This window comes from Macaca mulatta, chromosome 16 (genome assembly GCF_049350105.2).
Source record: "Macaca mulatta isolate MMU2019108-1 chromosome 16, T2T-MMU8v2.0, whole genome shotgun sequence".
Taxonomy (NCBI): domain Eukaryota; kingdom Metazoa; phylum Chordata; class Mammalia; order Primates; family Cercopithecidae; genus Macaca; species Macaca mulatta.
Window position 1 is genome coordinate 65,187,855 of NC_133421.1, and position 144,179 is coordinate 65,332,033.

Sequence of the window (144,179 nt, forward strand, 5' to 3'; positions counted from 1 at the left end):
GTGGATGGAATTGGGATAATTTTGGAGAATGTCTTTATTGCACCTGATACTAAATAGCTGTGGTAAGGATGGGGAGGACAGAAAGAGAGAAGAATTAAAGATGATTCTTGAGACAGGCAAAATAATGCCCCTACCAAAGATGTCCACGTCCTAACCCCCCAGAACCTGTGAATACATTACCTTCCATGGCAAAAGAAACGTTACAGATGTGATTAAATTACAGATGTTAAGATGGGAAGATTATCCTGGATTATCTGGGTGGACCCAATATAATCATAAGGGTCCTTAGAAGGAGTAAGGAGTGTCAGAATCAGAAAAGGCAATGGGACAATGGAAGCAGAGACAGAGATTGGAAGATGCTACGCTGCTGGCTTTGAAGATGAAGGATGGGGCCATGAGACAAGACATGCATGTGGCTTCTAGAAGCTAGAAAAGGCAAAGAAATGGATTGTTTTCAAATGGTGAGTGATGGTGCTAGCATTTGCAGCTGTGGTTTTTTCACTGTGTTGTGCTGTCTTCTGGGATTATATCATCAACCATCAATACCCTACTACCGAAGGTGATCAGAAATAAAGATTCTGGGCTGGGTCCTATGGCTCATGCCTGTAATCCCAGCACTTTGGGAGGCTGAGGTGAGTGGATCACTTGAGGTCAGGAGTTTGAGACTAGCCTGGCCAGCATGGCAAAACCCCTTCTTTACCAAAACTACAAAAATGAGTTGGGGGTGGTCACGTGTACCTGTGATCCCAGCTACTGGAGAGGCTGAGGCTGAACCCGGGAGTTGGAGGTTGTAGTGTGCCAAGATCATGCCACTACACTCCAGCCTGGGCGATAGAGTGAGTCTATCATCTCAAAAAACAAACAACAAAAAATTAGCAAGGCATGGTGGCATGCATCTGTGGTGTCATTCGGGAGATGAGACAGGAGGATTTCTTGAGCACAGAAGGTAGAGGCTGCAGTGAGCCGTGGCAACAGAGTGAGACTTTATCTCAAAAACAAACAGCAACAACAACAAACAAATAAAGATTCTGTAGAGATATTTTATGGATCATAGTTTTGAAGTTGGGTACCTCAGTGTAGCATTTGTAACTATGCCCTCAGTTGTTCTATAGTGCTCTTCCCAACCGTTAAAAATATTTAATTTCTACTATCCACCAAGGCTCAGTTCAAGAGCCACATCTTCTAGCAAACCTTCTCTGACATTCCTTTCTGATTTGGATGCCATGGTGCCTTTTCCATGGTCCTTAGCCGCTGACATGTACATTTACTATGGCATGTATCACAGGGAATGGCTATGTCTTAACTTATTATTTCCATGGCCTAGCACATTGTCTGCCTCAATGATGCTTGTTGAATGAATGAATGAATGAATGTATTTCACCCACTGAATTAAAGTCTCAGGAACTCCAAATCCCTACCTTCCTCCTGGCAAGGTCCTGGGGATGATTGTTCTGAAAAGGGCTGGTGCACCAAGCCCTTGATGTAGTTCAGCTGCTTCATCCGTTGTTGGACACAGCTGTTTCTGCTACATCATTCCTCTGCTCTGTTCGTGGTGGGGAGGGTTTTCTTTGCCCCAGCGTTTGCAGTTTTTATGAAGCTCCCATAGGTTACTGTTTATTTCAGTCCTTCTCTTGGTCCCTTAGAAAGAGGGGAACAAATAGCCCCAGTGAGTGAATTGGAAGGCATTTGAGTGACATTACCCAGATTTGCACTTAGAAGTGTCCTCACTGGTTATGATCCAGTGTCTCAAGCCCCTAAATTACCTGCTGTGGGGGAAGTTGCTATTATTGGGGGGCAGTCTTTAACCAAGTTTAGGTATTTACCATGAAGGAAGTCATGAAGATGGAGAGCTAGAAAAGTTCTTAGCATTTGGGAGAGCCTGGATGGCATGAATTATTTTTTCCATGTTTTTAAACCCCAGCATCCCTGGATTTGCCTTGGGAGGTCTTGTAGTCCATGTACTCACTTGTAGGTGACTCACTGATTTTGTCACTGGCTTAACCGATATTTATTGAGCCTCAACTTGTGTGTTGAGAATTGTGCTAGGTGTGGGGTTACAGCTACCTATGAGTAGGGCAGACAGACCTAACCTCACTGAGATTAAAATCTAGTTTACAAAAGGACTACCCAAGGTGTTTCCAGGGACATGCTGACAAGATTTTTTCCTACGCTGTGTCTCCCAGGCTGGAGTACAGTGGCACGATCTCGGCTCAATGCAACCTCCACCTCCCAGGTTCAAGGGATTCTCATGCCTCATCCTCCTGAGTAGCTGGGATTACAGGTACCTGCCACTACGCCTAGCTAATTTTTGTATTTTTTAGTAGAGATGGGGTTTCACTATGTTGCCCAGGCTGGTCTTGAACTCCTGGCCTCATGTGATCTGCCCACCTTGGCCTCCCAAAGTGCTGGGATTACAGACGTGAACCACTGCATCTGGCCTCTCTGGAGACTCTTGACACACCAGCAGTGAAGCCTAGTCCTCAATCTCTGTGCAAGGGGTACTGCTGCTGAGGGCATATTTTGGAAGTGTGTGTGTGTGTGTGTGTGTCTGTGTGTGTCTATGTGTGAATGTGTGCACATGTGGTCATCATAATGATAGGGGTTGTTGCTGGCATTTGGGGTCGGGGAGGGATGCCAGACATACTGAAATGCATGATACAGTGCTGGACATCAAGGAATTGTCCTGTGTTCCACATGACTTTTGAACCATGAGCTATTCATGAAGGTGAAAAACCTGTTTATAATTACCTGAATCTGGAAACAAATTCTAATTTATGTAAAAACAAAAAGTTTTTTTTTTTTTTTGCAAAGTTGTAACTGAATTTTTCAGGAATGTTATTGCTTTATAAATCAAGGAAGATTGTACTTGAGCTTATTTTGCCCAGAATTTGGTCAAGAGTTGTTTAAAAAATCCTGTCACCAACAACATTGCTACTCATTGTATTTAAGTCAGTGATGTGCCCATGTTTTATCAGTTTCTTCATTTGTACCTTTTTGCATTCACATTGATTTTGCATATAGATGCAATCATTTGACTACTTCATTACATCTTCTGGTACAATCATACTCGAACATTTCCATATTGAAATGCAAATAATTTTATTACAAGTAACTTTCCTTCCATTTTTCTTTTATATCTATCATTAACCTTTCTACACATGATAGATTATAATCATAGATAATATAACCTTCCCATGCACAGTTTCTTTTTCTTTTCTTTTCTTTTCTCCTTTTTGAGATGAGTCTTGCTCTTGTCGCCCAGGCTGGAGTGCAGTGGTGCGCTCTCGGCTCACTGAAACCTCCACCTCCCAGGTTCAAGCAATTCTCCTGCCTCAGCCTCCTGAGTAGCTGGGATTACAGACGTGTGCCACCACACCTGGCTAAGTTTTGTATTTTTAGTGGCAACGGGGTTTCACCATGTTGGCCAGGCTGGTCTTGAACTCATGACCTCGTGATCCACCCGCCTCAGCTTTCCAAAGTGCGAGGATTACAGGCATGAGCCACCATGCCGGGCCAGTTTCTATATTTTTTATATATATATATGAAACACAGAAATGATAAGTATGTGTTTTATACATGTGATAGTTATGTTTTATATATGTTAATATATGTTTTATACATGTGATATAGTACCCACCCCTGCTCCTCCTCCATATACTAGGATAAACTGTGTGTTGGAAGGATATATTACTTATGAATTTCATTTCTCAATAGTAAAGGGGGTGAATTAAAATATTTGCTTTAAAAAAAGAATGTAAGTCAGAACTACTGGCAAAATATAGGAAGGAGCAGGGCTGAGCACTACAGAGCACTGGTCTCCAAGTATGTACTTTTAGGAGATGCAGGCAACCCATTGGGTGGGAGGAAGAGGTTGTCAGAACTTCTATTGAAGTTTTTATATTAGAAAGTAAGAATTAAACCAAACTTTTTCATATTTAATATAAGAATGACACGGGGATTCTGATTTTATCTTTACATCAATCTCTCTTCTCAATCAGCTCAAAAGATATTCTGAGAAAAGAATGGTCACTCCACAATGTAGAGAAGTGGATAGTGACATCTTCATTTGCTTGCAATGCACTGCGACCTTGCAGTTTATGTCCCTTGTATTTCAGGATTGTATTTGCTGCTTTTGATGGAGCGAATCCCCCCTCCCCACCAAAACAGATAAGTGCAAAGAAATGGCAACTGGAAGATAACAGAATCATGAAAGCATGATTGAAGAACAAAAAAATGGGAGAGCTGATACTTCCACTTCTGTTAAGAGTTCTTTGTCAGCCACATTATTGGGTAATATACAATACAATCATCATCATAATGGTGGTATTATATTCCACAAGAAATCAGCTGATAAAATTTGGAGTTCTCAAAAAAATTATTTAAAGTAAGGATTTGGGTCTACAATCTTTGTGCTAAATACATGTTGTGCATTGAGCTATCTGATAGTGTGTGTATATATATATATACACACATACACACACATATATTTTATATAATTTTAAAATAAATATGGACATCTTGGGGGTGCATACTCAAGTGTTTTTACTGTAATAAGAAATGTCTAGTAATCACTGCTGTAGAGGAAGGAGCTGTAGGCTTGAAATCAGAAATCCCAGATATAAGACCTAGCTCTGCCACCTGCTATCCATGAGACCTTGGGGAAATCATTACATATTTCTGGACCCTGCATATGTCCCAGGGTTGTTCTGAAGATGATTTCTACATAGAGGTGTAAGTATATTGAGAATTGCAAAGATCTGTGCACATACACAGTGTCACACTGTTCTTCCGTATTACTTCTTGACATACTTTGGTATGTCCTTACCACATAACACAGTATCCCGCACATGGAGATAATTATAATTCTAAATAGTATTTATGAACAATAGAGTCTTATTACTGTTTAAATGGCTTTCCATAATTAGAACAGAGTGGAAATTACATTGTGCTTATTTCATTTTTTCCCTCTTAACACAGTTTCCACAAATAAGTACTGTAAAGCATGGTATTCCTGCCGAGATGTGATATCGTAGCCTTTGTCCCCATTTTTGCAGAAGGTAATCAGCTCTACTGACAGGGCAGATGAAAAAACAGTGAAATAATAGAAAGTTTAATTTGAAAGTGTATGTAGATTACCTGTAGACATTTTGGAAGGCATAGGTTGCTAGAGACCATCTGAATTGTACAGGGAGGACTATTGCATTGTCAAGCTCCCATGGCAACCTGGGCTTACTTCTGTGTAGTGCTTTCTACCATGTCTGTGTAGTGGTACATCTATTTCTACTTCTGAGTTCTTTGAAGGCAAGGATTGTGTTTCGTTCATTATTTTGAATCCCTGTTGCCTGGCACAGAGCTTGACACTGCTGAGTGAATGATCAACCAATACATATTTTAATGCATACTGTGAACCAAGGTCTATGATAGGCGTTGGGTTGATTTATATCAATTCCAGTTATTTTTTAAAGGCAGAAAATGATACGTGGGTTTGGGGAGATGTCGGTGAAAGGGAATGGGTGACGGGCAGTAGCGAGATTGTTACTCATTCTTTTTCCAAAGAGAAAGTGGCAGATGGACTTTTGACTGGAGAAAAATCTTGACAGGGAGATCACCATGGAGTATAGAAGGGTGAGGATACACCTAAATGAGAGGAGACATTGCTGTGAGTTTCTACATTTCTTTTGGCTTGGCATCAAGTAGTGATTACATACCAACTCCTTTTATCTCTCTCCACCATAAGCAATCCAGTTGTCCAAACATTACTCATTCACATTCCCAAACCAACTACCAAAACAACATTCCAGGAGAAGCAGGAGTTTTAAAGGTTGTGCGTTATGACACCTCCATCTTTTCTTTCTAATAACAGGCTGCACAAATATAAACATGTGTGATTACAGGCAGGCTATGGTTCAACTTTAATTAATCCCTTGGTTCTATAGATTAAGAATATGATTCATAAAATTTGATCATTAAAAAATCCATTATAAGGAAATTATTTACCTGTGCTTTTTTTTTTTTTTTTTTTTTTTTTGCCATAAAGAAATTTTCATGCTCTTTAGTACTCAGAGTACAAGCTTTATTTTCTTGGAGCTGAAAATACGGCAGAAACTGACCACACTAGAAAAATAAAAAGCTAAATGTTCAATTGCTGTTTTTAATTTTCGGTTTTTTTTTAAAGTCAGGTTTTTTGAGGTTTAATGTGCATACAGTAAACTTTACCCTTTTTTGATGTATAGTTCTATTAATTTTGACAAACAAATTCAGTTGTACAATGGCCACCATAAACAAGATAGAGAATATGAGAATACTTCCACCATTCCAAAAAATTCTCTTATGCCTCTTTGTGGTAAACACACTCCCTTTGCCCTCTGACAATCTCTGATCTGTTTTTAGCCCTCCAGTTTGACTTTTTCTTGAATGTGGTATCAATGAGCTATAGCATGTAGCCTTCTGAGTCTAGCGTCTTTCACTTAGCATAGTGCTTTTGAATTTCAAGATGTAATGTGGTCTGTTTCTTTTGTAGCATTTCATATATGGGTGTACCATATATTTTTCCATTCACTAGTTTATGGGCATCTGGGCTATTTTCAGATCTCATGATTATGAATAAAGCTGCTCTAAATTTTCCTCGTAGGTCTTTATGTAGATATTTTTGTTTTTCTTGGATAAATGTCTATGAGTGAGGTTGCTAGATTGTATATTAAGTCTATGTTTAACATGATGAGAAACTGCCAAACTATAATTTTGCATTCCCACTAGCAATCTATGAGGGTTCCAGTTGCTCAGAATCCCTACTTGCACTTGGTATTGTCCATCAGAAAAATTTCTTTGAGTCATTCTAATAGTCGTATAGTGGCACGTTTAGAATGTGTATTTCCGTAATGACTAATGATGTCGAGCATCTTCTTTGTGTGCTTATTTGCCATTTGTATCTCTTGTTTGATAAAGTATCAGTTCAAATCTTTTGTCCATTTTTAAATTGGTTTGTGGTTTTTTTTCTTGTTATTGAGTTGTAGATTTTTATGTTTATATTCTATATGGCAGTCCTTTATAAGATTCGTATTTTGTGAATTTTTCTCCCAGTTTCTGGCTTTTTAAAATTGTTTTGATGGTGACTTTCAATAGATGACACAAACAAATGGAAAAAACATCCTGTGCTCATGGATTGGGTGAATAATGAGATTGGGTCAATATTGTTAAACTGACCATACGCCCACAGTGATCTACAGGTTCAATGCTATTCCTATCAAATCACCAATGTAATTTTTCACAGAATTAGAAGAAACTATTCCAACATTCATATGGAACCAATGAAGATCATGAATAGCCAAAGTAATCCTAAGCAAAAAGAACACAGTGAGATACAAATGGGCTATATAATGGTCAAAATACATGAACAATATTTCACCAAAGAGAGATACAGATGGTAAATAGCCACATGAAAAGCTATTCAGGCCAGACGCAGTGGCTCACGCCTGTAATCCCAAGACTTTGGGAGGCTGAAGCGGGTGGATCACCTGAGGTCAGGAGTTCGAGACCAGCCTGGCCAACATGGTGAGATCCCATCTCTACTAAAAATATAAAAATTAGCTGGGCATGGTGGTGCGTGCCTGTAATCCCAGCTACTCAGGAGGCTGAGGCAGGAAAATCGCTTGAACTTGGGAGGCAGAGATTGCGGTGAGTCGAGATCGTGCCACTGCACTCCAGCCTGGGTGACAGAGCAAGACTCTGTCTCAAAAAAAGAAAAAATAAAAAAAAGAAAAGCTATTCAACATCATTTTCCATTAGGGAAATGCAAATTAAAACTTTAGTGAGCTATAACTACATACCTATTAGAAAAATACTGATAATGCCAAATACTGGTGAGGATGCAGAAAAAATGGCTCTCTCATTTATTGCTGGTGGCAATATAAAGTGGTACAGCTTCTCTGGACAACAGTTTGGCAGTTTCTTACAAAACTGAACATGCACCTACCATATGACCTAGCAATTATGTGCTCGGACATATATCCCAGAGAAATGAAAACGTATGTTCACACAAAAACGTGTACATAGATGTTCAGTCTCAAAAGGTTACCTACTGTGTGATTACACTTACATAGCATTCTCTAAATGGTAAAACTATAGAGATGGAGATTAGTAGTTGCCAGGGGCCAGGAACTGGGAAGGGAGTGTTGAAATATACATGTGAATACAAAAAGGTAACATTAAGGAGTTCTTTTGTGCTTATGGAATGGTTCTGTATCTTGATTTGGGTGGTGGTTACAAAAATTGTAACCATACATGGGGTACAATTGCATAGACACACACGCACACATGCAGGTCAGGAAAAACAAAAACTGAGCAAGCTCTGTAGTTAAACAGTGATGTACCAATGCCAATTTTTAAATTTTAGATATTATACCCTAGCCTATAGAAGATGTCTCTATTTGGGGAAGGTGAGTCAAGAGTACACTGGACTCTACTATTTTTGCAACTTCCAATGAGTCTATAATTATTTCAAAATTTAAAAATGTGATTACACATTTTTTCTGCTTTTCTTTTACTACTTATATGGATGTTTAAAACATTCATTTGGATTATTTCTGGTATGTATGTTATGGGTTTAATAGTTTATCATTTAGTGAATAAACCTTACTTTCTTAGTGTTTTAGATTCTTCCTTTATCATATACTAATGTCCATTTATATATAATCATTTCCTACACTCTTAGTTCCAGTGATGAATTAAATTGTGCTTCAGTTTCTTCATCTGTAAAATGTACATAATAGTAGTATATATGTCATAGAGTTCATTCCTTTGAAAACTCTATTTTTGGTACCTAACCTGTGTTAGTCACTGTTCTAGTGCCTCAGGATACATGAATGGACAAAGTAGACGAAGATCAATCGTTGTCTTTCTGGAGTGTACTGTCTAGCAGGGGAAAAGGATGACTAATAATAAATACATTGTATAGTAAGTTGGAAACAGTGCTGTGAAAAAAAGAAAATGTGGAAAACCTAGGCAATACCATTCAGGACACAGGCATGGGCAAAGACTTCATGACTAAAACATCAAAAGCAATGGCAACAAAAGCGAAAATAGACAAATGGGATCCAATTAAACTAAAGAACTTCTGCACAGCAAAAGAAACTTTCTTCAGAGTGAACAGGCAACCTACAGAATGGGAGAAAATTTTTGCAATCGACCCATCTGACAAAGGACTAATATCCAGAATCTACAAAGAATTTAAACAAATTTACAAGAAAAAAACAAACAACCCCATCAAAAAGTGGGTAAAGGATATGAACAGACACTTCTCAAAAGAAGATGTTTATGCAACCAACAGACATATGAAAAAATGCTCATCATCACTAGTCATCAGAGAAATGCAAATTGAAACCACAATGAGACACCATCTCACCCCAGTTAGAATGGCGATCATTAAAAAGTCAGGAAACAACAAATGCTGGAGAGGACGTGGAGAAATAGGAACACTTTTACATTGTTGGTGGGAGTGTAAATTAGTTAAACCATTGTGGAAGACAGGGTGGGAATTCTTCAAGGATCTAGAACTAGAAATACCATTTGACCCAGCGATCCCATTACTGGGTGTATACGCAAAGGATTATAAATCGTGCTACTACAAAGACACATGCACACGTATGTTTATTGCGGCACTATTCACAATAGCAAGTCTTGGAACCAACCCAAATGTCCATCAATGATAGACTGGATTAAGAAACTGTGGCACATGTACACCATGCAATACTATGCAGCCATAAAAATGGATGAGTTCATTCCTTTTCAGGGACATGATAAAGCTGGAAAGCATCATTCTCAGCAAACTATCACAAGGACAGAAAACCACAGACGACATGTTCTCACTCATAGGTGGGAGTTGAACACTGAGAACACATGGACACAGGGCGGGGAATATCACACACCGGGGCCTGTCATGGGGTGGGAGGCTGGGAGAGGGATAGAATTAGGGGAAATACCTAATGTAAATGATGAGTTGATGGGTGCAGCAAACCAACATGGCACACGTATAACTGTGTAACAAACCTGCACGTTCTGCACATGTACCCTAGAACTTAAAGTATAATAATAATAAAAAAAAGTGGAGCAGATAGGAGAGTTGGGAGATTGGGAGGTAAAATTTTAAGCAGAAAATCCGGGTAGGTCTCAAAGAGAAGGTGACAACTGTGCAAAGGCTTGAAGGAGGTAAGGAAGACCATCTTGTTGAAGAATATTAACCAAGGTAACATCAAAAGAGAAATGGAGAGACATCAAAGAACTTTGATCAAATATAACTAGACTTACAATTTGATTGAATATAATTAGACTTACATTTTAAAAGGATAACTATGGTTCTGTGTTGAAAATAAACTGTAGGGTAGTTAAGCTTAAATGAGCTCATATAAATATTACATGTACTGCATCTACCTACCTATCTTTATCTATCTATCTATCTATCTATCTATCTATCTATCTATCTATCTATCCATCCATCCATCCATCCACCCACTTACCCACCTACCTACTTATCTATCCATCCATCCATCATTAAATTACTCAGAACAATGCCTGGTGTGATTTAAAGGCTATTATTACCATCCTTATTTTCATTGTCAAGCTTAGTGTAACCACAACTACCTCATATAAGGTAGCTATCTTTATTGTATAGATAAGTAAACAGACTCAGAAGGGTTGAAGTAACTTGTCCAAAAGTTACATAATTTGTAAATGCCAGTGCCAGGATAGGAAGTCCAGGGATTACTGTGTTTCAGATGCATGCTCATAACCATGAATAAGCTCTTTCCCTAATTCCCATTCTCAAGATGCAATATAGATGAGAAATATTAGATGCACTCTATTTCATTAACCTTAATCGAGCTACTTCCCTGATAAAGATGACCCTAACAAAGCTATTTCTTCACTCCTAAGCAAAATATGAAGCCATCATGGGCACCAAGGTTAGGGTACAAAGCTTTTCGGCCTTTAGCATCATGAGAGAACATCTTTGGAGAAACAAGCTTTTATTGTGTATTATTTTTCCACATAGGTGCCAAATTGGCTCTGCCAATCTAATTGGGCACTACCCTGCTTAAATAGCAGGATTCTGTAATGACTTTAGGATCTGTAAGAATGCATACAGAATTTTTTGATTAATGGGTACATGCAAATTTATTTGGTAAAAATAGTGCCCTGTGCTATTTAATAATTTTTTTAAAAATTCTGTAATTTTTTTTACTATAAATACCAATGTGCTTATTAAAGTCAAGTTGCTTGTTTAGACAGATTATTGTTATTAAACCATAGTGTTGGGCACTGTAGCATGTGCCTATAATCCCAGCTACTCAGAGACTGAGGTGGTAGGTTTGCTTGAGCCCAGTTCAAGACCAGCATGGGCAACACAGTGAGATTTTGTCTCAATTAAAAAAAAAAAAAGCAAACAAACAAACAAAAAACAAACCATAGTTATCCAAGTCCTGTCAAGAAAGCAGCTGTTTATCAGAGATAAAGTACTTACTTTATCAGAGAGAATATAAATAATTGTTTAAGGAGGTATTGCAAGATTGAAATGGTAAGAAGACAGGATCGCGATGTATGCAGACTTTTCAGGAATGAAAGTTTGGGTCACCATCCAACCACATAGAGGACTCTGACTGCTAAGATTGTGGCTTGGGGGAGGAGGGCAGAATGGGTAGAAGAGACAAACTTAATAGCGAGCACAGCTATCTCATAGTACCATATGTGTACTTGCCTCGTATCAGTGATATTGAATATAAAAAATCTATTTCTTCAGAATAAGGAGAATGGTAATCTCAGATTATAAATAAAATAGGTCCCAGGGATTTGGTTAACCTTATAATACATATTTTAAAAGATGATGTTTTCTGAACAGCAGGCAGTATAGCACTATTTACACAGTAAGAGTTCAGAGTCCTTACACAGCAACGTAAGAACTTCAGTGTTTCAGGGCTTTACGCAACGTGGCTTGTTGGGACTTCAATAGTGGACCTGAGAAGACAGGCCCCCAAGAAGGTTGGCTGGTACAAATACCCAGAGGCATGTGAGCATTTAGACATTTAGAGGCACGGGAACTAAAATGGAGAGCCTCTGGGCTGTGCTAATATTTGGTGCTAAGTAGGTTATGAAGCCTTGACTATAGGGAAATCCATCCCAGTGAAACAAGGCTCCTGCCATCAATTTGGGTTACAGATGGTAGTGTCTATACAGTGGAGTGCCAACAAATGGCAAGCGGATCAGGGCTCAGATCTGGAGCTCAAATCAAGGATACTGAGGAAAGCTGCTACTTGGTGGACATGAGTAATCCCAGAACTCACCAGAGGACACAACGTAGTCTAAGGGACATGCCAGCTCATTCACTTCATAGGATCCTCAGTAGAGTACTAAGTAATGTTGGTTGGGTTCTTGTTGGCTGAGGAATGTGATTGGACTGACTATGAAAGTACAAGGTCTTTAGTCCTGATCACTGGGCACAGTTGGAGAAGACAAAGACCTAGTGGTATCCTTTTGGTTACACTGGCATCACTACTTCCTGATAGTGTTTCTCATGTTCATCTGATAGACATCAAATAATTCTGCTGCGGGTGATATGATTTTACTTGGCTGGTATCAGAAGGTATGTCAAGCTATATAACAATTGGGAAGAAGTAATATAGTAACTGGAAGAAAGAACAGGCAAATGCGAGAAGTCAGGTAGTTAGAAAATATAAAATTTCCAATTACTGTTATTTTGGGGGTTTTATTTGAGATATTCCAGAATTTCCAGGATTGAAATAATTTAAAGCCAGAGAGCTAGCAGTCTTCCCCATATTGTGTATCTTAAAGAGTAATATTGGGATTTATAGACTTTTTTACTTAGTGAATTTACTGACGGTGGTCTGAACACACATGATTAAAAAACTCAGAAAAGGCATGGCAATAGTTCTGTCTTCCGCATTTCTGGATACATCAACCTTCAACTGCTATGGTTTACTAATCTTTAATTTTAAAGAATATTATGTACTTAAGTAAAGATAAATTCTGACAAATTGGGATAGTTTGCATCAGTAAGAAAGTTTATTGAAACTCGTTAGTAAATGAGAACAGAAAGTTGTTTTTCTTTCCATTAACACTTTCTGGTACAGTGAAAAGAAGAAAATACAGAAACCACAAAACACCTTGTAGACACCTTATTTTCAGGGAGTGAACCTGTTTCCATAGACCATTAGGACAGAAGTGTCTTCTTGGAGACTTTGTTTTCCGTGCATCTGTATATAATGGTCTGTGTGAAGGGAGGACTTTCCTCTTGTTCCACTCAATAGTAGTGTTTCTTGGTTTCTGATTCAACCATAGATGAAAGGACTCTACCGTCGGGTGCCACCTCTTCAATAATTGTCTTGATTACCCTGGTTTTGTTAGTATCTGAGTGAATGATGAAAAAAAAAATTACACAGTCTGTAGGGATCCTTAGCAATTAACAAGCAAATACTGTAAAAAGAAGGAAATTTCAACTTTACATTGCTAAGTCCAAAAAAAAAATGCTTAAGGTATAACATTTTGACCATGCCATTTTTCACAGTTGGTGTTGAGTAGTTTGTGAACAAATGCAAAGGGAACCGTCTCTAAGATTTTTAATTTTTTAAAACAACTCCATAGAGCTTAAAGCGCAAAAAAACCATTACAGGAAGTTAAAACTAATTCTGATTACCCCAGCTAGTTTCTGCTGACCTTGGTCCCTTAGATGAAGACTCGCCCACGGACCCAGAAGAGGAGGACTTGTGGCCTCCGCCGGAGCTGCCGCCGCCGAAGCCGCCGCCCGAGCTGCCGCCGCCACCGGAACTTCCTCCGTGGCCGCCGCCGGAGCTTCCGCCCCCGTAGCCGCCGCTGGAGCTTCCACCCCCGTAGCCGCCGCCGGAGCTTCCGCCGCCGGAGCTTCCGCCTCCGTAGCCGCCGCCGGAACTACCACCGTGGCCGCCGCCGTAACCGCCGCCGGAGCTTCCTCCTCCGTAACCGCCGCCGGAGCTTCCTCCTCCGTAGCCGCCGCCGTAACTTCCGCCGCCGCGTCCACCGCCTCCGGAACTAAACGGGGTGAGGTCACATTCGGTTATCTCTAACGTTGGAAAACGGTAGGTAGCTTTCCAGTTGCCATTAATTTAGAAAATAAGCAAAACATGTCTTGAGAAAATAAAACCCTGCCAGGTATATATTTTAAAACCCTGCCAGGTGTGTATTTTAAAACCCATCCTTTGAAAACACTTTTGTGTACACAGAACTCTTAAGAATCATTTTGGGCCATATTCATGAGAAAGTGAGATTGCGGTTGCGTACTCCTTTTTCTGTACCCTACCCCCTCTCTTCCCTTCCTCTTACTCCCTGGCATCTTCTTGGGGTTTAGATAAGCCTTGCTATCTGGAATATTGAATAAAAGAAACTGCGATAACTTTTCATTTTAAAATTTACCTTCCCTCTCCTTCTAGCAGGCTGCGGTAGGTTTGAATTTCATTCTCCAGTCGGATCTTAATATCCAGGAGTTGCTGGTATTCAGTATTCTGGCACTCGGTTTCAGCTCGAATCTGTTGCAGCTGTTCTTCCAGAGCGGAGATCTGGGCCTGAATCTGTGAGAGCTGCACACAGTAGCGACCTTCTGTTTCTGCCAAGGAGGCTTCCAGGGATTGTTTCTGAAACGAATTTTTTTTGTGGCTTAGCGACTTACTTGTTCAATTGAGTATAGTGAAACTTACTTGTTTAGTAAGGCCTTGTATAGAAGAATAAGAAAATGAACAGAATTTGTTTTATGTTTAATGGCACCATTTCAGTTTCAGCACTTTTAGACCAATGCTAGTAGTACTTTTCCTCCTTTAACATAGAGCTTTACTTTTTCTCTTTCTTACCTCCAACTCTGCATTTTTCTGTTGCATTGCATATTCTTAGGTGAGCATGAAACTTTGTATGATAAAATTGAAGTCATTTCGTGAGAGTTAACATACCAGGGCCAGTTGGGACTGTAGTTCTATCTCCAGAGCTTGTACAGTACGTCTCAATTCAGTAATCTCGGATTTATGGCTGGACATCTGTTCAATGTTACTATCAATTTCTGTAGTCAGTTCCTTGCTCTAGAGTATTAAAAACAGGGAAAAAGATGAGGAAATTCTGAAATGATAAAACCACCATGAGTTTCACTATAAAGGAAGATTAATTTACCTTTTCGTTGAACCAGGCTTCAGCATCTTTGCGGTTTTGTTCAGCAAGTTGTTCATATTGGCTTCTCATGTTATTCAGAAGTTGAGTCAGATCAACACCGGGGGCAGCATTCATTTCCACATTCACATCACCAGTGGACACATTTCGAAGGTCTTTCATTTCCTGTTTGAGGAACAGAAAGATTTAATGGCTACACGAGGACCATAATGAACTCTCTTTGGCTGGGAAAAGTGTAACTTTTGTGTCACCTCCTCGTGGTTCTTCTTCAAATAGGCCAGCTCTTCAGTCAGGCTCTCAATCTGCATCTCCAGGTCAGCCTTGGTCAGGGTCAGCTCATCCAGCACCCTACGCAGTCCGTTGATGTCAGCCTCCACGCTCTGGCGCAGAGCTACCTCATTCTCATACCTGAAACAAGCATGATATCAATACTGAATATAACTTATATAGGGGAGATGTATCTGGGCAGAGACTGTTAAAAAGCAAATACATAGTTGATCTCATGTCATGGCAGTATTTGTCATGTACAGTTCACTTAGGAGTAATAGTGGTTTAATGGAAAAAAGCTTAACAGTTACTTTAAAATGAGTTTTCCTCCTTTAATATTGCCAAAAATGTAATACTGACATGGAAAATTTCTCAGATAACTCCAATACTATTTAACTTTGGGTGAATTCAGGAAAATGTAAATGCTATTGTGGGCATCCCAAGTCAGGTTAAAAACGACTGATGTATTCGTTGTGATAGTATTATACAATGATCGCTTAACTTACTTCAGCCTGAAGTCGTCAGCTGCCAGCCTGGCATTGTCTATCTGAAGCAGGATATTGGCGTTATCAGTTGTTAGGTTGAGGATCTGGAGGGAGAGGCACGGTTACTTAAGAAGAGGTCAGATGCAGATACGGCTTTTGTAGTGGCGTAGATGAACTCTGCAGTTTTATGTTGTTCTCTTACAAAATCTTTTATTTTAAATATGAGATATTGCAGGCTTACCCATATACTTAGCTTTGAATTATTTGTTCTCTTGGAATTTCTCCAGTCTTGTATTTTTGTATACAAATTATTCCTTTCTGAAAACTAACTGGAATTATATAGATGTATTCCTGTAAGTGTGCCCTCCTCTTTTAGACTATGTGATTTCCATGTATTTCAGCCATGCTTTGGCTGACTCACACCTGCATTTGTTTAACTCATGATAAATACTAATAAATAAGTATGCTCTGAACTGGTACACAATGGGTACAATTCAGAAATTCCTTAGAGGCAAGCAGTATCCCACTTTCATACTAGAAAATTCATTTTTCTCACCATGTTGGTACTGAATATGGCTTGTTATCAGTCTGAATAACATTTTGTCCTGATTCATTTCATGATTTCTTTTTCAGTTTCTACATTTGTAAATGACTTAGCATATTTTAACTGTGGACTCATTGTATGCTCATTAAAACCTCAAAAGTTCTTAGTAATCTGCCATCCTCTTAAGACAAGCAGCACACATGCTGGATGAAGATTGCCATGACCATACTTTCACAGATGTTTATCTTTGATGAGACTGGGTTATTTTTGAAGCAAGAAAGTAACATAGGTAAACATAAGGAACAGCCACATTGTGCTTAATTTAAGATTCATCTGTCTGGATTTCATGGACAAGATACTTAAAGCTGGATTTAAAAATATCTCTTACCTGATTTTTAAGGTCATCGATGGTTTTGTAGTATTTGCTGTAGTCACGAGGCTGCCCCTGGTGTGAGTTGCCATGCTTTTCATACCACTCCTTGATTTTGCCTTCCAGCTCATAGTTTGATTCTTCCAGAGCCCGAACTTTGTCCAAGTAGGAAGCCAGGCGGTCATTCAGATTCTGCATGGTTACTTTTTCATTTCCGGAGAGAAGGCCACCATCTCCTCCAAATCCACCACCAAAGCCTCCTCCAAAGCCACCTCCACCAAAGCTGCCCCCACCGAAGCTGCCACCTCCAAAGCTGCCCCCTCCAAAGCTGCCTCCATAACCCCCACCAAAGCTGCTACTTCCATAGCCTCCACCAAAGCTACCTCCACCAAAACCTAATCCTCCATAGCCACCTGATGAGCCCCCAAAGCAGCCCCCACCAGAGCTCCCACGGCTAAAAGAGCCACTACTAAACCCCCCTGAGCTAAATCCTCCACCAAGGGAGCCTTTGCTGCTCGAAATTCTTAGGGATGATCCTCCTCCTCCTCCTCCTCCACCTCCTCCACTGCGGGAGGAAGAATAGTGCTTGCTTGAGCTGTATCGAACAGACATGGTGATGCTGTTTAGCCCAGGGAGTGCCTGCTACCAAGGACAGTGACAAGCCTTTATGTATATACTGACAGGGTGTGTCCATATGTGTTAGAGTTTGCTTACTTGCATGGTTTTCTTTTTGCCTACTTAGCATCTTTGGCTTATGATTGCATAAATTATCTTCAGTAATAACCAATCCCAATATGTACAATTTTGAATTTGCCCGAAGAATAAACAGGAGGTTTGCTATGTTGAAATTGAAAATGGGTGGAGTTCAGATGAGCATGTTTTATTATGCCTTTCACCTGTTGAAGAACATTGAGCAACTGTTAAGATCCATTTTTCTCAGCACTAATTCAGGTTGCATAGAATGTTTGCAAAGTTTGGGGAAAAATTTCAGCTACAAAATTATAGTTAAGATTTTTCAAATTCATGTTTTAAACAGTTTTAATTGGAACAACAAACAGCATAAAGTCTGGCAGAATCATGCTCTAATAAGGTTCTTGTAGACAACTGTAGGGAATCAAAAAGAAAAAAATTCTAAAAATTTAACTAGCATCAATAGTTGCCATATATAAAACATTAAAACCATAAAACCACAATTTAGGAGATTGTGTTTGTAGGGGATCTTTTAATTTATTTGGCAAATGAGAGTATATTGATATTTTGCCTAAGAAAGTGGAAGTAATGATTTTAGAATTTTCTAATTAATGATGACATTATTTTTAGCATTAAAAAATCTGAAATCATGATGTTATCCTGGATTATTTTGCCTTTTAAATTCATCATAGTTAAGGTTTCTTTGAAGACCATAATAATGCAGAAAATCTGCATTATTTTCTTAGCATGAAATATAAAGAACTAACTTGTAGTACTTTACACTAAGTTCTGATTGAATAAAAAGGGAAAATTTGGATATGTTATGATTGCAGGTAAAAATTTACTTGCAAAAATGTAAATCCGTATTAGAGAATGGTACTTGCACCAAATATTATGAACTAGACTGTGCACATGTGTTCCCAAGCTAGGTTCAGTTTCTCAACAAAAACAACACATTTTCTTAGATATACTGTGTACAGAATTTGGTATAACAGTTTGGTGAAGTAAATTGGGATTTTGGTACATTGTATAAGATTATATCTACTCATAGGCTATGACATTGCTGTTGTTTGGATGTATATATTCATACATGTTTTACAATTACATAGTGCTGTTTGTGATACTATGATTTAAAAATTTCTAGAACAAGCTGTTGAGATAGGAATGGTGGTTATTATTATTTCTTTTCTTTCTGTCTTTTTTTTTTTTTTTGAGACAGAGTCTTGCTCTGTCGCCCAGGCTGGAGTGCAGTGGCGCAGTCACGGCTCACTGCAAGCTCTGCCTCCCAGGTTCATGCTATTCTCCTGTCTCAGCCCTCTCGAGTAGCTGGGGCTACAGCTGCCCACCACCACGCCTGGATAATTTTTTGTATTTTTAGTAGAGACAGGGTTTCACCGTGTTAGCCAGGATGGTCTTGATCTCCTGACCGTGTGATCGCCCGCCTTCGCCTCCCAAAGTGCTGGAAGGCGTAGTTACTTCTAATTTATAGAAGAGGAAGTTGAAGTTGAGAGGCTGTGATTTTTCCACAAGACATGGAACATGTGGTTAAACTGCAGTTAGAAGCTTGGTCTTTTAACTCCTTGGTTCTTTCCTACTTTACCAATGTGTATGTATATTATCTGCTCCGGTGGATTTGGTCTAATGGAACTGAATGACTCTAATTCTCATCATAAACTTCTCCAAATGGGGAAAAAGAGCAAAACAAAAGAACTTAGAATCATGAAAATATTGAAAGGGTAGTGATTTGGCACACACTCTGCCTTTAGTAATTGTTTTTTCAAATTAAGTTTATAGCTGCACATTTTGGTTTATGAAAACTACAGAAGTAGTTTCTGCAGGGAAGGGGAACGTGGTTGGGAGCATTAATCAAATGTTATTGTTAAAGTGGAGGTTACTACCCAGCAAATCGCAACTCTTCCAACTTGTTAGCACATGCAAGTGGGGCAGTAGTTAGAAGAAAAACTGAAACCCAACCATGGGAATTGATTCTTGATGAAGATAACCTACAGTTAAAGAAGGCTATGATAAATCAGGATAGAAAAAGAAAAAAAGATTCCAGTAACTTCAGAGAGGATTTTGAAACCTTGATATTAATGAAACCTTTTTGGAAAGAAGCATTTTAATTAAAGAGAGATTTTTATTGATTTTACCTATAATTAGCACAAGTTTTGGATCTTAGAATTACCAATTTTGTTTTAGTATTAGCCTATAATGTCTCCCTCCAGTGGAAAATATAAAAATTCCATCTCCTTTCAGTTAATTAACAAGTGGTATGAAGAGATCTCTGTTACAATCATATTAAACCAAAGAATATGTGAAAGGGAGTCTTTGCATAAAAGTACATGAGAACAAATACAGGTATGGAGGGCCTTCTAATACTATAACGTTTAATTTAAGCTACCTTTACTGTTATTACCAAAGATTACTTATTAACTTGTATACTGTAGAAATTGATTTGTCTTTATTCACGCTGTCATTTGTTGAAATCAGCCATTGGCATGAGTAAAATTAAGAGGTGCCACATACTAATTTTACAGCTAAATTGGATGAACATTTATGATTCTAGTCTTGGCACCATTTACACTTGATTGCTATAATCTACTGTAACTGTATTTTCATTGTGCTCAATTTTTATTGTGTCTCTATGTAAAGCACATTGGTAGGTATTTAAAAGATAGAAAAGTGAATGAGATACAGCTCCCATCCTTAAGGATCTTGCCATAGTTACAGTCTAATTGAGAAGACATGACATATACCATCAGCTTAAGCACTGTATGCTGTATAAAGGGAAAATGATGGTGGGGCTTGGATGTGTAGGGGGAAGGAGTTAACGTTTCCTGAACATCTGCTATGATCTAGATGGTTTACTTTTCTTTAATCCTCCCCTAGATCCTCTAAGATAGGTATTATTACCTCATCTAATAGCTAAAAATCTAAACCTTAAAATGTTTTCCAGATTATGTATTTGTTTATTTATATATCAGCAGTGTCCGTGTGATGACACACAGCCTGGTTTTGAATCAAGAGATACAGTTACAAAGGTGCTAGTTTTCATGACACCAGACTGGCACTCTTAAGACCAATGAGCAAGGGGTCATGTTGGAATGGGGCCACCTGACAGAGTTTCATGGTGCAGTTGAAATTTAAGCTGAATCTTGTAAGGATGAGTAGGACTTTTCATGTGTGCAACAGCAGAGAGAAGACTGTTCTGGGAAGTCGGGACTGTGAAAATGCCAAGCAGGTGAAGACACTGAGTGACCAGTTTGGCTGGAGTAGATCATCCATATATATTAATTTATTCATTCCTTCAGCAGGTTTTATTGAGCACCTGCAGTATGGCTTGGGGAATACATAGGTGACCAAGATACAGTTCCTGCCTTTCAAGGAGTTTACAGTCTACTTGGAGAGGCAAACAAACATACCCATGAATCAGAGATTATAATATAGGGCAATCTGGGCTACATTTGAGCAATGTTGAGGGTTCGGAGGAATTGCAGAGAGAGGTTCTAACAGTCTGGTGAATGTGGTTTTTTTTTATTGTGTGTGTATGTGTATATGTGGTGTGAGTGCACGATGAAAGAATAGTGAAGTAAAGTTTGGGATTGAAGATGAGTTTTGGTTTAAGACGTGAATTTGAGGTAATACCAGGGTATTCATGTAAACATGTCTTTAAGCAATTATGGGACTGCAGTTAGGGAGAGTGTTCAGAATAGCAGACTTTGGGGTTGGTTAGGATCCCTAAGGGGAGGAATTTAGAGAGAAATGTACAGAAGGTCTAATTCTGAACTTTTGGAGTCACTTTAGGGGCTGGGAAGAAGAAGTAGAGCTAGAGAATAATCCTGAAAAGAAGGACATCTAGGACCAGGCAAAGGGGGAAAGAGGATCATTGAAGCCAAGGGAGAAGAGAACGTGGGTGAGGTGGTCACCCGAGAGGTCAGTGAAAGGGTGGATTGAGGAAAGCAGTTTGGAACCATTGGCATCCTTCCAGAGGACAGTTTTAATTGAGTAGTGGTGGGGCAATTCATGGTGCATACCCAATATTGGAATCGATGACTTTGCTTATGATATTTTGTTTTCATGTTGTCTGGTTTATCAATTTCTTCTTTAATTGCTTCTGAACTTATTGAGTCTGGTTACGACGGGTATAGGTGCTATTCACATGGGGTTAATTTGGCTGGAGCTCTGGAAGCATGTTTTGGATTCAAATTTGTTATCAGTTTGACTTGTCTCACTGTTAGGATTTGGATCCTTTTTATTTCTTCTTTATTTTGCTTCAAGTAAAATCCTGTTTTGAAGTTTCTAGCTGAAAATTCTATTTGCAAGTTTCCTTTTCTGATTGAGATATAATACATATAATTGAGATGTAATACATAGTTTAGGTAGTTGCAGAAGGACAAATCTGGTAATGCAGGTTATATCTCAATATGGTAAGGTTGATCTAAATATTTAGAGTTTTCTGTTGTTTATCACAAAGTTTAAGAGGCAGGCATTTTCTTTTTGACTGTTCTGTGACTGTGCAAATTGCTTACTATGCTTTTGTGATTACTACCCACGGAGTCGAAACAGCGGAAAATTGTATCATTATTTGATAGATTTGGTACCCTCTTCTCAGATAGCTAATTGTCGGACAACTAAGATATCAATTGATAAAGTTCATGTCTTCTCATTAGTAAACTTCTAAAATTCAGAGATTCTAAATCTACAGACATTCCTGTATCAATTTTTCTGAAACTTCTGGGACTCTACTGTGATGGAAGCCACAAATATATGGAAACTGCTTGAAGGCTGTGAGGGTAGTGTAGCAGAGTAAGTGGGTGGGCTCTGGCGTCAGACTGCTGGGGTTACAATCCAGGCTTCACCATTTATTGTGAGGTTTCATCTCAATGTCCTCCTCTCTAAAGTAGAGATTATAATTTTTCTTACTTTATGGAGTTGTAGCAGGAGTCAAATGAGTTATTAAATATAAAGCATTTAGAACAATGATTTGCATGCATAGAATAAACACTTAATGAATATATTTTTGTTGCTATTACTGTTTTGTGATCTCTGTTTGCCATAGGTTAACCCACTGTCTAACCCACAGGATGCCTTCAAAATAGGAATGAATGAAAGGATAGGGTGAGAAGTTGGAAAATGGCTTGTGAGGGAGGAGAAAATGGCTGGAGAGGAAAGTAGGGTGGGGAAAAGGTGTTCAGTTTGATAACTTTTGCGATAAACCGTGCCATCTGTTTTTCTTTGAGTGACACTTCCTTTCACTTTAAACTTCATTTCTTTATCTCCTACATCCACCAAGGCACTAATTTTGTCACCTTCTCTTTGTCATGGCTGATGTATTCGTTTCTTTCTGCGTAGCCCCACTGTAACTGCCCTAATCTGGGCTTTTACCACTTCTCTTGAAGATTACTTCACCAGCTTCTGAAGTGGTTTTCTTGACTCAGCACTGTCAATTAAGATCTGTTCACTGCGGCAAGATTGATGTTCTCGAAACAGTATTGTCATCACTTCATCAACATACTCAGACCTCTTGTGGACGGATTAAGTCTTCTCCATAACCTTGCCCTACTCTGTCTGTCCAACCTCATGCTCCTTGCGGTGAGTCAGGGTGGGGAGTGGAAGGAGTGCTACATTTTCTTCATAAAGTAATTATGTGGCCCTGGGCAAGACACTCAGCTTTCCGTGTCTCAGTTTACTACCCTATAAAATATGGATAGTAATATTAAATATTAAAATATGGATTATAGTCCATGATTCAGTGAAAAAATGTGTGTTAGCATCTCCTTGAAAAATCCTTTAATTACTTAATCCTTTAGGCAGGCCTTTCTTACTCTTGGCGAATATACTATGCTTTGTTCCATTTTAAGGCCTGTGTTTGTTGCTCTTGGCGTAGAATGCCCATCTTCTACTTTGCTGTTTATTCAAGTTATTCTACCTCAACTCCAAACTCTGACTTAAATGCCATCTCCTTCACGAGAGTTCTCACCATTAGTCTCTGGTTCATGGCTGTCTCTTTCTTCTCATTTCCTATGTTGAACAACTTGGTGTTTTATAATTTGTTATACTATTCTGGCCTCTTTCTTAGTGTTCCCAATGCGATGCAACGTTTAAGTTCCTTTAGAGAAGGGAGGGTGCCTCTGCTCTTGCTGCACCCAGTACTCATTGTTCTCTGAATGTTTTCATATTGCTTCAGTGCCTTTCCCCACTTTCTTTGCCTTTATTTTTTTTCTCTAAACTCTTGGCCTGTATGTTTTGGCAATAGTGCAAGTTAAAAATTTAAATAAAGGCTGGTTGAAGACAACTAATTTAATTTTGCTTTAAAGGAAATTATGATACTTTTTGATGTAAGAATGTGTAAGAATGATACGAAAACCAAGATTCTGCATAGGAATTTTAAAATGCCTTAAAGTATATAAAGATGTATTCCTTAGAATGGAAATACACTGAATATATTAAGAAAACATTTTAGCCCTCACTCTTTCCTCTTCATTAAAGGTCACTATTTTTGTCTTGGATCTGTTGAGATTATCTTGATACTAGTAACCTGCTAAAATATATCTGTAGTTTTATTCTAAAATTTGAATTTTTTTTCATACATCACATCAAATAAAAAGCTTCTGCACAGCAAAGGAAACAGTCAACAAAGTAAAGAGACAACCTACAGAATGAGAGAAAATATTTGCAAACTATCCATCTGACAGAGGATTAATAACCAGAATACATAAGGAGCTCAAATAACTCAATAGGAAAAAAAAATCTAATAATCTGATTAAAAAATGGGCAAAAGAACTGAATAGACATTCAAATCTCAAAAGAAGACATACAGGCTAGGCGTGGTGGCTCACACCTCTAATCCCAGCACTTAGGGAGACTGGGGCGGGAGGACTGCTTGAGCCTAGGAATTCAAGACAAGCCTTGGTAACACAGGGAGACCCCATCTCTACAAAAAATAAAAATAAATTAGCTGGGTATGGTGGCATGTGTCTGTAGTCCCAGCTACTTGGGAGACGGAGGTGAGCCATGTTCATGCCACTGCACTCTGGCCTGGGCAACAGAGTGACCTCAAAAAAAAAAAAAAAAAAAAATACAATGGCAAACAGGTATATAGAAAGGGGCTCAACATCATTGATCATCAGAGAAATGACTCAAAACTGTGCAATGAGAATGTAATTATTACATATATAAAAATTATTACAGTCACACTAATTTGTTGTATATCTCATCCCACTTAAAATGGCTTTTATCCAAAAGAAAGGCAATAATGAATGCTAGTGAGGATATGGAGAAAAGGGAACCCCCTCGTACACTTTTCTTGAGAATGTAAATTAGTACAGCCACTATGGAGAACAGTATGGAGGTTCCTCAAAAAGCTAAAAATAGAACTGTATGATCTAGCAGTCCCACTGCTAGATATATACCCAAAATCATGGAAATCAGTATATCAGTGAGACATCTGTACTCTCATTTTTTTTTTTGCAATACTACTCACAATAGCCAAGATTTGGAAACAACCTAAGTGTCCATCAACAGACGGATTGATAAAGAAAATGTGGTACATATACTTAATGGAGTACTATTCAGCCATAAAAAAGAATGAGATCCTGCTATTGCAACAACTTGACTGGACCTGGAGGACAGTATGTTAAGTGAGATAAACCAGGCATAGAAAGATAAACTTCTCATTTGTGGGAGCTAAAAATGAGAACAATTGAACTCTCATAGAGGTAGAGAGTAGAATAATGGTTACCGGAGGCTGGGAAGAGTAGTATAGGGTGAGGGGGCTGGGAAGTGGGGATGGTTAATGGGTATAAAAATATAATTAGATAGAACAAATATAATCTAGTATTTGATAGCACAATAGGGTGATTATAGTCACAATAATTTATTGTACATTTTAAATTAAAAGAATATTATTAGAATGTTTGTAACACAAATAAATGATAAATGCTTGAGGTGATAGGTACCCCTTTTATCTGGGTGTGATTATGCATTGTTGCCTGTATTGAAATCTCTCTTGTTCCCCCTGAATAATACAGTTACCATGGATCTATACAAAGGTAAAAATTTTGAATTTTTTTATATTAGGAGAATTGACAATTCTAGTTGGGTTTCTGGCTAGCTAGCCTAAGAGTATGTTGTAATTTAAGGATTATAACACAGCTTAGCTTTTAAATTTCATTAGTATGTCATAAATTTCTTTTCAGGTAAATTAATTTCATTTTGTAAAAGAGAATTGCTCACTATGAGTTAGCTGCATTAGGAGGAGAATTAATTAACATAGAACATAAAATAGAAACATAATATCCCTTTTAGTTTTCATAAAAAATAGTGAAGCCGAAAGTACCAAACAAACAATTCTCTACAGACTCCAATTTTAAAATATTGAAACTGAACATTGTCCAAAATTCAGTGGCTATTTTCTCCCCCTCATAAATCTAAGAAAATTCCTTTAGGTCCAGTTGTGGTTGCTTATCCAATTGGTCATTTCAAGGATGGCTGGATATGAGAGAAAATAACATTATAATTGGGTATAACTTCATAATTTTTTCTTAGAGAGTCTGGACAGAGAAAGTTTTGGATTAGAAATGGTACATACAGAGGTTAACATTTACAGTGAAAGCAGTAATCCCCCATTCTAGTGGTTTTAAGTGAGTATATGTAATGTGCTTAAATTTGAAGGAAAAAGTCTTAGGGAGTCAAATTAATTTCCTAATTTTAAAGGTTTTTAAAAAGTACTTGACCTTATGGACTCAGACAACTAGTCAATTTCATAATAAATGGACCTCTGTCTTTGAATCACTTTTTTTTTTTTTGGTAAGGGAGTTGTAAGAATGGTAGAGGAATAGATTTAAATAATTATTTAAATGTAACACACAATAGTAACAGAGAAAATGTACCGTAACCAGTCTGTGGCTTCTTTCACAAGGCTGACGATTGATAATGCCCAAAGAACTTTTGATGTCTTGTGTTAAACTTATTAAACAACTATGCAAATAGCATTTGCAAAGTCAGTCCTAAGATAGAGTTGATAGAGCTTGTTGAGACTTTTTTATGTTCCAAGGCCTGTCCTAAACTTTACTTGCATTTTTGTCTCATCAAATCCTGTTGGCAACTTTATGAGGGAAATTTTATTTTATTTTATTTATTTTTTTTGAGACGGCGTTTCGTTCTTGTTGCCCAGGCTGGAGTGCAGTGACGCAATCTTGGCTCACCACAACCTCAGCCACCCAGGTTCAAGGGATTCTCCTGCCTCAGCCTCCTGAGTAGCTAAGATTACAGGCATGCGCCACCATGCCCTGCTAATTTTGTATTTTTAGTAGAGACAAGGTTTCTTCATGTTGGTCAGGCTGGTCTCAAACTCCTGACCTGAGGTGATCCACCCGCCTCAGCCTCCCAAAGTGCTGGGATTATAGACGTGAGCCCCCATGCCTGGCCAGAAGTTTTATTTTAACTAAAATTAGTTGGCCAGGTGCAGTGGCTCACGCCTGTAGTTCCGTCACTTTGGGAAGCCAAGGCAGGAGGATTCGCATGAGTCCAGGAGTTTGAAACCAGCCTGGGCAACGTGGCGAAGCCCCGTCTCTACAAAACGCACATACACACACACAAAGCCTGGTGTGATGGCACGTGCCTGTGGGTCCAGCTACTCAAGAGGGTGAGGTGGAAGGATCCCCTGAGCCGGAAAGGTCAAAGTTGTAGTGAGCTGTGATTGCACCACTGCACTCCAGCCTGGGTGACACAGCGAGACCCTTTTCCCCACAAACCCCCTCAAAAAAGAAAAGAAATTAGTTAAAATTTAGCATGCCCAAAACTATTCAATAAAGGGACTTTGGTGGGATTTGAACACAGACCTATCTTCAGAGCTTTTTAAAAACACAATGATTAACTGTTTTTTCTTTTTTTAAACACACTGTTGCTGGCTTAAACAATGAGTAACTTCTAAAACTCTTTTGAAATGAGCTAAAATTGTATTTTTCGGTCATGTGACTTGGAAAATTAACAAGAACATAAGGGATTTTAGTTTCTTTTTCAGACTAGACAAGCCTTCCTTATCATTCCTTTTGTGATGAAAAAATAGACTAATTTGAAAAGAAAAAGAACTAATGAGGCAAGATGTTCTGCCCTGGAAGAGATCAGACTTGTAGGCCTTGTCTGTTCCCAGGTGAGACTCTGCCCTAACTTCTTGAGGGTCTGTCTGGCATGGGTTTATGGAGATTCCTAACTCTTTGGCAGACCAGTCATTAAAAATAACAAATCACAGCAGTTAGCCACCATGCATAATTGAAACATTAATGCTTTTATAATGCTGGCTTTTTCAGATGGCGCTAACACCCATTATGGAGATTAACCACTTTTCATCGGGTTTTTAACTCTAAGTCTTGAGGAATACAACGGTGAATGCAAGGTGTGTATCTGAATTAATTTAGTAGTAAACTGTGACATGGAGGGGTTCTGTGCTTTGAAAGTTTCCAACTTATATACATTCAAAAACTATTAAGCTTTTTGCTGTCTCTCCAAATATTTTCCATATTGATAATTTTGATTGAAATGTGGAGCTAGTTAGAATTTTCTAGTCTAAAGCTTAGATATAAATGAGTGCATATTTGCAGAGCTATAAGATGTTGCATTTTTTTTTTTTCTTGGCATCTGGAATATAAATGCTAAATTTGGTCTAGTTAGAATTTCCTACTTTCCTCCCTCCCCTGTTTACTTCCTTCCGTCTCAAAACTCTCCAGGGATGAAGACTCCACAAGCTATATTGGGGTAACATACTGTAACAGTGGTTACTTTCAGTTTCTGTCAAACTAGATTAAAAAGAAGTATCACATGTTCTCACTCATATGTGGGAGCTACAAAAGTTGATCTCATCGAGATAAAGAGTAGTATAATGGTTACCAGAGAGGCTAGGAGGACAGTAGGGAGGTGGGTGAGAGAGAGCAGGGGATAAAAAGGGGTTGGTTGATGGGGTACAAAATTACAATTAGAAGGAATAAGATCTAGTGTTCAGTAGCACAATAGAGTGACTATAGTTAACAGAAATTCACTGTATATTCTGAATAACTAGCGTGAAATTAGAATGTTCCTAACACAAAGAAATAAGTGTTTGAGGTAATGAATATCCCCATTATCCTGATTTGATCATTACACATTGTATGCTTATATCAAAATATCACATGTACCCCATATATATATATATATTTTTATATATATATAATATATATTATATATATAATATATATTATATATATATAATATTATATATATAATATTATATATATAAATATATATATAAATATATAATATATAATATATAATATATATTATATATTATATATATATTATATATATATATAAAACTACTATTTATCCATAAAATTAAAAAAAAATAAAAGAGGAAAGGAATGGAAAATAAAAGTAAAGACGACTCATCAAAAATTGCAATGTAGAAGAATAGTGCAGAATGCTGTAAACTAGTACCACATAGAACTTAATCTGTAATTTTAAAGAAACCATGTAAGTATATTTACTCCTGGTATTGTGTCTTTCTTTCTTATCCTAATTTACTGTGCTTCTATAGTTTAAAATTAAAGAATTGCTTTTAAATTTTACAGGGCAAACAGTGTACTGTGGAGATACAAAATGTTTTGAGACATCTGTGACCAGACATGTCACGTGTGAATATACTGTTGAATTTCAAAGCAACACGTTGTAACTTTTTTTGTTTTTTCCTTTTACAACAGATTCATTTTATTTTCATCACCATGGGGCGTACCCTGTTGTTGAGTTGTCTGGGTCAGACCTCTACAGACTTCTCAGATGGATCCTAGGTCTCTGGGCTTGCCGTGAAATTACTCGCTGCTCAGGGAGAGAGTTGAAATGGTGGCATCCTCCCCCTCTGTTGTTCCGGCTGTGTCCCCTAACTCTGTTGCTCCGGCTGTGTCCCCTAACTCTGTTGCTCCGGCTGTGTCCCTCACTCTGTTGCTCTGGCTGCAGCTCATTCTGTTGGAGCTCCTCATTCAGCTGGTCACTGTGGTCAGAGGGTGTTGGCCTGCTCCCTTCCTCAAGTCTTCTTAAAGCCACGTATTTTTGTGGAGCATTTTTCTTCCTGGCTCTCCTCAAGTTGTTTTCCTTTCTTCGCTGTCTTGGGAGTCTTCTTCGTGCTTCCGGACGTCGGTTGAGAGAAGGACTTCTTCTTCCTTGTCTTGTTGGTGTTGGCTGGTGGTTGCTCTTCAACAACTGTACCGGAGGCTCTCAGTTTTCTCTTCATCTTCAACAAGTCAATCTATCTCAAGGATCTCACGTTGCAGCATTCTTACCAGAGGCCACTGGGCCTGGAGTTCCAGTTCCAGTGTCTGGAGAGTCCACCTCAGCTCAGCAATCTCATGCCGGTTGGCAGTTGTCAGCAGAAGCCGAGGCCTGCCCATCAGTTCTTTACTCTGAGGTGTTAGAGTGGAATAAAAATATAAATACTTATACTAGTATTCATGGCTTCTGCTTAATATTGGGTATTGTTTTGTTTTGTTTTGGTGGTGATAGGCTTACCTTACATTAAACCAGGCCTTAGCCTTTCTGTGGCTTTGTTGTGGCAAAGCCTCATATTACTCTCTTGTCTGGTTCAGCAGGACAGTCAGGTCCACACCTGGGGCCGTTTGTTTTCTATGTTTACCTCAACATAAGGTACCTTATCATTGTCACCCTTCGTCTCCTGATCCAAAATAAAATAAAATGCCACAGGTTACTTGATCTTGCATCTGGAATATGATTATTTAAAGAAATTAAAAATTTAAAACTGAAAATGTAGAGTTTAGAAATCTTTTTTAAGGTTTCAAAGAAATTTCTAGGAGACAACAAAATAGTGTTACTAGATTTAGCAAATAAAATACAGAATGCCAATTAAATTTGAATTTCAGATAAACATTGAATACTTTTTTTAGTATAACTATATTCCATGCAATATTTGGGACGTATCTGTTATATTATTCGTTGTTTACCTGAAATTATAATTTAAACTGAGAGTTCTGTGTTTTTATCTGGCAACCCTATTATAAACATATTTGGGATCAATATAAACGAATAATTTTTTAATTTTTACAAAATATTTTAATACAAGTAATTTATTTGATTTTCACTGTCATCGTGAGAGGCAAGTTTTGCCTTACAGTCTATGTTACTTTACCTGTGTTTTATGAAAAGAATGTCTCTTACAATGATAGCCGCCACCACCCTATCTTGGCAGGTATTGACATACTGAAACTTTAAATTCATTTTGTGTAGTTCCCTCCTCTTCATGATTGTTTCTGAGGTAATTCAGCTCCTCCATCTGGCTTTCCATTTGCAACTCTAGGTTAGTCTTGTTCAAAGTCAACTCATCCAAGACACTTTGCAGGCCGTTGCTATCAGCCTCAACACACTGATAAAGGACAGCTTTACTCTGGTATCTGAACAGAGCCCAATTAGAAGAATCAATACAGCTTAGATGGAGGTCTCCTCATCCAGTGGTAATAAGATGTCCCACATAGTGGAGCTTAAAGAGCACAGCACTGGGGTGTGAAGACATGGGTTCAAATTGCACCTCTGCCATGTTCAGCTATCACCTTGGGCAAATTAATTCTCTGAACCTGTGTCTTCTCATCATTAAAATGGGAATTTATTTTTATTTATTTTATTTTATTTTTTTGAGACCGAGTCTTGCTGTGTTACTCAGGCTGGAGTACAGTGGCGTGATCTTGGCTCACCGTAATCTCCGCCTCCCAGGTTCAAGCGATCGTCCCGCCTCAGCCTCCCAAGTAGCTGGGATTACAAGTGTGCATCACCATGCCTGGCTAATTTTTGTATTTTTAGTAGAGACGGTGTTTTACCATGTTGGCCAGGCTGGTCTCGAACTCCTGACCTCAAGTGACCCACCTGCCTCAGCCTCCCAAAAAGTGCTGGGATTACAGGCATGAGCCACCGCGCTCGGCTAAAATGGGAATATTATGAGAATTGAGTTAATGTACAAAAGTGCTTAGCACAGCATCAGTGTTCAGTATATGGTAAGAATAACATTATTAAAGCTATGAAAGAGTGAAAATCTCCCGTCTGCTCTTTGACTAGGAAAGGAAGCAAGCTCCTTTTCATGTACAGGCGAATGCACCTTTGTTTTACAAGGACTGTGTCTCCCCAGTTAAAAAAAAAATTCAAGTACAGTAGAGGGGACCTCCTGCAGTTCTATAAAAATCAGTCTCTGACCTATGGGTTGGAGAGTCATACACCATATGTGAGATTTCAAATCTCTAGCCTGGGAGTTTTCGCATTGCTAGCCTATGACCACTATTGTAATTTAAACATAAAAGAGATTGTTTTATGTTGAGATGTTTAATAATATGAAATAATGATATTGTAAGTTTTGTAGTAACTGTTTAAAAGTGGTGAATCGGGGAGTTGGTTTTTTTTTTTTTTTTTTTTAAATCAGTTCTTTACATGGTTTCTGAACTTACTTAAGCTTGAAGTCATCCACAGTGAGCCTAGCATTGTGGATCTAATGCGGAATGTTGGCATTTTCCAAAGTAACATTTGTTACCTTCAAGGGAGGAAAAGGAAACATATAATTCAACAAAATATGTTGGGTGCCTTTAGGTCCAGATTATATGCTTCACGGATTTCAACAATTATAAGTTTGTCAATCATAATTATATTTGTACTAGTCATGGCGGCTCATGCCTGTAGTCCCAGCACTTTGAGAAGCTGAGGCTGGAGGATCACTTGAGTCCAGGAGTTTGAGATCAGCTTAAACAATATAGTGAGACCCCATCTCTACAGAAAAGAAATTTAGCTGGGAATGGTGGCACATGTCTGTAGTCCCTCCTTGGAAGGCTGACATGGGAAGATTGTTCAAGCCTGGGAGGGTGAGGCTGCTATGATCGTGCCACTATGCTCCAGCCAGGGCAACAGAGCAAGACCTTGTCTCAAAAAATTATATTTGTATAAATATAAATTAGATAAACAGTAAATTTAAATTTTTCTGGGACTATTACAGAACTTTTCAGCTAAATACATTGTTTTAGAGCCTCTGAAATACAGAAGAATGTTTTTCAAATGAATGTTGAGCCATTTCATATTAATTTTTATGCACATTAGACATTTTTCTCGACATTAGATGCATGAGATACAATATATGTTGGCCAGGAGAAAGGGTTGTATTTTCTACATTTAAGACAACTGAGTTTTAAGGTACTTGATAGTGTTGTAATATTTGCTGTAGTCTCGAGGTTGACCATCAATTTTTTTCCCCCAAATTCCCATGCCTTCTTTTTATTTTGAGTGCAAGGTCAGCACTGGCATTTTCCAGGCAATGTAACTTGTCAAGGTAGTAGGCCTGGCATTTGTTTAAATTCTGTGTTGTTTTCCTCTCATTACTTGAAAGAAGGCCACCACCATCAGAGTCACCAGAATTTCACAGGGCCCTATTTGGTCCAGCACTCAGGCTACTCCACCCTGTGCCAGGACCCAGCCTACCCTCAACACCATAAAAGCCACCAGAAGGCCCACTACCGTGGCCCTCTGTGCTCTCTTGAGCCCCCTACAATAACACAGGTTCCCCCTGAGACTTAACAGACTCACAACCACTTTCAGTGCTGCCATGCTGCCACAACCCAGAGGAACAAGCCACTGTGTGGAGGTGTAGCAGAGATCTAAGGTTAAAGTGTAGCCCCAAAGTTGGTGAATTATGGGGACCATTATGGAGCCTATATCTATCTATCTATCTATCTATCTATCTATCTATCTATCTATCTATCTATCTATCTATCTCTCTATCATCTGTCTATCATCTATCATTATCTGTGTAAAGTTACATCATCTTTAATTAATTTTTTTAAAGTATAGGTTTTTTTTTTTGGTTAACAATCTCTTCACCTCTTATTTTAGTGATCGATGAGCCATACATGCTCAAGTGCTATCTCAGGGTGTTGGGTGCATCCAGGAAAACTGTGTGTGAGCAGGAAAAAACAGAGAAGACCATCATTTCATGACTTCATCTTTTGAACAATGTTGAGTGATGATTTTTTAAAACACTGCAGGCATTCCTCTAACACACATTCTTTCTTTCTGACCCTATAGTCTTAACATTCTCATGCTCTTGCTCAGTTTGTGTCTGTTTTCCAATGAAACCTTCCAGGCTTGCTACAGGGCCCTTTCCGAGGAGTCTAAGTTGAGTAGTGCATACTGCTCTAGAGTTAAATAGGTCTTTGAGTTCTAGCCTACTGTTTCTCAGCTTGGATAAAGTTACTTATCTTCTCTGAATTTCAGTTTTTTCATCTGTACAAATTACAAAAGAATTTGGAGGATTAATGAGAAACAGTTAATAGCGTCTGGCACATACCAGGCTCTCAATGAATGCTTGTTCTCTCCCTTCTCTTCTCTCCCTAGTCCCCACTCTAGCTCACAGCAGTATAATCCTAATTATACCACACATTCATTCAAGAAATATTTATTGAATGCCCATTATGTACCAGGGAGTGTTATGGGACTTCCTGGTTTTATACAGTTGTGATACATGCGTCTTAATCAAAATCCTTCCTAAGCTCAGTGCCTGCGCATTGATTCTGGATATCCATGCATACCCCAAACTGGACAGAGTTGCCTTTACACAAAATTAAGAAGTTGGCAAAGTTTGCCATTTGTGTCTAGACCCACTTTCCTTTATCTTCTCTAGGTTGAAATCTCTCTCTGCACTTCATCTGAGGCCATGGGCTTTTTTGTGCTTTAACTCACTTTTTCTGTGTAGGGAAAAGACATGATATTATTCATTTACACTAGTAGAAACAGTATTATTTTCTCTATGTCATTCAGGAACCTAGGCATTTGAATTTTGAACTTTTCCTTTAATTATGAAATGAAAGATTGTTTCTTGTGATAGCAATTTCAGTTCTTGGTGAGGAGGAGAGAATTTATTTTGGGCAGAAATCTGCTGAAATTGCACTTTGCCCGCCTAAAAGACCGGCCTTAAGCAAAAGTGTGATTTTATCTTTTTAGAATACATGTGGGGGAGTAGACTGAAGAGAAAGCACACATTTCCTCCTTACTCTATACACAGATTATCTTCCGTCTCCTGTGCCCACATCTGAGTTCTGTTCCTGGAGTTCCTTCTGAATTTCAGGAAGTTACCTCTTCTTCGGACTTCCTTCTGTGACTTACTCCTTTCGTATCTCCCAGTCTATCCTAAGGATCCAAAATGTCTGCAAGTGGAAGCTCTGTGCCACCCCATTCCCTTTGCCATGATCTCCATCTCTTCCACTGCACCCTGTCCCCACTGCAAGGAGATTGTTCTGTCTTTCCAGGTCAGCCTCCTATGGCCCTAAGGGCCCGTGATTTTGTTACATTTAGGTGTACAGGATGGAGATGATGACAGTTACATATAATTAAGGAATCCCTCAGAGGATAAGGGGAGAAGAGCATGGAAAGATAAAGATAGAGGAGTCTCAGTTTTCATCAGGGTTTCAAGTGGAGACACTGATTATTGGGAAGGTAGATTCAGGACAGTTTTCCTTTTAGCGTTGGTGCATATATTTCTATAGCAGAGAGGAAGATGAGAATTAAACTTGGAAGTATCAGGAAAATCTGCCAACAAGAACACTAATATAGTTACTTGAGAACTAAAACAAAATGAGAAAAGAGAAACTAGAAATTGTCCGCATACATGTAGTAGCAATAATCTAATTCTACATACATGTATTGAGTGCCGACCCTACAAAGCTGTTTGCCCGTCCATATCCTCTTTCCACCTTTCTCCATTCTGCTCTCTGCACCATGAATATAACCTTGCCCTCTGGCTTTCATTATGTTTGCCCAGTAGGGACTCCAGTGGAGGGAGGGAGGAGAATGAGTTGGGGGATTTACTCCTTTGGCCACCTCTGCAGCTTGGTTGGATCCTTTCATTGAACACCACAGCTCCTGTTGACATGGCCCTTTCTGTGACTTTCCCTTCCTAAATTACGTTCCTTTGTTCTTTAGGCATGGGGGTGACACTAGCTACCCCTGATGGTTTCCTTATGCCATACCCACACCTTTGTAAATAGTCCCTTTTTTTTTTTTGAGTTAGAGTCTCAAACTCTGTCGCCCAGGCTGGAGTGCAGTGGTGCAATCTTGGCTCACTGCAACCTCCGCCTCCCAAGTTAAGCGATTCTCCTGCCTCAGCCTCCTGAGGAGCTGGGACTACAGGCGCCCACCACCACCCCAGGCTAATTTTTGTAGTTTTAGAGACGGAGTTTTACTCTATTGGCAAGGCTGGTCTGGAACTCCTGACCTTGTGATCCGCTCACCTCGGCCTCCCAAAGTGCTGGGATTACAAGCGTGAGCCACCATGCCCAGCCTGTAAATAGTCCTTTTCTTAAATTTGCCTTGACTTATCCTAATTTCAGTGTGCCGATTGTTTCCTGTGTGGACCCTACTGTGTGATAGGAATTGTATAGAGTCTTTACTCTCAAGGAGGTTGATAGGAAAAGGAATAATTGCAACACCATGCAATAAGGGTTAATACTTGCTTATCAAAGTGTAAGATCCTTGAGGGTAGATCACACATTATTCACATTTCTTTCTTGAGACTTAGCGTAGTGCCAGGTACAGAGCAGGTGCCTACCAATGTGGAAAGGTAGAGAGGTATGTATACGGGGTGGGGAAAAATGGAGGATGGAGTTGAGAAGCTGTTCCAGGAAGGCTCAGGTGGCTTCACAGCTTAACTAATTATGTTGGTCAGAAACAGACTGGTTGCACTAAACAAGGGGAGAATTTACTAGAAGGATATCATTGGTTTCTAGAATCAATAGAAGGTAGGAATATAGGAATTGGAGGACAAGGAGAAGCTGGGGTGCTTTGGAGGGCTAGTTTACACAAACCACAGCAAAAGGAAAACAATTGATATGATCTTCAGTGTATGTTCCCACACATTGGTCTCTTGTTCAAATTTCATTGTCCCGATTGGCTAAGTCTAAGTGGTGGGATGGGCTACTATCTCCTCGTACTGCACACACTAGTACTGCACGCCCCCTTTCAGGGGCCTCTTCTGAGGAGACAGCAGCTACATTCTACTTCATATGGTTTTTATTACTTTGAAATGCTAACATGTTCATGACCTTAGGGAAATGATTTAACACAAATATATGTGTATTTTAATAGTTTAGGTGAAAAGAATTGATTTCTGAGATAACTCTTGATAATCTTTTTTTTCTTTCAGGATCAAGTAATGTTAATTTCATGCCCTATATATTGCATCTTTTGCTGATACCAAACCTTTAATGGTTTAAAATGTGGATCTAGGCCAGGCACAGTTGCTCACGCCTGTAATCCCAGCACCTGGAGAGGCTGAGGCAGGTGTATCACTTGAGGTCAGGAGTTCGAGACCAGCTTGGCCAACATGGCGAAACCTCATCTCTACTAAAAATACAAAAAATTAGCTGGGCGTGATGGCAGGTGCCTGTAAACCCAGCTACTCGGGAGGCTGAGGCAAAAGAATTGCTTGAACCCAGGAGGTGGAGGTTGCAGTGAGCCAAGATTGTGCCATTGTACTTCAGCCTGGGCGACAGAGCAAGATTCTGTCTCAAACAAAACAAAACAAAACAAAACAAAACAAAAACCGGTCTATAGAATCTTCACATTTTAGAGCTGGAAAGGATCGTGGAGATAATCTCCGATTTCCTCATTCTAAAGAAGAGTAAATGAAATTTAAAAATGGTGGGTGTGACTTGTCTAAGACCACATCTTAACCAAGGAGTGGTATTCTTTCTGTTTAATGTAGTCCTTCTGATTATGTTGGTGTTCAGGCTGTGTCAGAAGTAGAGTGAGGCCAGTAGAGTACGTGGACCCTCAAGTCAGCCTGGCAGTTGCCTTTTGGACTAATAGAGGTCAGAAACATGTTGATGCTCTCAGAACAGATTTTCCCCTGAAGCTCCCTCCTTTCCTTATCCCTCCTAGGAAAGGATATGGAGATTTCTGTCATAGGAAGAGAAAAAGTGGCTGGAAAAGGACATCATCACCTTCTTTCTGTACCCATAATACTCTGTATGTGCCTTTATTATTCTACTTCTCTCATTTGTCTTGGGGAAGTTTCGTAAATCACATGCAACGTAACACTCCCACCCAGAGATTCAGAATTCATTCCCTCCCCTGCCAAGCACCACTGCAAATAAATTGTTACTATTGGGAATATTTTGTGTCCTTGAGCTGCTTTAGAAAAAAAAAATTGAGAACCCTTGACAAGCAATTTGGAGCTTCAGATTGCTTTTGAGTGGGGCAGTCACTCAAGAAAAGCATTGCTTCGGGAAGATTAGCCTGTTGGAAGTATTCTAATTGGTTTGGGAGAGACGGAGCAAGGGAACCGGTTAGGAGAATGTTAGTGTCTAGATATGTCATCATGGACACAGAAAAAATAAGCCAATTGAAAGAGTAATAATTATTATTTGATTATTGATTGGATATTGAGGTGGTCAAGACCTAGAAAGTGGCAGAATAGGAAAGCCAGGAGAAAGAGTGGTTTAGAAGTGCAGATACTGAATCAGAAATGATGGTTGTACATTCTCATGGTCAGCCTTTTGCTTCAATTTCTTTAACATGTATTGGTGCAGGCTTCACAGAGCAGAAAACACTCCTGGATGCATATTGTTAGCTGTTCAGAAACTTTCTGGGCTTTCTTCCAGTCCTTCTCTCTGTTCTCTGCTGCCTGTTCACTGCTGCAGGTAAGGTAGGAGGAAACAGAAGATCTCAGGTGGGATCCGGTGATAAAATAAGAGGAGGTCTAATTATCTGTGACAGCCTTATCTATTGGAACTCCAGAAACCAGCTTACTTCTCTGCTGCTTGTCTCTTCATTAGATAAAAGGAAAGATTATGGGGGCAGTGGGTGGGAAGAGTAGTTAAGTTACAGGAGTTAACAGAGTTAAGTAACCATGAGGATGAACTCTTTCCCTGAAGAGCCAGGCCTGTGTGCCAAGGTGGGGCTGCTTTTGCTCAGGGTGAGAGGGTGTTTCCCCCGTCTCTGGGGAGAAGTAGAGGAACCAGTACCTGCTGAGGTTTCCATCATTACAGATGCATCTTTGTTTTGCTGCCCTCTTCCTCTGTGCCGCACCACTCTCCCACCCCGTGCCAGCTATCCTGTGTTCTGAGGTTGCTGCCTGGTACCCCAAAGCCACATTCCAGTTTAGTTTGTCCTCCTTTGACTTGCTCCATTTGTCTGTTTTCTCCTCTTTCTCTACTGAGACTTCTCAGCCTCGTGTGGGAATAAGTATTAGGAGGATAACCATCTGGTGAGTCTAATTCAGTCTAAGGTGTGACTGACTGACTGCCAAAGGTGGGTAGGGTTGGAGAGGCATTCACTGAAGCTATTTACATGTTTTTTTTAAAAAACACCTTTGGGAGGCCAAGGCGGGCGGATCACGAGGTCAAGAGATCGAGACCATCCTGGCCAACATGGTGAAACCCCATCTCTGCTAAAAATACAAAAATTAGCTGGGCATGGTGGTGCGTGCCTGTAGTCCCAGCTACTCAGGAGGCTGAGGCAGGAGAATCACTTGAACCCAGGAGGCGGAGGTTGCAGTGAGTTGAGATCGCGCCATTGCACTCCAACCAGGCAACAGAGTGAGAATCTGTCTCAAACACACACACACGCACACACACACACACCCCCCAAGAACAAAACAAAAACAAAAAACACCTTTTATCTAAGTGGAATTTCAGGCACTGTGGTGGTAAAAATTTTGAAGAAAAGATTTTTCTGTATTCTTCCAATTAATACAACTTGACTGTAAAATTACGCGTAGCAAGAGAGGTACTTTGTTGTTTCTAGTCCTCTTTTCCTCACCTTCTAGAGGGAAGGGACAGTATCTTGGCTGCAATTGTCCCACTTTTTATACAGTTCACTGAATGTATATTATATGCCATATATTTTACTGGGGTTCTAAGGATGCAAGGATAAGTAAGATGTGGTCTTTACCTTCAAGGAAGTCGTATCTTTTGGGTCAAAGGGTAGGAGACAAGGCACAAATAATTACAAAATAGGATGAAGAGTTTGAAAATACAGATTTTTCTAAAGTATATGAAGCACCAGGAAAGAGAAACAGGTTTCTGGAGGACTTAATGAGATGTCTTTTGAATGATATCTTAAAGAATGACTTAGAATTCATTGTATGGGAAAAAAAAATCTAGGCTGAGGGACCAGCACGTATAAAGGAGACATAAACACACACGACACAGGAGGCTGAGGCAGTCTTGCACTGCTGTAGCACACACAGTGAGTATAAAAGAAAAAAGAATGGTGTGGAACTAAGCAAGGGTGGAGTGAAGACAAGATGGTTGGGTGCAGAACATACTGGGAAACAGAAGCAAGTAGAATTTTGCAGCTCTTTAGAGGTATTTCAGAAATGTTTCTTCTGGGAAATAAAGAAAAAGAGGGCCAGGCACGGTGGCTCATGCCTGTAATCCCAGCACTTTGGGAGGCCTAGGTGGGCGGGTCACTTGGGGTCGGGAGTTCAAGACCAGCTTGGCCAACATGGAGAAACCCTGTCTCTCGTAAAAATACAAAATTAGCCGGGCGTGGTGGCACATGCCTGTAATCCCAGCTACTTGTGAGGCTGAGGCAGGAGAATCGCTTGGACCTGGGATGTGGAGGTTGCAGTGAGCCAAGATCATGCCATTGCACTCCAGCCTGGGTGATAAGAGCAAAACTCCACCTCAGAAAAAAAAAAAAAAAAAAAAAGAACAAAAAAAAGAAAGGAGAGAGAAAGAGAACACTCAGGGAGCCAATAAGCCAGATAGCACAGCTAGGTACCTGGAAGGAGACAGAAATCAGAAATAAGAGTGGTCCAAGACACAGTTCAAGAGCTCACATCAGTAATATAGGAAACCATCTGCTGGATGAGCCATTTAAACTGTATCATCGGGAACTTATCATAAAGAACAGGCAGGTGGTATCATTCAAAATGACTGAAAAATTCTACATTTTAGAAGCGTCATTGTGGCGAATGTGCAGGGAAGTGAGTGCTCAGGAAAATGGCCTTGGACAGCTGGAAAGATATGTGCTTCATTGCCAGCAAACTGGCATTCTAATGTACGCATCAGCATTGCGTGAATACAGTCGCTGTAAGTCTGTCATCAAGTGTCAGGTTACCTCTGGGCATGGCGAAGTCTAGTTTCTGGACCTGCAGGGCTATGAGGAACAGATTCTGGACTGTGGAAAGTTTTTTGAAGTAATTCAAAGTTATATTAAACTTATATTTTTTAAAAAAACGCTTTTGATAATCCGTCTAGTCTTGTGGACAGCTTTTCATTTGCTTCATGGCATATTCCTGTACCCTCCATGAGTGGTGTTAGGAAATATGTCAGTAAGTATTACTTTTGACAGTTAGTTGGTAAAATAATTTACTCACTGTATTCACTCAAGAGCTGATGATTACAAATAGAAAAATAGTTTTAGGAAATGTGGAGCTTAGAGAGAACAAACACAAGTCATTCTTGCTGCCACTCTCCTGTACTCATGTCAGACATTACTAATTGATAACACATCTTCCTGCTGAACCTAGACTGGCTGGAGAATTATTCTTTTTTTTTTTTTTTGAGACGGAGTCTTGCTCTGTCGCCCAAGCTGGAGTGCAGTGGCGCGATCCTGGCTCACTGCAAGCTCCGCCTCCTGGGTTCATGCCATTCTCCTGCCCCAGCCTCCCGAGTAGCTGGGACTACAGGCGCCCGCCACCTCGCCCGGCTCATTTTCGAATCACAAGGTCAGGAGTTGGAGAATTATTCTTGATAAAATTAATCCACGAAGCCCACAACCAATTGCCTGAATTGACCCATGTGACAAAACTGTGCCTTCCTTCCTTCCCCCTCCCCTCCCCTCCCCTCCCCTCCCCTTCCCGACAGAGTCTCACTCTGTCGCCCAGGCTGTAGTGCAATGGCATGATCTCGGCTCACTGCAACCTCTGCCTCCCGGGTTCAAGTGTTTCTCCTGCCTCAGCCTCCTGAGTAGCTGGGATTACAGGCATCTGCCACCATGCCCAGCTAATTTTTGTATTTTTAGTAGAGACGGGGTTTCATGGGGTTTCATGTTGGCCAGGCTGGTCTCAATCTCTTGACCTCATGATCTGCCCACCTCGACCTCCCAAAGTGCTGGAATTACAGGTGTGAGCCACCGTGCCTGGCCCAAAAACTCTGCCTTTTCTAGTGTAAATGAGTTGCTAGGAATTCTGGTCATCAAAATTACAGAATTCAGTTGGAAAGAACCTAAAGGATGATTTATCTTTTGAGTTTAATGTCATGGGGGAAGCTAAATATGCTCTTTGGCCAAAAGTCTCTGGATATTCTGACAGAAATAATACCAGACTGGATAAATAGACAAAGTATCAGGATAGAATTTTCTAGACCACTAACACATTCACTGTTATGGCTTTAACCAGAACAGAATTTGCAAAGGACAATAGAGGTCATTACCAGGCTTCACCTTCCAGCGTTGCCTATTACAGCGTGTATGGTAAATTGCTTAATCTCTTTTAATCTTCATGTGAGAAATAATATCCAATTCATAAATCTGAGACTACCAATTTAGATAACACATACAAAGTGTTCTACAAAGTGTTCTACACAGTGGGTACTCATAGACATCTGTCCTTTCTGCTTCTCTTGTTAAATATTCAACACTAAACAGAACCCCTTATCAGATATCTCCAGTCTCTACTAAAATATTTCTAGTGATGAGAAACTCATTGTCTCACAAAGCACTCCACCTTCCTTTGAAGTGCTCTAATTATTAGAAAGTTTATCTTTCTATTTAACTGAAATCTGCCACACAGAATATAGCTTTGCTGATGGAGAATCTTTTGGGTATTTGACAAGATTACTCTGTCTTTCCAAGTCTTTTAAATTCTCCAGGTTATGGATCACCAGTTCATTCAACTGTTCCTTAGATGACATGGTTTTCATTTCTGTTATCATGTAGGTTGCCTTTAGTTGGATCACTTCTATATCCGTAGGATTAATCTGACCCCTCTTTTTCTGTTTCTAGTATTAGCTTAGGGAATATTTTTTAAGGAATGCCTGCTAACTGTGTTTTATCCCATTGCACTTCATCACCAGCATAATGCTACTTCCAAAGATATAACACAGAATTTATTGTTTTCATATTTAAATTTATAGAAACTATTTAAGTTAGATAATTAATTTTTAGTAACATATAACCCCCCCCCAACTCCTTAGTTTCAGGGTTTGGTTTCAGGGTGGCTCAGATGTCTTGAACACATTTGTAATGGAAACTTGATAAACTCCCATTTTGGGTTCACCCTCTTTTTTTGGGTGTGGGGCCAAAGTTTGTCACTTATATTAACTAGTTGGCTTGCAAGCTATAATTATCTTCCTTCTCCAATTAAAATCACATTTCTGTATTGCCACATCTAGTTATTACAAAATCTAGCAATACACCTTGGATTTCTATTTCCCTCTAAGCAGACTTTCCCTGACGATTCATATTTTTTCTTCTGGGTTGTTCAACTCTTAGGTGTTGCTGTTATCCCACTGCTGAATAGGACATTGTTCCCAACGAAGATTGATCAGCGGGTACTTTTCAGTGTTGTTGGTTTTGTTTTTCTGTGTCTCATTCACTGTATTAAAATGATTAAAACACATTGTTATATTATTTCCAGATTTCATTAATAGAATTTTGGGTGACTCATATACTCCAGCTATACCTAATGTGACAGCATAATTAGATCCAAATGAAAAATTCAATCAACATAGGCTTTTACTTTAAATTGTGCCAAATGAAAGCCTTAATTAATAATTTTCCTTGGATTTTAGCTAATCCATTTACCTGAATTTTTCAATCATGTGATATGAATGTACGAACCTAATGTGATATTTCTAAACGTCATTTCAACCTACATGTATTTGGCATGCCCACATTTTCTGCCAGATACTGCATTAAGTACTGGGGACTTATTTCTGGATGGCCAGTAATACCTGGCCCAGCCTTTGAGGAGGAATAAGATACAAAAATTCGTCTTCTAAAAAGGAAGTGCAGGCTACCCGGGTCAAGGAAGTTAGGGTTCTTAGCTGATGTGATGATTACTTAGTCTTATGGGAAAGCACTTCAGAGGGACACGCTCTTTGGTCCTATTCTTGCCAATCCACTCCCACTTAATACCATATATTGAAATTCTATGTTCTCCTCAAGGCTCTGCTCAGATGCCTTTCTGCTATAAAGAGTGGTCCTCATGTCCTAGCCCTTTATATTACCACCCTTTTCCAAACTTCTATGGCAGGTCACTTTATACCTGGCAAGGCAAGGTTATTTGCATACCTGACTAGTCTGCTCCCATTAGTTTCCATAGTGACCAGTAAATATTAGTTTGATTGAGAGAAAAGTGTATTTTACTTATTTATTTTTAATTTTTATTCCTAACTGCTAGACCACCAAGGAGAGAGAACAGTGTTTTTTAGATAGAACACCTCATTATTAAGGGAGAACAAGTTCTATTTTGATCTAGATTGGCAGGAGTATTACATTTTCAGACTGAATATTTTCATGCAAATCCAGTGCTCCATCAATTGTTTTAAGAGAACTCAGTTTTGTATCTATAGTTAGGCGATTGTCTGCATACAAAGCACACTTTAATGATGAATTAGAGGATTCCAAGGTTGCCTTTGTAAGTGAATATCTACAGATACTTTTTTTTTTCTTATAAATACTACATAGAAACCAAGTTACTCTATGTTTTGAAAGCAACTTCTAGTACTCTTTAGATGTATGGGAAAAAGTCCTCAGGTTACTTTCCTTAAGAAAAAGCGTCATGAATTAAAAGACTGTTGAAACTGAAGATCACTTTCTACTGAGTCACCAGATATTGAGCAATATGATTTATATCAATATGCCTTGTGAAATTGTCAAGTTAAAGATTGTACATATTAGATAAGAACATTTTATGTCCCCATAGAGTGACAGGTATCTTGAGGGTTTTCTGGAAATATTAATTGAATTCAACGAATATCTCAGTAAAATGCAAACAACTTCTTGACGGATTTTTTTAGTCTCAAACAGCGAGCCTAATTCCTTTATTAAGACTTAAGGAGAAGGAAGTAAGTGGATTTCAATTTCATGTGATGCAAGCATATTTTAAATAGAGTAACCAAAACAAATAGATTCAAATGGAATCTATGCAAACCATCCTCTTTGCTTCCTTTGTGATGGACACTCCTTAGCTGCTGTGCCTTAATAAGGTAGGGTTTGTTCGTTCAGTCTTTCCAGAGATAAGTGTTGGAAAATTTAGAGTTAATAAATTAATGGATAAAAATTCAATGACTATTTCAAGAGAATAATAGGAGAAATATATTGCCACCATTCAATGTTTGTGCAACCAATGTTTATTGAGTGCTTTTAATGGTACCTAGAGAGTAATACAGGTGGCCCAGCACAGTGGCTCATGCCTGTAATCCCAGAACTTTGGGAGGCCGAGGTGGACAGATCGCTTGATCCCAGCAGAGTAATACAGACATTATTCCAGCTTTTATTGAGTGAATATTCTAGCATTTGTACGTAATTCTGTGCACATATATTCAACAAGTATTGATTGTCTCCTATGCAGTAGGCTATATGTGCTGTTTCATGCACTGTGCTAGATGCCAGGGCTACAGTGGAGGGCAAAACAGACACAGCCCCTGCCCTTAGAGAGAATGCAGTGGTAGAGCTGGACATTATTTCAATATTCATACAAAAAATTGTGCTAAGAGCTGTGAAGCATAACTACAGTATAGAATGAGAGGGTAGAATAGGAGAACCTGACTTGGTTAATGAGGGGCATTTGAGTTAGGACCTAACTGGTGACTATGATTGTTATCTAGGCCAAAATGGGGGAGGAGGCTCATTCTAGGTTAAAGAGGGAAAGTTTGTGAGAAGCTGCCAGAGCAGGAAGGAGCATGGCGTTAGAGTTTACTTGACTGTAGTATTGCTGTCACTCAGTATATGTATATCAAAACTTCATATACTGTACATCTTAGATATATACAAAAATAAAGTAAACAAGGCCAGTAGGTTTGGTGAAGATAGAGGGAGAGAAGGCACACAATTTGAAGGAGGGTAGAAGGGGCCAGGCCAGGCCATACCTTGCTGGGTTTTGGTCTTTATTCCAAGGGTAATAGGAAGCCTTTGAAGGGTTTTAAGCAGTGGAGTGACTGGATCAGCTTTTTCAAAATGATTCCCCCAGCTCTGGTGGAGACAGTGGAAGAGAGGTGGGTGCAGGTAGAAGTGTATGGTCAGCTAGGTGAGAGACATGAATAGTGGCTTGGATGAGGAGGCAAAATACCAGATATGTCCAGGATATGCATAGGTATCTGTTGAATGAATGAATAAATCTAGGGATTCAGGAGACTTGGAGCTTGACCTAGTGAAAAAGCTACAACTGAAGGATTTTTAGACCAACATTGATAGAGGAATAATTTTTCTTGGATTGTTTAGTTAAAGTTCAATTTGACTGAAAGGTAAAAGTCAGTCAAAATAAAGCTTTCTTATTTGATGATCTTTTTCTGACAAAATGAAACATAAATGATCCGTGGTGATCCTAAATAGATTTTTAGTTCAGAGATAAATTATCCTAAAGATATAAGATGTTTGGATATATGTGTATAGCAAGTGTTTTATGATACATATTCTACATGTTGGGAATGTAGTTTTATATGATTAAGTTTTCAGAGTGCCAGTGCTTTGGAAAATGCAGCTAAAAAGTCTCCCTCTGGACAAATTGACAAATAATTGTGTAACCTGCTACTTCAGCTTTGTGTCTTTGGTGTTATAATATTATATTGTCCTTTAGCTCCTCAGAAATTATCTCCTCTGTCATGCAACTGTTCCCTGTGTACTCTGGAGGTGACAGATAATCATGATAATGATGACTAAAACTTTCATCAGGTTCTCCTCCCTACTGAGACCTTCCTTTCCCTTGAGCAGTTCTTGTCTTCCCACTGGCCAGCGTTCAGTTCTATCTCCTTCAGCTCTGCAAGCTGTAAAAACACCTTCCAGAGTCACACAGGGGAACTGAGTAAAATTCTCCTAACTTCACATCACCTGAAGGACATTATCTTACCCCCAGCCTCTGAGTAATAACACTGAGAAGGACTTCATTGTTGTGCTTTCCTATAACACCACTGCCGGATTCTGATTAGCCTGGATCTAATCCTGCAGTACTAATTTTTGTTCCAGGATTATCTGTATTGGATGCTGATTATATACACTTGTATTTTTTTTAAATGATAAACATTTATGTTATTATTTATCAGCCTACTCAGTCGTATATTAGATAGGCTAGGGAAGTTTAACGTTAAAATTATCATCCAGAATCAGCACATAAAGCTGTTTAAAATGGGTATCCAGTGAAAACACCATAAAGCACCTTGGGAGGTACTTTTTATCCAATGTAAAATGAAATATCCAATGTAAAAACGGTATGAAACTTTATTATGTATTTGCCTTTAGTTCATAAAAACTGAGGTTATTTTCAATAGACTATGTAGAGACTTACATATAGTTGGTGCTAAATAAAAGTTTGTTGAAGGAATTGAAGCCATCCTCACAGAATTAAGAATTCTGGACAGAAATGTAGTTATAATTGAGCTGTAATCAGGCTGCACTTTGACCCACTTCCTTGTAACTAGAAATCACATAACCTTAGACACTGACCATTTGCATCCCCATTGTTCCTGTAGATCGAAATTCTAATGTTAGAATCATGAGGCTTTTGTTTAAGAATTGCTTAAACGGATCCTGAATTACTGTGGAACTGCTAACGCCAACCAATGTAAAGACTCCCACAGACAAACCAAATGAGCACGAGAGTACAGTTTCTTTCTCTCTCTGTCCCGTGACTTCATCCTGTACTCTTCAATTAATCAACAATCTCTTTGCTTTGGCTCACTCCAAAACTCTTAAAAACCCTAGCCCCAGAGTCCTTGGGAAGACGGATTTGAGTTTTTCTCTTTTCTCCTCGTTTGGCGGCCTTACCATTAAACCTCTGTCTTTGTTGCAACCTGGGGTACTGACCTGCTGTGAACATCCAGGCAATGAACCTATTACAGCTACAGAATGAATACACAAATAGATGCATATGTGATGTCCCACTTGTATACACAAATATGCCAGCGGAGAAAACCAAATACCACGCGTTCTCACTCATAAGTGGAAGTTGAACAATGAGAACACATGGACACAGGGAGGGGAGCATCACACACTGGGGCCTGTCATGGGGTGGGGGGCTGGGGGAGGGATAGCATTAGGAGAAATACCTAATGTAGATGATGGGTGCAGGTTGATGGTTGCAGCAAACCACCATGGCACGTGTATACCTACGTTACAAATCTGCACGTTCTGCACATGTATCTCAGAATGTAAAGTATAATAATAAAAAATAAAGGTAAAAATGACACTTCAACTTGTCAAAAAAATTATACTTGTTGCTCTGTTTATTTGAAATGTGAAATTGCAGCCTTACGCGATTTCTTTAAAATCCCATGTTTCTTACAAATAAATGAAATATTTCAAAATGAGTAACTTAGCAGAAACTTAGTAGTGTATATATAACTTCAGGAGATCGAAAAGTGCAAGTCAGTAACTAAAATGACCATCTTCTGACCAACCAAGGTCATAGCGCCCTGTGTTTACGGTGTTTTAAAGATTTCAAAATGCCAGGCTAATGTGGTTATATGTGATATTATTGTTGTCTTTTTGTACAAAGTGAGTCATCTCAAGTTGAGTAACTTGTTCTGAGTAAGATAATGACTCACTGAGAAAGCCTGAAATACCATCGAAATGGCTTCTGTTAGAGCCCACTGCTGTCTGTGGGCTGTTTTATCAGTGTGGTTTATTTAGAGGTCTGCTTCTAAATTGCGTATTTGTTCCATCATTTTGAAGAAGAGTTGTATTTCATTAAGAATATGTACATAGTGAAACAACAATGACATCTTTTGCAACTAGAATTCACAATGAATTTAATTCTAAAGAAGAGTAGTATGCAGAATTTTTTTCCTGAAAATCTTGATGCTCATGTTTTTATAGTCTATAAAGTTAAAATATCTATTCTGAGTTTTGCAATTTATTGCATGTGTGTAAAGCGTTGCATTTATTTATAATTCTGCTATATTATGCTAATTTAAGAAATAAACCCTAAAACTGTGCATGACAATTCCCAAGAATGCTAAGCTTGTTTTGAGACGGAGTCTCACTCTGTCGCCCAGGCTGGAGTGCAGTGGCACAATCTCAGCTCACTGCAAGCTCCGCCTCCTGGGTTCAGGCCATTCTCCTGCCTCAGCCTCCCGAGTAGCTGGGACTACAGGTGTCTGCCACTACGCCCAGATAATTTTTTGTATTTTTAGTAGAGACAGGGTTTCACCGTGTTAGCCAGGATGGTCTCGATCTTCTGACCTCGTGATCTGCCCGCTTCAGCCTCCAAGTGCTGGGATTACAGGCGTGAGCCACCGTGCCCAATCCCGGTATTTCTTTCTTTTTTTTTTTTTCGAGACAGAATCTCGCTTTGTCGCCAGGCTGGAATGCAGTGGCGTGATCTCGGCTCACTGCAACCTCTGCCTCCCGGGTTCAAACAATTCTCTGCCTTAGCGTCCTGAGTAGCTGGGAAAGGCAAACGCCACCACGCCTGGCTACTTTTTGTATTTTTAGTAGAGATGGGGTTTCACCATCTTGGCCAGGCTGGCCTTGAACTCCTGACCTCGTGATTCACCCACCTCAGCGTCCCAAAGTGCTGGGATTACAGGAGTGAGCCACCGCTCCGGTTTTTCTTAATTTATTTTATATACTCCGTATTTAGTTGTAGAATCCTCCGTTTCAATTTGAGCAGCTACATTAATATTAGCATTTTAGACAGGCCCTGTGGTTTGCACCTCTCATCAGGCATCTCACGTTTGACTAAAATGGTAGGAGTCTGAGGTGGGAGGATCTCTTGAGCCCAGAAGTTTGAGGCTGCAGTGAGCTATGATCGCATGACTGCACTACTGCCTGGGTGACGGAGAGTGACTCCGCCTCTAAAGAAAGCTTGTCTTATAGTTCCGAAGTGCTTTATGGCTTGTTAAGCTCCTTCACAGAAATTGGCTTATTTGATGCTCACAACTTGTGATAGAGGGAAGATAAATATTATTCCCCCCTCCCCTATGTTGGCTGAGAAAAGTGCACATTTTCTTTACAAAACTGGAATAGTTTAGGATTGTGCATGAAGGGAAGAAAAAGAACAAATACGTCTGGGGGAAATATCTAAACCAGTTAATTTCTTTAGTTGTAGAGACTTTGTTTTTTTTTCTTTGCATAATAATAGCAGGTAATATTTAGTGCTTACTATACGCCAAGTGTGAATTGAGCCACAGAATTCTCATAATTAGGGTGTGAAGTGGGTATTTTTTTGCCTTGATTTTAGGGAGCAGAGAACTAAAGAACAGAGGGGTAAATAAAACCATTAGAAAGTGCCAGAGCTGGGACCCAAACTCAGACCTCTGCACTGTGCTTTTAACCTCTATGTTCATTGGTGTACTGCTGTAAAACAGTTTTCTGGGAAATACATTTTAAAAACCCAAGTTCCATTGTGTAAATACTGCCATCGTGGCCAATTTCAAGCTTCCCGTGGTTTAATAGCGAGCTTGGAAAATTCCTGAATATTTACTGATCGGCGGTTAAGAGCCAGCTTGCTGTAGTACACCTCTGACGATCCTACATGGCCTCTCTGTGCCTGTGGACAGTATCATCTGAAGAAAGAATATTCAATTATTATTTTAAAATTGACTTTATTGAGTTAAGATTTGCTTACAATGAAATATATTCGTTTTAAATGTACAGTTTGAAGAACCTTGCTAAATGGACCTATCACCACATTCAAGACACAGAACGCTTCCATCAGTCCCAAAGGTTCTCAGGTGCCTCTACCAGGTTAACCAGTTAATTCCCACTCCTCCACACCTTTCAGCTCAGGTGACCACTGAGTTTATTTCTGTCGCTATAGATGAGATTTTATCTTTCTGAAAGTTTCATATAAATGGAATCACACAGTATGTATTCTTTTGTGTCTGGCTTTAGCTCAGCACAATCTTGGATTCATTTCCAAGATTTAAGAAACATTTACTACCCCATAAAAAATCATTTACTCAGCTATATGAATAAGAATTTCATTTTCATTTGATATTTGAGTATATTTTTAAAGCCTGAGTACTTATTGATTGGCTGGTTTTCTTAACTCTAAATAATTGCTTTCTTTTTCACTTTATGCCTTATAGAACTGCCTCCTTACTGGTGAACTTTTTGGAAACTGATTATTAGTTAAATAAGACAATTTTAATTTACTAAGTCATTTTAAAAGGTTTGCCTTTTTCTTCTTTCTTGTTTTACAAGGTAAACCTTCTAGTATCAACACATCTCAAGTGGCTTGAACACACAGGGTTAGCTTATGGTATTTTTATTTTATTTTATTTTATTTTATTTTTTGAGACGGAGTCTTGCTCTGTTGCCCAGGCTGGAGTGCAGTGGTGTGATCTCGGCTCACTGCAACCTCTGCCTCCTGGGTTCCAGCTATTCTCCTGCCTCAGCCTCCCGAGTAGCTGGGACTCCAGGCACGGGCCACCACTCCCAGCTAATTTTTGTATTTTTAGTAGAGATAAGATTTCGCCATGTTAGCCAGGCCGCTCTCGAACTCCTGACCTCAAGGGATCCGCATGCCTTGGCCTCCCAAAGTGCTGGGATTACAAGCGTGAGCCACCGCGCCCAGCCGGGGTTAGTTTATTTTAAAGTTCGTTTCTTGAGACTCCAGAAGATGGCACTCTTACAAAGCCTAAGAAATAAAGCTTTGGCAACCTATGGTTGTTTTTCTAGGTGGTTCCTTCCTGCTGTGACCCATTTGCAAAGCCATTTGCTTGGGAGAATAACATTTTTTTTTTTCTAATTATCAGAGTCATATATGCTGTTTGTTAAACATTTTAATAAAGGTATTCTTCAAACCCCTTGCTAATCCCCAAGAGATAACTACAACAGTTCAGTATATATACAGTATTTTCCAGACCTTCCACTAGCTTATACACACAACATACGCATATCAAAGTAAAAATGTAAATTTCTAAATTTTTCGATTTTAGGATAATCATAAACAATGCTCTTGTCTTTTGCTATAGGATTCTTTATTCAGTTTTTTTCTTCGCAGTTCTTTTCTTTAAAGACAGACCTTCCACTTCTGCAATTCATGGCTTGCCGAGTCCAAAGGGACCTCTCACATCTGTGTTGAATGAGGGCTTGTGGCCTAGTGAATGAGGGCTAGACTGTCATGATAAGGATGCTGCTATGGTCTCAAAGTTTTGGTCCCCCCATATTTGGATGTTGAGACCTAATCACCAATGTGCCAGTATTAGGAGGCGGGGTCTTTGAGTGGATTAGGTCCTGATGGTGGAGCCCTGGCCAAGGGGATTATTGTCCTTATCAATGAGGCCCCAGGGAATGGCTTTGTCCCTTCTGCCATGTGAGGATATATCGAGAAGCTGTGTATGATCCAGAAAGTGGACCCTTATCAGACACTGAAGCTGCCTCCAGAACTGTGAGAAATAAGTTTCTCTCATTTTTAAGCCACCCAGTCCGAGGTATTTTGTTCTAGCTGCCCAAAGGGACTGATAGATGCTGTGCTAGTTGCATTTCTTGTCAGTGAGAACAGGGCAAAGTGAAGTTACATAATAAGAAATGTAATGCTTCCTTTGCCTACTGAAGACTTATAGGACATTTTGGCCGAGATAGTATCAGAAAAGAACTATTATTTGGGTCTTGCTGGCTGTGCCGTGAAATCCTAGCCATTGGAGCTTTAGTGGGAAATTTTGTGAAATCACAAATTTTTTTTCAGATAGTTTTTTCCCCCATGATATAACCTTGCCGGTAGCTGACTTCCCCGAGAACATATAGTCCAGGAAACCAAGGAAGAACTGAAAGGCTTCTGTGATCTGTCTTTGGAGGTCATATACTGTCACTTCTTCAATAAATCTGCTCCTCATTCATTGTAGGAGGGAACTACACAAGGGAATGAAGACCAGGAGGCAGGGATCACTGGCGCCAACCTGGAGGCTGCCACAAGTCACCAATGTGTAGATGTTATTTGAAACCATGGGATTGGCCAGGTGTGGTGGCTCACGCCTGTAATCCCAGCACTTTGGGAGGCCGAGGCGGGCGGATCATGAGGTCAAGAGATGGAGACTATCCTGGCCAACATGGCAAAACCCTGTCTCTACCAAAAATACAAAAATCAGGTGGGTGTGGTGGTACATGCCTGTAGCCCCAGCTACTCAGGAGGCCGAGGCAGAAGAATCGCTTGAACCTGGGAGGTGGAGACAAGATCACGCCACTGCAATCCAGCCTGGGCAACAGAGTGAGGCTCCCTCAAAAACAAACAAACAAAAAACAAACAAACAAACAAAACCCTTGGGATTAGAGCAGGGAGGAGAGGCTGTGGAGGGATTAGATGAGGTTACCTGGGGCGGGAGTATAGAGAGGAGACAAGAGGATTGAGACAACATTCAGTCACAGAAGTCTCAGAAAAAGCTGCTTATGGAGTAATGGCTCTGGGAGCTTTGTGGAAAACAATTTCCAAGAGAAGGGAATGCTGAGAAACTGTGGTACTAGCTAATAAATGACCCCTGCTTTTATACTTGTGCAAAATCCTTTCCCCTTTGGGTCTCACACCATTCCTATGTAGTTGTAAGGAAAACAGATGTTATTTAAAGCAGTAACTATTGCAGACACTTTTGAGCACCAGGGAAGTAGAATCCTTTATTTATTACTTGGGGGCTATGGACCTTGTTCAGAGGCCTTGATAATCCTTTTGAGTCTGAAAGGTAAAGGTTGCCCTAGGATGTATGCTGGAAGGTGAGGGCTAGACAAAGAGAGCTGAGCGTATAATAAAGTGAGATGAGTGGAGGATCTGAAACCATTAAAAAAATATTTTTTTCTTTTCTTTTTTTTGAGACAGAGTCTTACTCTGTTGCCCAGGCTGGAGTGCAGTGGCATGATAACAGCTCACTGCATTCTTGACCTCCCTAGGCTCAGGTAATCCTCCCACCTCAGCCCCCCAAGTAGCTGGGACTACAGGTGTGCACCCCCACACCCGATTAATTTTTTTTTTTTTGTAGAGACAGAGTTTTGCCATGTTGTTCAGGCTGGTCTTGAACTCCTAGGCCCAAGCAATCTGCCCATGTCGGCCTCCCAAAGTGTTGGGATTACAGACGTGAACCATTGCATCTGGCCATATAAATAATATTAAAAGGAAAAACTACATACTGAAGCAAATCAGCTTAAGTTGGCTGACTAGCCATTGGCTTTTGGACTCAGCTCTGGAATTCCTCTTGTCTAGCACAATTCCTCCCTCTCCCTTCTGCTCCTTTGACACTCCTTATTCACCATGTCTCCTTGTTTCTTCATCCCACTTTGGTTCTATATAGTAAATAATAATAAGACACAAATATTGAGTACTTTCTAGGTGCCAGTAGTTTCCAGGTTCCTAGTGCTTTAGGTACACAACCTCATTTCATCTTCACAAACGCATGCCTTGAACCAGGTGCAGTCATCGCTATCATTTCCACTTTAAGAAACTGAGGAACACAGAGGTTAAGTTACTTGCTATTAAGTAGCAGAGCCAGAAATTGAACCCAGTGTGATGTTAGAGGCCAGGCTCTTAATCATTAAATTTTGCCCATTTTCCTTTAGGGTTTTGAATTTGGCAATGCATGTTGAACCACGATCTACTCAGGCTGAGACTTTGGCTGCCTTTTTCCCTAATGCAGAACATGATTTCTGTTACTGACTTGTGGGTCTGACCTGTCCCAGTGGAGACCCCACCCTGGGCCTCACTGCTGCCAGCTAGGAGAAGGGAGAGCAGAACAATGTTTGTTCACACCCTCTGTCTTTTCACATGTATTTGCCCTGTTTCCTTTCTCCCTCGTCTGCCTGGATGATTTCTTTATGTAGCATTTCATTGCCCCTCCTGGAAAATTGTTCACTTCTCCTTCCATGCGTCCTTCGAAGGTCTTTTCCTTTTTGTTTTGAGACAGAGTCTCACTCTATCACCAGGCTGGAGTGCAGTGGTGCAATCTCGGCTCACTGCAACCTCCGCCTCCTGGGTTCAAGTGATTCTCCTGCCTCAGCCTCCTGAGTAGCTGGGATTGCAGCCATCTGCCACTACACCTGGCTAATTTTTGTATTTTTAGTTGAGATGGGGTTTCACCATGTTGGTGACGATGGTCTTGATCTCTTGAGCGCGTGATCCACTGCCTCAGCCTCCCAAAGTACTGGGGTTACAGGCGTGAGCCATGGTGCCCAGCCCTTTGAACTTCTATTCAACAGATCTCACTGTATCACCATTCCTGGTAGATGTTTATCTCTGCCCTCAACCATGAGCTCCTCAAGGCAAGGACCATATCATGTTCATCACTGAGTCTCCAGTCTGGCACACTGTAAGGGCTCAGCGTTTCCTGACTGCATGAAAGATGGTGCTAGAAAATGAACAGGACAACTCTCAACTGCTGTAGTAGACAGTATAATTTTGCTACAACCTTGATGGGTTTACATAAAAAGGCCAGCACTTCTAAAAGAATCTTCTTTTAACTTAATCCTCAAACCCTGACATCTTCATCCCAGTTTTTATCTACATTATCATTATTATTATTATTAATGTTTTGTAGAGATAGGGGTCTCTTTATGTTGTCCAGGCTGGTCTTGAACTCCTGGCCTCAAGCAATCATCCTGCCTCTCAGTCTCCCAAAATGCTGGGATTATAGGTGTGAGTCATTACTCCCAGCCTCTATTTTATTATTAGTATTTCAAAAACTTCTCTCTATGCTCTTAACATTATTGTTGGAATCAAGAAGGCATACATTTCACATTATTACCATTCATTTTTTATTACAATTAATTCTATTAAAACAATACTACTTGATTAAAGCTCTATGATTAAAAAATATTCCAGATTACCAGAAGAAAGTTCATTAAAAGACTACTCCAGGTCCAGAAAGATATAAGGTAATTTTGATTTGTTATAAAGACCAACGTGACCAACATGGCTTGTGACTGCATATTGTTTCAGAAGGGCAAAAAGGATTCAGTGTGAATAGGGAATCCAAAGAAAATGGAACAGACAAAAATAGAGATTGAACTAATACACCATGTTACTCTGAAAGGAATGATTTCTGTTTGTAAATTTCTTGTTCCTAAGGAACCAATCATGGGGTAGATCTTGTGAAATTTTACATTAGTTCTTCAATTTCCTGAACTTGAGATGAGACCACCTCACCATTCACCATCTCCTGCACAACTGTCTTGATTTTTCGGGTTTTGGTCGGGTCTAAAGATAAAAATGGAATAAGGGGGCAAAAGTTAGTGTTTCAAATATTAATCCAGCATTAGTTGTTTAATGCAGGTTTCTAAATTAAGCATTGGTTGATACAATCCATATAATTAAACTTTCAAAAGTAAATTTTACTTCTTAAAAATGTGTTTTATCCAATGAAAATGAAATGTATTCAGTGTTGCCTTGTACACATATGAAAACATTTTTTTAAGAAAACATTTCAAAGTTGGTTATGGTGATCATAATACCTTGTAGCAGAGTAGGTTTTTTTCCCTCCTGGGATTGCCAATTTTTTAATTTTTATTTTAATTTTCTTAGAGACAGGGTCTGGCTCTGTTGCCCAGGTTGGAATGCAGTGGCATGATCATAGCTCACTATAACCTCTAACTCCTGAGCTCAAGGGGTCCTCCTGCCTCAGCCTCCAGAGTAGCCGAGATCACAGGCATACACCACCATGCCCAGCTATTTTTTTTCTTAAGTTTTTTGTAGAGATGGGGTCTCACTGTTGCCCAGGTGGGTCACGAACTCCTGGCCTCAAGTGATCCTCCCACCTTAGTTTCCCAAAGCTATGAGATTACAGGCATGAGCCACCGTGCCCCCAAAAGTTTTAATATAGTACAGACTACTCATTTTGTGCAGGAATGCATAAATGTTTTTCCTTGGCTCAGAATATAAATATGCTTTAAATTAAAATTAATAATAATGCAATATTCAATGAGATCTTACAGGTTTTGCATTAATGAATGTGATTCTGACTTATTCTAAGTGATTCTAGGGTTTCTGCATACCTTTAGAGGAATCAGTTGACTGTGCTTGTGATTTGGAGTCTGTCACAAATAAACTTTCCTCCAAACCATCACTGTAAGAAAACAAAGGAGATGACCTCAAAAAGTGAAGCAACCTGGCTTTTAATGGAAGAGTTGGTCTCAGAAATTCGATTTCCCAATTTGTAGGCCTGAGTTCTTCCAACTAGTGCAGCCTCTGATCACTTTTGGAAAGCTTGTTAGAGTAGGTGGTTCAGGAGGCTACTAGGTGTCCTTCTTATCATCAGGTCTTTGATATCAGAAATTGAGTGACTTTTGTAGTATAGGGAATACTAATTTACAAACTGTTTCTGACAGTAGTGCCTTTGTTCATTGCAGCATTTTATGAATTACCAAGTAAGATAATGGGTGAAAACACTTTGCAAAGTGTAGAGCATTTAGTAAATCCCAGGCATATCTTTACTAGACTTTGTTTGTTTGCTTTTCTGTCAACTAAAACCCCATTCCTTCTATTTCTGCTGTCCACTCTTGGTCAGCCCCTAAAGGTGTTTACAGCCTTCGTTGTCTGCTCACCCCTGGGCCTCCCCGTCCAGCAGGCGGCGGTAGGTCTCAATCTCCAGCTCCAGGCGGGCCTTGACATTCAGCAGGCGCTGGTGGTCCACGTTCTGGCGCTCTGCATCCGCGCGCACCTGGAGCAGCTGTGCCTCCAGGTTGCTGATGAGCTGCTGCACCTGGGACAGCTGCGCGCAGTAATCGCCCTCGGCTTCGGCCAACGAGTCTTCCAGGGATTTCTTCTGCACGCGGGAGGGAAATGGTATAGAAATAACGATGGAGGGGACCGAAAAGAGGAGGGCAGTCAACGGCTAATGTAATTTGGATGCAGCATTTTCTTTGGAAGTCCAAAGGATGCTGCGTCTGTTTGCTCAGGAGCGTACCATGGCGAGCTGGGACTGCAGCTCGATCTCCAGGTTCTGAACGGCGCGTCGCAGGTCGGTGACCTCGCTCTTGCTGGACTGAAGCTGCTCGGTGTTGGTGCTAATCTCCTTCCGGAGCTCCCCGCTCTGCAACAGCAAAGACAGCCAGGGGACTCGAGCGCTGAGCTCGCTTGCAGGGCTTTCTGCGAATGTATCAAAGCCTTTGTTGTTTGTGTTACCTTTTCAATGAACCAGGCTTCAGCGTCCTTCCGATTCTGCTCAGCGATGGTTTCATACTGCGCCCGCATATCGTTGAGGAGCCTGGTGAGGTCCACTCCGGGGGCAGCGTCCATTTCTACGCTGACCTCACCTGGGCCGCCCACCCGGAAGCTTTGGAGTTCCTGGGGACAGCACGTGAGAGAGAGGGGCACAGGGGTCCATTGTGACTTTCGTGGGCCCTGGATACTTTTATCCTCCTGGGCCCCTTCCTACACACACGCACACACACACACACACACACTTAAAAATTCTATTTTATGACTGTTGGTATAAATATTAATGTAATATTTTAAAACTTTTTTAACCTAAAAATTCATATTTTTCTTCTGATTTTACAGGAACTTAAGACATATTAATGGGTCCCTGAAATTACCTCAGACCCTGGGAGCAGTGCCTGCTGTTCCTAATGGGTAAGTTGGCTCTACTTCTTGAGGGGCCATGGCCTTTACATGAAAGGAGGCCTGGTGTACACTCACTGGGGTTTTCACCTACAGCTGCCAAACAGAGGGCTGCAGCAGTACCTGGGCTTGCACGCTGTTTGTGCCACAATCATTGAAAATCTAGTAGAAACTTCCTATTGCCAGCGTCCCTTCCTTGCCTAGCCTCCAATATGCACCGTGACATGTCAGAGTTTTCTGTGTGTTATGCTAAGTATAACCAGTTTCTCAAACACATATAACATTATATATTATTGGTAGACTTTTGTTCCTTAACTTTTAAAATACTCAGCTTTTTTTTTTCTTTTAAATCACTGAATTAGGACAGTTAGCATTCCTATTGTCATTGCTTTATAATGGAAATGACAAAATCAGAAAGTACCTCTAATCTGTTAAGCCTTAACAGGATCCACCATCACCACCACCACCACACACACATCACGCACACCACATGCACATCACATACACCACACACACATCCCACAGAAATCCAAAACAAATGGCCATTTTAACAGGGAGACAATGTATTCTCCATACTTGTTCCGACTCCAGATTTCTAAATTTGAAATTGTAATTTTTGGGTCTGGGAGAAAAAAAAAAGTAGCTGAGTGAGGCCGCCCTGTCTGACTCACTTCCTCATGGTTCTTCTTCATGTAGGCCAGCTCCTCATTCAGGCTCTCGATCTGCATCTCCAGGTCGGTCCTGGTCAGGGTCAGCTCGTCCAGCACCCGGCGCAGGCCATTGATGTCAGCCTCGACGCCCTGGCGTAGGGCCAGTTCATTCTCATACCTGAAAACCAAGTGCAAAGCAGTTGAGGGAATCAACACAGCCATTTGAACAAGGCCACTGATCTTCAGGGCTCGTTATTGCTTACATCTGTGCACCTACTTCATAATGGCAGCATTGCAATGTATGATGAGGATTTTGCTTTTGTGTTTTTTCTTTCCTTTTTTTCCACCATTGTTTACCATTCAGTTGGAGAGAAGACAAGTGAAAAAATAATGAGGCAGTACTTTCCTACCAGCTATGAATCCCAATACCACAGCATCCCAGGGAATAATTTTCCCTTTGCTGGCTGCCATGGCTATAAATAGCAGCAGCCCTCTCTAAGTGGAATTTCTAAAAGCAGTTGAAAATAAGTTACTCTTTTTGCTTAATGTTCTTCATGATTTAACTTAAAACACTGATACTTCTTTAGTGGCTGTTACCAAAATTTTACAGGTTCAGGACCATGGCCATTGCAACTTCCTGTGTGGAAATTTTGTGAAGCAAAAAGGAAATTAGTATTTCTTCCTTATATCTGGGAGAGGTGAGCATGGAAAAGGAGGAAGGAATATAAAAATTAGTACATGGTTAATCTTTCCATTGTATGTGTCATCAGGAAACAATGGTTGATACATTGAAAACTGAGGTTTAGAGGCAGATGGATCATAAGGTCACAAGTTCGAAACCAGCCTGGCCAAGATAGTGAAACCCCATCTCTACTAAAAATACAAAAATTAGCTGGGCTCGGTGGCAGGTGCCTGTAATCCCAGCTACTTGGGAGGCTGAGGCAGGAGAATCATTTGAACCCAGGAGGCAGAGGTTGCAGTGAGCCGAGATCGCACCACTGCACTCCAGCCTGGGTGACAGAGCGAGACTCTGTCTCAAAAAAAAAAAGAAAAAAGAAAATTGAGGTTTAGGACTTTGGTAGGATTACGGTGTCAGTCACATCACGAGTCAATAGCACACTACAAATATAGTGATCCATAGCCCTGGGTTTAGGCAACTTATAATTTAAGGACATTTAATGTGAATTGCATTAGATTCTAATTACTTTCTAGAACACCCTATGTGAATTTACCAAAACACTAAATATATGGAGCATGTGAACTTCAGAAGATTTTATATCAGTGAAGACAGGACAGTAGGGCAGAAGACATGGTGGGACATGGCCGTGATCCTCAGTTTCTTCCACTCACTTCATCCTGAAGTCCTCGGCAGCCAGTCTCGCATTGTCGATCTGCAAGAGGAGCTGGGCATTTCCAATGTTGGCTGCAATGATCTGGCAAAAAAGAGGTACACACACGAGATGAAGCCCTAAAAAACTAGTATTATACAAATATATTTTTGACACAAAGGTAAAAATGGTGATGTTAAATGCTGGTTTTTAGAGTTTAAGACAGTTTCATTTTTCTAAGACAATATCTGTATAAAATAATATTGAGAAGTAAAGAAATACAGATTTCCTACAGAAAGATAATGGAAATACAATCATTTCTTGGTAAATGATGAAATGGAATGAAACAACCTGGGATGAGAAAATTGCTGCAAGTACAGCCAAATTGGAAAATATCAAAGTTGTAGGTGATTATCACTGTAAAACATTGCAATGGTAAAAAGGAAAAAAATTCCCAAAGCCCCTCCAAAAGAAATCATCTTACCTTATTCCTGAGGTCTTCAATCAGTGGATAATATTTGCTGTAATCATTCTGTGAAGCATCTCCAGTCCCAGTTCCTCGTGTTTCATACCATTCTCGAATTTTGTTTTCTAGCTCAGTATTAGCCTCTTCTAGAGCTCGCACCTTATCCAGGTAGGAAGCTAATCTATCATTAAGATTTTGCATAGTTTCCTTTTCTGATCCAGAAAGAAGGCCTCCATCATTGCCTGAGAGAATACCTAGAGAGCCACCTCCTGGGCTGCCCCCAAATCCCATCCCCAGTCCTCCAAAGCCACTTCCACCCAGGGCTCTCCCATAACCAGCACCCAGTCCTCCTGCCATGGAACTTCCAGAGCCACCCCCAAAGCCAGAACTAGAACCAAACATGGAAGCAGCAGAAAAGCCTCCCCCATAGCTGGATCCAAAGCCAAAGGCACTTCCCCCATAGCCACTTCCAACACTGGAAGCAGACATGCCCCTGGGTCTGCCTGCTATCACACTCTGGGAGGAGAGCCGCCGGGACAGTCCGGGGGTGCGCACTGAGAGTGACATGGTGTTGTTGGAGAGATCCATAGCCTGGGGAATGTCCACAACTGGAGAGGAAGTTGTGCCAGCAAGCCAGGAAGCTAACCTTTTATAGGCTGTGAGATGGGTGTCGCAGTTGAAAAGTTCACTTTCTCCACTCAAAATTGGGTCCTCCCCCCAGGTTTTTGGCCAGCTCAACAAGTGAATGATTTATGTATAATGAAAATTCATTGATACAGAAGTAATTGAATAATCATTTCCATTAAATATTTGTTATATGAAAAAGAAAGCTGGGTGGAGTAGAGTCTACTTGTCATGAGGAATTTTTCTTCTCCAAATTAGTCTGTTGCCTGTATTCCCAGCACTGCCTAGCGTCTTGTACACAGTAGGAAGATAATGAACAATTGCTGAATGGATACGTTAAATACTTCTTCCTAAACCTTATGCTTTTTAAAATTCTTCTCTCATCTTTTCTGTTTGTTTCCTTTGGAAAATCCAACGTAAACCATTTGTTTCCTTTGGAAAAACCAATCCGATGTAAAATCCGATCATGATCAAGCATATCTTTTAGTGGAATACAGCTTCAGAAGCAGCTGTGAAATGCACTGGCAAAAGGTGGAGAATAAATACATTTTCCAGATTGATACTAGAATTTCCTTTCTTTTTTTTTTTTTTTTGTTTGAGATGGAGTCTCGCTCTGTCACCCAGGCTGGAGTGCAATGGCGCGATCTTGGCTCACTGCAAGCTCCGCCTCCCGGGTTCACGCCATTCTCCTGCCTCAGCCTCCCGAGTAGCTGGACTACAGGCGCCCGCCACCATGCCCGGCTCATTTTTTGTATTTTTAGTAGAGACGGGGTTTTACCGTGTTAGCCAGGATGGTCTCGATCTCCTGACCTCGTGATCCGCCCGCCTCGGCCTCCTAAAGTGCTGAGATTACAGGCGTGAGCCACCGCACCCGGCCAGAATTTCCATTTTCAAGGATTTTAAAACCTTGGCATTAGGATGTTGCACGTTTCTTTTCCCTCTGATTCTTCAACTCCAAAAAGTACTATTTTTGAGTAGAGTTGTTTGTAGCAGAGTTTATAGTAGAGTTTATCATCGTTGTTTAAGCAGTTTTGCCTTGTCTGATTGCTCACTGCTCTACATTCAGCACTTATGTTTATTCCTTCAACAGATATTGCCTGTAATGGTTGCTCAATAAATGTGTTGACTGGTTGAATGGACTGTGTGAACACTTCAGGTTTTATTGCCGTTATCAATAAGGAGAAAGTGGAAACACAGTTTAAATTAAGAAGTGATTAAAACCCCAAGTTTAAGAGGCTAGTGAACCATTTCAGTTGACTGCTATGATGAAAAAGGATAAATTATACAATATAGAATACATTGGATGTTATATTTTAAACTTTGCTGTGAAAACTTTGCAAAGCGTACTTCAAGGAATTGTATCCAGTATTTTTAATTTTTAAGACATAAAATTCTTGTACTTTCTTGTTTGATGTATTATTTACCTTTGAAATTGATATGGCTTGTATATTGAACATGAAAACTAACGTTCTTGAAGGAAATGCATTAACTGAAAGAAGCCTGCTTTCAGAGAGAGTTGTAGATACCTGGAAACCAAGTAGTACAATTCCAGGGTGGTGGAATTCCCTTAGGAATTTAAATTGTGAGCATTTTGATTGGATAAGAAGGAATAAGGATTTTTCTTTTACATGTTTTCTTTGAGATGATGGCCCAAGTCTCTACATGTCTCATTGCAAAATAGTTCTATAGTTTTTTTTTTTTTTAATGTAGCCCTCTATGTATTTATTGCAGGAAATTTAGAAGGTGCAGAAAACATAAAGAAGATGTATGTATATATGAGTATTTTATATACATTTTTGAACATAATTGATTCAATATAAGATTTTATAATCTGCTTTTCTCTTAAGATTATGTAGTTATCTATCACTTGAATTTTAATAATTGGGTACAGAACATGGATTATGGATTCTTGGAAATTCATTATTGGATTCAAATTTCCAAATTCAGGTTGCTCTGTATTTGATGATAGGAAATAAAATTTCTGGGTGTAAATAAGTTTTTTTGCGAAGATGTTTATACTGATTTCATTAATAAGGTATACACTGACTGTGTGTACTATAGACATATATGTATTTTGACTAGAATGGATTTATTGAAATAAAATACATTAAAATCATTGTAAAGATACAGTTCCTGCCTTGTGGGAAACAGGGCCTTCATTTCTCCATCAGCGACCTCTGTTTCCTTATATATGGCCACTAAAACTCCTTTTCAATTGGTATATTTGGATTCTGTGTTTTATTTTATTCTAAGGAAAAGTTTTTAAAATATGCAAGTATTATAGATTTCTAAAATAAAATTGAATTCTTATTTGATTTAATAATACATAACTTTCATAAAAAGGAAGATTTTTATTTTTATTTACTTACCATTACTGGATTAAAAAAAATAATTTCAACTCTTATTTTAGATTCAGGAGGTACATGTGCAGGTTTGTTACGTGTGTATATTTCATGATGCTGAAGTTTGGGGTACAACTCATCTCATCACCCAGGCAGTAAGCATAGTACCCAACAGTTTTTTAACCTTTGCTCCCCACAGTAATTCCCAGTGTCTATTGTTGCCATTCTGTATGTCCATGAGTGCTCGATGTTTAACTCCCCAAAAGGAGGCTTTTAGAAGGCTTTCTATACATTTGTAAGTGGAGATTGAATCTATCTGGTAAAGATTAATTTCTCAGCAAAATTATTGGATACTTGTGAGATCATTGAGATGCTACTTAATACAAACAATTAACCATAATAATTAGCAAATACTTGGCCATCGTTTAGGGTTTTTCCATAAGCGTATGCAGTACTTTTTGTTTCTCTTACTAAAATAATAACATGATTTTTTTGGACATTTCAATAGCAGAGATAATATGTGAAGTAAGCCTGTAACTGTTACACAACTTGAATTATGTCAAAATGATGTGGTCTTTTTGAAAATTAAATCAAGTATTTCAACCAAGCCAACATGAAAGTATTCAAGTACTGGGTCTGCTATTATCTCCATCTTCAATGTCTGGTCCATTTGCCCAGTGTCTTGGACAAAGTCAGCATTCAATATATGCTTCTTGATTTCTCTCTTGATAAATCAAACTGCTGGGTCATTAGTGTGTGTTATGTATGAGGAAATTTTTCCAAAATTAAAAAGAGTGTATCAATATAAAGGCAAGCTACAAAGTATAATAATTTAATTATTAGTGGATTCACAATGTAGACACATTCAGATGTTACCCTCATTCTAATGTACACGTGCATGCACACACACATACCCAGAAACATGCACTCAGATGTCTTTGCTTGGTGCCAGTGTGCAGGTGCTCCCTGCAGAGGGATCTTCTGCAGCCCCTGCTGCTCCACCTTCTCTGGGAACCCTTTCTCCTGAGAATGCTTCTTTCTCTAGCCTTGATCTCATTGGAGTTTGTCTCATAATGGCTAGCACTTGTTTTGCCTTGTAGAGTACAGACTGACTCCTGAGGAATTCCAGACCTGTAGACTAGATTCCCTGTAGTTTACTGCTGCCTCCTGTCCATCTGCATATCCAGATATTATCTCCCGGATTACAGCCTCCCCGAAGCTGAGGTTCTTCCATTGTGAAGAGTCCTGAGGCAGAACTAGCAGTGCCCACTGGGGATTAGGGGACAGATGCCAGTTTACTGCTGCCTCCTGTCCACCTGCATATCCAGATATTATCTCCCTGATGACAGCCTCCCTGAAGCTGAGGTTCTTCCTTTGTGAAGAGTCCTGAGGCAGAACTAGCAGTGCCCACTGGGGATTAGGGGACAGATGCCAGTTTACTGCTGCCTCCTGTCCACCTGCATATCCAGATATTATCTCCCTGATGACAGCCTCCCTGAAGCTGAGGTTCTTCCTTTGTGAAGAGTCCTGAGCTAGAACTAGCAGTGCCCACTAGGGATTAGGGGACAGATGGGGCCACACCTGAAGCCCCGGCAAACCTCCATAAGGAATACCTGGGATCAATTCTGGCAAATGGATGGAATATTTTGACTTTTTGTGGAAAAAAAAAAAAAAAGCCACTTTCCCAGGGACACAAATGACGAACCCGTGGTGAAATCCAATTACAACTTCCTTTTATATTATTACATAAGAGACAAATGTGAAGGGACATATTTCTCCCCAACCTAAACTTGTCACAAAGAGCAAGCAAGTGGGATTTCTAAATAAAGGGGGTTTAAGCAAGAGATTTGCAGAAATCACACATTTGCTATAGACACGGAAAGAATGTCGCAACCTAAGACAGTCTCAGCTTGAGAGAAGCCATGATCCATTTGTTTGATTTCTTGAGAGAATGAAAATCTGTTCCGTGGAAAAGCCAGTGATTTTAGCCCCATATGGAGGTTTTTACCAAGGATTCCTTATATCTATATTATAAGCATTTTGACTGAGCTTGTCTTTGTTTGAATTATCAGTTATTATGTACTTACTACTTTTTGGACACTGGGCCAGGTGAATTACAGACATTATTTTTTAACCTTCATGGTAACCTCTTAAGGTGGTACTGGCTTTATTTGTTTGTTTGTTTGAGACAGGGTCTTGCTTGGTTGCCCTCACTCAGGCTGGAATGCAGTGGTGTGACCATAGCTCTGAAACCTTGAACTCCTGAGCTTAAGCGATCCTCCTGCCTCAGCCTCCCAAGTAGCTGGGACTACAGGCATGCAGCACGACACTGGCTATTTTTTTTAAAATTTATTTTGAATTTTTTTGTAGAGACGGGGTCTTGTTATATTGCCCAAGCTGGTCTTGAACTTTAGGCCTCAAGTGATCCTTCTGCCTTGGCCTCCCAAAGCACTGGGATTACAGCTTGAGATGTAATCCCATTTTACAGATGAGCAGTCTGAGAGTCCAATTGTTAAGTGATTTACTTAAGCCCATGCAGCTGGGAGGTGGCAGAGATAGGATTCGGGCCTGCAGTGCCTTCTATAGATACCACAACCTTGCTGCTGGCAGTGACAATCAAAAGGGCAGAGGATACTCTGATATCCCCTAGCTGCGACACCTGACACCAGGCTTCTGCCCTGCACATCACCAGGAGGTGCTCTTTTTTTTTTTTCTTTTCTTTTAAGCTTTCTCCGTGAATTTTTTAGTGTATGGGCTGAGACCTAGAGAATGACTTTTCATGGCTTATAAGCAACAACATGACACATGAAATTCTGTAAACACACAGGCAAATGTAGTTTTCGTTTTAGCTTTGACCTGTAGCCACATCTTCAGAGATCTTTTAAAGCACAAGTTAAACTTGCACTCCCCACACAAGAACTTGACGTTATGGTTGTTAACTATTATTCAGTCCCAAGTGTCCCCCAAGACAGAGAGACTCCATTTTACTGCCATCGAAATGAAAACAGAAGCAAAGGAAATGTGCCAAATTCAAAGTTGTACCTCAGTGATTTGATCACATAATATGAGAATAAGATTCAGTTGTATTTTTGAACTTGGAATTGATTTTGTGCTGAAAGGTATATACTTTCCAACACTAATGCCTACAGTAAAATTTAAATAATATTGCTCAATCTCTAAAAATTATGTTTATATATTATTTGTTTACATTTCTATACATATTACATATTATCCTAGATTAAGCTTCTTAGGTAGGTACTACGTCTATTTTTTAGCCTGAGTCCTAGCGTGGTGTTTGGCTGAACTTTATCACTGCACTCCTAAAATGATTTCATTTGAAAGAAGTTAAGACTTAATGTGTTTGAATGTGTCATTTAAAATTCATTTCATTTGAAAATGACTGTGCCCTAATTGACTGGTATTCTTTGACCAAGATTTATTCTGAATTCGGTTATGAATGGGGAGGAACTTCAGAAGCTGAAAAGAAAAATATTTCTTCTTCAGTGACTTTTTTTTTTTAAGTGGGAGGCTAAATTAAATCATCAAGACTCTGCTTTAGAGGTTTTAGAAGTGAAAATAATGTTCTTTGACAGCACATTAATGTATAAGCCAGTGGGGATGTTTAAAAAAAAAAAAAAAACAATCTTGGGCTTGTTGGCAGAGTGATTACATAAGTTGAGGCAGAGAGGAAAATGATTATAGCCAGGGCAAACTGTTCAAAAGAAGTATGTCTTCCATTTTTGTAGAGTTTAGGAAATGTTCAAAATAGAGAATATTAGGTATATGGTTTTTACACATCTTTAGATTTTTATTGAGTAAATCATACACTCATCTTTTCATGTCAGGTTGGTTCGTGTCCTGGTCTTTGCAGGGTTTTCTACCTGAGTTTTTTCCCGTAAGATAGAACTGTCATTTTCTGCAACTTGTTGATCCCTCGGTCTGTAATATCTTTCGCTTTGGATAACATTATAAAATCCTGTGAGTGACTGAGAGAATTTTGGGTTGCTTACATTTTACGTGTTGTACTTTTGAGATGAGGGTTAAACAAGGATCCTAAGGGGCATGAGTGAGATTGACTTCTGGGCTCCAGAGATCAATGGTTCTTGAAAGCAGGGGAGAATTTTGAAAGTGGCAGGAGACAGGAAGATGATAAAATAATACCGTGATGAGAGGAATCTTGGAAATGAGCTTAGGGGAGAGAAAACAGAGATGTTTGAAGGAGAATTCAAAAATAGAAATCACTACAAATGCTTGAAGTTGGAATTGTTACTTGGGGGTCTAATCAGGTACCTGAGGCTGATCCTGATGCATATGGGTGAGAACAGAGTGTCTGAGGGGGTCACTGGCCGTGTTTTGATTTTGTATCACTCCATGTTATTCTCCCTTTTAGATGATTCAGAACTCTGGGTAGAAATAATCTCCAGAGCTCAGATAAAATAGTGGTTTCCATCCTTACCTCATCTCTAGGGGCTCTCTCTGAGTTTGATAGCTTCACTTCTGCACTGACAATGTCATATAAAATGAAAAAATACATTGATGATAATTCTAATGTGTTTTGATAAAGACTTCTCTGGATTTGTACACCTGTCAGAAATAGGATTATGTCATTCTGGTTCTTAGCTCATATAAGAAATATAGATAGATACAAAGATTAATGCTTCACTTTCACACAGTAACTGCTGGCAGAACTGGAGGTAGAACTCCACCATCTGGTCCACATGTATGTAGCACTCACCCACTTCTTTGAAAGATTGCTTGGAAGAAACTAGAGATAGACCAAAGAAGCAAGAGGAAAAAAAAAATCCTCATTTTTCTGATCTAAAAATAACAATTCTACTTCTTTTAACAGGTAGTTAAAAGAGGACCATCCTAAATTAAGAATAACAACCCGGCCGGGCGCGGTGGCTCAAGCCTGTAATCCCAGCACTTTGGGAGGCCGAGGCGGGTGGATCACGAGGTCAGGAGATCGAGACTATCCTGGCTAACATGGTGAAACCCCGTCTCTACTAAAAATACAAAAAACTAGCAGGGCGTGGTGGCGGGCGCCTGTAGTCCCAGCTACTTGGGAGGCTGAGGCAGGAGAATGGCGTGAACCCAGGAGACGGAGCTTGCAGTGAGCCGAGATCAGGCCACTGCACTCCAGCCTGGGAGACACAGCAAGACTCCGTCTCAAAAAAAAAAAAAAAAAAAAAAAGAATAACAACCCTACCTCTTTTAACACTGTGCCATCATTGCCATATGACAGTGGTCAGGCCTAATCAGTTACAAACCCATCTGCATAGGTTTCTCATTAATCAGATTCAGTCTGGTATTTGCAAGTCGAAGTTTCAGACCATTCTGGAATGTGACTGAGTAGGTGAAAAAGAATTCACTTTTAAATATTCTTAACATTTTTAAATGCAATTTACTAGCTGGCGTGACTTGGAAGAAAATTAAGAAAAAAATGAGTGAAACCTCTTTGGAAAAGAAGGCAGTGAAAATAGGTGGAAACACCTTTTCTGACAAAAGTTGTGCTGAATGAAGTCATGTGTGATGTTAGCCAGCAAAGCTGGACATTTGCCACAATTGGCTGTTGTGTCTGCCTGATGAAAATGACAATTAGAAAACAACAAAATAACTGTGGATAGGCAAGGGCCTATTTCAACTGTGAATCATGTATTGCTTTGTTATGTAATTGGTTGCTTAAGAGGGTGTCATGGTTTTAGAGAAACAGCCCTGAGGTTCAGTCTCGTTCTACTACTTGCTAACTGCATGACTTTGGGAAAGTCTTTATCTCATGTCTTCATATGAGTCCTCATTTATCCTCATATGTAAAATGGGGATAATATAATAAGGTTGAACCTTATTACATATGCTATATAATAGCATATAAAATTGCAATTTCTGAAAGTCAGAAATTAGCATATATTGGAAAGCTTCTAAAAAACTTTATTCTTTCAATTCAAAATAATGAATCAACTGCCTGATGCATGTTAGATATTATATTAAATCTTAGGAATTCAAAGTGGTACCATCCACATCCTCAAAAATTCCCAACTCTTAGAAATTATCATATATTGGCAGGTTCATATGATTCAACCTAATAGCTTCTACCTCACAGGATTATTGTGAAAATTAAATGAGAAATGCATGAAATGTTTGGCACACAGGCTCATAGTAAGTGCTCAATAAATGGTGGATATTATTATTCTTAAATGAATCATGTAAGTATTTTCTATATAATAATCAAACTCACTCCCACTTATTTACAACTTCTGTATCAAGTTTTAAGTCCAATCTATTTACTAGACTACAATGATTTAGCGCACATTGATTTTTTCCCATACACATTCATATGCAATGATTGCTCACTAAAATGCAGAAAGGGTGAGGTTACAATGTGTGTTTTTCTTTTTTTTGGATTTGGCTTCTTTCACTTAGCATATTTTCCAAGTTCATCTCTGTTATAGCATGTGTTAGTACTTCATTCCTTTTTATTGACGAATGAGATTCTATTGTGTGGATATATTACATTTTGTTTATCCATTCATCAGTTGATGGACATTTGAGGTGTTTTGCTTTGGGACTCTTATGAGTAATGCTGCTATGAACATTTGTGTATAAAAGGGCACATCGTATGATCCCATTTATACGAAATGTCCAGAGTAGGCAAATCCGTAGAGAGGGGAAGTAGATTAGTGGTTGTCAGGGGCTGGGAGGAAGGGAAATGGGGGGTGACTACTAATAGGTACAAGATTTCCTTTTGGGATGATGAAATGTTCTAAAATTAGGTAGTGACGGTTGCAAAATATTTTAAGCATACCAAAGACCACTGAATTGTACACATTGTAAGTGTGAATTTCATGGTGTGTGAATTATGTCTCAATAAAGCTGTTATTTTAAAAAATTTCATTAAAAATATATGTTCACCATATATAAAAAAAGAGAGCACCTGATAGTATATGCAGCTTACTATCAAAAGGAGACACATTTTGCCTTGAGAAGGGTTTCGGTAATGTTTTTAATCTATTTACATTTTTTTTTTTTTTGAGACGGAGTCTCGCTGTGTCTCCCAGGCTGGAGTACAGTGGCGCGATCTCGGCTCACTGCAAGCTCCGCCCCCTTGGTTCACGCCATTCTCCCGCCTCAGCCTCCCAAGTAGCTGGGACTACAGGCGCCCGCTACCACGCCCGGCTAATTTTTTGTATTTTTAGTAGAGACGGGGTTTCACCGTGTTAGCCAGGATAGTCTCGATCTCCTGACCTCGTGATCCACCCGCCTCGGCCTCCCAAAGTGCTGGGATTACAGGCTTGAGCCACCGCGCCCGGCCTTCTATTTACATTTTAAGTATAGTGTACTTCACTCTTATTCTGCTCCGCATTTGTGATTGAATTTGACTCTCAAATTATTCAAAGAGCTGTGTAGACTTTTAAAAGGCAGTAGAAACAATGGGAAAAAGCAGAGATAGCTCAAAGGTTGTAGAGTTGTACTGATGCTGAAAAATCAATGAGATTAACCAAGAAATTGGCTCAATAAGAAACCAGGGACTCCCAAAGGGGGTTTTACAATTCAGAAACAGGAAAAAATTAGAAACCAGTTTATTTGCAATTTGCATAGATTCCTCTACTTTGTGAGGTTTAGTATAATTGAAATGTATTGCAATTTTCAGGAACATTACCTACAAATTGATATTAGGTGGTCTATAGCTTGTAATTGATGTGCTTCATGATAAAGATGGCAGTAATGATGTTTTAAATATTCTAGTGCTCATTGGATTTCATTTTTGCAGGCAATTTGCAGCTCCTCTGAGTAAAATATTTATATTCAATTACAGAGTCTGATAAATAGGATTTCCCCCACCCCACCCCTTCTAATCACTGCAAAGTATTAATAATGCTTTCTTATGGCCGATTTCTTGCAGGGAGCAGATAAGATTATAGCCTCATTTCTTTCAAAACCTCAGCAGCATCTCCTTCTGGTAGCCATTTAGATACTTTCTTCCACCTCTTTGACTTCAGATGACACGACCTTGCCATCCACTACTTCTTGCACGACTGTCTTAATCTTCCTGGTTTTCTTTATATCTGAATTCATATTAAACATTAAATGTTAATTCAGGCACATGACTCTACTGATTTATAATATTCAACTTTAAATTATTATTCTTTTTACTTATTTCCTTCTTTTAGAAAAATATGTTAAACCCATCCTCTTTCTCAAAAAATCTTAAGTCCATTTTATAAATAGATACAGAAAATGTGCTTCTCCCCAAATTTACAAATATCCTACTCTTATAAATTCAAGAAATAAATGATCTTGAATTTAAGTGGAATTCAGATTTTGTCTTGTTTTTCCTTTTCAGGATCTCAGATGTCTCAAGATAGCAATAGCACAGGCCAAGAAAATCACCCCGTTCTGAGGAGTGTGCCCAAGTTCCCACATAGAGGGTTTCTTTATGCCATGTACAAGATTTTTAGAATCCCTGGTGTCATATCTGCTGTTTTGAGAATTGGCCTTTGCTATGGTTTGAATGTGTTCCCTAGAGTTCATGTGTGGAAAACTTAATCCCCAATGTAACAGTGTTGGGAGGTGGGGCCTAGTAAGAGGTGATTAGATGATGAGGGCTCTGCCCTCATGGATGGATTAATGTGGTTACCATAGGAATGGGTTAGTTATTGTGAGAGTGGGCTAGTTATAAAAGCAAGATCAGCCTTCTTTTTCTCTCTGGCTCTCATGCACACTCTTTTGCACTTCTACTTTCTGCCATGGGATGACGCAGCAAGAAGGCCCTCACCAGATGCTGGCACCTTGATATTGGACTTTCTGGCCTCCAGAACTGTGAGCCAAGTAAACTTCTATTGTTAGTAAATTATTCAGTCTCAGGTATTCCATTACAGGAGCAGAAAACAGACTGAAACAGCCTCACTTTACTTTTTATCCATGGGAGATAGTTATTGGAAAGCAGCTGAGTGTCATAGAAAATGTGCAAAAATTTAGAACTTACCTCTCTCTTCCAGGGTGCTTAACTGATATTCTGTAGTTCTGTTTTGTTTTGTTTTGTTTTGTTTTTTAATGAAAAGAAGAAAAAAGAAACAGAAAAAAGGATTATTGCTGTTTTGAAAATGGAATGCACTCTTGTCTTTTATATTTCAAAGTCCAAGTGAATGTGTTTTAATGCTTTCATGTATCTTTCCCTTTTACATTGCTTGTTATTGCAAACTTGAGCGTTTTACTTTTTAACTTGAAAAATACATAGCTTTAAAACTGACCAGTTTAATATAAGCTAAGAAGTTCCTCTAATTAAAGTAACAAAATTACAATGTAAGTTTAAATCTTGTGTTCTCTTGTTGATATTCTTAGGTATGGTATCTGAAGACAGTTGCTGCTGCCACACTGATGATTCTGGCTCCCGTGGACCTCAGCAACTTATTTTCTAATTCATGAGCTCTCAATTAGAATTTCCAAAACGCTGTTATGCCTTCAGTTATATATTAATGATGAAAATTAATATCAGCATAATCTATCATTTGGAGAATTATCTTCTAACTCAGTCCTATCACATGATCTCAAGGCTGTACTTGATATTTTGGGCGTGTGTCTACTTTTTGGTATATTTTCGTTTTGTTGGTGGTGGTGAGGCGCGTGTGAGTATAATTACTTCTGTCCTAGGGATTGCATTGGTGCTGGGTAACGAGTGACAGGGACATTAAAATAGAAGTGCATACAGACATTGACACCTATTCCTTGATTCTAAGAGCCTTACCTTACGTCTTCTCCTTCCAGAAGGCGGCGGTAAGTAGCAATTTCCTGCTCAAGCCGAGTCTTTATGTCAAGAAGGATATGGTATTCATTGTTCTGGCGTTCCATGTCACTCCGAATCTGCATCAGTTGGGCCTCCAGAGAGCTCAACAGCGACTGGAGGTTGGCTAACTGGCTGCTGTAACGGGCTTTGGTCTCCTCTAGGGTGTGCTCCAAAGACTCTTTCTATGAGCACAAGAAAAATAGGGCATTTCTTATCTAAGGACTTGATTCAAGAGATGGGTCAATTTTAATTTATTTTGAGAAGGGTCTCTGCAGTTCATCACTGTGGGCATGGTGTGTATTTCTAGCTCCATCTCCCACTCTTCCCAACTAGGCAACCTCAGCCAGCCAGCTAGGATCATTAGCTCTTGGGGTTTTTCTTTGCTTGTAGCTTTGCACCCACTGTTCTCTCAGTGCAGCACATTGTAGAATTGTTCTCAATATTTGCTTCCCCACCATGTGAAGATGTTATACCTCTCACTCCTTCATCAGACCTGGCCATGTGATCTGTGGCATTTCTCAGTTGCAGGATTAGATTCCTTTAATCCATTGACAGCTGGCTGGGTCATGTGACTCTCTTTGGTTAATGAAATGCCGGTCAAACTGACGAATGCCTTTTCTTTTTCTTTTTTTTTTTGAGACGGAGTGTTGCTCTGTTCCCCAGGCTGGAGTGCAGTAGTGCGATCTCGGCTCACTGCAACCTCTGCCTCCTGGGATCAAGCGATTCTCCTGCCTCAGCCTCCAGTAGCTGTGATTATAGGCACACACCATCATGCCCAGCTTATTTTTGTATCTTTAGTAGAGATGGAGTTTCACCATATTGGCCAGGCTGGTCTCGAACTCCTGACCTCAAGTGATCCTCCTGCCTTGGCCTCCCAAAGGACAAATGCTTTTTCTAAGGAGAAGCTTTAAGAGCTATCAAGTGGCCCAACCATTGCTCTTTTCTTTCTGCCAGAACACTGGCTTGTCCTAGGTAGGGCCTACCCCTTTAGCCTTGCCCTTGGAAAGGAAATGTCATGATGGATGTAGTATTGTGGCTGCAGGCCACTGTGGTTTGAGGGATTCTGGTTACCACAGCATAATTTGTCATGGGCTGGCTGGTTTGCTTGGCCTGGAATGTCTCTAGTTCATTCTCCAGCTTAAAATTGTATCTTAAATTTTAAGATCTGGTATAATGGACACATACAGGGGAATAGCAGACACGGGGGCCTAACAGAGGCTGGAGGGTAGGAGGAGGGAGAGGATCAGGAAAAATAACAAATGGGTATTAGGCTTAATACCTGAGTGCTGAAATAACCTGTACAACAAACCCCCATGACACAAGTTTAACTATATCATAAATCTGCATATTACCCCTGAACTTAAAAGTTATAAAAATATCTGGTTTAAATGCCACTTTCCCAGTGAAATCTTCCAGATTTACTCTTTCCTCTGCATACATCCAGTACATTGCCCTTTCCTCGATTTCTCTCTGTCTTTTGATTATAATCAGTTGTTCGGCCTCTTTCCCTGCCAGCTCTGCAAGGGGAAGGGTTATTTCTTGTAGGTCTTTGCATTTCTAAGTTCCTAACAGAGGACCTTGGTAAACACATACTGGATTGAGAAAGAGAAGTTAGATGTGCTTTACCATGCTGAGATGGGACTGGAGGTCTATCTCGAGGCTCTGGGAGGTGCGTCTCAGCTCTGTTAGTTCAACCTCAGTTCCTTTTAATTCTTCAGTGTTCACTGTGACCTGTTGCTGCAGAATTTCAGTCTACAAAGTGCCGAGTGAAAAAAAAACAAACAGTTGAGGGATGGAAATAAGAAAGAAAAGACAGAAAGAGAAAGAAAGAATGAACAAATGAAGAAGAAACTGAGTTATCTCTTTCTGGAGGAAAGCTTCTACACATTTGCTCACACTTTACAATTGTGCGGTTACCTGTCTCTCAAACTGTTCTTTGGCCTCTTGAAGGTTCTTCTGGGCCATGACTTCATACTTCTGCCTCATTTCATTCATGATGGCACCAAGGTTCAGGCCTGGAGCAGCATCAACCTCCACATTGACAGTGTTGCCCAGATGCTTGTATAGACCATCGACTTCCTATGAAAGTGAAAATTCGGATTGATTTTAGTCTGAAGCACATTCTCAGATAAGGTTGGGCAGAAAAGACATAAGAAGTCTCATGACCTCTTTCATTGGCAATGAGTAAAAAAGAAATAAAATAATAACTTGTGTTGGGCTTATTGTGGTCCAGGTACTGCTCTAAGTCATTTAACCTACAACAACATTATGAAAAGAAGGCGGGGCTTGTATCACTATTGTCATCATCATCATCTCTGTCATTACCACCACCAACTCTTCCCCCTTCTCCTGTTTCTCCTGCTCCTCCTATTATTATTATTATATAGAACCATTCCATCGTTTCCAATACCACTTCTGAATATTTTCTCACCTCCTGATGCTCTTTTTTGAGGAGAGCTAGGTCTTTATTCAGTTCTTCAATTTGAATCTCCAAATCTGTTTTTTGTAGGGTTAGGTCATCAAAGACCTTATTCAGGCCTTGGAAATCAGCTTCCACCGTTAGGCGTATTCCCCTCTCGGTCTCATACCTGGGAATTAATTAGTATACAGAGATAACTGGTCCTTCTGTAGCCATTATAAGAGAGAGAATCTAATATAATGAGATAGGTTTTTAAATGTGGCTTATGAGGAGATCAATTTCAAAACTTTATAATGTCTGCCTTTATACATTCATGAAATGTACATAAGAACCTAGGAATCAGACAATTTGCTCAATAATATAATCTCTATAATTTGGAGTGACTGGAAAAAGGCAATCTGAAATAATTTTGAGCACTTCTAAATTCTAGAATTTATCTTACAAGAAATTAAATTGTGTTAATTATTGTGTTGGCAAAGGGTTCTCATTATTGATATTAAATACTTTTACTTAATGAATGTACATGATCAATTTATTTTTATAACTTTGTGAACTGAGGCATCCAAAGTGACTTATCTCAAACAGCTCTACATCCTCCTCTACAATCTTACATACGCTCTCTGTCTCTCTCACTATATATATATGTGTGTGTGTGTGTGTGTGTGTGTGTGTGTGTGTGTGTGTGTGTGTGTATATTTGAGACAGGGTACCACTCTGTCACCCAAGCTGGAATACAGTGATGCGATCATGGCTCCCTGCAGCCTCAACCTCCTGGGCTCAAGCAATCCTCTCACCTCAGCCTCCCAAGTAGCTGGGACCACAGGTGTATGCCACCACGCCCAGCTACTTTTTTTGTATTTTTGTGTAGAGACGTGGTTTCGCCATGTTGCCCAAGCTGTTCTCAAACTCCAGGACTCAAGCAAACCGCCTGCCTCAGCCTCTCAAAGTGCTGGATTACAGGCATTAGCCACCACGCCCTGCCCAATTTCCTAAAATATCCAGCTTTAAAAAGTGACAATGCAATGGGACACTCAGTGCTAGGTAAAATTGTAACTAATGCACCTTTACTGCTTTAATCTTTGGATTTGATTTCCTATTTCCTTCTAGTTAATCTCTTGGAGCATTAAAAGGCTACTCTTCTAACCACAAAAGGCTTTTTGGTGTTAATGCATTGTACAAATTCAGGATGAAGATGCCCTAGTGTGGAAGCTGTTTGTAAGGAACAGCTCTGGTCACATGTGGTGTGATGACTACAGAGAAAGTAAACACAATTTTTTCTTTTTTTTTGAGACAAGGTCTCACTCTGTCACCCAGGCTGGAGTGCAATGTCACGATCTCGGCTCACTGAAACCTCCGCCTCCCAGGTTCAAGTGATTCTCCTGCCTCAGCCTCCCAAGTAGCTGGGATTACAGACATGTGCCACCACACCCGGTTAATTATTATAGATTGGTCCTGATTCTTTGGTTGGCCAGACCATCCTGTAAAACACTGGCAAACCAGAAATCATCAAGAGTCACCCCTGGAACTTGGGTCATACACTTGCAGGTACTTGAATGAACATGGAGAATTACTTGGAGAATCACCAAGGGTAGACTTAAGACTCTCTTTAGATAACAGAGAGACACTTAGGGAGAAGGAGAACTGTAAATTGCTTTCTTATTACTCCAAAGGGCAGAATTAGGTTTAATGGGTTAAAAGGTAGATACCAGGTTACTAAAAAAAAAAGAAACTTAGCAACCAGTAATAACAAAGGAGAATAGTAGTGACTGGAGGTGTTCAGTTACATGCCAGGGGATCAAGAGAGAGAAGGTCATCCCTGAGTGCTGGGCTAGCTTCTAACACGTAGCTTCTAACCTCCTTTAGGCTTCAGGATTCTGGAAACATTGAACCGTGGTTCCTTTACCAACAATGATATGGAAAGCTGATTATCTGGAAGGACTACTAAAGGAATTCTTTTTCAGAAACTTTTGCCACATATTAGGGAACCTACTTCAGTCTGAAGTCCTCAGCAGCCAGTTTAGCATTATCAATTTGCAGGACACATCGAGCATTTTGCAGTTGAGCATCCTTAATCTGGAAAATACATGAGAAAGAATGACATTTTCTTTTTTAAAAATTTATTTATTTATTTATTTAGACAGAATCTTGCTCTGTTGCCCAGGCTGGAGTGCAATGGTGCGATCTTGGCTCACTGTAACCTCTGCCTCCCAGGTTCAAGCGATTCTCCTGCCTCAGCCTCTCGAGTAGCTGGGGTTACAAGCATCCACCACCATGCCTGGCTAATTTTTGCATTTTTAGTAGAGATGGGGTTTTGCCATGTTGGCTAGGCTGGTGTTGAACTCCTGACCTCAGGTGATCCACCTGCCTCGGCCTCCCAAAATGCTGGGATTACAGGCGTGAGCCACCACGCCCAGCCAAGAATGACATTTTCAATTGGATAGGTATTTACAAGGATTTAGTTTATCTCCAGCTGCAGTGACTATTATGTCAAAAATGATGTTTATTTCAAGCATTTCTACAAGAAAATATAGAAAAAATAATGACATGGGTGTTTAACATAATAGAGTCACAAAATGCAACCCTAGATGCCCCAGGGTTTGGTCTACTTTCTTGTGATTTTACAGAAGGAGAATTTAACTTAACTTGAGTCATCAGAACTTACTGAGTGCCTCACCTTTGATGTTTCAGCTTATAATGTTTCTTTTAGCCCCTCTGGTCTGGTGAGCTCCCATTCCTCCCTCATGTCTCAGGTTCGACAACATTGCTTCAAAGGAGCCTTCACAGATGCTCTCAAAACTGAACTGGATGATCTGCCTGTGCTCTCATTATCCCTCTGTGTGCTGGTCCCTCTGTCCATCCCTGTTTCCTCATAAATCACATTGTGTCCACCATACTATTCCTCAGTGCCTAGCATGGTGCCCAGCACCTAGGTAGTGTCATTCAGTATTGGCTGAATGAAAGAACATGATACATAAAAGAACTAAATGCATGATGGATGCATATAGATGAAAAATCTACTTGCAGAGGATGTTGCAATGACATTTCTCTTTCAATGGATCCAGTTTTGGAGAGGGCTGCTCCCTACGGTTGGGACTGTCCAGCTCAATGGGACGGATGGCCTGTGCCTGTGTATTTGAGATGAGCCAAAGTAGAGTCAGAAACATGAGACAGGTGTGGTTCGAACATTTTTAGTGAGAGCCTAAGAAGGAGGAACTTTATTCCGGAAGGGCAATTTAAATACCATTGCTTCACACGCCCATAGTTTCTAAAATTCCAAAGCAACTTCCCATAGAGTCCGAATCAAATTGCTCTGATGTTTAGCACAACTCAAGAAAAATAGACTTGCTGGTAAGTAAATGGGCTTTACTCTAAAGGAATATGAATGAATCTTAACACAGAAATGACAGTGAACACTTCTCTTGATTAGATAAGAGCTTTAATTCGAAGCAAGTGCTCTGTGTCATATATGAAATTTTCAATTAGGAGCAAAGTCTTCTGCTTTTATTCCATGCAACTGATAAAATACAGAGCTCCACCCTTTTTTTGATGACATAGGAGGAGGTTGTGATATGATTGCAATAAACATGAATTGGGGGCAATAGAATATTTTATTACTGTAGAATTAGTTTCTGAACTGCTTGATGCTGATGGTCATGTTATTAAACAGGGCACTTAAAAATCCAGGCATCATTAAGACCCATATTCCTGCCACACTGTTTCCACCCAGAATCACTTTGTTATTTAAATCTGCAGTACAGTATTCTAATGGTCATACCTTATAATATTTACTTAAATAAAAGGAGAAAAGTCTTTGAATTGACTGGGGTTTCAAAACTTGAGGACTAGATGAAAAACTAAGAGAGATTTATCACATAATTAATTTTTAGCTCTTTTCAGAAAGATTGCTCACTATACATTTAGCCCTGATGTGGTAAGCTGTGACAAAGATTTATTTTATTCCGGAGGATAAAATGTTCATATTTTGTATATAATTATATTAAACATTAAAAATAGCATGATTTAAGGTCATCCTATTATACAGTCTAAAGGTAGATGAAAGAATTTTTGTAGATGTAACATTTTAGCCTAATTGTCTTTACAACGTCCATTTGGACCTGCCTAACATAGATAACCTCTTGATTTAACTTTCAGTTAAACACAGACTAGGAAACACAGGCGTCATCTCTCACCTGATTTCGCAGCTCTTCAATTTGTTTGTAATACGCGCTGTAGTCACGACCAGCCCTCGGGGCGTTGGTTTCGTACCACTGCTTGATCTGCACTTCAAGTCTGGAGTTGGACTGCTCCAGGGTCCGCACCTTTTCTAGGTAGCTCGCTAGACGGTCATTTAGGTTCTGCATGGCCATTTTCTCATTGCCAACAAACAGGTCCCCGCCGCCGGTGAGGTCGCTCCCATAGTTCACCGTGTGTCTGGAGTTGGAGATGCGGATGCCTCGGCCTCCAGCACCCCCATAAACGCTGGGTGTCATCCCGAGGCGCTGCGTGCCCACTGTACTGACTACAGAGGCCTGCAAGGAGTTGCTGAGGCTTCTGTGGAAGCTTCTGCGACTGAAATCCATTGCAGATTCCAGGAGGGAGCACCTGTAGCTTCAGGATGGTTGGGGCAGAGTGTGTCTCATGGAGGGTGTTGAGCTAGCCTTTTATGAAGTCCACAGGCAAGAAACTCCTCCTCTGCTGACATGTCACTAGGATTGGCACCACGGTCCACCTTGCCTTGCTTCCACGCCCCCCCCTTTGTATAACAATATGTTAATATGTTTAATTCAATTCCAGAAAATAGCACTAGAGGCATTTATTGGAGGCTTTTATCAGGGGCAACTTTTTTTTTTTTTAATTAAACAGGTAACAAAAGGAAACAGGAAGGTGTGTTCTTTTAGCCCGTGCACCTGCCTTGGCAGGTTTTTTTCATCCTAACATACACATAAAGAATATTTATAATCCTCATGTATAATTTAGGTATGTAAAAAGGCAGATGTGCCTACATAACTGAAAGTCACAATGGAGATAAAGGACAATGGTTTATTTGTATTGAGGAGTTGCTCTTCAGAACCTCTGTTTCATGCTTTACTTGTGTTTGGCTTTTAAGTTTATTCTGTTTTGGACATATTATTTTATAAGACTATTAATATATTTTGTACAGACACAAAACCTCAAATCCCTAAACCAGGAATGAAACCATTGTACATTTGGAGATGTAGTTTGGGGATATGAATTAAATGAATTTAGCTGAATGATGGACTAGATGATTTGGGAGGTTATTTTCTTTCTATTTCTAATGTTCTATGACTAAATAATGCATTTTAGGTTTCTAGTCACTGCCTGGCTTCAAGCCCTGTTACCAAGACACTTACAATAAATCGCACAGTGCTTTGCACCTGGCATGGTACCAGGATGGGTCTCCTCTTTTGTATAAGGCCAGCTTAACACCCACCATGAGACAGACTCTGCCCCATCCATCCGGAATCTACTTACAGGTGCTCCTTCTAGAATCCCCAGTGGATTTTAATTGCAGAAGCTTCCACGGAAGCCTGATCTTCCTTGTATGTCCCCACAATCACAGCAGGAGTGGCTGTATGTATAGGAAGTGGGGCAGGCGGGGCCTTGGGACTACACTCAGCATCCAGGGTTGGGCTGGAGGCAGCTGCTTGCGTGTGGACCTCCAGACACATGGGCGTGATCTCACCAGTGGGAATCTGATTGTAAGCACCCAATAAATGCCTGAGTCACTTGCTTCCCTTCATTCAAACCCCCTGGCTGAGAATTCACACCTCCCATGAAGCAAGTAAATCACTTCCTTAATCAAGTTAATTAGAAGGGATTGGAAAAGTCACTAAAAACATCTAATTAATTGTCATCCTGATACTTTAATGGAATTGAGATTTGTATATAATTAAAGCAAGCAAGCAAGTAAATGCAAAAATAAAAAATTGGAATTTACTTGTCTTATTTTAGAGGCTTATTTGTTGTTGCTGTTGTTCTGAAAGCCAATCACTTAAAAATTTTTTTTTGAGCTTTTAGAAACCAGTGGCTTTTTTACTTTTGAGTTTAAATTTTTTTACAGACAACTTTCTTCTAAAATAAGGTCAGATCACATTATTTCTCTCTTATGAACAGTATACTTTAAAATAATACATTGTGTTTGATTTTATCTCAGTTATATCACAGAAATAAAAATTGAGATAAAACGGGATCTACTTTATGCATTTTATGGTATATGTGTGGACAGCTCTTACATTTTTATCCATTCATGTATTCATCAGCCAGTACTGAGCACTCACCACCAATGACTGGACTGGTAGCAAGAAGACCTTGCTAACTTATTAGAGTTATAAATTACTTTGTTAATAGATGTCACAGCTAAACTCTGTAGCAGAGAAGAACTTTTTATAAACACATGAACTATGTTCTTTACACATATATTCAAAGATGAATTGCTTTTTGTGTTGATTAATGGGGTAGGAGGAGATTGTTAGATTAAAGTCATTGGAAAATTATACTATTTAAATTACACACGTTTTATAGTAAGTTGGTCTCAGCCAAGAGTTTCATATGCTAACACATGATCAAAGTGTGTAGAAGCATTATTTATTTATTGATTGATTTTTGAGATGCAGTCTCTATCTGTCGCCCAGGCTGGAGTGCAGTGGCTGCGATCTCGGCTCACTGCAAGCTCTGCCTCCTGGGTTCACGCCATTCTCCTGCCTCAGCCTCCCGAGTAGCTGGGATTACAGGGGCCCGCCACCTCACCCAGCTAATTTTTTTGTATTTTCAGTAGAGACGGGGTTTCACCGTGTTAGCCAGGATGGTCTCGATCTCTTGACCTCATGATCTGCCCACCTTGGCCTCCCAAAGTGCTGGGATTACAGGCGTGAGCCACCGTGCCTGGCCAGAAGCATTATTAAGTCAATAGTTAGCTTTATAATTAGAAAAGAACATAAGTGTGGTTGTTAAACAGGATGATATTTGTTCTCTTTTGTAGGACAATTCTTCCTTATGGCTGGACCTAGTTATGTTTATATCAAAGAGTTAAAAATCCCATTTTTAGTTGTTTTCAATTTTATTTTTATTTTGTGACAGGGTCTCACTGTGTTACCCAGGCTGGAGTGCCGTGACACAATCACAGCTCACTGCAGCCTTGACCTTCCAGGCTCAAGTGATCCTCCTGCTTCAGCCTCCCAAGTAGCTGGGACTATAGGCATGCACACCATGCCTAGATAATTTTTATTTTTATTTTATTTTTATTATTTTTATTATTTTTTTGACAGAAACGGGATTCCACTATGTTGCCCAGGCTGGACTCAAACTCCTGAGTTCAAGTGATTCTCCCACCCCACCCTCCCAAAATGATGAGATTACAGGTGTGAGCCCCTGTGTCCAGCCAATTTTTTTGAGACAGAGTCTGGCTCTGTCACTAGGCTGGAGTGCAGTGGCGCAATCTCGGCTCACTGCAAGCTCTGCCTTCTGGGTTCACACGATTCTCCTGCCTCAGCCTCCCGAGTAACTGGGATTACAGGAGGGCACCATCACGCTCAGCTGATTTTTGTATTTTTAGTAGAGACAGGGTTTCACCATGTTGGCCAGCCTGGTCTTGATCTCTTGACCTCATGATCTGCCCACCTCAGCCTCCCAAAGTGCTGGCATTACAGGTGTGAGCCACTGCACTGGCCCAGCCAATTTTTTTTTTTTTTTTTTTTTTGAGAAATAACTGTCTATTTCTTATTCCAGAAATCTTTGGCTAGTTTTGATAAGTTTTTGAGGTTTTAAATTTAAACTAAAACATGATACAATAGTGTTGTTATTATGAGGTATAGTCATTCAATCTACTAATTTGTTGCAGGAGAAAAAATTCTACTGGAAAGGTTCCCACCTGTTTATGTAAGGGCAAGAGAATTTGCTGGCTTCTGTATGTCACTGAGTTTTGTACTTTCGTAGATTATTTGATCTTATAATGTGACCACGGGAAATCAAGTGAGTTTTTCACAGCAATTCATTTTTCTGAGTTATATCTCGAGGACTGAATAAAGATCCTATTGACCCTTGTTCATACACAGAGTCATGAATTTAGAGCCCCTGATATTTCAGGCTGTTGAGTGACTGCATCTGTAAATAAATACTTATTAGATCCCAACTTCCTTGTAGCTAGTAGAAGGGACATTTTGACCTCTGAGACACTCTACTGAGAGTGTTAATGATTAATATTAAGTATGGCCAGTAGTTGGGAAGACTATTATAAGCACTACAGTTTTCAGAGGACTTTCAACTTTTTTCTTCTTTTTTTCCTACCATGACCAAGCTATTGCAGTCGCATATGATAGACGTAGAACCTGCAGTCTGTGGAGTGGTGTCTTGTTCAGACAGGGAGAAGGAGGGTGGAAGTATAGGTGAAGGAAGTTGGAAGTTTGGCCCTGAGTTATTTGTTGAAGTGAGGAGATGGGTACAAGGAGGTCGATATATAGTAAACTTACATCATTGTATTCGGCACAGTTAATCTGTCATATTTAGGTTTTTGTTTGCACTTATTTGGTAATTCTCAGCTGTGTTTTGATGAGTTGGGTGGATTTGTTTATTGTCTCATAGTGGCTACAGTATGATTGGATGAAGAATATAAATATAAATTCTTTTAGAAAATAAAATAAACTTGAAAATTGGAGTAAGTACCAAGCAGATCTGAAATACAAACCAGAGGAAATAAACAATGCCGTTAAAATTACAAGTTCAGTGGATGAGTCCAGGAACAGATTAAACCAGGATTATTGAACAAAATGTGGCTCTGAGGAAATTTTCCAGAATGCAACCAAGTGACGAAGGAGGAAGTCAAGAGGCATGAGGGCTAGAATTAGAAGGTCTAAATATGTCTAATCAGAGTTCCAGGAGAAGACATGAGAGAATAGGAAAACATTCAACAAAATAAAAAGTGAGAATTTTATAGAATTGTTAAAAAAAAACCCCAAAAACCCAAGTTCTCAGATTAAGGAGACCTAATGAATTTCAGGCAAAAGGAATAAAAATAAATCACTACACACATTGAGGCAGAAAACCAGATAATTACAAGCAGATAGAAAATAAATCACCAGCCAAGGAATGGTGGTTAGACTGATGGCTGACTCCTCAAAAGCAACAATGGACACTGGAAATGGAATAGAATCTTCAATGTGCCGGGAGGAAATAACTGCCATTCCAGAATTTTCTGACTCGGTAACATTATATTTGAAAGAGGATAAAATAAAGCTATTTTCAAGATTTAAAAAACTGAATTTGCCATCAACTTCTAAGTTTTCGCTAAGAGCAATCTGAAAGAATGTATTTTAAGCAGAAGGAAGATGATTCCAGATGAAAGTTCTGACATGCATAAAAGAATGAAAATAATAAACAAATAAGGTGCTAAGCATGTGACCAAATGTAAATGTAAAGACAAATATTGGCTATAAAATAATTTATCTATTGAGAAGAAAAAACAATATGGAATTAAACTAGATGAAAGCTGGAAGGGGATGAATGGAGTTAAATTGTTCTAAAGTGTGCAACTGTTTAGGAAAACAGCAAACATACAGATTAACTTTAGATATTGACAGGTTAAGAATACATATTACATTTTCCACACTTGGACACATGGTGGGGAACAACACACACTGGGCACCTGTGGTTGGGGGGAAAGCATCAGGAAGAATAGCTAATGGACACTGGGCTTAATACCTGGGTGTTGGAACGATCTGTGCAGTAAACCACCATGGCACACGTTTACCTATGTAACAAACCTGCACATCCTGCACATGTACCCCCTGAACTTAAAATAAAAATTGAAGGAAAAAAAGAATGCATATTATGTTTTCTAATTTTATGGTTTTGCCTTTCACATGATGGCTGTTACATTGATCTGGAAATAAGCCAGTGAATTAGCACAAAGAGCTCAGAAACAGATCTGTTGCATATAGAAACTCAATTTTGTCCTGCTTGGGCATTACAAATCAACGTGGAAAGAAATGGAGTATCCCATATTTAACAAATGGAAATTGTATTTCTGTTCTAAGGCAAAACTTACCTAAAATATATGAAAATGAATTCCAGATTCATTAAAGATAAACATATGAAAAGTTAAAACCTATACAACATGTAGAAGAAAACACAGAATAATATCTCTAGGAATTAGAGTAAAGGAGTATTTCTAACAAGACACAAAAAGTGAAAACTGTGAAGTACAAAATTGATACCGATTTAGCAATTTTTATTCATTAAAATATACCATAATTATAATGAAAAAAGTCTCAAACAGGGAGCAGATATTTAGAAATCATGTAACTGTCAAGAAATTAGTTTCCGGAATATGGAAAATCCCTACAAATCAGTAAGAAAAAGAAAAACATCCCAGTGAGAAAGTGGGCAAAATATGAATAGATTTGCAGAAACGAGGAAAGCTGAATGGCCCGTTCCACATCCGCCAATTGGAAAAAGTTAAAAAGTTGGACGATAAGCCGGGCGCGGTGGCTCACGCCTGTAATCCCAGCACTTTGGGAGGCCGAGACGGGCGGATGACGAGGTCAGGAGATCGAGACCATCCTGGCTAACACGGTGAAACCCCGTCTCTACTAAAAAATACAAAAAATGAGCCGGGCGTGGTGGCGGGCGCCTACAGTCCCAGCTACTCAGGAGGCTGAGGCAGGAGAATGGCGTGAACCCGGGGAGCGGAGCTTGCAGTGAGCCGAGATCGCGCCATTGCACTCCAGCCTGGGCGACAGAGCGAGACTCTGTCTCAAAAAAAAAAAAAAAAAAGTTGGATGATAGCAAGTATGACTGAGGGGAATTCCAATCCATTGATGTTAGCTGTATAAATAGGTACAATCACTTTGTAAAATAGTTTGAGATTATGTTAGAAGGCTGAATATTCACATAACCGTCACTCAGCAAACCATTCCTAGGTATTCACTTCAGAGAAACTCTTATAAGTATTGAATGATAGACATGTACAAGAATATTCACAGAACCATTGTTCATATTAATAACACACGCACGTACTAACACACACCCACAAGAAACAGAAAACTGGAAACAACTCAAATGTTAATAGTAGAATGAATAAATGCATTCATACATGTTCATACAGTGGGATGCTATGCAACAGTTAAAAATGGATAAATTAGCTGGGCGTGGTGGCTCATGCCAGTAATCCCAGCAGTTTGGGAGCCTGAGTTGGGTAGATCACTTGAGGCCAGGAGTTTGAGACCAGCCTGGCCAATATGGTGAAACCCAGTCTCTACTAAAAATACAAAAATTAGCTGGGCATAGTGGTGGGCGCCTGTGATTCCAGCTATTCGGGAAGCTGAGGTAGGAGAATCACCTGAACCCAGGAGGTGCAGGTTGCAGTGAGCCAAGATCGTGCCACTGCACTCCAACCTGGGCGACAGAGCCAGGCTCTGCCTTAAAAAAAAAAAAGAATTACATTATTGACATGGATAAATATTAAAAAACATAATGCTGAAAGAAGACAACAGAATCCATCCAGATTTTATTGATATATAGTATAAAAACAGGCAAAATGAAATAATGTATGCTTAAGAGATACACATATAGATAATGTAGATTGCAAATGATGGTCACAGATTCCTCCTGTCTCTGGATGCACACTCCTTTGCAAGTCCTTTCAGGGTTTGAGGGGCATCTAGACCATTTCCATCTTTTGAAGCTCCTGGTATATTAAACAATTGAAAAATATTTAAAGTCTTTATATTTCCTTTACATTGCCATTTGCAACACAAAATCTCCTAATACAATAAACCTGTACCAATAACAAGATTTATTTTAAAAATGCTAACTTATTTTAGTGTACTATAGGCTACGTGGTCTGGTGTGAGGGCATAGTTTTAACTGATGAGATGGATATCTTAATTGTGATCCTCCTGCATCGGCTTACCAAAATGTTGGGATTACAAGCATGAGCCAGTGTGCCCGGCCAAGATGGATATAATCTTTTCATCCTAGAGGGGACGTCTGAAACCAGATGGGGCTGCATTCGGATTCAACATCTTAAATCTCTGACTGGGAAACCAGGGGCTCAATGGTCCTCTTCACCCCTGTGATTGGCTCTGTATCTGTGTTATTTTGCCAATATCCCGTGTTATGCCAAGGACAAATGAGTACTTATTTTACACAAGCTTGACTAAGAGAGAGCTCAACTGAATTCTTCCCAAAACAGAGGAATAATTTGTCACCAAGACAAATTCTAGTTCCTACCCTTGGAATCATAGTAAAGAAGTTATCGACAATTTAAAAATAATATTAGCACCTGTTTCTAGCCGTCAATGTTGTTCATCAATGTTGAGGTCCAGTCTCAAACACCTGCCTAAAAATGCAAATCTGATTATTTCGTTTATGTGAAAAACCAACAGTGGTATGTAGTCAAGTCCAATATACAACTCTCCAAGATCTAGCCCCTGCCTACCTTTCTAGACCCTCTGGCCATCCCTCCATGCCTCAGATGGCACAGTCCAGTAACACACACCACCGATTCCTCCATTCCATGCTTTTGTATACTCCGTCCCCTTCTTTTCTTCTGCATGTCATCTCTTCCAGGAAGCCATCCCAGTGCTCTCAAATTCCTTCCCTCCAGGATGGTCAACTGTTCTGGTTTGCCCAGGATACAGAGCTTTCTGCAATGTGAGACTTTCAGAGTTAAAACTGGGACAGTCAGTCCCAGGACAGTTGGTCACCCCGTTCATCTCTTCTGTGCACATCTCTCTTTCTTGGGTACAGTGTGTGCATGCACTTTGGCCCTGATTCCTTTGTGGAATGAGTGGGTGTGGGACATGGGGAATAGGATGAGATGAGAATGACTGGGTGGTGATAGTGGTGCCCCGTGGCAAGGGGGACACTGGGACAGGACTGGGAGATGGTTTGGGAGATGGTTTACTTAACCTAATGACCTCCAGTTCCATCCATGTTGTTGCAAATGATAGAATCTCATTGCAAAGGGGAACATGGTGTGTTTATTTGTGGAAATGCCAAGTCTGTGGCACTTGTGTCAGATTTAGGTGGAGGAGACCTGGATGAAGAGGAAGACTGTTGAGTATTCTGATTTGGAGACCAGGCTGGGGGTGCATAATAAGGTATTAGTAAGGTATATAGGAAAGGTTTTCTCCAATCTTGTTGATTTTTTTTTTTTTTGAGACGAATCTTGCTCCGTTGCCCAGGCCAGAGTGCAATGGTGTGATCTTGGCCCACTGCAAGCTCCACCTCCTGGGTTCAAGCGATTCTCCTGCCTCAGCCTCCTGAGTAGCTGGGATTACAGGCACCTGCCACCATGCCCTGCTAAGTTTTTTCTTTTTTTTTTTTTGAAATGGAGTTTCGCTCTTGTTGCCCAGGCTGGAGTGCAATGGTGCAATCTCGGCTCACTGCAACCTCTGCCTCCCAGGTTCAAGTGATTCTCCTACCTCAGCCTCCTGAGTAGCTGGGATTACAGGCATGCACCACCACACCCGTCTAATTTTTTGTATATTTAGTAGAGACAGGGTTTCTCCATGTTGGTCAGTCTCGAACTCCTGATCTCAAGTGATCCACCCACCTCGGCCTCCCAAAGTGCTGGTATTACAGGCGTGAACCACTGCGCCCCGTGCCAGTCTTGTTGATTCTTATGTTTATCCGTCATACATAAATTACCACCATGATTCTAGTTCACTCAGTCTTCCAAAACTCCAGAGTCAAATCTGCACAGACAGACCACAGGAAGCAGCATCTCCTGGGAGAGGCTGCCATCTTGCATAGCCCTTGCTGCCGCCTGGAGGCTTCTTCTCCCTGAACTGCTGCATTGTCACATCATTGAGCATTTCATTCATTGTGATAACCTAAGACTGTAGAATTTATGGTGCCTGGGTGCAATTTGTGAAAGCTCTAGAAAATATTGCCTAGCTATAGGCTATAATATTGTTAGCTAACCAAATGGTAATAACCAGTTAGCATCGAACTTTTTTAGACTATATTTTAAGGGAGAAATCATCAGTGATTTAATTTTCTGTTATGCTTTTATGTTATCTGAACAACCCAAACTTACTATTTTTGAAAACAAGTAAGCAAGTGACAAATCACTCACCATGTGTTTTTATTTCTCATGAGGCTTGTTTCTAAATACAAAGAACCATATAGGCTATCATATCTGAAAGAGCCCTTGAAAATCATGTAGGCCATCCTCACTTTACAAATGAAAAAGCTGAGGCATACCCAGGTTAATGACTTGCCTATAGCAACAGTACAAATATAGAAAGTTGAGATTAAGCTACATAATATTTGCTTTGCAAATTGATTTTTAGTCCTTTTGCATGACCCAGGAAAGCTGTCTTGCCAGCAACACCCTGACGTATAAAGAAAACTCTCATCAATGAAATTACTGCTTGAAAGGTGAATAGAAAGTCTATACTCAACACATTTTTGTGTCTACCTGGGGCTAGAGACCTCCTCTTTCAATGTGGTCCTTCCCTTGCTACTAATCACACAAAATTGAAATAGGTGCTCTAAGATATGGCAGCGATCGTTGGCTCCAGAATGCTCCTAGAGCAAGGCACGATGTATATGGATGCATCAGACTAGATGAAGAGATGTATTATTAATTAGTTTTTCAGAACACAAACAGCAGATGTGTTTACATTTCTGCTCAGTGGGGTATTTCATTGCTTTTTTATGTGCACACACTTAAGTAAAAAGGGAAAAACAAACCATACAAGGCATCAGACTGGTTAAAAGAGAAGCTCCATGTTGAAAATTTGTTGCAGCGTACAGGATGGAGCTTGAAATCGAGGAGGGATGGAAAGAGACAGGGAAAGAACGCTTTTCCCAACACTTAATTTTGCAAGGAAGAGCTGTATTAATAAACAGGTTTCAGGAAAGCTGCCTGTAAAGATCAGCATCTTCTGGGCCGGGCGCGGTGGCTCACACCTGTAATCCCAGCACTTTGGGAGGCCGAAGCGAGCTGATTGCTTGAGCTCAGGAGTTCAAAACCTGGGCAGCATGGTGAAACCCCATCTTTACAAAATATACAAAATTTAGCCAGGCATGGTGGTGCACGTCTGCAGTCCCCAGCTACTTGGGAGGCTGAGGTGAGAGGATCCCTCGAACCTGGGAAATTGAGGCTGCCGTGAGCTGTGATCACGCCACTGCACTCCAGCCTGGGGCAACAGAGCAAGACACTGTCTCCAAACAAACAAACAAACAAGCACAAACAAACAAATGAACATCAACGTCTTCTGAGTCAGGCAGTTGGCAAAAGATGAAGTTTTGACAACTGTTTGTTAAAAACAGAAACGTATCTGGACAAATTAAACTATTTACGATTTGCTGAGTTCCTCCTGGGTGGTCAGACACTGCTCTGGAGGAGCCTGTGGTCTGGCAGAGGAAATGCTCACAAGGGCATGTAGGAAAGGAGGAAGCAAGAGTCCCCAGAAAGTGCTGTGAAAAGTCAGGAGGAGGTGAGGCTGAAAGCTGAAGAAGCCAGGAAGGTTTCCTAGACGGGTGGCTTTCAGAGCAAGATGTGCAGCCTCTCTCTAGGATCTGCAGTCCTAGCGCAGGTGGGGAAGAGCAGGGCACTTACTCAGCCGCAGACCTTTCCTGGAGGTGTGATCTGGGCTTGGATGGGAAGCGCCAGCATGTGACAGGGTCCTGAGGCAGGGAAATGAGCAGAGGTGGGCTGGAAAGGAACCGGTGAGTAGAGAAGAGAGGAAAGGAGGCTAAAAAGGTCCCATTCGTTCCATCTCTTCGTGTCTTAACTCTGAAAGAGTCAGAGAACTCCAAAGAAAGACTGCTCACGTTTTAACACGGGTGGTAAGGAAGATGAGGGGGTGTGGGATGTGAGAGCAGAACAGTGAGAAAACATCTTGCCCTGAAAGCCACGCCTCTAGGCAGCCTTCCCTGGTTTCTTCGGCTTTCGGCCTCACTTCCTCCTGATTTTTCCCAGCACTTCCCAGGGATTCTTGCTTGCTCCTTTCATATGGGCCCTTGTTAGTATTTCTTCTGCCAGCCCCCAGGGAACTGTGAAAATAAATAACTGCAGGCTGGGTGCGGTGGCTCAAGCCTGTAAGCCGAGGTGGGAGGATCGCTTAAATCCATTTCAAGACCAGCCCTGGAAACATAGTGAGACTCCTTCTCTACAAAACATTAAAAAAACCCAAAAAACAAAACAAACAAAACAAAACAAAACAAAAAACAGGGTGTGGTGGCAGGTGCTTGTAGTTCCAGCTACTTAGGAGGCTGAAGTGGGAGGATTGCTTGAGCCCAGAAGGTCGAGACTGCAGTGAGTGGTGACTGTGTCACTGAACTCCAGACTGGGGAACAGAGCAAGATCCTGTCTCTAAAAAATCAACAAAAAGAATTGCATGAATCAGGTCAATCTGCAGGCTTAGGGGACCAGGTGATGTGTTAATTGCATAGTTGGACAGCAGCATGTGATGAGGTAACCAGTCCGGGGAGAGTCCAGTTTGGGGTGTCAGAGGGTCAGGAGGAACAGCTCCACCGTGAGGAACCCCATTTAACCTGATTTAGAAAAGGGAAGGCAGAGAAGCATCAACGTTGAAACAGGATTCCCTAGTGACCACAACCGTTGCAAATACTACACCTTTTTGTGGTTTAGGGTTTTATTCCTGTAATATGTTTCTTAGCCTTATAAATCCGGGGCTTTACACCTTCCTGGGGACTTACTAGGTGTCAGTGGAGATGCGGTTTATTAATTGTATTCTTTTTAAAGAATGAGTTGCTCCTATTTGGCTTTCACAATGCAACTAATATTTTTGATGCCTCAGGTTCTACGATGATTCTAGTTCTACGAAGGCCTCATTGTTGGGCGTTTTCTACTTTTTTAAGCAATGAAAAGGTAGAAAAGCCTGGAGCAATTTCTTATGTGTTTGACACATATGTTGAGGGATATTAAATAATTGCTGCCCAGAGTAAAATATAACAGGTTTTTATGGCCAACCCTTATGTTGACAGAGTGGACGGTCTGGTAGCTATGTATACTTTTTCAAAATAAATGCATCTCTGTGAAATGAGCTGTCAGGAGGACTACAGGTTCTGGAAGCATGGAGTAATTAAGGAGCAATCTATTGGTTCCAAGGAACTGACATTAATGTTGACACACGATGTTTGTAGGCAATTCGATCTATACCAATAATTCACTTTCTTCCCTACAGCAAGACTCATTTTGTTCCTAAGTCATTGGAGGCATTATTAGAGATTTATCTGGTGGCTTTTTAAAAGCACATTATTTACTACAGTGTGTGTGGAGCCACCATTTATATTCATTGATCGTAATAAGTATGGCATTAGACCAGAATTTGGATTCAGGTTTTTAAAATCTAATTTAGATTCTTTCCCTTGATTACACTGACATAGGGCCTTAGTATTGTTAAAACTGAAAAACTATACAGCAAATTTGACTCTATATGCAATGATCTATCAATCGAAGAGTAAAAATGGAAACCAGTTACTCTGGCTGGTCACAATCTTGTATTAAAATGACTGCTTTGGGCCTGGCACGATGGCTCACGCCTAAATCCCAGCACTTTGGGAGGCCGAGGCAGGTGAATCACCTGAGGTCAGGAGTTCAAGACCAGCCTGGCCAACATGGCGAAGCCCTGTCTCTACTAAAAATACAAAAATTAGCTGGGTGTGGTGGCGCATGCCTGTAATCCAGTTACTCAGGAGGCTGAGGCAGGAGAATTGCTTGAACTTGGGAGGCAGAGGTTGCAGTGAGCCAAGATTGTGCCAGGTCACTCCAGCCTGGACAAGAGCGAAATTCTGTCTCAAGAAAAAACAAAAACAAACAAACAAAAAACCCAAAAGAAACTGAGCTTTGTTATAATGATTATGATCATTTTGTCTTTGTCATTTTGTTTCTTAGTATCCCAGAAATTTTATCCAGCCGACATTTTTGATGCGGAAATGTGAATGAAATCTCTTTTGGTAGAACTACAAGAAAGATTTTAAAGATTATGTTTTTTACAGTTTTACTGACACGGACTTAGTAAGTAGCATAACGTCATCAGACTTATCAGATTCAACTTTTATGTCACAGAGTTGTGAGTTGTTGTGAGTTGTTTTTCAGTTCATGGACCCCCCAGGTTGAAGGTCACACAACCTGAGCATGCCCAGGTGAACCAAGCGTGTAGGAACCTAAGTGCTTGGACTAAGGAGTGGGGACTGAATTAAGAAGCGAACACCCCATGGTAGGGTCCAGTCAGATCACGCCTCCCAGCATCACCTCATTGCAAGTCAGATCATCCTCATTACCCTATGGTTATAAAACCTGACCTAGCCTCAAGGTCAGGGAGACAGATTTGAGCGTTTCCTTCAGTTTCCTTGTCAGTCTACTCACAATAAACCTTTCTCGCTGCCAAAACCCAGTGCTTTGGTGCTTGACGTTCCCTTGCCTGAGGGCAAACGGACCTAGTTTGGTTTGGCGACAGTAGTTTGTGTGTTATTTTAGAACTTGGGTGTTTTAAAATTGTACTGAGATATTCATACACAGAGGTAATAATCCCTAAAGTAAAACTGTCATCATGAAAACTTTTTGGGATGGAACAGCTCTTTTTTTTTTTTTGAGACAGAATCTCGTACTTGTTGCCCAGGGTGGAGGGCAGTGGTGTGATCTAGGCTCACTACAACCTCCACCTCCCAAGTTCAAGCGATTCTCGTGCCTCAGCCTCCCAAGTAGCTGGAATCACAGGTGTGCACCATCATGCCCTGTTAATTTTTGTATTTTTAGTAGAGACAGGGTTTCACCATATTGGCCAGGCTGGTCTTGAACTCCTGACTTCAAGTGATCTGCCAGCCTTGGCCTCCCAAAGTGCTGGAATTACAGGCGTGAGCCACTGCACCCAGCCTGGAACAGCTCTTTTAATGAGAAAAGAATAAAGTCAATTAGAAAAAAAAAAAAGGCTTCAAACCTGAGCCTGATTCAAACATTTTAAATCTGTCTTTTAAAGACCATTCCAAAACTTATGCTTTTATCATAAAACAATTTATTGGTAATTTATTTTGAATTATTCTTCTGTTTTTCTCCTTGTAAGTGTATTTCCTCAATGTCTTACTCTGACATGCCCCATGTTAGTAACTGAACCGTTATTAACTATTGATCTATACCAATAATTCGTTTTGTTCCCTACTGTAGGACTCATTTTGTTTCTACATCATGTGAAGCTTTATTAAAGATGTACCTAGTGGTTTTTTAAAAGCACAGTTTTTACTACCATGTGCGTCTAGTCATGATTTATGTATGTGTATGTATGTGTGGGTATATATTACATATATGTGGTGAGTGTATATATACATATATATGTATACATGTGTTCACAACATTCTGATATAAAGGATATATCAGATTTATATGTTCCTTGATTTAGAGAAAAAAGGTTGATGACTTATTTTTTCTGTTTTCTAATTTATTGGGAAATACTATATATGTACATTTAACAATAGACCAAGGGAAAAAATGAAAGAATGCCTTCATCTTGGTGTGCGTATTCACACGCTATTCAAAACCACCCCACTTCCCTTTTTCCTCTTTGCTGCACTGATGGTTCTGAGCACTCTGCTAATGTTATAGATACCCAGGATTGAAAACACAGACTTTGGAGATCTGGACTTGAATCCTCTCTCTGCCACTTGCTTGGGCAAGATTCTTAGCCTCCCTGAGCCTCACTTTCCTCCTATGGAAAGTGGAAGACCGTCATAATGGCCAGCATGGTGGTGGTGTGAGGATTACATGAAATGCCATATCTGAAGTGCAGGTACAGCACCTGGTATGTAGGACGCACCCAGTGAGGTGTAGCTCTTACTAGCAGCCGTGATCATAGTTGAAGTGCTGTAATTGTAAACTTGGTGATGGTGGCAAGAAAAAGGCCACTAACATTCACCCTTCAATGTGCACTGAGCTAGTAGCATTGTGTCATGGATGCTTATTGAGCCCGTGCAGCTAATACAAGGTAAGCTGAAGGACAACCCAGAGGAAAATATAATTGAGAAAATACATGACTACTTTCAAACATTTACAGTGACCCAGAAGTATAAGTGGGAGGAGCCATGAATGATTTACGTAGAGGATCTACATCTCAGATACTTATGGATTACTTAAGATAACAGACTCTGTACTGGGCATTGAGGACAGAAAGATACATAAGACAAGGTCCTGTCTTCCAGTCTTTCCCACTCCTCTCTCTGTGTGTGTGTGTGTGTGTGTGTGTGTGTGTGTGTGTGTGTGTATTTGCGTCTGTGTATCTGTATTGGGGTGGTGAGAGCCAGAGAAGAAAACTTGATGGATGAGACCATAACAGATGAACTCATCTCCCTGGGTGATGTCCAGGGCTGGTTCCATGCTTTCACCCCAAAGAGTTCATAATGAAATGGAGAGGATGGATAACTCAAGCTGCACCTGACCTCCTGGAAGAATGCTGTCCAACAGTGAGCCACATAGGTAATTTTAAATTTTCTACTAGCCAAATTAAAAAGTAGAAACAGGTGAAATTAATTTTAATAACATCCTTTGTTTAACCCAAAATATCTAAAACATAGAATCAATATACAATTCTTAATGGGATATTTATTTTATTTTTTGAATTACATCTTTGAAAAGTGATGTGCATTTTACACTCAGATTTCATCTCTATGTAGACAAGCCACATTTCAAGGGCTCGATAGGTACCTGTGGTTAGTGTCTACCTTAAGGGACAGGGTAGTTCTAGAGCTCTGCTACTCAAAGTGTGGTTCTTGGCCTCACAGCCTCACAGCGCAGATATGCCCTATGTCCTTTCCACCCCTCCTACATTGGAATTTGCATTTTAGCAAGATCCATGGTGAGCCCTCAGAGTTTGGGAGGGGCTGTCTGATGACTTGAAAATCTCATTTGAGGAAACTACACACCCTCCCTTCTAGTCATATTTGTGCAGTACATTTCCTTATCGTAGATGAGGTAAACCATCTTATCATAGTTGGACCAAAGGTAGAGTTCAGTTTAGCCCTTATTGGAACCAGTGGGATATAGTTGGGTTTTTCTTAGTCGGAAGGTTGAGCTATTTGGCAGAAAATGAAGGAAAGACAGGACAAAGAAGAGATACGAGTGTTTATTCAACCACAGAACAAATGACATCACCATTCTCATTGGAGCTCTTCTTTTCTGACATATGTTTTGAAAGGGAGAGAGGAGGGAGGAAGGGAAGAGAGTGAGAGTTTCCAAATTCATGAGGTATTCGTTATGTCAGAGTTCTTCCCCCAGGGTTAGCCTCACGAGCACATGAGCTTGGAAGGGCCTGGCACTTGGATTAATGCTCTGCTGTTGCAGTGTTGAAATTCTTGACAATTGGGTCCTGCATGTCTGCTTTCTACCGAGCCCTGAAAATTATGTAGCTTGTCCTGCCTCCCCTAAATGTTCACTTACTACTATCCACCTGCAGGTGTAAGAGAGTCACACTAGATTAGGTAGGTTTTGGGAGGCGTTTTCTCTTTATGTGTGTATATGTATGTGTGGGTATATATTATATATATGCGGTGGGTGTATATATACACATATGTATGTATACATGTGTTCACAAAATCATGATATAAAGGATATGTCCTGGGCCGGGTACGGTGGCTCACGCCTGTAATCCCAGCACTTTGGGAGGCTGAGGCAGGCAGATCACGAGGTCAGGAGTTCGAGATCAGCCTGGCCAGAATGGGGAAACCCCATCTCTACTAAAAATACAAAAATTAGCCGAATGTGGTAGCATGTGTCTGTAATCCCAGCTACTTGGGAGGCTGAGTAGGAGAATTGCTTGAACTTGGGAGGTGGAGGTTGCGGTGAGCCGAGATCACGCCACTGCACTCCAGCCTGGGCAACAGAGAGAGACTCCGTCTCAAAAAAAAAAAAAAAAAAAAAAAAAAAGGAAAAAAAAGGAAATGTCCTGGATCAGCTGGATCAGGTAGGTTTTGGGAGGTGTTTTCTCTTTCACTTCCCCATCACCACAATCTCTTTATAGCCAAGAAATGAGAAAGAGATAACACAGGCCTTTGGGAGAATTGAGCTCAATAATGCATGAGATAATGGTGCTCTGAGGCAGGATTTCAATGGAAGGCTAGGTGCTGTAACTATGTAACAAAACACCAGCACAGGACAAAGAGTAGGTTTCTCAATCAACAAGGATAAACAGCCCCACCCTCCCAGCCCTGTCTCCAGGTTTACAATTATCTGCAGTGTTTGAATAGAGCTCAGGGATCTCTGGGCAGTGACAATGAGTCAGCTGGGCCCATTCAGGCTGGAAGTTTTATATGGGTGAAAGTTAAAAATGTTAACTTGTTTCTATGTTGTCAAAATTGTAAACGAAGAATAAAAGGATATTCTCAAGTTGGGTCATGAGGGAAAAAAAAAAAAGTGTTAGTAGTTTTAGAGCTCAGACCTGAATCAAATGCCTGAATCAGATGAACTACTCAAAGCTTTGAGACCTAAGAAAGTCACTTCCTTTCAATACTAATGGACTCGGTATCATTTGTAATGCCTGCAACTCAGTTTAGGCGGAGAGTCAGCCACATTGGCGTCACCTGGGGGCTGATTAGAACCCACCCCCCCCCCGCCCTCGCCCCCGCCCCCGCCCAAGGTCTCGGACCACCCCTCCCACCCATCCCCACCGCGGACCTGCTGAATAAGGATTTGTGTTTTATCGAGATCTACAGGTGATCTGTGTGCCTGTTAGAGTTTGAGAAGTGCTGTAACGCTGTACTCAGCAGCTACTTATCTTGGCGGTGGTGGGAGGGGATGAGGGAAATCTCAGCCCTTCGCAGGTTCATCAACTTAGTGCCTAAGACTTCTTGAAGCATTATGGGAAAGCGAGGGTTCTCAAAGTGTGGGTTTCAGACTGGCAGCATCAGCAGCACCCGGGAGCTTGTGGCAGTGCAAATTCCCAGACTCCACCTCTGATTCTCTGGATCAGAAACTCTGGGAGTGGGGCCCCAGAGTCTGTGGCTCCATCTTAGCAAGTCTTTCCAGTGCTTCGGATGCATGGCAAAGTGGGAGAACCACGCTGTAAAGTACCAGTAGTCACAGAGCAGGAAGAGATTTCCACTGGTTGTGCATTTTAGTTTGGAATGCGTGATCTTGTCACGCAGAGCCACACATGGAATCGCACGTTTCATAAGGCAGTCATTCTAACTTTGAAAGAAGTCACGATGCTCTCATTCGAAATTTATTTTTATTTCGGAGGGAGATTTGGACATGGAAAGGGATGGCAAGAAGTGAAATGACTGGACAAATAAAGAGTATGAAATGATCTGGCAATTATTAACCTGGGGAAGCGAAGAGTGAAAGAAGAAGCCATCGAGCCACATGTTATCTCTGTAAATGGTGAAGTGACTCACCTTAGGGCTCACCGGGAACAGGAAGATGTCGTTTCTCTCTTGCCTCCAAATGGTAAGCAGGGACCGTGTGTCCTTCACTCAGAGCTGCTTGAGAATCAATTACAATAGGTAGGATGCCATGATAGACAACAGTGTTCAGAAATCATCAAGACAGAGTCCATGATGCCAAGGAAGCAGCAGCCTAGTTAGAGAAGGTGACTAATCGGGAATTGTGTATAATGTTCATGAAAAGATTTGTGGATATAGAGGAAGGATCCCCGAGTAAAGCTGGGTGAGAGGGAGTCATTGAAGGTTTCTGAAGGTGCAGAGTTTGAGGGAAAGTCCTAGCTGGAAAAGCACAAGGACATGGGGGTGGCCCACTCATCCCGAAAGTGCAGCGATGAGTTGTGGTGGTGGGAGGGGATGAGGGAAACTGGCAGATAAGTTACAGCCCATACATCTCAGAATTCATCCATTCATTCCACAAATATTTACTCAGTACCTGCTGAGGGCCTGGCACTGTTCTAGGCCATGAGGATACTTTCATGAGCAAGACAAACAGAAATTCCTGCTGACAAGGCTTCATTCTAGCAGCGGGATATAAACCCCACATAGATAATATATATGTAAATTACAAGACAATGTGATGTAATCACACTGGAAAGGTAGAGAAATGGCAACCGGAGGTGTGAGATGGTGTAAGAATCCTGTAATGCCGTCTTCTACAATGGGAATTTAGGTCTTTAATGTCTTAAGTTGATAGACCAAGAAATAGCAGTGTAAGCATATCCCTTAGAGATATTCAAGTTAATACCAGAAACAAAAGCTAAAAGATTTCAGAGAAAAAGATTCAGGAGTGGGGACACCAGGGGCTGCTATTTTTTACTATGAACCTTGTATAGTATTTGATGTATTCATTCATTCACTCACACATTCATTCATGAATCCACAAGTCTGTGTAAATATCAGTGTGTGCAAGGTTCTGTTGCAGATGCTGGGGATACAGTAGTTAAAAAAACACAAATGTTTCTGCCCTGGTGGAACTTAGATTCAGGGGAGGGAGCTAGAGGTGAAGAGAGTAGGTCAGAGGAGAAAAAGGAAGGCTGGCGGGGGGCGGGGGCGGGGCGGTGCTGGGGAAGTTGCCCTTGAGTGTAGAGAGATGAGAATGGGCCTCCCTGTGAGAGTGGTATTTGAATGACAGCAGGAAGGAAAGAGCCATATGGCAGCTCAGGTGCAAAGGTCTACAGCAGTTTAGGTGTGAGTGTGGGTGGAGCAGTGGGGACGTGCAGGTGCTCAGGGATGGAAGGGAGCGTGGTGAAAAGGACCTCAGCAATTCGGAGGTGAATGGTGAGGGATGTGGACAGCATCATTTGGCAGGGACTCTGCCTTTTACTCTGTGATATGGGAAGCCACTGAATTTTGGCCATGGAGTAATTCCCTGTATCTTTAAAAAGAGGCACAAAGACCACACCTCATAAATACTGACATCATATTAACAGAATAGATAATACACCGCTTTTTCAAATGTATCTTTTTTTCTTTTAATCGCTAAGAGGGAAAAGTAGTATCAGTGGCAGCATGCACACAACACACACACACACACACACACACACACACACACACACACACACACAGAAGAAATGGAAATAAAAGCTAAAGAACAAACTACTAATGATTCAGAGTGAGACCCCTAACACCTCCCGAATGGGGGCAAGAAGCTCAGGACTCTGGTAGCTCAGGCAGAGTCTGAGTAACTGGTGTTACCTCTCTTCATGCATCTACCTGATCCACCTGTCCTACCCACTCCTCTGATCCTTAGGAATTCTGAGAGGCTGGTATCACCCAGGTACAAGATGAAGAAGTCTATTGTGCCCTGGAGGGAAATGGCGAGAGGTGCAGTTTAGGAGGATTCTCAGTCTGGGAGGAGAAGCTAGCTGAGGGCTTGCCACAGATGTAAGCAGGAACACCTGGCTGAAGTGGGAATGAGGCAGAGGCTGGAAGACACAGCAGAGTGCATTAGGACAAATATCTAATGTAGATGATGGGTTGATGGGTGCAGCAAACCACCATGGCACATCTATACCTATGTAACAAACCTGCACATTCTGCACCTGTACCCCAGAACTTAAAGTATAATATAAAAAACAGAAAGACATTTTTCTACGGAATGTGAAGGCTACTTCAGTACCAAATAACAGTCTCTTGTGATGAGAGCACCGTGTCTGCCAGGTGGCATCTGTTGCACAGCACTCTGCTGTGCCTTCCAGCCTCTGAAGTGGGCTGAACGCCCACTTCAGCCGGGCGTTCCTGTCCCTGCAAAGGACACAAACTTGTCTTTTTTTTATGGCTGCGTAGTATTCCATGGTGTATCTGTGCCACATTTTCTTTATCCAGTCTATCATTGATGGGCAACTGGGTTGGTTCCAAGTCTTTGTTATTGTGAACAGTGCCGCAATAAACATACGTGTGCATGTGTCTTTATAGTAGAATGATTTATAATCCTTTGAGTATATACCTAGTAATGGGATGGCTGGGTCAAATGGTATTTCTAGTTGTAGATCTTTGAGGAATCGCCACACTGTCTTCCACAATGGTTGAACTAATTTACACTCCCACCAACAGTGTAAAAGCATTCCTAAGAAAAATGCCTTTCAATCCTTTACCCTCATTTCGCGATCACCAAACAATTTTCTGATACCTAATTCAGTGTGCAGGCACATTGATCCCAAGACAGGTGCATGGTATAATGGCAAAACAACAAGACAACTTCCATTGTAAATGAACAGGGGCCTCTTGTTCCTTGGGTTTAGCTGGCTCCATTCCCTTAACTCCTGACCAACCTTGGTAAAATAAAATTTCTGAACCTTGAAGCTTGAGGACTGTACCTTTGCCAACAAATGTGTGTTGAAGAGTGAGCATGGGAGGGGCAGTGAGTGTAGGGGCTCAGCTGGAAATACTCCGCTTCTCCTATGCATTGCTCCAGCGTGGCGCCTGCAGCCACAGAAGGAAGCACAGCACAGGAGATCCAGCAGGGTGTCCCATGAAATGCTGCATCCGAAGGATGGGCCAAAATATCTTGGCTTCAATAAAGAGCTGTAAAGGGGTGTTAAGGGATACAGTGTCTAACATAGAAAGCACGCTGTCCATGGTTATTAAGCGAATGCATGGATGAACAGGAGGAGTCCAATTTATCTGTTTTAAAGAGGAAGACATTTCTTTGTGTTTTTAATCTTTCTTGTTTTTATGGTGTCTACTACCAATTAAAATATATCGTGCCATGTTCCTTAATTAAAATAAGAAATTTGATTCCATGTTTCTGTTGGTAAATGATCATGTAAGAATCATTCATGTCAGCTTTGTTCTGGGAATGAACACAGGATATGGGGTCAAGAGACGTGGGATAACTCTGTTACCGTGACCTTTAAGGAAATAGTATCATTGAAGAGAAAATGGAATATTTGGGTTCTGAAGTCATAAGATTCCAAGACTTTTAAAGTGTTTATTTAGCTCTGGTGCCCTCTGCTGGACGATTGGCTTTCTTATTTGCTCCTGTAATGGATGGATATGCTGTGTGGCTGTAGAGTTCCCTCCCTCCCTCCCTCCTTCCTTCCTCCCTCCCTCCTTCCTTCCCCCTCCCTCCCTGCTTGCCTCTTTCTTTCTTTCTTTCTTTTTCTTTCTTTCTTTCTTTTCTTTCTTTCTTTCTTTTTCTTTCTTTCTCTTTCTTTTCTTTCTTTCTCTCTCTCTTTCTTTCTTTCCCTTCCTTCCTTCCTTCCTTCCTTCCTTCCTTCCTTCCTTCCTTCCTTCCTTCCTTCCTTCCTTCCCCCCCCGTCTCCCTTCCCTTTCCTTTTCTTTCCTTTCCTGTTTTCCTTCCTTTCATTCTTTCATTCCTTTCTTTCCATCCCCAGTTTTATATTGAATTATAATTAGATTCAAAAGAAACCTTTCAGCCAGTGATCCTCATCCTTAAACTGCATATTAGAATCTCCTGGGAGACATAATGTTGTAGGCTAAGGATATAATTCAGGCTTTTACTGAATTATAAAAGCATGCTGTGTTCATATCCTGGAGGATGGAATTGGGCCACAGTGTTTTCAAGTCTGAAAAATCAGATGCCACAGTTCTTTGTGTTTTTAATCTAGGGTCCATTGCCTTAAGTCCTCATGGGCATTTTAAGAAATAGATCAAAGTATTTGATGATCTCAGGGTATGGGCACCCATACTTTCTCCTCGCTTTATTCTTCAAATTGGTCTACTTAGAATGTACTTTCAAAGTTCTGCCTAATTTTAAAAAGACAATTGTTGGACTGAGTTGCTGTCCTACCCTTTTTCTTTAATTGTTATTTGACTTCAGACTCTTCCTGTAACTCGTGTGTGTGGTTTTTACTCTCATAATTGACACTCCTCTGAAAAATGGGCCAACAGAAGGGCTTATTATTTGGGCCGCTGTGGTCATGAAACCCAGGTTCACATCGATATGATTGCAAAACTTAGATGCATGCACGAGTCCACACATTAATTTGCTTAGTATTCTTACCTTTTAAAATGTTTTTGCTTCTCAGGCCCTTGCGATTTCAAGTCAGAAGTCCCTGACCTCTTAATGCTTGTGTGTGTGTGTGTGTGTGTGTGTGTGTGTGTTTTTTTGACACAGTCTGCATCTATTCCAGCCTCAGTCCTCAACCTCCACTGCTCTGTATAGCATAATCCCCATGCAGTCCCACAGTTACAGGCAACAGGGCCTTTCCTCCATCTGTTGGCAAACATTCTGTTCTTAGAGCCTCAGAGAGTGAGGCAATGACAAGATCACGATTTTAACGTTTCTACTTTCCTGGAGCTTCTTTATTGGGACACTGGTGTTAAAAAGGAAAAACAAACCAACAACAACAAAAAAAAGCTTAATTAAAAATTTTCTGTATCACGTGGAGCAGTCCTGCCTAAATGACAATAAGATACTTGAAATCACAGCCTCTATTTTCATCAGTCAGAGGAATTCAGAGGAGGCTCAGGAAAATCGTGAGGACAGAAGGCTGTGCCCTGAGTCCCTAGCCTACAATCCCTGTCTCCATCAGTTAAGGAGCGCGGCCTCTTCACAGCTGCAGTCTCTCCTATCTTTGTCAATTGTCGATGGACCAATTATATTCAGGTTGCCTTTTGTAAGGGTCAGCAGAGTAGGATCCTGGCAATTTCATATGATTAAAACTATTTTGAACAAGAACCTTGGCTAGGATCTATTTCAAACGAGGAAGAAAGTTCTTTTTTCACTGTTATAGGAATTAATGAGATGTAGAAGGCTGTAGTGTAAAAAGTTTTTTTTTTAAAATGGGGTTAGGAGGTTTAAAGGAGATAAAGGAAAACCTGATTATCTCTTGTTTTAGTAGTGGTTCTTTGCCACTGTACATGTAACACAAACTACTTAAATTTCAAGATGCTACCATCCATTGGGCATGAATTATGAATGTTTGATATTCCTTGATTCCATCACAAGACCTGTGTGGATATCGATCTTTGTCCAACCCGAACCTTGGATCAGGAAAAGGGATGAGTTCAGGTTTATGTTGCCCTAGAGCCAGCAGGGGGTGCTCGTGCCCTTCCTATTCCAAAAGGTTGCCGCAACCTCTCCTAGGCTCAGGGCGAAACTGGTTTGTAAATCACCATTACCATCCTTCTTTCTCTGTTCAAATTGGCATTTTGTCAAGAACAACATTACTTCTTAGTGAGCAACAGTTGACCAATTATCTTGAAAAATATTTGGGAAGCTATACAATTTTAAAAGTAAAAAGCGAAATATATCTTCTATTTTTAACTTTTCCTGTAAACATGAATTACCTGCGGGGAAAAGTAGATGCTTTTCAATCTTCTAAATGATTGCACCAATTCTAAACCATCCAGGTGTTTTGAAATGACCCACAGTCGTCTTTAATAGCATGAGAAGGGGCCAAGGCTCTCTCAACTTTAGATTTAATAGCCTGCCGCCTTCAATTGGCAGAGATATTGATAGAGATAGGCCAGACTGTTCTGCTGTAATGTCAACTAATTTTCTCCTGCTCTAATATCTATAGTATGGGATTGACTTTTTTTTTTTTTTTTTTTTTTTTTTTTCTGTAGAGGCCAGGTCATAAATATTTAGGCTGTGTGGGCTGGAGACACTGTTGCAACTACTCAACTCTTGTGCAAAAGCAGCTGTAGACAATATGCAAACAAACATTCATGACTGTGTCCTAATAAAACTTTATTTATAATTTGGCCATGCCCTGTCTTATTGATAGCCTTCCAAAACAGTCAATACCTTCCATATATCTGTTATTTTATGTTGTTTATAAACTCAAACTCTTTTCTGATTAAGAGGAAAATAATTGAATCTGAAAGTCCCTCAGGTTCAACTCTTTTCCCAGTGCCTGGTCCCCCTTATAACACTCTTAACAAGCATCATTGCCCACTGCTCGTAACTGTCAAGCTTTGTGTCTTCCCTGCAACACAAGCAGTGGCCCCCAAGAGCAGTCAGCGTGATCCAAATGCACAGAAGTTTTTAAGGAAATAGCACAACAATTTAGAAACTAAGGCTGCTGGAATGGTGAGCTTTTAATCCTTTCATTCATCGCAGGGTTTAATCCGTATTTGAAAAGAAAGGTGCCACGTATAAAACTGACAGGCACTGACTGGCCTGTAATATCCCAGGAAAATCTGGTTTCAGATTTTTCTAGGAGTTGATCCAAGAACATTTTTCTTTCTGCCTTTTGATCTGTTGAAAGATCCACAAGATACTTGGATGCCTTAAAGACATAAATGCCAATACGGAAATAAACTCTGACGAGTTGTCTTGTAATGGGAGCCAGCTCTTAGAGAAGGGATAATTGTAAGGGTAGGAACTGAAACTTTTTTGTCTACTACGCGACCTTCTCAAACCCTTCTTTCCTTTGTACTTTTTCTATGAACACATGGTTCTTCCAGCTTGGAGTGGGTTTAGGGGAGACTGAGAAAACAAGATGGCTGCCTGCAGTATTAGTTTTTCTTCACCCATCTTAAACCTCTTCTTCCCCTCTCCATTTTTGAGAGCGAGAGGTTACATGCTCCTTTTCTTCCTCTAGAAGAAACATTTAGCTGGGGCTGACACAAAGGCGAGGACATGAGAAACGACCATAGGAGAAGCCCTGGAGGCAGAAGTCTAGGTCTTTGCCCCTTTTACAGTGAGATAAATATCAGAGGTTACTGGAGGCACCCAAACAAAATTGAGGACAGGAAGCAAATATCTGAGAGGCTCCCAGACCTCTGTCTACTGTGGGACCCAAATGAGCACATGAATCCCTTCTAGATATCCTTTGGATCCTTTAATAATAGCACAGGGCCAGGCGCGGTGTCTTATGGCTATAATCCCAACACTTTGGGAGGCCGAGGCGGGCGGATCACGGGGTCAAGAGATTGAGACTATCCTGGCCTACATGGTAAAACCCCGTCTCTACTAAAGATACAAAAATTAGCTGGGCATGGTGGCATGTGCCTGTAGTTCCAGCTGCTCGGGAGGCTGAGGCAGGAGAATTGCTTGAACCTGGGAGGCAGAGGTTGCAGCGAGCCGAAATTGTGCCACTGCACTCCAGCCTGGCGACAGAGTGAGATTCTGTCTCAAAAAAAAAAAAAAAAAAGGTAGCAGATACCACTTGAAAACTTTTATTATAAAGCATTATTGGAGTTGGCTATGAATTCTCCTCCTTACTCACGTCTGGTGGGGCAAAACGGCGAGGATCAGATACCACGAAGATACTGGAAGTAGATCAAAGCCTTGAACTCCCAGTTGCAGACTCTACCTACCATGATCCCTACCTGCAGGTGTCTGGGGTTCCTCTTGCCCAGCCTGCTCAGTCTCTGAACCCCTAGGATGGGTCTCTGGCTTGTTCAGAGGTGCCAGCTCCCAGCTCCCCTTCTCCAGTCGCCTGAGGTCTCAGGGGTGCCTCTCTGAAGAATATAGTTTTAAACTTTGTTTGCTGTAAAAACATAGCAGGCAGGTGCTTGTCACAAGGGGACTTATTTCTTCCTTCTGCTTCATGCGATGGGGAGGGGTCTGATTGTGGACATCTGCTGTGCTAAGACAGCCACAGTGTGGTCTGAGACAGAGCCTGGTCTTGGCCACTCTGACATCTGGCTGACTGAGAGACAGCGTGGGTGGGTGGAAGAGAGAAGGTTTGCGTGCTGTCATCTCCTCCTTAGGGCCCTATTGACCTTTGGTGGATCCGCACTTGAGGTGTCGACAGAGGAGAGAGACAGAGAATGCCTTGTCTCCTGTAGAAAGGCCTCTTTCGGAAACTTCCAAGCACCTAACATTGTAGGAGGAGAATAGGAGATTGAGAGAGAAATATAAAAAACCATGTTCCCACAATAAGATCTCCTACCACTGGCTCAGCCTTCTGTCCATATGGGAATGATTAGAAATGCTACCTCCTTCCCCAGGGCTGCCAGCTACAAGTGTGCAGCCTCCCCCAACTCTTAGCACTGCAGCCAGGTGTAGTTATAAGTAAACTTTGGGGTAACTTATCCTTGTGTGATGTGTGTAAGTTAGCCCTTTCTTTGATTAACTAAAAATACATAAATTAGATACTCTCTGGTTTCCCCAAACACTGGTAGCAGTGAATTTTCTTGGAATGCCCTTCTTTGGTCTGCTGGCTGATTATTATTTTCAGACGACACTAATGACAGCCCAGATGTGATGCCTACAAAGCCCCACATTAAGGCGCTTGCGTAGCAAACCTGCCGTTCAGGTAATGACGGCCGCCCTCTGGAAAAACAAGCTGAGACCACACCGGGGAAGGCCTTGGATACTTGAGAAGGGTGTGAGGCCAGTCACAGGAGTTGACTCGGTGGATCGGGGCATGAGAGTTACGGGTGGCTTATGAAGCTTTTGTGGAGCGTGGGAGAGTGGACAGAGCTTTACTGAAGGGACATGTTTATTTCCCAGCTCAAATCAATTTCCTTATCATGATACAAGCAAAGGTAATAATTATTAGGATTACTTACCATGATTATGGGTGACAGGAATTGCAGTTGGGCACAGGGACTCTTTTGTATATTTTAATTTCCTTCCCTGAAGTTCTAGTTTCCTTACTTTGTCTTCCTGATAGTGACTCACATCACAGTAGGCAGGAAGCAGGTATTTAATGACCACTTCTTCATTGGTTCTTTATTCCAACTCCATTCATTCCAATACAAATTTCTTGAAAACAAAGAACCATGACATCCATAACACAAATGAAAGCAGCCCGTCTAAGCTGATTTAATTTAGTATGGAATAGGACGCAATTTCACAGTTAGAGTTACTGTTGTTTTTTTTTTCTTAAAACTTCAGCCATCGTTTGGTTCACTGAAGAAAGAATTTAGAAAGATTTTTATAAGTGAATACTCACTTGTACGTAAATGGAAGTATACTTTTTAGTGCTAGTTAGCTAACACAATAGGTAATCCTGGACAAGTGTTTTCCATTCTCTACCGTGAATCTGATTTGTGAACCTCTCATGGCTTGTGCTATGCATGGAGTCTAGGAAAAATTTGGGACAAAGTGATCGATCTTAACTTCTAGACTTCATTCTGTCTTCTGTTCTTGGTGAGAACCTAAGAAACATCTTCCTTCCAGGCCTGACTTAGTGCTCTTGCAGGTTTAGCTTGCTTGGAGCAAGACTGTGCTAAATGGGATTCTAACGATGCCACCTTTCCTGCTGTGTTGTTTATCCTGTTCAGTCGATAGAGGACCTGTTGAGACCGGTTTATAGACACGACACTCACTGTGGGGAATGCATCGAATCGCCAATTGATCGAAATCACCCATAATCTTGTGACTCGGGGATCAGCAGCCTCAGCATCCTCTGGGAGCTTGTTAGATGTCCAGAATCTTGGGCCTCAACCCAGAACAATTAGATCAGAATCTGCATTTTAACAAGATCCCTTATGATAAGTATGCACATTAAGATTTCAGAAGTACTGACATACAAGACTTGGGACTGGGTGGTGACCTGAAACTACTGCTTCCTAGAGTGCTGGGGATGATACATGAACATTTTCACAATATGTTTTTTTTGTGATGAGTCTCTGGATAAAATATTTTCAGCTGATGACTGTTGATGGTGTTGGGTGTATCTGTGGCCTGTCCATTATTGCTACCCTCTCTTTGTCTTTCTTGTCCTATCATATTCTGTGAGTGTGTGAGGAAAGAAAATTTTGATAGAAAACAGGAGTGAGTGTGGAGCCTAACTGGACAGGTTGGGGTCTGAGGTCCTCCAGGTTTGGAACTTGCTAAGCTCTCAGGGAAGCAGTCACCGTCCCTGATGCCGATTGGTTCAGAACACGCCTCTGTGTGAAAGCAGTGGATGTTTGAGGTTTGATTAATGCGAAGGTAGCTTTTGGTCATAGAAACCTGTCCTCTGGTCCTGAGTGTCTATTTCTGACTCATGGATCTTGTTCTAGTACCAGGTAAATGACGTCAAACTACCCATTGCCTCCGAAAAATACGAGTTCTGATTTTCAAATACAAAATCCAGATTTCTCATCCCTGGGCTCTTACCTTAGATAAAAGTCATTGGCAAGGGCTCATCAAAATGTGTTGCCCATATTCAGATTTTACATAACTCTCTAGCAAGCATTTTTGACTTGTGTGGCACAAAGAGTAGATATACCGGGTACAAATTCTATTTCCACCATTTTATAGCTGTATGACCACAGGCAAGTTAATGCAGTCCATTTGAGCCTCAGTTTCCCCAATCATAAAATAAAGATAACGATATGCCACAGGGTTTTGATAAATGTTAAATGAGATGGTGAATGTACAACTCAGTCAAGGATACTTGTCATTTAAAAAACTTCTGGTCCATGTGTATGTATGTCACATGCATACATGCTATGTTGCCTATGCATACCATGGAATTAGCAAAAATCAGCTTGTAGTTTCTATTAGATGACTCATAGTTTTATTAGTTGAATTCCCATTTAAATTTCAAAGAGAAGTTTGGGTGAGTAGGACAATCCATTTACTGAAATAGTTATACACACACACACACACACACACACAAAATTTCAAGGTAAAACTTCTGAGTATGATTAGATCATCAGATCGTTAGGTATCAGAAACACGGTCTTTTCCTTTTTGCATGATCTCACCTCCAGTGTATTTTAGAAACTCTCTAACCCTCTTCAGAGAGATGGTGACACGTAGATGTTGTAATAGAATAGATGAGATGGGAATGAGTCACACATGGGAATGAAAGTAGGCATGTATTCATTCGGAAAACCAATGTTGTTACCTTATGGAAATAACCAACAAAATACTTCGGGTGATATGTAAACGCCAAAAATCTGAAAAGTATTTATTGATTAAAGGCTGTATAAAAGTATAGCACTTGGAGTATAGCATTGTGAAGAATCATGGCTAGAATAAATGAATTATACTCTTAATGACTTTTAAATATTATGACTAGAAGCTACATAATAATTATGATCACCTTAATTTGTAAATGACTTATAGTTTCTTGGTAAAGGAGAACATTGCTTACCTATGTTGAAAAGAGATCACCTTTCAGTGAAACTGTTGATTTGCGTGCTATTGTAGACATAAATATTTGTAGAGAAATTGTTAATGTCCCTGGAATGAGGAACTAAAAGAGGGAGTCAAAAGGAATTGAAACTCAAAGATAAAAAAAGAATCTCCTTGGGCATCCCAGTATGCTTCAGTGAGGAGCAGGGGATGCCCTGACTCCAGATTGGAGCTACCCTGCTTGGTCCCACTTGGGAAGGAGCAGAGAGGAGAGCTGTGACCATCATGTGTAATGGCTTTACTCTCTACCATCTCTGAAGAGGGTAGACCCTGGCTTTCCTCTTGAAAGTTTTGATGCTTCATCTATTGTTGTTAGACCAGGACTTTCATAGAAGTCCACATCAGTGTTCAAATGACTAATATGCTGATCAAAAGTTTGGTGGGATGCAAATGAACTAATTCACCTTAAATCAGCTATTGTCACTGAGCAAATAATAGAGTCTTCTGTTTAAAATACTCTGTTTTACTTGCCTATTGTGGCATGAAAAATGACCCTAAAACTTATTGGCTTAAAACAACTACCACTGTATTTGTTCACAATTATTTTGTGGGCCAGAATTTTGGATTCAGAATAGTGGGGATGGCCTGTCTCTGTTCTGTGATATCTGGGGGCAGCGGCACTGTCTTGAATGGCTGGGAACTGGCTGATTCATATGCCTGGAGCCTCAGTTAAGGCTGTTGCCTGGATTCCTCAGCTTTCCTTGGTGTGGGCTCTCCAAGAGGCTAGCTTAGACTTCCTCATAGTATGGTGTCTCAGGGTAATTGAACTTCTCACATGGTAGCAGGCTGCCCATAGGGCATTCCAAGAGGATAACCCCCAATGTGAAAGCATTTAGTAAGCCTCTGCTTGTGTCAAGCTTGTTGATGTTCCTATTGGCCAAATCAAGTCTCATTACCAAGCCCAGCATCAACGTGGGAGGCGCTAGAGAAAGGCATGACTGCTGGAGGCATGGATTCATTGGGGCCACCAATACCTACAGCGTACCCAGAAAATAAAACCATTGTTTTTTTTTTTTTTTGAGACGGAGTCTCGCCCTGTCGCCCAGGCTGGAGTGCAGTGGCCGGATCTCAGCTCACTGCAAGCTCCGCCTCCCGGGTTTACGCCATTCTCCTGTCTCAGCCTCCTGAGTAGCTGGGACTACAGGTGCCCGCCACCTCGCCCGGCTAGTTTTTTGTATTTTTTAGTAGAGACGGGGTTTCACCGTGTTAGCCAGGATGGTCTCGATCTCCTGACCTAGTGATCCGCCCGTCTCAAAACCATTGTTTAAATGTGAAATTTAAATACACTTTTATAAATTTTTAAATTTACTGTTATAAATAATGGTATTATTTATCCGTTTTCTGTTGTGCAAGACCAAATAGGTACATGCGAAACTGTGGTACAAATTGCTTCATGTCCATGAAAGGTATGGTTAGAAAGATGTTATTTTATCCCAAAGAAGTGGCATGCTGTATTATTTCACACAAAGTGAACTATTCAAAATCTCTAAGCTAGGCCGAGTGTAGTGGCTCACGCCTATAATCCCACCACTTTGGGAGGCCAAGGAGGGATGGCCGTTTGAGCCCAAGAGTTCAAGGCCAGTCTAGACAACATGGCGAAACCCAGTCTCTCCAAAAAAATACGAAAATTAGCTGGGCATGATGGTGTGTGTCTGTAGTCCTAGCTACTTGGGAGGGTGAGGTGGGAAGATGGCTTGAGCCTGTGAGGTTGAGGCTGCAGTGAGCTGAGATCATGTCCCTGCCCTCCAGCCTGGGTGACAGAGTGAGGGAGGCCCTGTTACAAAAAAAAAAAAAAAAAAAAAAAAAAAAAAAGGAAAAGGTAAAGAAGAAGTCTGTAAGCACTAAATGTCTAGATGTAGTCTGTGTTAACGCACTTATAGCTATCTGTAAAGAAAAATCCAATCTTTCATACATACCTCTGGCTTACTTTTTTCTTATAATTATTGACATTTTTTCATATTGGTTCCAGCTTAGAGAGGGCATAAGTTATTTTGGCTTTTGGTAGTTCATACATTTATAATTGCTATTTTTAATTTGCTATGAATTAAAAAATACAGTATGCTTTCTTCAATTCTGCTGTTTTCATATGTTGAAGATGCTGGAATGGATAGGAATGAGACCTGAGTCCCAGAGGGCTTGGACAACTTTTCTAATCTTTTGCTTCCTTATCTCTCAAATAAGAAGCTTCGATCAATTGATTTATATGTTTATTTTTAACGCTGATATTTTTGATTTGAAATTACATGTGATGCTTTAATTAACTATTTAGAGAAATATAAAATGTTCATTTGGGAAATACTAAAATAATCTGATATTTCTTTAAGGAAAAAAATTGCTTCTTTGTCCTTAAAGTTAATTTTTTAGTCTCTTGGCTTAGAGATGTTTTCTTCATGGGTCTTTTATTTGCATATATTACTATTTTACTTTGCTTTGACAAAAATCTAAGAGGTAAAAGAAATGAGGCGGCTAAAATAACACAGCAAATTTCCATAACAGAAACTTACTGCAGGAGCCTAACACTTTGGAAAAATATTTGATTAAGTACCTGGAAGAATTTTGCTAGACTTAAGTGGAAGTATGCTTGCAGAATTTTGTAAAATACTTTTCTGATTTTCTTTTCTTTTCTTTTCTTTTTTCCAGACAGATCTTGCTCTGCTGCTCAGCTGAAGTACGGTATTGTGATCAAACCTCAATGCAGCCTGTAACTCCTGGGCTCAAGGCATCCTCCTGTCTTGGATCCCGAGTAGCTGGGACCACAGGTGCATGCCTCTGTACTGGCTAATTTTTAAACTTTTTGTATAGACGAAGCCTCATTCTGTTGCCTAGGCTAGTCTCAAACTCCTGGCCTCAAGTGAAACTCCTGCCTCAGCCTCCCAAAGTGCTGGCACCACAGGTGCGTGCCACTGTGCCTGGCCACTAAAATACTTTTCTAAGTGAAGTTTGTCTCAATTCTAAGTTTTAATTCAGCTGTATTTCCTGGAAGTAGTTCTCTGCAATTCTGTAAAATGAAACTCTAATCACAAGTGCTTGGGAATTACGTCCTTTTTTTTTTTTTCCAGTTGTCATTAATTCCTGTTGGGGGTATTGAAAAAATTAGTAATATGGGGAACATACAAACAGATTAAAAAAGCACTCACCTGAAGGTACTAAAGTAGGTTCTCAAACTTGGCTGCACATTATAATTATTTGGGACTCTTTAAAACAAATTGATCGCTGGGTCCCAACCTCCACAAGTCCTTTTTTTTGTTTTTGTTTTTGTTTTGTCTTTTAATACAGAGTCTGGCTCTGTTGCCCAAGCTGGAGTGCAGTGGCATGATCTTGCAATCTCGGCTTACTGCAACCTCTGCCTCCTAGGTTCAAGTGCATTTCGTGCCTCAGCCTCCTGAGTAGCTGGGATTACAGATGCCCGCCATCACACTGGCTAATTTGTATTTTTGGTGGAGATGGGATTTCATCATATTGGCCAGGCTGGTCTTGTGCTCCTGATCTCAAGTGATCCACCCACTTCAGCCTTCCAAAGTGTTGGGATTACAGGCGTGAGCCACCACGCCCAGCCAAAAGTCTTGATTTAATTATTCTAGAATGTGGCCTGGGCCTTAGAATTTTCTCACCCCCTCCAGGTGATCCTGATGTGAGCCAAGTTTGAGAAACCCTGCACTAAAGAAACGTCCTTGGGTCTCCTTCTGTTCCCCACCTTTTGCTGCCAGAATTTGAGTCCTTACTCCCTGCTCGACTTTATGACCTCTTCCCTCCACATACTGTTGCTACATTCCTTAATAATGAATTTTTATGTTTAGTTCCCGATTTACACATCATCAGCAGGGTAGGTGTGTAAAAATAATGGTGAAGACATGAGTCTATAAAGGTGTGCATTTGATTGGATTAACAATATTAGATGGATCTATCTATCCACTCCACCATTTTATGACACTGTGGGTAAATATGCTAATATAAATCCTAAATTCCAAAGTAATACATTATACCTCTCTGGATTAGTCATCGATTTGTTTAGTTGGATTTTGGGTTATAGAACAATAATTGCTATATATTCAAAGTGTTTCTGGAATGAAAACAATAGAACGTATTGCCACTCCTTTATGTGGGTTGGGTGTGTGTTGGACAAATTCAAATACAAACAAAAATTTCTTTGGTTGGTAATTCACCTGAATGCATAGGCATTAATTGGTTTGTAATGGGCATTTTGAAACATTTTTACGCTGATTTAAGTGTGGGGGAAGATTATTCTGTGTTACCTAGAGCCAAAAATCATGCAATTGTCTCTTTATTCAGGCAAATGGTTTCATTTCTCTCTTCTTTCCTCTCCTTAGTGAAACAGAGGCAATTTATTGATAGGATGATTAGCCATCCCAGTTTGCCTGGGACTAATGAGTTTCTGGGCACACTGGGATGAATTGGTCACCTTAATTGATACAGTGAAAATTAATAAGACTTTAAAGATATTTTAGGTCCTTGCATGAAAAATTATTCATGTTATGATTTACATTACCAAATCATATATTAAACTATGATTGTAAATGGAAGGTTTGTGATTGTTTTCTGGATCTGGTATTATAACTTTCTTTTCAGGTTGTCATATTATTTTTAGATATTCCTCAAAAGATTTTTCCAGCAGAATTAAAAAATTCACCTTGAGAAAAATATGTATATTTTATGCATATTTTCTAGATTTCAGGAAAGAGATAATAATAATGTCCAAAACAGCAGGATGAGTTGGTGCTAAAACAGAGAAAAAAATCATTTTTAGATCTGCTTGGAGAATACAATACCTAGCAACATAAAGAAGTTCTTTTAGTAAAATGAAGTAGAAAAAGAGAACCGAATGAAGTCTAATGTGAATCCATTCTTGACCCAAATAACATCAAAAGTCACCACATACGGCCGGGCGTGGTGGCTAATGCTGTAATCCCAGCACTTTGGGAGGCTGAGGCGGGTGGATCACCTGAGGTCAGGAGTTCAACCACCAACATGGTGAAAGCCCATCTCTACTAAAAAATTAGCTGGGCACGGTGGCGGGCACCTATAATCCCACCTACTTGGGAGGCTGAGGCAGTAGAATGGCTTGAGCCCGGAAGGCAGAGGTTGCAGTGAGCCGAGATCACCCCATTGCACTCCAGCTTGGGCGACAGAGAAGACTCCATCTCAAAAAAAAAAAAAAAAAAAGAAAAAAAAAAAAGTCACCACATACAAATACTGCACAAAGAAAACTTAGTGAAGATGTTTGTATACTGGTTATTTTTGAGTTTCTTTGAAATAGTAAAGATAAATTATTAATTTTACATCAGAGAGTTAAAGTATTTTAGTTAAACCAATAGTACACTTTTGCTGGGGTGTGGTTATTCTGGTTTTTTTTTTTCTTTTTTCTTTCTTTCTTTTTTTTTTGCCTAATTTCAGATCGTTAAGGGGCTGGTTTTCTATTCTTTGGCGTTAAAGATCAGAAACACCAATTGTTGCCTTAAAGAGAAGATGAATCCAATTTTAACAGATGCTCCATTCAGAAAATATCAAAAGCAACCCTTTAGAAAAGAGTATTAAGCATAGAGACAAAAAATATGCAGGGCATTGCCAATGTATCAGATGACAATGGGACTAAATCACACCCATTTTTGGTTTAACAGCTGTTAAAGGAGTTAAGAGACCTGGATCTAGATCCAGCTGCACCGATCCAGTGAGTGTTTGGGTAAATGCCTTCACTGCTCTGGGCCTCCGTTGATTTGCCTGTAAAATGGGAGATTTTGACTATCCTGTGTCTACAGTCTCTTAAATGGTTAATATCCTATAATTCCATGTGCAGTATTCTGACGATGTCTTAGTGGATATGTGGATTTCCCCCCTTCCTTTTCTCCAGCAGTGCTCCTTTGCACCAGTCTCAGAACAGGGGCCCACACTCCTAAATCTGAGAAAATGGCATCTTCTTCAGAGGACAGAGGTTCGTAGTCTCAGTGGTTTACTCACCTGCTACAGCTCAGCATGTGATGTGGTTTTGCTGTGTCCCCACCCAATTCTCATCTTGAATTGCAGCTCCCATAATTCCTATGTGTCATGGGAGGGACCTGGCAGGAGGTAATTGAAACACGGGGGCGGGTCTTTCCCATGCGCTATTCTCCTGATAGTGAATAAGTCTCACAAGATCTGATTTTTTTTTTTTTTTTTTGAGACGGAGTCTCACTCTTGTTACCCAGGCTGGAGTATAGTGGTGTGATCTTGGCTCACTGCAACCTAAGCCTCCTGGGTTCAAGCAATTCCCCTGTCTCAGCCTCCTGAGTAGCTGGCATTACAGGTGCCTGCCACCACGCCCAGCTAATTTTTCTATTTTAGTAGAGACGGGATTTCACCATATTGGCCAAGCTGGTCTCGAACTCCTGACCTCAGGTGATCTGCCCACCTCGGCCTCTCAAAGTGCTGGGATTACAGGTGTGAACCACCACGCCCAGCTGAGATCTGATGGTTTTATAGAGGGGAGTTCTCCTGCACAAGCACTCTTGCCTGCTGCCATGTCAGATGTGTCTTGCTTCCCCTTTGCCCTCCATCATGATTGTGAGGCCTCCCCAGCCATGTCCACATGTGAGTCAATTAAGCCTCTTTCCTTTATAAATCACCCAGTCTCGGGTATGTCTTTATTAGCAGCATGAGAACAGACTAATATGGCATGATATTCTGGATCCTAATATTTGCAATTTGGATTTTGGATGAGTTACTTCCCCTTTTAGATCCTTAGTATCTGTCTGTAATGAGAATTTTTTTTTTTTTTTCCTTAATCTCCTTTTCTAGCTTAGAGTAGCCTAAAAGAGAGTTACTCTTTTAGGCCCTTCAGTTTTTTCCTTTTTAAAAGTGAGATAGCATACTTTTTGGTCATCTCACACTCCCAGTGAGGCTTTCTGGGCCTCCCTTTCTCTGTTTCCTCCCTTCCCTTCCTGCTGGCAGAAGTGTGGATTGTGGAGAGCCTCATGACCCATGACTCATGCCTAGGTTGCCTGGCTACAGGGTGACAATTCTGCCCAGTGTCTGGCTGCTGTGAACATGTCTGATGTCTGGAGATTTCTCTGGATCTTCCACGGAAAATGTTTTGAGAACCCCTTGTTAGGATGAAACACTGAGGTGCTGTTTTGCCTCATGATATTAAAAAAAAGACACCATGCAGCTAGTGAGGAGTTTTATTGGCTACAAAATAGACGCACAATGATGAGAATCTGAAGGCTGCCGTAGGAAAGTAGAGATTTACACCCATAAAATCACACTTTGATTCGAAAAGTGCAATATATTAAGAGCATTATGAGAAGTCTGGTGAGATTGTAGAATGTTACAGAAAAAAATAATACAAGTTTCTGAGTCTGATAACTCCAAAGATATCTTTTAGAACTCATTGGTGTCTGGGCAAGGACTTTCCTTGGGGGAAAATAGATTTTACAATAGGCAGAAACTTTCACTGGTTTCATGCATGCTTTTGGATCTCATTCACTTGACAAAGAACTAATCTTCCGTTGACGGTCTCCTGGGTTATGGCCTTGATCTTTGGAGTTGCAGACGCTGAGAAAAAGAGCACGGAAGATGTCACTGCCATGCTTCCTCCACCATCTGAACTGTACTCATTTTCAGTTCCCTGCTGTCAGCCCCTGAAGGCTCTCAGTGCCTTCCAAAACGATCACTAAGCAATATGGCGGGCTCTGCTGCAGGCAAAAGGGATTTCCCCAAGGAGGGATTTTCTCCCTCTCTCCAGGAAATGAGGGTCTCTGAACAGTGTCACCTTCTGGAGGTGAAGCCTTCATCATAGGTGTGCCTCCTATGGAACCTAGTCTCTGACCACAAGCACTTGAGGAGTTCTTTCTCTGCCTGTGGGCTTTGTAGCGCTGCACAGATTCCTTGAGCTTACAGAGCACTTAGTGCTATTCAGGGTACCTCATTTTAAGGTCTAGAAAACATGCCACATGAGGAATGGGTGAGAAGCCAGGGATGCTTACTGTGGCAATTTTCAAATATATAACTTATTTGAATAAGTGCCTGTTGAAACATCAATAAACCAATTCTAGACCACAGGGAAGAATTGAAATCATTAATAAAATTACAAGGGAGAATTTTGTTAAATTAAAACCTCTCCAATGGGGCCATCCCATCAAGTATGGGTTCCCCATCCTAGGACACATGTGAAGAGAGGCTCAAAGACCCTTGTCTTACTTTGTAGATGGGTAGCAGACCAGCTGTTCTGTGATGATTACTCCAACTGATTCTTTGAATCTCCAGTGCCTTAGTATAGATCTATCACAAACTAATCAGAAAGTGCCACTTGTCGCAGACTACAGCCTCCTGGAACTTTTCTGTGAGATATTAAAGGTAATCTGAGAAAGCATGTTTCCAGGTCAAAGGTGTTTGGGAATACTGGGCAAAACAAAGTTAAACTCTTGTCATTTCTTCCTCTTTCTTGTTCCTTTTCCCCTTCAGAGCAGCACCTGTTCCATCTTTAACATACTGAACTGCACAACAGGACTGTTCAAGAAGAGGATCATGGCACACAGTATTTCTAACCTCATCTGGCCATAGAACACAGTGTTCATAATTCACTATTCAAATCTCATGGAACACGAGTGTTCAACAGAATCATCTGAGAAATGACATGAAATCTTTGCCTCTTAATTTTCCAGGGGTTTAGTAAACTGACTAACCGATTCCATTACTTAAGAGAGACATAATACTATTAATTATCATTTTAATCTTCTTTACCGCTTGCTTTTATATATATTGAGGACAATAATGAGAGCTTACATCATTTTGTATTAGCTAATTTGTTAACTGAAAATTCCTGACCATTTGGGAGTGAAATAAATTTTGAACCCAGGACATTTGGGAGTACACTAAGGATTATGACTACTACAACATGGATAACCATGCTAATTCCTTAAAAATAGAGATTCAAACAATGAAGGAAATTTTTTTACCTTTCATGCTCGACTTGGATTCTTCCATTGTCCTATAAAAGTGATAAAGGTTAAAGCTCACTTTAGTATTAGCAACGATCATAACAACTTCTCAGGATGGACTAACTTCCTTCTCTTGCTTGTAAATCCTCAGCTCTTTAATGAGGATAATTGTCTGAGCTTAGTAGCCTCACAGTCATAGGTTCACGGGAGAGCCGGACTGGATGCAGAAGGCATTGGGTACCGCCTCCTGTTAACCCTGGAGTCAGGGGAAGTCCACAAACCATCCCCTCTTTTTAGCCAGCTGCAAGCTTGGTTTCCTCTAGGATGCCTGCCAGGGTCGGGTCTCAAGCCTGAGACCCCTGAGCTTCTCAGGCTGTTTAGAGTTTGGTCCAGTGATGTTTTATTTATGTATTTTTATAAAACTTCTATCCCTTCCTTTCAGGTCATAGAATATACATGCCCTTTATATGGCCAACTGTTGTTATTTCCTGGGGTGGCCAGAAATATCAGATTGAAAGTCTAGACATCTCTATCTCTTATGCATCTTTTTTTTTTTTTTTTTGGCTAGTGGACTAACACATTCCCCCTGCCTTCTTTTTTTTGGAGCCAAAATTGGGTGCATTCCTACTGGGAAACACGATGGCCAAAACCTTTTGAATTGTTTCCTTCTAGAGACCTTAACTCTTCTGACTGCAAATCTTAGGGTCCTGTGAGTATTAGTTGATTAATTACACTTGCTGCTTAGTGAAATACAACTGACTATAGGTATCTCCTGGAGAAGCTCAACACAGCTTTTCTTTTGCTAGAGTGACTCTTGCTAACAGAACCCAAAGATGCACACATATACCCACAGGAGCTGGATGCCTCTTGCATGCTCCTGTCATGCCAGCCTTTGCCTTACCCTCCGCTCTCTCCCTCCAGGAGCCGTCGGTACGTGGTGATTTCCTTCTCCAGGTGGGTTTTGATGCCCAGCAGCACTTGGTATTCGTTGTTCTGCCGCTCCAGGTCGTGGCGTAGCTGCATCAGTTCCTCCTCGTAGTGGGAGATGATCTCTTGCATGTCCTGGAGCTTGCAGGAGTACCGAGACTGGGTCTCAGATAACAGGTTTTCCAAAGCAGATTTCTGAAAGAGGAAATGATCTTTTGTTAATTAACTGATGGCTTGATTGAGTCAATAACAGGTGACTGTTGAGTACTTAGCAGATGCCGACCAGTTGGCTAGGTGTCTTGGTAGCTGCTGAGGACACCAAGGTGAGAAGTAGGCTGACTTACAGGTTTGGGACTTGGGCAGTCAGGAGTTGAGTGACGCTGGGACTTTTGAAGTCCATTGCTTTGCTCTGAACTGTTCTTTAACTCCTTACATTTTATCTTTGACCAGATTGAAAACTCCCAAAGAGCGACAGCAACTGGGGCTGCTATCTCTTTGTATCTTTGGAGAAGGGTCTCGATTAGGGATGCCAGATAAAATAGAGAACGTCTAGTTAAATTTGAATTTCAGATGAGCAATGAGTAATTTTTTAGTGTAACTATGTCCAAAATATTGCTCCACCTGCGTATACTAAAAAAATAAAATTGTTTTTTTATTTGAAATTCCAACGAAACTGAGTGTCCTATATTTTAATTTGGCAAATCTGGCAACCCTAGTCTCAAGCAATGCTTTTTGATTATGATGATGGTAAAAAAGAAATGTCATTTTTTGAGGAATTCTAACAGCTGTCAAATGAAGTTTCTGGGCTAGAATATGGAGCACTGAGTTCAAGGCCCACTTCTATTTGCATGTAACACCTGCTTTTCTGAAGCGCATAATTTTAACCTTAAAGAGAATCTCATAACTGTGCTGAATACTCTCCCTTTATCGTGGCTGCTAATTTTCAGGGGGGGCCGTTCATGCTCCCTGGGGGTTAGAGCACATTTCCCTGGTCAGCCACTCTCCTACTCTCCCAGGGGGTTATTTTGTTCCCTCTCCTCTGTCCTTCCCATCCTTCCTCTGAGTCCATGGCCTCGCTTCCTAATTTCATTGATGAAACGAAAGCAATCGGGAGAGACCGCCCACTGCTCCCGCCATTGCGCCCACGCACATGCTTGAATCCGCGTGCGGGTGCTGGCTTCCCTGTGTTCTTTTGCCTGAGCTGTCTGTGCTCCAGTCATCTCGGCAGTTGCCGGCCTCCTTGCATCATCAGTGTTCTCCTCTCTACTGGATTATTCCCACCAGCTTTCAAATAGAATAATTTCTCCTACCTTAAAATGTATCTTTCTTAAACCCGTATCTACCTTCAGCTATCGTCCAATTTCTCTGCTCTCCTTCAGCTACTTCTCCTCAAAGAGTGGTCTATACCTGCTGTTCCTCTTGAATTCCCTCCAAGGTAGCCTACAAAGCCCTGCACAGTCTGGCTCTGTTGGGATCCCATGGCCTCACCCTCTCTTCCTCCCTCTTCCCCTCCCTTCCCCTCCTGTTCCGTCCTTTCTTCTTCCCGTCGTTCATTCACTGCAGCCACATGGACTTCCCTGCTGCTTCTCCAACTCATCAGACACACTTGGGCCTTGTCGCTTTTGCACTTGCTGTTCCTTCCTCCTGGAACACATCCCATCACCACATCAAGCACCTCCGTACCTCTTTGCTCACTGCCACTCTAACAGGAAAACCTTTCCGGACCCCCTTGTTTAAGATAGCAGCTCTTCACCCTGGTGCGTCTGCCCTCCTCCTCTGCTTCATCTCTGTAGCAATTTTCTCCATCTAACATATACATTTTGATGATTTGCATATTTAGTATCTGTCACTCCTACTAGAATATAAACTCCTTCGTTAAAAGATCCTCAGTGCTAAGAATTGGTGTCAGATAGTAGAATGCATGAAAATGGGTATACATGCCTCACCTGTTTCACAGGGCCATTGTGAAATACTGTATGTTAAAATGTTTTGAAAGCTGCAAGACACTATAATTATTTTTGTACTCATGATCTCTACAGTGCACATTTGCAGTGTCTGTTCACCATCATGGATGCTTAAAACACAGCGGTCATTTACCCAAGTGCACCTGCCACGTAAATGAACAAATCATTGCCTCTCAAGACTGAGGGTAGAATCGCACTTGGCAATTATAAGGATGAATGATTAGAAGACTCAGTAGGGTATACTGGGAATCAAATGATAGACCTTCATAAATTTTGAATGCTTATGACACATGCTAAGCATTTTTCTAAACTGTGAAGATGATAGAAATGACTTGGACACAAGAACTTAAGAGTTTTCTGGGTGATAAGACACATACCTAAATGAATAGGGCAGTGCTTTGGAGTGAGCCAGGCCTGGATCTGCCACCTACCATGTTGGCACTGGAATTTCTCTATATCAGCGTTTGAGGGGGGTAGCCTGGTTGTAAGTGGAGAGGGCACTGATAGAAATTATGGGGGTCTAGAATCCCCCCTCCTCCAAATAAATCACATGGTTTCACCACCAGTCACTTACTAGCTGTGTGACCTTGGCCAATTTATTTTACTGTTGGAGTTTTGGTTTCCTCATCTCTAAAATGGGGACACTAAGACCTATCTGGAAAAGTTGCTGTAAGGATTAATGACATTTAATATCATGAACTACTTAGCACAACGCCCGGCACCATCTGGACACTCAATACATGGTAGCCCTTTATTATGGTTCTCATCATAAACAATTTGGATGGAAAGTGGAAAGTGATAGGTGTCCCAAGGGAGCTGAGGGTCAGGGCCTGGGAGAGAGGTCTCAGAAGGCTTCATGGAGGAGGTAGTGTGGGACCCAGCATTTTCCCAGCCTCGACTCACCGTGCTGTACTGTGCCTGCAGGTCAATCTCCAGGGCCTGGAACGTGCGCTTCAGCTCGTGGATGTCACCTTGTCTGCTCTGCACAGCAGCTGGACTGGCTGCTTCCTGGGACATGGCTGCAGACTGTAGGACCAAGCAAGGCGAAGGCGTCAGCATTGGGACCTCATGGAAATGCAACCTTTGGGAAGTTTGTGCATCTTTCTTTTACCTGTTCTTTATACCAAGTGTCCAAGTCTCGATGCTTCTTCTTTATTATAAGCTCATATTCCTGTCTCATATCCTCCAGAACCTTAATCAGATCTTCCTTGGGACCTGTGTCCACCTTCACGTTGACACTGAAGTCACTTGGCACATGATGCTTCTCCATTTCCTGTTTAATAACAGAGAAAGGAAATGAACTGGGTTTGATAATCAGAAGGCTGGATTGCCGTGTTGATTGGCAGTGGTCAATGGATCTTTTAAACATTCTGATTATGTGGTTGCTCCACTGTCGCTGGTTTGGTTTCTCAAATGTTACTTGTTGATGATAAAACATTGTATACTTTTATCTCTAATAATTTTATAAAATAAAGAATATCTTTGAGACCAACCTGACCAGCATGGTGAAACCCCATCTCTACTAAAAATACAAAAAATTAACTGGGTGTGGTGGTGCACGCCTGTAATCCCAGCTACTTGGGAGGCTGAGGCAGGAGAATCCCTTGAACTTGGGAGGTGGAGGCTGCAGTGAGCCGAGATCGCGCCACTGCACTCCAGCCTGGGTGACAGAGTGAGACCCTGTCTCAAAAAAAAAAAAAAAAAAAAAAAATTCATAAGGCAGGTAATTAAATAGCCTCCATGATTACTGACTTGATCCGTGGTTGAAAATATTTCAGAAAGAATTACGCTTTCATAGTGTGTAAAGTCCCATTTGGCAGATGTGGATTGGTAAAGTGACAACATAGTTAGGCAGCAGAACCTTCCAGGCTATAGGCCAAAGCTTTCGGGAAGCCGTTCAAGAGGCAAACGGCAGAAAGAAGGGGTAGAGGCTTTCAAAATCTCGTCAATGCCTTGTGACCCTGTGGGGCTGACGCCCATAGGATTTCATGAAAACCAAGCAGCCACAGGAAATATTTAATTAACAATTATTGTCTAACCAGCTATTCAGAAATTGGGCTCTTTGATGTTCAGACGCAATTTTGTTTTCCTACCATGGGAACTGTTTTTCTATCATTTTATCAGAGTCTCAAGGACTTGTGATGGATGGTAACTCTAAAAGTCAGTTAAATGCTTTTGGAAATTAGGATTCTTTAGTTTTGTCCCACATCATACTTGCCTTGGTTGGTAGCAGACTCTTTTCATTATATTGTCCCCTAATTTGCTGAACATTGGGCCAACGATGGAAGTCCAGTCTCACACATTGATTCTTATAGTAACATATTAACAAGCACATCTAGGTAAACATTGTATGTTAACAAAACTGTTGACCAATTCATCATGAATTATGATTGCATTTTGGTTGTTGTATTTGACATGTGAGTAGCTCACCTTGAAATTAGAAACTTTAGATATTTGTATGTTTTTCTAATGACTATTTAGGGTGAAGGACAAGGGGATTGGCATCCAGGTGGTGGTTTCTTCTGTAGCTGTCGAATCAGCCTGAGATGTTCATGCTAAGACCTGTGTTCATTACCAGGAGTTCCTGGGGAGTCCTACCTGTTCATGGCGCTTCTTCATGAGAATGAGCTCCTTTCTCATTCCCTCCACCTCCTGTTCTAGGTCTGTTGTGACAATGGTCAGGTTGTCTAAGGTCCTTCGGAGGCCCTCGACTTCAATTTCCAAGTCTCTCTTAAAGGAGTGTTCATTTTCATATCTTTGGTGAGAAGGAAGAGAAGAGTGCACCCGTTTGTTGGAAGGTCATGGTTTTTGAAAGGATTCATTTTCATTTAGAGGTGAATCTTTTACTTATTAGGTTTAAAGACAGATGATGAATACATATAGGATGTCTTTTGTATGTCAGTTTCATGCTACACTTTTCCATGATGGTGACTCAATGCCAACTTTTAAATTGAGTAGGGAGAACAGGATAATAAACAGTCACATACCCATCACCTACATTTAGCAACCGTGAATGTTTTGCTGTATTTACTTTGCCTATTTCATTGCTGAAGTATTTCAAAGCAGATTATAGACATGATGACATTTTAAGACTAAATACTTCAGGATGCATCTTTTAAGAAAAATATATTTTAAAATAAACAGGCTGGGCACGGTGGCTCATGCCTGTAATCCCAGTACTTTGGGAGGCTGAGGCGGGCAGATCATGAGGCCAAGAGATTGAGACCGTCCTGGCCAACATGGTGAAACGCTGTCTCTACTAAAAATATAAAAATTAGCTGGGCGTGGTGGCGCGCACCTGTAGTCCCAGCTACTTGGGAGGCTGAGGCGGGAGAATTGCTTGAACCTGAGAGGCGGAGGTTGCAGTGAGCCAAGATCGCGCCACTACACTCCAGCCTGTCTCAAAAATAAATAAATAAATAAGTAAATAAATAAAATAAACATAACACTACACCTAAACATTAATAACAACCCTTTAATATCATCTAATTCTTGATTCATATTCAAATTTCCCCATAACATGTGCTTTTATATCTGGTTTGTTTAAACTAAGGTTCATTCAAGTAACACACAGTGCATTTGCTGTTGCTATGCCTTTTCATTATAAGATTTTAATTCCAGGTAATGGCAAGACAAGTTTTCCTTTTTTTTTTTTTGAGACGGAGTCTCACTCTGTTGCCAGGCTGGAGTGCAGTGGCGCGATTTCGGCTCACTGCAACATCCATCTCCTGGGTTCAAGTGATTCTCCTGCCCTCCTGAGCAGCTGGGACTACAGGCGTGCGCCACCATGCCCAGCTAATTTTTGTATTTTTAGTAGAGATGGGGTTTCACCATGTTGGCCAGGATGGTCTCGATCTCTTAACCTCGTGATCCGTCCGCCTTGGCCTCCCAAAGTGCTGGGATTACAGGCGTGCGCCACCGCGCCCGGCCAAGTTTTTCTTTTGTAAAGCAAACAAACAAAAACCCGAACAACACTGTGAAGAAGGAACTTACTTGAGGTTGAAGTCATCCACTGCCATCCTGGCATTGTCAATGAGAAGGATAATCTGAGCATTGGTCATCTTACCATCCACTATCTGTAAAACATGCACAAAAGGTTATCTTGCTTGGACACACCCACACATGACCGCTGCATGTCTGTCCTTTAGCTTCCTGAATATTTGACTTGTTAGTACAGACCACTTCTTGTTCTGGCAGTGGAACAATGAATGACCGAGTCAGTAAATGCTTAGTGAGCACATACTAGGTGCAAAGCAGAATGATTTTAAAGTAAGAATATGATCTGCAGTCAGTGTTACTGCCTTTCTTCTTTTTACATGGAGTTTTGACAGGCTTGGACTGATGCAACTGCTGAAACAATGATATAGGAAGGGGAAGGACAGTAATTATTCAAAATGCCTTCTAACTTTTTAGGTTATGGACACATCATAGCATTTTGCTTAATTAAGCTCATCCACAGCTGAAGATGTTAAAAGGACTTTAGGTTCTGATCCTTTTCTTATTGTGTTAGGTTGGTGACAAAGTGATTTTTGCCATTACTTTTAATTAGTTCAGCCCTCCAAAAGTACAAAAATTATTATTTTAGATGAACATAATTCTTACTTGTGATAGCATTCATGTTTCTAATCAGGGTTACTGAGCAAAGCTAACACTAATATTCAATGTATTTTGTAATAGTCATCACAGAACACAATTTTTTTTTTGCCCGAAGTGACTATAGCCACACACATAACTTGTAGATGTGTTTATGTCATTGCAACTTACTCTGGGATGAGAATGCTCTCATTGTAGCTATTAAAATATTAACTGAAATAATTCCTTACCATCTAAGGAACATGCCTAATAAGTTTTAGTAGTGGTAAGGCCTGCAGTTAAAGACTTTCACTAGATGTTCGTATAATGTTTTTTACTTTAAAAATAAAAATATTATTGAAAGCACTTACTCGAGCAATTGTGTATACATTTATGATTTATAAACACTTGTAGATATGTTATAGTCAGAGAAATAGCTCACATTCAATGTATGTCACTGTCTTTAGGGTAGAAGACGTCTCATTGTCAAAAGTGTAATAATGCTTTTACACCAAGTGTTGTGCTAGACTAAAAACTTGGAGTTTTTTTTTGGTTTTGGCTCTGTTCTTGATCATCCAAGTGGATGCATCAGGCTGCATCACTCTATTCTCCAGGCCTCAGTTTCATCCGTTGTCAAATAAGGAGTCTGCACTAGAGACAGAGGACCTTAGAGGTCTTAGGTCTAAATTTCTGTAATTTAGTTGGAGTCAGAGAATCCTGGGTAATTCCCATTATATTTATATAGCTCATTCCTTTATTTAGAAAGCATTTTCTTAGGACAAAGTTATACTTCAATACAAAGGCACCTTTTAAAAATCTTGTCCTGTTTAAAGCTCCACTGATCCCATGGAATTTGGTATCATGAATGCACAATAGCAGGATTTAGAGATGGCACAAATGCTGGGTCTGGAACTCAAGGAGCAGGGCCTGGGATCCTGCTCCACACTTACTGGCTGGGTGAACTTGGCTGAGTCTCAGTTTCTTCATCCATAAAATAGCAATAGTAATAGTTACTTCATCAAAGAGTTATGAGAATTAGAAGAGAGTACATCAAATAATGTCAAATAGCATATTCTTGGCATATTATAGACAGTGAAAAATTGGTCGAAACTGAATTAGTTAAGAAAAAAGTAAAAAATACACTTTTCTTTTTAAAAATCTGGCACTTTTGTAGAGTCACTGACTACACTGCCAGCATCTCCAGGTTCTATATGCTGAGATGCCTGTTCAGACTTTTTCTGTTCATGGTGGGACATAGCCAGGCTGGCTGCTTCTGCCTCATTCTTTTTCCCCTTGTGGGATTCCAAGTGCTACTATGGCCTCTTCCCTTGCTATAAAAAAGGATACTTTTAGGTGTTTACTGTTCTCCTCTCCACAGTGCTGCTTAGGGGCATTCTTACCAATACTTCTCCCTCCGGACCAATTATTCTTTGCATTATGTAAGCTCATGCAAAATGAAAAGTAGCTCTATCCCAAAGAGCCTGGGGACCATTGTGGGGTAACCCTTACTTACTTGTGCACTGAGGTTTTCTACTTCTATTTGACACATACTATGAGGTGTTAACCTACATCCAGAGAATCAGAAAATCAAAAATACTGTCTATGGGCTTATTTAGCTTTTCTGAGTTAAATTGGTAATTTATCTGTTGCAAAGTCCACCTCAAGTGTCTGATTTCCCCAGCTATCATTCTCATAGCACTCAAATGTGAATTCTGAAATGTACTTGATATGGAGCACATTCCAGATTCTCCTGAAGGCCCTGAGTTAATTCTTTTAAAAGCAAGTTGGTATATTCGTGCAACATTGTTGCTTCAGGATGTTTGATCTCCTACCAGGGAGAGGAAATAGAATGTTTGACTGTAAACCAAAATGCCAAATATAGTCTGATTGAGAATCATTCAAGGTGTTTTATTTATGATACTCCTATGACTATGTCCAATTCTGGATTTCAAAAGGATTGAATTAATTTTTAAACTCAACTTCTTATCAACTTTTTGAGTGACATTTAGTACACCTAAAGTGAGGGTGCGGGAGAGCTGTATCCACTCAAAGCATTTCACCAAGATCCAGGAAGCATAAGCCTCAGGTAACTGTGGGACCTCCTTGCACCTCTGTTTTCTCATCTTCAAATGAGGGAGTTTGGGGTAGATAGACAATCTAAAGATAGAAAGAACTTTAAAGAGTTCTTTCTTCAAATGTAGAGAAAACAGTGTTAGACATAAAAATCCAGAAAAGAATGAAATTCAAAGCCAAAGAAGTTTCCTATTTAATCTCAGAACCCAGAATTCCAGGTCTTCTGAAGGGTGGGCAGGTTGCTCCCCAAGCCCCCATTGCACCTACTTACTTTTCTCAGTTCTGTTCCAAAGGATTTAGACAACGATTAGGTCTCAGTCTCCTTATCTATAAATTGAGAATAAAAATACCTGCTCCACACAGTTGTGAGGATTAAATGAGATAATGTGTATGAAATATGTGTTGTGTGGTTAATGATGCAAGTATAACGCATTATCTTTATTCATCCTAAGTGTCATTTTTTGTATGAGGTGGGCTAGGCAGCACCACACTGTAGTGAAATTTATGAGACTACTGGAAACAGACCTGAGTTAGAATCCCACCTCTGCTTCTTGCTGATGGCTTTGGATGGCTATTTCACTTTTTTCCAAGCTTCCATTTCCTTACAGGGTTCTTGCAGAATCAAATAAAATAATATGGAACATTTCCATCATTGAAGAATGCTCTTGGATGGTGTTATGTGTATTAAATATTCAGCAGGATGCCTAGGTACATAATAAGTGCTCAATAAACATTTCCCTCCCTTTCCTCCCTTTTTTTTTGGTTAAATCTCTTCTGCTAGCTCCTAAATTATTTGACCGGTTCTAACCTTGTATTTCTTTTGGGAGTCATGGTCTCCCTTTGCTCTCCATTTGCAAAAATCTTCAATTCCTCCTTTCTACAACCAAAGCAACTTTACTAAACAAAAAAACATGATGAGGACTGTTGAGTCACCTTGTTTTTTTTTTCATAAAGGCAACCATGCACTATATAGTTAAGGTAATTACAGTCAGTTATTAGGTTGATTATTCAATAATTAGGGTTCATTACAAGGACAGATTTATATTATCTTGACTGGTCCTTCCTACATTCAAGCAAGGATGACTGAGCGTTGTGAAATAATATGGTATAAATATTGGAAACTTGTGATGCTCTTTCTAGGGGAGGTTAAATCATGGTCTTACAGAGAATTTTCTGGGACTGCTTTATATAAGAGGGGAGTTAGATAGCTTTAAAAAATAACCTATAAGATGATTGGATTCCTTCTACTTCTAGCCAATGTTATGAGACATCCCGGAAGGTGTGTGCTTAGTTTTTTTGGGGATTGGTTACAGAGTTAGTTTTTTTTGAAGAGGGTCTTTATAGCCATCCCAACTCTCAGGTTCTAAAAATTATGCTCGTTTTATTATTATTGTTTCTAGTGGTATGCCATTCTCAGAACCGTGAGCAACTTTATCTTCAACCAACCCACAAGCGGAAATATCTAGGGATGTCACGGTGACCTATATGCTGGGGTGGTGACAACTTTTAGGTGTAATGTTCAAAATCATCTAACAGCCTTTTGTTAACGGATAACCACATTGTTCAAAAAAATTTGAGGTGGAGCAGAACTGAGGTAATGAGAAGGTAAACACTCTCTTATCCCTGGTGCACTGAGCATGCAGCACGAATACTGGCCCTTATCATTTCTATGACATCGTTGGGTCATAAGTGACACTAAACAGCAGCTGGTTGCCTCACATTTTAAAGATGTTTTTGGTGTGTGAGAAATCAGGTAGTCTCATTTTCGAAACAGTCTGCAGCACTTCTGTCATTTTTGCTGCCTTCTTTTTCTACATTATCCAGGGACAGAGGATTAATTATACAGAACAGACGATTCCAACTCCAAATTTAAGGTATCATAAGAAAACATCCCCCAAAACCTTTGTGCACCATTACTTCAAGCGCTGTTGCCATTTTCCTGGAAATTGTCTTCTGGACTGATTCCTCCTCCCGAGGGTTCCCAGGCAAAGCAGCCCCACCTGGAGCTCCCGGGTTACCCGGTCTCTTACCTGCTCCTGCAGGTGTGTGATGCTTTCCTCATACTGGGAATAATCTTTCTTACTGCCAGGATCTCTCTGCTGGTGCCACTTCAGGATGCGGCTTTCCAGCTTCATGTTGGCCTCCTCCAGGGCGCGAACCCTCTCCAGGTAGGAGGCCAGGCGGTCGTTGAGATTCTGCAGGGTGGCCTTCCCATTTCCGCCTAGGAGGGGGCTGCTTCTTCCAGAACCCCAAGACCCTCCAGCGGGTGGGCAGCTCCGCGTGGTGAAGGACAGGGAGATGCGGGTTCCCCCTGCACCGCCGTGGACGGTGGGAGCCCTGGGGAAGCTCCTGGGCCGGCCCCAGCCATCTCCGGTGCCGTGGAAGGAGGCCGAGGGGGTCTGGCTGAAGCTGCTTCTGGAGTTCATGGTCCCATCTGTGTTTGGGATGGGGCTAGGCTCTGTTCCACTCCCTGGTACCGCAGAACTGAGCCGCCCCAGACTGCCCTGGATGGTTTTATGGCCTTTGCTGTGGGAGTTCCCTTCTCTGACAATTGTACCGACAAGATCGTATCATTGTGCAACCCGTGTTTCCTCTTGGTCAATCCCACAGTGCCCCGGGCCTTCGCACACTGTTGTTGTTTAGAGCCACATCAATGTGACAGTTTGCTTCCTCCCTTCCCCTGGTAACCGGAGGTGTGGCGCACGACATCAGGCGGGTGTTAGGCTCAGGTATCTTTCTAATCTTGCTGGGAAGTTTTTCCATTGTTCATTTACCTGGAAAGGGTTAGGTTAAAGTACACCCAAAAGAAAGCATATTCGGTGTAGTATAGATTTCCTTAAAAAACAAACAAACAAACAAAAAACGCCAAAAAACAGACATTAAACAACAGACACACACACGTTTTTCCACCCCCAGTAATCTCCACCTCTAAAGGGAGGGTGAGTGAGCCTGAGAAGGGAGAGCCAGCTCAGAACAGGATCTCGGGTCCTGGAATAAAGCTCGTTGTGCTGAGGCAGTTGAGAAGATGGTGAGTATCTGATGCCTCTGTGACAGTCACTGTTTGAAGGAAAGTACTTTCAAAGGACTCGCTCTTAAGAACAAACCCTCAATTATAGATATAATTAATTAATGAATGACCGAACCTTCCACTTCCAGGGTGCCTTTCATCCCAGCACACCTCAAAACCAAACAACCCTGGCCTGCGCTCAGGACTTCCCTTGGCCCTCGGGGAGGAATGCAGCCGTTGTGAGCAGCCGGGGACCCTGGCTGAGCCTCCCACGGCTGGGTTCTGTGTGTCTGTAACCTGCAGAGGGACTATGGAAAACAGGAAACCTGCCATGGGCTGTCAAATGTGGTTGATGAATCTTATATTTCATCTGCCAAGGTAAAGGTTAGGAATGAATAAAGAAGCAGTCTGGGGGCGGGAGCCACGTGCTAGTTACTGGCAGCTAGATTTAAAGGGGACTTACAAGTAAAAATACCAGCACAGGAAGGGCTTCTAGCCTATCTGGTTCCAAGCCACTAATCAGACAGATGAGGAAAGCTGAGGCCTGTGGTGGTGGGGAGGTTAGTGGCAGAGCTGGGGCTAGATTCTTTCTCCACATAGCACTGTTATCTGGGGTTGAATCTTGACAGGTCCTGTACCACACTTCTCTTTCATGAGGATAGGACTTGCCAGTTGATGTAGCTCTTTCATATTCTTTATTGAATCCTCACAACTCTTTATGTAGCCAGGCAAGGGTTGTTGTCTTCATTTTGCAGACAAAGAATCAAGGTCTCATAGGGGTGAATGATCCGGAGATGATTTGCATGTGCAGTGTAATTGAGCACATGAATTCATAGGTGACGCTGCCCGTGTCTGTGCTGTCCTCCCTGCCTGGAAAGTCACCCACCCCACCTCCTCTATAGTTCCAGGGCTACCTCCTTCAACAATCATTTTCTGAATTCTCCTGCATGAGTTGGGTGACCCTGTAGGAGGAACTGCCTCTTCCGGATGCCGAGGTCCTCCGGAGGGGCGGACACCTTGGCATTCCACTTCATGGTGGAAGCTGGGAGCCCCCAGCCAGGCCCAGCCACCTCCTGTGCCTGGGATGAAGTCCACCCCATTCTTCCACCCCATTGTACTGCATTTGTCACACCCCTCTGAGACCGCAGGCTTCTTGAAAGCAGAGTTGATGTCTTCCATTTTTGAGCACCAAAGTCTGTCTTCTTGGTGGTATTTTGCAAATGTGCGTTAACTCAATCATAAACTTTTAGAGTCAGGGTTTTAACACAGGTCCCCCGGTGCCATCACCTTCGCTCCTTTTAGGACTGTGGGTTATAAAACTAGAAAGTCGGGAAACGCCTCTCCTGGGTATGGATTAACCACCCACGAAGGCCAATCCTTTCCGATTGCAAATAAAGTCACCCAAAAGCGCACCAGCTTTGCCCCTCCCAGTCTTACAACAAACCCTTATCAGGGAAGAGGCTCTGAATATTTTCTATTTCACTGTGCACAAGCTGGAAAAATGAGCCTCCAAGCCTCAGGGAAACTTGGGGAGTGCTTAGAAAGAGTGCCTGCAGTCACTTACATCTCAGATATGAGAAAAAGACAAAAGAGACACGTGATAAAAATAGAGCAAATGAGGGAACTAGAGAGACTTGTTTGGTGAGTGGTGGCAAGCAGTGTTCTGTGGATGTGGACGGTTCCTGGTCATCAAAGTTATGGTCAGCTCTGGTTCCTGTTCACCCGGACCCAGCCTTACCAAGGAAGAAAACATTTACCGTTAGCATGTGCAAGGGCCGGGCTGCACTGCCTTTCTCTAAATTCTCTCACCAGAATCTACAATGGAATGAATGCTTCTCTACTCATTTCAGGCATGTCTGAGTGGCAGTGACGTATCAACCCCATAAATTTGGCCACTGTCTCATTTTATGTCCGTGTGTGGGAGTTTTGATTTATAGGAGTTATCCTTGAGCAAAAGTTTTCTTGTATCATAGCAGGACCAGGGTGGGGAAAAACTGGTAGTGAGATCTGAGAGCACTGGGGAGAAATAGTCTCTTCCAGTACTGTTATATGATGGTTTCCCATAACTTTTTTTTTTTTTTTTTTCTCGAGATGTAGTCTTGCTTTGTTACCCAGGCTGGAGTGCAATGGCACAATCTTGGCTCACTGCAATCTCCAACTGCTGGGTTCAAGCGATTCTTCTGCCTCGGCCTCCCAAGTAGCTAGGATTACAGGTGTGCACCAACATGCCCAGTTCATTTTTTGTGTTTTTAGTAGAGATGAGGTTTCACCATGTTAGCCAGGCTGGTCTCGAACTCTTGACCTCATGATCTGCCCATCTCGGCCTCCCAAAGTGCTGTGATTACAGGCATGAGCCACCGTGCCTAGCTGATTATCCATAACTACTACTTCTTCTTCTTTTTTTTTTTGAGACGGAGTCTCGCCCTGTGGCCCAGGCTGGAATGCAGTGACACGATCCCGGCTCACTGCAAGCTCCACCTCCCGGGTTCAAACAATTCTTCTGCCTCAGCCTCCCGAGTAGCTGGGACCATAGGGTGTGCCACCACGCCCAACTAATTTCTGTAGTTTTTAGTAGAGACGGAGTTTTACCATGTTGGCCAGGCTGATCTTGAACTTCTGACCTTGTTATCCACCCGCCTCGGCCTCCGAAAGTGCTGGGATTATAGGCGTGAGCCACTGCACCCAGCCCTGATTTTCCATAACTTCTGATGTGTAGAGTTCCATTGGATTTTTAAAAGAAATGATGCTTTTTTGGGGTAAAAATGATACATGCTTATTATACAAAATCAAGTGATACATGATAGTACAGGAAAAAATATTTTAAAATTCTACCACACACACAACCTTTGGTGACATTTGGTGAATGTCCTTTCAGATACTCTGTGTATGCATTGGAAGACGAAAGAATGGCTAGAATAATTGGAAAAATGGGCTCACATGACTTACTCCATTTTAGAAAAGCTTAAGTCCATTGACAAATTTTAATTGGCAAATAAGGAACTAAAATGAATTCAATAGTTTTTCTAGAATTTAAAAACGTTCATCACATTCTTTTAAATTTTACATTTTTAAGAAGGGTAAAATGTCCTGTAAATGCCAGTATTTGTGGAATCGCAGGACTGGAAAGAAGAGCAACACTGAGCCACTGGTTGCGGATTTTTGCTCTTAGGGAGGACAACGGCAGAGTGCTGAGGTTGTTTTTGAACTATTCTTAAAGAACTCGAGGGATGGAGCCTCCAACTGCTTCCTCAGTAAATGGCCATCGTCTGCTGATCCTTTTGGTTCGTAAGCATTTCACTTGCAATAGGTTTCATGATTTCTTTTGGTTTTCTGTAGCGTTCAATTGTTCAGAATCAAAATCATTCTCCTTTGCATAATTTTCTGGCTGAACCATTTGTAGTTTTCACGTTTGATTCATCTTTCTGGTGAACGGCATTGTGGTCTCTGAAAGGGAGTGGGTATTTTGTAAGAGCTCAGCTGGTGAATGAATGCGTGGAGTTGCATGCAAATGTGTTGGGGTCAGAAGGGAGCCCTGTCAGAAGGTAGCTGTCATTAACTGGGTACACTGTTTGTGAGCCTTTTCAAGACAACCATTTCATCAGCGAAGCATTTTATAGGCACCCGATCTTTACAGTAGAGAAGAATGGCCAAAATGACTCTCAAATACATTTTTACTACACATGACATTTCAGAACAGATGAGTAGCAGGTCTTCAGGCAAAATTGCTATGCTATTATCCTATGAGTTAGAAGGTTACATAAGAAGGTTAGACATTTATAGAAATAAAACATGCCTATTAAAAAGTGGGCAAAGGACATGAACAGACACTATATACAGATACTATTTGCAAGTGACTCTTAAGTTGGCTGTTGTTTTCTTCCTCGTTTGAAATACTGTATTGAAGACTTCATAACTCACATCTTCTCTCTGTTGGCCCCTTTTTCCTAGACAAATAGAAATATGAGAAAATGATCTGAGGATAGTGCTGTAACAAAGTGTTTTATATCAGCCTTACTTGACCACTCATGCTTAAGCCCTTGTAGCATCTTATTCATTGGGAAAACGTTCCCAGCTGAAAACAATCAATCCCGTGCTTCAATTGCAGCTGCAATTTTAAACATGAAATTCAATAGATAGACTTTAAGAAGTTAGTAAAATCTCTAAAGCTATATGCAAAAATTTCTCTGCAAGTTTATATGCTTACTTTTCTGAGGAAACTGTTGTTTTTAAAAATTTCAATTAGGCTGGGCGTGGTGGCTCATGCCTGTAATCCCAGCACTTTGGGAGGCCGAAGCGGGTGGATCGATCACTTGAACTCAGGGGTTCGAGACCAGCTTGGCCAACATGGTGAAACCCTATCTCTACTAAAAATACAAAAAATTAGCCGGACGTGGTGGCATGCGCCTGTAATCCCAGCTACTCTGGAGGCTGAGGCAGGAGAATCACTTGAATCTAGGAGGCAGAGGTTGAAATGAGCCGAGATTGCACCATTGCACTCCAGCCTGGGTGACAAGAGTGAATCTCCAACTCAAAAATAATTTTTTAAAATTAATTATTATTTTTTGAGACAGGGTCTCACTTTGTTGCCTGAGCTGTAGGCAGTGGTGCAATCATGGCTCACTGCAGTCTCAACCTCCTGGCTCAAGTGATCTTTCTGCCTCCACTTCCCCAGTAGCTGGGACTGTAGGCATGCACCACCACACCAGGCAAATTCTTTCTAAAAATGTTTTGTAGACACGAGGTCTTGCTACGTTGCTCAGGCTGGTCTCAAACTCCTGGGCTCAAGCAATTCTCCTATCTTGGCATCTCGAAGTGGTAAGATTCACCTGGTCTCATTAACTTTTCAAAGGATTATATAAGTTTAAAAAGTCAGGATCCAGTGATGTAAAACTTTAGTTTCCTTCCCTGTTGCCAGTGAGCTCCTTTTTCTCTGTTTCTCCTCCTCCCCTCCCTCCTTCTTCTCTTTCTTCTTCCTCTTCCTCCTCCACCTCCTCCTCTTCTTCTCCTTCTCCTTTTCCTCCTTCTCCTCTTCCTCCTCCTTCTCCTTCTTTTCTCCTCATCCTTTTCCTTCTCCTCCTCCTTTCTCTCTTCCCCCTCCTCCTCCTCCTCCTTCTTCTTCCTTTTTTTACTTTGGCATAGAGACAATGCTTTAGGTTCACTAAAGTTTTTGCAGTTGTGGGATATTGATTAAAACACCTGCTCATTTAAGTGGTTGGCTATATTTAAAATGTTTTTATTGCTTTTTTTCTCCTACCCCCAAACTGTGCATTTCGTCTCTAATTTCATTATTGGTTGAATACCACAGCCACAAATAATTTGACTTAAAATCCTCTAACTTAGTTATTAATTTTATTGAAGATTTCCTTTAGAGGGACTCTGGTTTTATAAATAGACTAATATGACACAATTCCTACTTAAAAATTATTTAAAATTTTTATTTTAATAGTTTTTGGGAAACAGGTGGTTTTTGATTACATTAATAAGTTTTTGGTTTGCAGACGATGCAATCTTTTTTTAATTATTATTTTTTAAGTTCTGGGGTACATATGCAGAATATGCAGGTTTGTTACATAGGTAAACATATGCCATAGTGGTTTGCTGCACCTATCAACCCATCACCTAGATATTAAGCCCAGCATGCAATAGCTCTTTTCCCTAATGCTCTCCCCACCCACCCTCCCCTAAAAGGCTTCTGTGTATGTTGTTCCCCTTCCTGTGTCCAAGCGTTCTCATTGTTCTGTTCTCACTTATAAGTGATAACATGCAGTGTTTGGTTTTCTGTTCCTGTGTTAGTTTGCTGAGGATAATGGCTTCCAGCTTCATCCATGTCCTTTCAAAGGACATGATGTTGTTCCTTTTTATGGCTGTATAGTATTCCATGATGTATATGTACCACATTTTCTTGATCCAATATATTATTGATGGGCATTTGGGTTGATTCCATGTATTTGCTATTGTGAGTAGTGCTGCAATGAACATACACGTGCATATATCTTTATAATAGAATGATTTAATATTTTTTGGCATGCCACCGGGCCTGTGGGGATGATACCCAGTAGTGGGTTTGCTGGGTCAAATGGTCTTTCCAGTTCTAAATCTTTGAGGAATTGCCACACTGTCTACCACAGTGGTTGAACTAATTTACATTCCCACCAACAATGTAAAAGCATGTCCATTTCTCCACAACCTCACCAGTATCTGTTGTTTCTTGGCTTTTTAATAATTGCCATTCTGATTGGTGTGAGATGGTATCTCATTGTGGTTTTGATTTGCATTTCCCTAATTATCAGTGATGTTAAGCCTTTTTTCATATGATAGGGTCTTTAGTGGTGATTTCTGAGATTTTGGTGCACCCATCACCCGAGCAGTGTACACTGTACCCAGTGTGCAGCCTTTTATCCCTCACCCCCTCCCACTCCTACCTTTAAGGATCCTTCAGCCAACAGTTTAGTTTTATTTTGTTTGGTCTTTCAGTATTCTGTCAAATGACACAACCTGTTATGTGAGGGTCTGCTCTGTGGTGCTTAGGAGCGGTTACTGATCTTTACCCATTTATACCTGGAATTCAGAGTTACCAGTACTCGGGAGACACAGCAATTTAGCACCATCATCAGTAAAGAAAACCTGGTTGTCAAGATCTTTTCACATGGCTGTGATGAAGTTATCATCATCTGAGTGACATACTTATTATTCAGTACCTTGGTATAAGCCTGAAAAGAATGGGTTGGCCTAGCCCATCATACTGGGAGTTAACTCTCATTTACCATTATCTCCTTCAGAGAAGGAGGGTACCTCCTCCCTCCTTCCAGCTTCCTTTTCCAGTTGACACCAAACCTTTCTGAGGAGGCAAGTGATGTGTCAGCTAGAAAACTTCTTTGAAAGGACTGCCAGAACACTCTGACTTAAGCCTGGTTTTAGAAAGATCCTTAAGTCCTTTTATACCGCCTCTGTGCAAAAGGCCTGTTGCAGTGATTTCATTCACTTAGCATAACAGCAGGAAAAACAGATCCCCACTAATGGGTGGGAAGTGCTGCTGCAAAACTGAAATGATTTCACTCTTCTTTTTCTCCTTATTATCATCTTAATCTAATGGACTTGATAGGTAATCAAATAAATCCTTTACACAAAGACTGTTGTCATTAATGATCCTGGAATTAAACTGCGTGTTAGCTTTAGTCCTCACTGGGCGTTACTTTCTTTTGCCTTAGGAGGAGATGTTTTGAGTTAACTGTGGTGTTGGTTGCTGAAACATCATCTCATGCAATTTGCTGAAGTACCATTTGCCCTTATAAGTTTTACCTTTAGCCCAGTGGGTTCATGTTGCGGTAGGGCAAGTGTATGCAAGACTGTCAGAAGGTCCTTGCTCCCAGCATTCTTCCCCACTTGACAGTTGTTGCCACCTGAAACTCAACCATGTATTTGTTTGGTTCACCCAAATATTGCTTCTCCTTCCCTCCCTCCCTCCCTCCCTCCCTCTCTCTCTCTCTCTCTTTCTTTCTTTCTTTTTATTATTATTATTATTATTATACTTTAAGTTCTAGGGTACATGTGCATAACATACAGGTTTGTTACATATGTATACTTGTGCCATGTTGCTGTGCTGCACCCATCAACTCGTCATTTACATCAGGTATAACTCCCAATGCAATCCCTCCCCCCTCCCCCCTCCCCATGATAGGCCCCGGTGTGTGATGTTCCCCTTCCCGAGTCCAAGTGATCTCATTGTTCAGTTCCCACCTATGAGTGAGAACATGCGGTGTTTGGTTTTCTGTTCTTGTGATAGTTTGCTAAGAATGATGGTTTCCAGCTGCATCCATGTCCCTACAAAGGACACAAACTCATCCTTTTTTTATGGCTGCATAGTATTCCATGGTGTATATGTGCCACATTTTCTTAATCCAGTCTGTCACTGATAGACATTTGGGTTGATTCCAAGTCTTTGCTATTGTGAATAGTGCCGCAATAAACATACGTGTGCATGTGTCTTTATAGCAGCATGATTTATAATCCTTTGGGTATATACCCAATAATGGGATGGCTGGGTCATATGGTACATCTAGTTCTAGATCCTTGAGGAATCGCCATACTGTTTTCCATAATGGTTGAACTAGTTTACAATCCCACCAACAGTGTAAAAGTGTTCCTATTTCTCCACATCCTCTCCAGCACCTGTTGTTTCCTGACTTTTTAATGATCGCCATTCTAACTGGTGTGAGATGGTATCTCATTGTGGTTTTGATTTGCATTTCTCTGATGGCAAGTGATGATGAGCATTTTTTCATGTGTCTGTTGGCTGTATGAATGTCTTCTTTTGAGAAATATCTGTTCATATCCTTTGCCCACTTTTTGATGGGGCTGTTTTTCTTTCTTTCTCCCTCCCTCCTTCCTTCCTTCCTTCCTTCCTTCCTTCCTTCCTTCCTTCCTTCCTTCCTTCCTTCCTTCCTTCCTTCCTTCCTTCCTTCCTTCCTTCCTTCTCTCTCTCTTTTTCTTTCTTTCTTTCCAGAGTCTTGATCTGTTGCCCAGGCTGGAGTGCACTGGCATGGTCTCAGCTCACTGTAGTCTCCGCCCCCCAGGTTCAAGCCTCTCAAGTAGCTGGGATTACAGGCACCTGCCACCATGCCCTGCTATTTTGTGTATTTTTAGTCAAGATGGGGTTTCACCATGTTGGCCAGGCTGCTCTGGAACTCCTGACCTCGAATGATCTGCCTGGCTCAGCCTCTTAAAGTATTGGGATTACAGGCACGAGCCACCGCATCGGGCCAATAATTGCTTCTTATTCAAAAACAAACCTTAATACATTGTTCACATAAAAAACACATTGTTTGCCTTTTCATTCATTGAACAAGTATTTATTGAATGCCTACCCTGCGTGGAGCAGAGAGGGAGAGGAGGAGAGCAGGGTGAGAGGATGCTGGTGACGCACAGGACACGGGGTTGTTCTGGGCTTTCTCAGCTCTGCTGAGTATTTTGATCTTCGACACAAGAGATGTGGAAAATGAAGACTTTAAGCAGGGGAGTACTGCACTGTGATCTTCGAAAAGATCACCCTAGCTGTCTTATGGAGAATGAATGAGGGTGAGAGTGAAGGGGTGGGGATGGCTAGGAAGGGACTGCCTCTGTCCAGAAGAGAAACGATGGGGAGGTTTGCTTATTAATTTTGATTGATTTAGTAAGATATTCAGGGATATTAGAGTAAGAGCACAGCATTAACTACTTTTCTGCCATGAGAAAGAAGACATAATAAAAGTCAACTTATTATTGACTTTTATGGCACCTGTGGTGTGTATATGCTGCATTTGTTATTCGAGAGGATTGTGTAATAGACACGGTGTCTATTATGGTACGTTAAACTGTACGTGTTTGATATGTATCCTATTCAGTGTGCTTTTAGACAGGAAGTAATCATATGTTTTGCCAAAATATTTTTTGTTCAAGGCTCTCAACTTGCTTTGTGGACAAGTAACTACCAGGATGGACTTTTTCTTGTGGATGTAAGAACTAAGGCAGTGACAGGAGGAAGACTTGCCTAAGGTTGTGCAGTGAGTTAATGGCAAAGATGCCCTAGAGCCCAGTCCCTACATAGCCACTGGTTCGTATTTCACCCATGTGCTTACAGAGACTTTACCCTCATGTACAGTATCTTCCCACATTTACTTCTAGGTTTCTCCCTTCTATCTGCGTGAACGCTGTTCTCATTACCTATTTTACTGCTCGTAGATTGCTAATCACGACTTGATTTTTAGTTTGTGACACAGGGTTTTCTTCCCCCTTCCCTCCTTTCTTTTGGTTTGGAATGTTTGCTTTTCAAAGCTCTATTATTCTAACTAAATCTTTTTTTTTTTGTTATGTTTTGAAGATCTTCTTGATGGTGACCTTTTCTGCATCTTTGGTGCAGTTTGGACTAGTGGGAAGGATTTTGGGCTGGGGGCTAAAGTCCATGCTCTGCTGTTAACCCACCCACCTAGCAACATTAACCCACTGGTCTCAAGGTTCTTACCATGAAAATGATTTTCCTTGTAGTTTACAGGGTTGTTGTGGGGGGCAAGTGAGTTAATGTACATACATAAACTGTGTAATCTATATGTAGTATATATACATTAGCTACGTAATAGGTATGTGCTTTACATACATGAGCCACATAATTGGTATGTAACAAATATACTTGAACTATGTAATTTGCAAGCAATGTACACCGGATACATGTAATCTGTATGTAATATACATACAGAAGCTATGTAATAGGTCTGTAGTGTACACATACAAACTGTGTAATCTGTAGAGTGCTGTGCACAGATGACGGCGGGGGAGGAGAGTGATTAAAAAACACCCCTATTTCACCCTGCAGTCAGGATCCCACAAGTCTGGACAGAGGGGAGACCAATGAAGTTGTCAGGAAGTCACAAGGGCTAGATGAAAAAGTCTAGCCTAAAAGCTATAGTTCTGTCTCCAGATGAATTTAAGGAGAAACAGGAACTTCAGGAGTTTACATTTTATAAACTTAGTCCATGTAAAGGTCAGTCTAGATTTATGCTGATGAATACTCTGGTTACCAGCTTTAATTTAAGTTTACATCCCAATTCTGCCATTGCTACCCAATTCTTCAGTCTTTAATTTCCACAGCTGTGAACTGAGATTAATACTCAGCCCTGATTGATGGTGTTATTGTGGAAATGAAAGCAGATAATCCATGCATTATACATTAAAAAGTGGTACTATTATGAAAATGTGTCTGTGTGTGTGTTTGTGTGTGTGTGTTAGAATACTCTATTTTAGCTAGGTGAAATAACCCTATCTCTATGTTCCGGTTTTGGATACGTTTGCTGAGAAGTCATATATATTTTTATAGAGTGTTCTAAACTTACAGAATTTATTTTAATATGCTTTGTGGCTTTTAAAATCTCACTTTTCTATATAAATTATATCCTAAACATAGTCCCTAATTTTTTGTTTTGCTATATTTTATTCTTACTGTTATCATGTTATCTGTTTAAAGTTATTTATATTTTAGGGTGGGCACTCTTTCCACCCTAGCAGTAAACTATGAGTAACAATGTAACACATGGAATGTTCGCATGATGTTATAATAACTGGGGTTTAAGGTAGAGTAGAGCAGTGAACTCATAGTTCTTCCCTAGAAAGGCTTGAGTTTCCAAATACAGGTAAAAGCCATTTCCAAATGCCTGCGGTTAGGTCCCACTCTGGTCTTTTCCTTCTATCTCCGTCAATTAGGGGATAAATTATTGCAAGGTATATATTGGTTAAAAAAAAAAAGGGGGGAAGAGACAGTTTTTCATGATGGTTAAAAGTGCAGGATTTGGAGTCCCATGGTCCTGGGTGTGAATCCTGGCTCTGGCACTATCTGTGTGACTCTGGCTATGAACCTCTCATGCCTCACTTTCTTCATCTGTAAAACGGGTAGTTGTATAGCAAATGCACTTAGAGAACACTTAACACTTCGGTACATTGGAAGCACTCAGTAAATGTTAATTGTTATTATTGTTGCTATAAAAAGATGACCCCACAAGGTTAAGGAATATGTTTACATCTTCAAATTATTAGTTAAGATATAGCCTTAAACATACACTCTCCTTATGTCAGAGTGTTCCCTGAGGGTTGAAGTACAACAGGAAGCTTGATTGGTTGGTAAATTTAAACACTTGTGACTTTATTGCTTACTCCAGTTTTGGTTTTGGGGTTTTAGAGAGATAATACATGGACTGTCTCTTTTCCCATCCCTCTCTCTGTTTCCTTCGGTGTAGGAGGCAGAATAATGGTCTCCTAAAGATGCCCAGGTTTTAATACCCAGAGCCTGTGAATAGCCGATGTTACTTGGCAAAAAGGTAATTAAGGTCACAAATAGAATTAAGGTAGCTAATCAACTGGCCTTAAAATTGGGAGAGTATCCTGAATTATTCAAGTGGACCCAAGATA

At 40.7% G+C, this 144,179-nt stretch overlaps 5 protein-coding genes and 1 long non-coding RNA gene across 8 annotated transcripts; 2 read left to right on the forward strand and 4 right to left on the reverse strand.

Moving 5' to 3' along the window:
* Positions 1–13,046: 13,046 nt before the first annotated feature.
* Positions 13,047–19,593, reverse strand: KRT10 (keratin 10). Of its 2 annotated transcripts, none has more exons than XM_015119593.3 (8): positions 16,874–19,593; positions 15,963–16,045; positions 15,441–15,597; positions 15,193–15,354; positions 14,979–15,104; positions 14,452–14,669; positions 13,720–14,070; positions 13,047–13,413 (listed from the first exon to the last, which is right to left on the reverse strand). In XM_015119593.3, the coding sequence occupies exons 1-8, from the start codon at positions 17,465–17,467 to the stop codon at positions 13,407–13,409; spliced, it is 1,698 nt and encodes a 565-aa protein (XP_014975079.2). In that variant the 5' UTR covers positions 17,468–19,593; the 3' UTR covers positions 13,047–13,406. The 2 variants fall into 2 exon arrangements, with proteins under 2 accessions (XP_014975079.2, XP_077825801.1); XM_077969675.1 differs by having other exon boundaries at positions 13,700–14,070.
* Positions 19,594–29,412: 9,819 nt separating this feature from the next.
* On the forward strand, positions 29,413–30,280 carry KRT10-AS1 (KRT10 antisense RNA 1; the record flags this gene model as incomplete). Its single annotated transcript, XM_015119653.3, is given in 3 exon segments — positions 29,413–29,647; positions 29,650–30,043; positions 30,045–30,280. Coding segments are annotated over 3 exon segments (798 nt in total), but the record flags the coding sequence as incomplete, so codon positions are not given.
* Positions 30,281–54,924: 24,644 nt separating this feature from the next.
* KRT12 (keratin 12) lies at positions 54,925–61,282 on the reverse strand. The gene is made up of 8 exons (XM_001101582.5): positions 60,713–61,282; positions 60,251–60,333; positions 58,922–59,078; positions 57,813–57,974; positions 57,595–57,720; positions 57,233–57,453; positions 56,684–56,754; positions 54,925–55,889 (listed from the first exon to the last, which is right to left on the reverse strand). The coding sequence occupies exons 1-8, from the start codon at positions 61,280–61,282 to the stop codon at positions 55,792–55,794; spliced, it is 1,488 nt and encodes a 495-aa protein (XP_001101582.3). The 3' UTR covers positions 54,925–55,791.
* Positions 61,283–71,221: 9,939 nt separating this feature from the next.
* Positions 71,222–81,467, reverse strand: KRT20 (keratin 20). Of its 2 annotated transcripts, XM_028836479.2 has the most exons (8): positions 80,051–81,467; positions 77,851–77,933; positions 75,873–76,029; positions 75,359–75,520; positions 75,068–75,193; positions 73,403–73,623; positions 72,644–72,681; positions 71,222–71,723 (listed from the first exon to the last, which is right to left on the reverse strand). In XM_028836479.2, the coding sequence occupies exons 1-8, from the start codon at positions 80,438–80,440 to the stop codon at positions 71,626–71,628; spliced, it is 1,275 nt and encodes a 424-aa protein (XP_028692312.1). In that variant the 5' UTR covers positions 80,441–81,467; the 3' UTR covers positions 71,222–71,625. The 2 variants fall into 2 exon arrangements, with proteins under 2 accessions (XP_028692312.1, XP_077825802.1); XM_077969676.1 differs by lacking the exon at positions 72,644–72,681 and having other exon boundaries at positions 80,051–81,465.
* A 17,054-nt stretch (positions 81,468–98,521) lies between these two features.
* Positions 98,522–115,316, forward strand: LOC144335218 (uncharacterized). Its single transcript, XR_013405861.1, has 2 exons — positions 98,522–99,285; positions 113,416–115,316. It is a non-coding gene; the product is annotated as an uncharacterized LOC144335218 (long non-coding RNA).
* Positions 115,317–117,933: 2,617 nt separating this feature from the next.
* Positions 117,934–132,685, reverse strand: KRT23 (keratin 23). Its single transcript, XM_077969677.1, has 9 exons — positions 132,385–132,685; positions 131,272–132,015; positions 126,590–126,672; positions 125,195–125,351; positions 123,708–123,869; positions 123,500–123,622; positions 120,607–120,827; positions 119,724–119,755; positions 117,934–118,320 (listed from the first exon to the last, which is right to left on the reverse strand). The coding sequence occupies exons 2-9, from the start codon at positions 131,665–131,667 to the stop codon at positions 118,226–118,228; spliced, it is 1,269 nt and encodes a 422-aa protein (XP_077825803.1). The 5' UTR covers positions 131,668–132,015; positions 132,385–132,685; the 3' UTR covers positions 117,934–118,225.
* Between the last annotated feature and the right edge of the window lie 11,494 nt (positions 132,686–144,179).

Excerpts from the sequence above, each read along its gene's own strand:
- KRT10 (XM_077969675.1), bottom strand. The coding sequence starts at position 17,467 with ATGTCTGTTCGATACAGCTCAAGCAAGCACTATTCTTCCTCCCGCAGT. Across the intron at positions 15,355-15,440 it reads TGAAGAAGAACCACGAGGAG|GAAATGAAAGACCTTCGAAA; the intron begins GTGACACAAAAG and ends TTCCTCAAACAG. Across the intron at positions 14,071-14,451 it reads CTGCTAGAAGGAGAGGGAAG|TTCCGGAGGCGGTGGACGCG; the intron begins GTAAATTTTAAA and ends CACCCCGTTTAG.
- KRT12 (XM_001101582.5), bottom strand. The coding sequence starts at position 61,282 with ATGGATCTCTCCAACAACACCATGTCACTCTCAGTGCGCACCCCCGGA. Across the intron at positions 59,079-60,250 it reads GCCGAGGACTTCAGGATGAA|GTATGAGAATGAACTGGCCC; the intron begins GTGAGTGGAAGA and ends CTTGGTTTTCAG. Across the intron at positions 57,454-57,594 it reads TGCAGTCCCAGCTCGCCATG|AAGAAATCCCTGGAAGACTC; the intron begins GTACGCTCCTGA and ends TCCCGCGTGCAG.
- KRT20 (XM_028836479.2), bottom strand. The coding sequence starts at position 80,440 with ATGGATTTCAGTCGCAGAAGCTTCCACAGAAGCCTCAGCAACTCCTTG. Across the intron at positions 76,030-77,850 it reads GCTGAGGACTTCAGACTGAA|GTATGAGACCGAGAGGGGAA; the intron begins GTAGGTTCCCTA and ends ATTAATTCCCAG. Across the intron at positions 75,521-75,872 it reads TCAAAAAAGAGCATCAGGAG|GAAGTCGATGGTCTATACAA; the intron begins GTGAGAAAATAT and ends TCACTTTCATAG.
- KRT23 (XM_077969677.1), bottom strand. The coding sequence starts at position 131,667 with ATGAACTCCAGAAGCAGCTTCAGCCAGACCCCCTCGGCCTCCTTCCAC. Across the intron at positions 126,673-131,271 it reads TCACACACCTGCAGGAGCAG|ATAGTGGATGGTAAGATGAC; the intron begins GTAAGAGACCGG and ends CATGTTTTACAG. Across the intron at positions 120,828-123,499 it reads TGCAGGCACAGTACAGCACG|AAATCTGCTTTGGAAAACCT; the intron begins GTGAGTCGAGGC and ends TTCCTCTTTCAG.